Source organism: Epinephelus fuscoguttatus, linkage group LG9, assembly GCF_011397635.1.
Source record: "Epinephelus fuscoguttatus linkage group LG9, E.fuscoguttatus.final_Chr_v1".
In the NCBI taxonomy this organism is placed as follows: domain Eukaryota; kingdom Metazoa; phylum Chordata; class Actinopteri; order Perciformes; family Serranidae; genus Epinephelus; species Epinephelus fuscoguttatus.
In genome coordinates this window covers 19,639,639-19,761,534 of record NC_064760.1, presented here as the reverse complement: position 1 = coordinate 19,761,534, position 121,896 = coordinate 19,639,639, and the positions used below count along the sequence as shown (strand labels likewise).

Sequence of the window (121,896 nt, the reverse complement as noted above, 5' to 3'; positions counted from 1 at the left end):
AACTATGATTTTTTAAAATGATTTTGGAGGACATACTATACTATGACATTTTTTCATGATTTTGGATGACATACTATACTATGACTTTTTTAAATGATTTTTGAGGGCATCCTAGACTATGACTTTTTTATGATTTTGGATGACATACTTTACTATGACCTTTTTTTTTAAATGATTTTGGAGGACATAATGATTTTGGACGACATATTATACTTTGACTTTTTTAAAATGATTTTGGACATACTATGCTATGACTTTTTTTATGATTCGACAACATACTATACTATGACAGTTTTATGATTTTTGACTACATACTATACTATTATTTTTTATGATTTTGGACGACATAATATACTATGACTTTTTTATGGTTTTGATTACATGCTGTTGTTGTTTGGAAAATTCAATTTAGGATCTCGTATATTAAATATAAAATTTTAATGTATCTAAAAATATTTTACTATACTATTATAGACTTGTGATATGGAACAGATCTCCAAAACCTGAACAAGCATAAATTCTAAATAGTATGAAAACAGCTCAAGTATTTGTTTTTAGAAAACACAAGTAAAAAAAAAAGTGGAAAAAGAGCAAAACAAGTCAGTAGTTTAGTGCTTTTTATTAGAGATAAGGAGACGATACAAAACATCCACCATTCAATATTCAGTCTAAACTCTGACCGCTGGTCTTTCATATACACATCGCTCCCCATCAGACCTTCATTACACCAAAGTTTTTAATTCGAGGAGATCCTGGTTTTAACAAGTACAAGGAATGTTGTCTGTTACATCAAATGCCATGGTTTTCTGACCCAGAACTGGAAATAAAAAGGAATCACTCAAGTTTTGGAATTTGCATGTTCAAAAAGAAAAAAAACCAAAAAACATATGGAATAACAAAACGAAAAAAGAAAAATATATATATATTTAACCATGTTCCCCCCCCAGAGAAGGTTTTGATACATCTTGTGAATTAGTTCATACTACAACTAGTCTCAACTACAAACACTTACAAAACTTAACTAAAAGTTTGGCAAAAAAAATGTAGTTGGAACGTCAGGATTCAGTGGTTGGAAAACTAAGAGGTTGTCGTCTATCCCTTTCTCTGCAAACGTTCAAATGGAACCCGGAATTAAAGAACAAAACCCTGTCTTTAAACATGAACAATATGTGTTTTTAAGTTTTATCATCATCGTCATCCTTCCTCAAGTTGTATCTTTATGTTTTTCCTTTGTGTGTGTTTTGTTCATAATCTTTATGTTGCGTGAACTGGAATGACAGTCTGCATTTGTGGAATTTATTTATTTTTTTGTTTTTTAAACTGTCACTTGACCCCAAAACCCACCCACAATATCCCACCCCGAGAGTCCCGCAAATGGTGCTGGTTTCTGCTTTTGCCCTTCTCCAAACCACACTGGAATGAACAGCTAAACCCAACAGATGTGTCTGAAAGGCCTCGATCGAAGCCAGAGAGGAGGGGAGGGGGGGCGATATTTATATAGGGGATCCTTCCAGGCTGATTACTGACGAGCCGCCAAGCTTCTCTGCCAAGGTGTGTCGGTCTTTGAGGTCTTCCAAACCGTTCACCTGCCACTCGTGCTTAATACCTGAAATAAAATTGTAAAAATGTGTTAAACATACGACAAAGACTAAAATGTTATGAAACAGAGTGAGTGATGATAAAACCTATGTCATGCCATTTACCTTCAAATTTTCTCTTGATAGCATCTTTTGAGCTCGCATAGATCATCTTGCTCTTCAAGGGGGCACTGTCTGGAGCCCTGTGAGTGGGAAAGAAATACAATTATAGCCAAACATCATCTTAATAATGCTCATAAACCCTTTAGTGTGTAATAAAAGTGGCTCTCACCAGAAGATAAAGACCAGATCCTCCTTCTTTGTCTCTTTGGTCTCATAGGTGGCGTCGTACAGGGCGTAGCGGCAGTCGTCTGGGGGCAGCATCTTCACAAAGTGCTGGTATGGATCCTGGATGGTGGCTCCCAAGTCACCCAGCAGGATCTCTTTGCCATCATCCAGAACAATGTTCTTGAGGTCCTTGCTCATGCAGAACAGGATGGCCTTCTTCCTCTTCCTCTTCTCATCCTCGTTCGCCTGAGCCTTACGCACCTTCATGTCGTTGAAGACGGCGATAACTTCATCTGTGACTTTCACACCGGAGGCCTGAAGAGAGAACGATCTGTTAACTCAGAGTTTAATGTGTTCACAGTTTAACATGGCAGCTGCTTTTACTACTTCTCAGAACTGATGATGCCACAGAAGTGATTATTTTACACACTACACAAAGCTATCAGTTTATCAATGCAGGTTTCACATAATACAAAGTAAATATGATTTAATCACATCACTTTTTACACAAGTTCAAGAAGAAAATCTATTACTAGTGTTAAATGGTGCTTTAATCACTTTGTATTGATTTAGGGGAATATCACAATGTAAATATAAAATGTTTTAAATATAAATGGACACTAGCGCTTTCAAGTTCCACATGGACGATCAATTAGTATCTCAGGTCACTTCTGAAATGAAAAAATTACAAACTTATAGGGTTAGGAATCACCGCAGGCCACACACTACCATATTATTGTGATTATAAATGTTTGCAACATGATGAGTATTGCGACTCTATTACAATATATTGTGATTTATTACATTTTTTCAACTGCACATTATGTCCTCAAAAGGAAAAAACTTTGTCAACATCTGTTTTATCTAATAAGATAAGGTTTTCAGTGTGTTCATTCCACGTAAAACATTTTTATTGCAGCAAAATATATCTAATGGACTTAAAAAAGCAACTGATTTTATAGCTCTAATATGGCACCAAGAGTTAAATTTGTATTTGAAATATTAATGATTTAAAAAAAAAAAATTCAAAGTCTATACAAATCAATACATGGCACATGTGTATTAACACAAATCTTTTTTTTTTTTTTAATCCCCTGACCTCTACAATCGTACTGGTCCAAGCTTTGAAAATGTGAATATAGCTGGTTTTCTCAGTCCTGTGATATTAAACTAAATATATTCAGGATTTGAACTGCTGCAGACAAACCAAGCAGTTTAAACCTCTCGTCTTGGGCTTTTGAAAAAACATTGAGCAAACAATCTAGAAAATTATTGACAGACTAACTGTTAATGAGAGCAACTGTTCGTTTCAGTCCACAGTGATAGTTTTGCCAGAACGAGGCAACAGTTGCCATCGTGTTTATCAGGCCAGAAGTGATGACTTCAGTACAGTAAATACAGGGATAAGGCTGAAGAAAGGCCTGCGAGGGCGGCATGTGACTATCACACACAGCAGGAATGCTCCTTACAAGGCCGACTGATAAGGAGGATTGAACTGCAAAGGTGTGGCCGTGACAAGCAGTTAGCCACGGTGGTGGAAGAGTTAAGACGTGTAATTCAATCAGAAAATTATCGAGCTGTCAGCACAGTTGGTCCAAAAAAGATCAACAGTGATGATTCAGCCTTTTGACTTCATCTATTATGTATAAGGTCAGACTGTAAGAATACTGAAGAACAGGAAATAAAATATGTGACCAACAAGGCAAATCCAAAGTGCACCGAGGCCATGAATACGAAATACGTTCATCTAACAGGTGTGTCCAAGTTTCTGTGACTGTGACCAGTGGGTATAAAACATTACATAAGTCCCTTCAGAGGGAGCAGCCATGTACGTCTACCATAAAGATGACCATGTGGGTGAGGGTGTGGCCAGGAATTAAGCGTTTAAGCACAGGGTTCAGTCTCAAACAATGGGGCTTCTGTAGAAATATAAAATACAAGTCACATCGCAGAGTCACAGCTGCTCCATAACTCCCTCTATCAGGTCTTCTGACTCTGTTTAAGGACCTCGATCACAGGAAAACACAGTCTCGAGAGAAGAAAACTGCTATCTACCAGCAATGTGTCAGTGGAAAAAAAAGACACAACAATGAAAAGGAAATAATGGGGCAGGAAAGACGGAAAAGGAACCCAACTGCAGAGCAGCAGAGACGACACTGTGTGTTTGCTCAGGGCGTAAAAAAGACCTGTACACGATAACAGTGAATTTAGGGTAATTATTAACCAGAGCACCTTATTCACTTCCTTAATCTCATCAGTCAATAAAATAACGAATGTGCTTTGCTACAACTCCAAGGAACATGGAAAAAAAAAAATCCAAATCTGTCTCCAAAATAATCTGCTGAGGTTTACAAATACTCTTTGCATATATGACAGCACATGACACACGGTGTTCTTCCTCCATGGCAATGCTGAGAAATCATGATGATTTGCATGCCTCATTTTTCTGTGAACAAGCATGATCTGCAAAAGCAATAACATGCTTTAAGCTCCACTTCTTCCTTCCTACAGCCTTCCTCTAGCATAATTTCCCCTGATTTTGTTTATATTCTGTTTATTTTTCTGTTGTGGCAGCAAGCTAATATCACCATGGTGATCGCTAAGCTCCAGCCTTATCTAATCTTAACCAGGGGTACTTTTCTTTAGTGAAGTCAAGGTTCAAGTGACTCAATACAAATGTAGTCACAATCCAAATCTTGAATTCCTTTACACACAGTGCCAGGTAAGATTACAGGCCTCGTATGAGCCCATTAGTAAACACAGGCCTGATGGGTTTATACTGAAACTCTTATAATGAAACGCTGCAGTGTGTGCATTTGGTTGAAACCAGGTTGTTAACGGTGCAGACTCAGCAGTGAGAGGCAATAGACAAGATGTGTTGATGTTAAATAAATATACAAAATTTATTATATTACAGATATATTATAATTATTGTAATTTTATTTTGCGTAGCACAAAGAATAATGACCGATGACTATGAATGAATAGAGGCATCCGTCAGTTATTCCCTCTTGGTATTGTATAGTAGTGTAATGGCGTGACGGGCGTGCAGTGTGTATAAACGGCTCTACAAATTAGATGCGCAACTAAAAGAAGATGCGCAGTACTGACCATGAAGATGCACAGACAGCGGCCCGTTAGCTTCAGCTAGTGGATCCAACACGGCCAAACTGCCGTTACATAATGCTCACAATTCCGTCAAAATATTTACTACAACATAATAAATACATGGCGAAATTATCACACGGATAATTGCCGTAAATTGAATCTAATCGCGGACCCGTTACAATACAGCACCAAATAAAATGGTCTTTGCACCAAATTCAGGGTGGGGCCATGAATGCAGCACACGCACGTGTGTGCACTAGCTTGCTATATAAGGCAAAGCTCTGCTCAAACGGACCGTTCGTTTGTCAATTCACACATTTACTGTCCCAGCGCGACTCGGCCATAAACCTACAAAATCATCCGTGTAGTATCACTGGGTGAAGAGTGACCTGATTTGGAGCACGTACACAACCAGGGTCTGAACATGCTGTTCGCGCTGGAGCCGTGTACAGACAAAGAACAAGAAAATCACAGCTAGCGCCAGCCATAATGGGTGTCATTTTCTGCCTCTTGCTAACGTAGCTAGCTGAGCTAACAATACCGTTAGCTAGGTTAGCCCCGGGGCGCTGCTGCTGCACCTGCCAGCGCTGCGCTCTCATTATGTGGAAGCCTCGACGAGCAGAGGACAAATAACGGAAACATGATGCAGTGAAAAACACCGTGAACAGCGTCATGACAACGGTGGACGTGTTCACCAGACGAGGCCCTCCCGGCTTTTTGTCGGCGAAACACTGACTGAAGAACGAAATGGCGCCAGTTGTTTGGCACCATCAGTCGGTTTTTTTCTAGTATATCATCAAGATGTAGTAGAAACCATCGCCTGGCTAAATTATCTAACTGAGATGAGAATAAAATGGACCATAGCCACGCTGTGTGGGAGCTTTGTTAGCTGACCAGCCTCTCCACCAGCACGGCTGTCCGCTGCCTAGCCCCGGCGCTAGCACCAGCTCCTGCGGCACAGAACCGGCTCGCTACGTTTGATGCTAAAACCTACACCATCATCTATAAAACAAACAAATAAACATCATAGCTAACTGTATCTAAACAATATCTGCCCGTGGAAGCAGCCAGGGAACAAAAACCGTTATAAAGACGATGTTAAACCTACCATGGTTGTGGCTCTGAGTTGGTCAGCGTCTGTGTAGAAATTGAATGGACTGTGATGATGAATTGTCGGTCTCGCTCACACACTGGATACACAGCGTGAACGCGCCTATAAAGCGCGCCCCTGACTCGAGCAAAGTGCACGAGAGGGAGCGCGTGTCTCTCCACCTTGATTGTCCGGCGGTTTTATCTGTCGCTTCGTGTTTACTATTAACTTGTGTATTTTTATTACCTGTGATAACACACAGAGGGTCTTAGACCTAATATTAATATTAACTGTAGTCAGTTTAATATTTTACACACAAATTAAACAGGTAATAAAACAAAACAAGTATTTTTACAGGTATATTTTAGCATATTATTGACTATTTTTTATTGAATGTGACACTAAATGGCAACCGTTTGAGGTGAAACAATACTTTACCTCGTACCTTTAGTATTTTTTATATTAATATCTAACCCTCCCTATGCTATTCTATTAATATTTTCATTTTCTTGAGCAATGGCGGCCTGCAATCGTGCACAAATCAAACAGGCGGCGAAGAGCATTATGGGAATATGTGTTTTTTTGTAATATTTGAATAAACCTGCAAATTCCTGGTAGTAGGCCTATATGATGTAAAACAATATAAAATTATCTAACAGCGCTCCAATTAGTGCCTCATGTACAATTAAAATACGATTATGATAAAAATGGTCAGCTCACATCGCTCAAGCTTTTATTGCAGCTGTTATTTTATTGTTGTTTTGGATTGTAACCTATTAAAAAAGAAGATGAATATACACCCCGTGATTGTGTAGCCATTATCATGGCTGACAGTGTAATTGTAGTATGAGTGTCAGAGACGTGACAGACGTGTCGTTAATTATTGCACCAGTGGCGTGAGCAGAGATTAATAAGTGAAGCCATTGTGCTGCTGCCGTTTCAACCGACATTCAGCAGGCAGCCAGGCGCAAAGCGGTTTTCAGGATGGGAGGAAATTCTCCGCCATCCATCCCCTCCGTCTCCCCTCCCCTCTCCTCTCCCCTCCGTGCGGGTTTTGTTGGACTCACTTCCAAATATGGAAGCGAACGGTGAGCGGCGGCGGCGGCCAGTGCACGCGCCTCGCTCACAGCGCGAGGAGGGTCGGCCCGCGACGCTGATCACCATATAAGGAAACAAGGGACACGAAATTCGCTGTAGCAGATTTTTGTACACGGCATCGCGTCGGAGGGGAGAGAGAAAGAGACACACAGAGAGGGTCAGTGTGAGGATGAGGAGGCAGCAAGAGGCGGAAGATGAGCGGCGAGAATGACACACCAGGCAGGGAGCCGGAGACTCGGAGACTCTCTCACACACACACACACACACACACACACACACACACACACACACACACACACATTACTGCCGAGAATGACATGATATAAACGCTGTAATATGACAGTTGAGGTCGATTCATGCTGAGGCGCTGCCGCTGTTTTGTTGTGGGCCCTGCGGTTTACATCTTAGCGGCGCTGTGGTTGTAAACACAAAGCCTGTAGAATATGACCCACATTCATTATGTGGCCAAACATGCAATAGAAACTACACAAATTTTATCAAAAACACGTGAACTCATGTGCAGCCAATACTCTAAAATATTTTCCATGTGACAGAATGTAAGTTGTTATCTTATTTTACACTGTAGGTAGGCCTATGCCTTACTGTTTTTTGTTTATCTTTTATTTATTTGTAGCATTTTTATTGTATTTTTTCCATCCATCCATTTTCATCAGCAGCAGGCCAAGCAATGCACACCAGACGTCCCTCTCCCCTGCAAGCTTTCCAGCTCCTCCTGTAGGACCCCAAGGCATTCCCAATCCAGATGAGATACGTAATCCCTCCAGCGTGTTCTGGGTCTGCCCCGGGGCCTCCTAGCAGTGGGACGTGCCCGTTACATCCCCAACGATTTTGATCAGATGCCCAGATCACCTCAACTGACCCCTTTAGACACGAAGAAGCAGAGGCTCTACTCCGAGCTCCCTCCTTGTATGTGAATACTTAGTCATTAATCAGATTCCGATTCCTGTTTAAGCTTCACGTTAACATACAATAGTTTCACACATCCTACTGTACACATTATATATTGTCACAGCTCATACTATACATATTAAATTGGATTTATTATCATTGTTCAGAGTGCAAGTACCCTCACTTGTCCCAACCCTCACCTATGGTCATGAGCTCTGGGTAGTGACTGAAAGAATGAGATTGTAAATACAAGAGGCCAAAATGAGTTTCCTCTGTGGGGTGGCTGGGCTCGGCCTTAAGCCTGATTTATGGTCCTGCGTTAAATCAACGAAGTACCTACGTCATTGCCATGACGCCGTCGTGAACCCTTCGAACTTCTCCATCACTCCATTTCATCGCGGTGCGATTCATCGCCAGAGCAGTAGGAGGCTGCGTTCCTTTCCTGAATGGTTATTGTCGTCTCTAGTTGATTCTTTGTTTAGCTTTCGGCTTTTCCGGTCACAGTGAACAATGGCGACCGAGAGAGAGAGAATCTTGCTGGAGTTGGAGTTGTTGGATGTTGAAGAAAGTATGTTAATACTGCAACATCTACATCGCAACAGAAGATGTTTAAAGATGGCAGGGATAGCAGAATCTGGAAATACGGAACCGGAAATGCGTTGCTACCAAGCAAACCAATCACAGCCCTCCAGTCTGCGCTGGGTCTGCGTCGCCTCGACGTATAGTTACATTTTTTGGGAGGTGCACGTCAGGCTACGCCGGGGGCTACAGCGAGCCTCCTGCGTAGCCACGTACCCTACGACGTAGGTACGTCATTGATTTAACGCAGGACCATAAATCAGGCTTTAGAGATAGGGTGAGGAGCTCGGACATCTGGAGGGAGCTCGGAGTAGAGCCGCTGCTCTTTTGCATCGGAAGGGGTCAGTTGAGGTGGTTCTGGCATCTGAACAGAGGGGTATTCCAGAAAGCGGGTTTAGTGAGAACTCAGAGTAAGTTAACCCTGAAATGAGGGAAACTCTGAGTTATCCTTCCAGAAAGAGAGGTAACTGAAACTCTGAGTCAGTCACCATGGTAACAGACTCTGTGAACCTAACCTGCTCGCTGACAGGTTTTCTTCAATAAACCCTGAGTTTTTCTCTGTCTCCTCCCTCTTGCATGCTGTTTCATTTCCTCATTCATTCAGTCCATGTCAAAGCTTGTATCGAAGCACATTAATTAGCGGAGATTTACCGTCTGTCACAGTCTAAATCCTGCTGGATATTAGTTTGTTACTCAGGACTGTCTTAAGTTACTGAATTTATGCACATCATTCATTTCTTTGGACATCGGTTTTTGTCTTTATATTCAAATATTACACAGCGAGAATTCACCCTCAGCTCAGAATCAAACCTCTGTCCTTATTATATATAGGCCTATTATTTTGTATAACACTGTGCACAAGGATCAGACTGTCAGTCTGTTAGAGCAGCTCCCAAATGTTTGTTGCACATAATGTGTAGGTCTAATTATTGAAATTTTAAAAATCGGTATGAAGCTTTAGACATGTAGTATCAATGACTATGATCTCTATCACTGATGTCACTGGTCGCACCGATGGAACATAATTCCTATAGCCTAATATTGGGGATTATTGGGGACTCTGTTGAGTCAAGATACAAATAGATGTGCAACATTTTAAAATCTACTGTATTTTAACCTCAACGTCTTTTCAAGTGCAAATCACCAAACATATTATTACTGGGTCAGACTGTGAGTTTACAGTCATGTCTTTATGTCTTTGATCTATAGCCTAGCCTATATGTTTTAAATGTTCCTATTTTTCAGTTGCTGCCTCCTGTGTTTTTCCTCATCAGATTAAATCTGAACAAATATATTATTATATATTATTAATATAATGTAATGTATCTACAGCCTGATACACAGTCAGATTCCACCACTTTATCTTCATTAAAGAAATGTAAGTCTGATAAATGATGAATAAACGGACAACACTGAATAAAACTTTTTTATTAACTTTATGGTTAACTTATTTACACTTTCCTCGCTCTGACTCAGGCTCTTCTTTTAAAGATAAACGTGCACCGTCTGCTACACATGCATTAATATCTCTACATCCACTGGATTAAAATGGAGGTGCTGTCTTTTATTTACCTGTTGCCATGGTGAATCGTGGATTTGGAGCTCCATTGATGATGGCTTTTTATTGTCGGCTTAACTCAGAGTGAACATACTCAGAGTTGACTGAACTAACTCAAATCAGCTGTTCTGGAACTGGTAACTCAGAGTTTCCCATCTCAGGGTAAATCAACTCAGAGTTCAGGTTTAGACTCAGGGTTTGTTGAACCTCCCGGGGCAGACCCAGAACATGCTGGAGGGATTACATATCTCATCTGACCTGGGAGCACCTTGGGGCCCCCCAGGAGGCGCTGGAAACCATTGCTGGGGAGAGAGACGTCTGGGGTGCTTTGCTCAGTTTGCTGGCCCCGTGACCCAGCCACAAGTAAGCGGATGAAAGTGGATGGAGCACTGAGACAAGAAAATGTGTGTATAAACGGCTCATTCACAGGTAGCGAAAACACAGTGATTCTTCAGGTGATCATACACAAATTAGAGTTATAAATATTATATTCAATTTCTGCCAATAGATGCCCCTAAATCCTACAGACTGGACTTTTCATTAGTATGTTTAATAGTTAAGTCCCATCGTACCATACACATCTATATTTGGTTGTTGTTGCTCATGTTGTACAGTCATTCATATTTATATCTGTATGCACTTTGCTATCTGGTTAGATGCTAAACTGCATTTTGTTGTACTCGTACCTACGCTGTGCAAAGACACTAATCTAATCTAATCTAATCTGATGTAATCTAATCAGAGTTGAACATACAAACATCATGTGGCTGCACAACTGCATACAATGAAAATGTCAGAATGAAATAAAAGCCTGACGAGCAGTAACTTTGTAAAATATGAGTGAAATCAGAGCTAACATTTCTGTGGTTTGGACTTGTGGTTGTTTGTTGTGATGAACCTGCTGGTGGAGCCACTGTTTTAAATAAGAAGCAGCAGGAATGGACCGCATTAACAGTTTCAAGCTTTGTTTATTCTTTAGAAAACAGCATTTCTCAAGTCAAGGCCACCATACCCCTGCGAGAGATGATTACATTAGCTGTAACTACAATATTGCATGCATTTATTCACTTTTGGAATGAGCTGTGTGCAACACGCACCAAGGAGGAGGGGGAGTGCAATAGAAAGTGCTTGTAGAAAAATCTTGAATCTTCCTCCTCTCGTGGAAAGGGACTGCTAGGAATGTGCAAAAATGATGGTCAAAAATCATGAGAAAGTCTCTCATCCTCCACATTTCCACATCTCTTGTATTCTTATGACTTCTACCTGCAGTATCATGGAGTCACTGTGAGATTAAAGCATGTTTATCAGCTTTTTGTGTCCACTGTATTCGAGCTCAGGAAATACATGGTTAGTTGTTGAAGTACACAATACAAAATCATTACACACTCAGACTTTTGCTCTTATGGCATATAAAAGGCTTATTTTACAATACTAAATGCTTGTCATTCCACTTCTCCAATCTGAAAGAATCTGCCTCTCATATTCAGAGATGTAGGGCATAGTTGCAAATAATCAGTCCTTTAATCCGGTGCCTGATTCATTCTGAGTTGGCCTGAGAAGCCTTGCCTGGCTCCACAAAGGAAAAATAAAACCTAATAAATCCCCTGTGTAGTCGACGTTTTTTAATTCTCTGTATGACTGATTTTTGGAAAAATAGGGCTGATTGGTTAAATGGCTGCAGGTAAGAGACAAGCCCAAATGTAATATCTTCTCCTTTTCTGTAATATGGTTTTATTATATGTTATGCAACCCTTACGTGCACTTCATTCAAAGCAAAGCTCTGACCCGAGCACGCAATGGTTTCAAGCTGGACTCATACAGTGATTATTTTACCAAAAAGAAACACTTTGTCATGTTGAGAAAGACGTTTGACAAAGTTTTCTTGTAAAGTTTCCTAATGATCACTTTTAAAACATTTATGGAGAGTAACTCTGAAGGTTGAAATATCACTCTTAGCTGCAGCAAGATAACCAATGCATCACAATGATGTATCACAGTGTTTTCTCACAGTGGAGCTGATATCATAGGCTACACATGGTCGCTAAAAGCATGAGGAATTAATTTCTGTGCAAACATGATTACATGTTAAAGGGACAGTTCACCCCTAAATCAAAAACACAAAATTTTCCTCTTACCTGTAGTGCTATTTTCACTCTAGCTTATTTCAGTGTGAGCTGAAGTGTTGGGGATATCGGCTGTAGAGATGTCTGCCTTCTCTCTAATATAATAGAACTAGATGGCGCTCAGCTTGTGGTGCTCAAAGCGCCAAAAAAATAAATTTGGAAAAACTCAACAGCAATGTCTCTTTTCAGAAATCATGATCTGGTTACTCAAGATAATCCACAGACCTTGTTGTGAGCAGTTTCATGTAGGAACTATTTTCTTTCTACCAAACTACACCCACCAATCATATTACGGTGCAGAAGGAAGAGTGCATCTATTAATTTATGAGAGGCTTGTGCTCATGACAGCTCAAGATCTAAACATTGATGGTGTCCTCCCCAGCTGAGCTGTAACGTTAGCTAGCCCAGTGATGCTAGGTGAGCTAGTAGCAGATGCACACTTCCTTCTCCATGGTGATGTGGTTGGTGGGTGTAGTTTGGTGGAAAGGAAATAGTTCCTACATGAAACTGCTCACAACAAGGTCTGTGGATTATCTTGAGTAACCAGGTCATGATTTCTGAAATGTGAAATTACTGTTGAGTTTTTCAAAGTAATTTTTGGCGCTTTGAGCACCACAAGCCGAGTGCCATCTAGTTGCATTATATAGGAGAGAAGGCAGACATCTCTACAGCTGATATCTCCAACACTGCGACTCACACTAAAACAATCTAGACTGATAAAGAGCACTACAGGTAAGAGTAAAATATGTGTTCATGATTTCAGGTGTATGTCCCTTATTAGATTTTTTGACAACCACAAATGATAATATAATCTGTCCCTGTGTACTGCAGACTTAAAACAGCCAATAGGTTTCATTTCTTTAAGTTTTTACTGCTTATTGCTTGTGCTTTCTGTATGCGTAAACATCCTGCTTGTTATTTGTCCCATGTAAGTTTAACACTCGCAGGCCGAAGTATAATTCAAACATTTAAAGCTAACTCTTTGGCTGACTGGTCCCTATTTCTATTATGTAGAGCGTTCAACACCTTTGAGTATTCCAATAATGTCATCTTATCTTTGGAGCTGGAAAATGTTGCAGAATATAGGTTCCTATATATTATTACACTAGAAGAGTCTCGTATATATAGTATCAAAATCTACAAAGTGTAACACATTTCCATCAAGGAATAAATGGCAAAGCACTTGAAACAAATGAGATTTGACTGAGCTCCCATTACATGCTGCTTCCAAAACTCTACTGTGCTATAAAGAAAGTGCGTATCCTCTTGTCTTTTCAAAGCAGTGACAGTTTCACCCTTCTAAAAATGCTGGTTTATATAAAATATAAAGCAAATCTACAAACAGAATGGAATGTTTTTAAGGCCACAAAGTAAAAAAATATCACCACAAAGAAATATGTATAAAGTAGAAGCTTTAAAGCCAGCACTTTTTAAAGGTAATAAGATATACTGCAGAAGCTTTGTCTGGAAATCACCCTGACTCCCCCTGTTCGAACAATATACAACCAACTAAGTGTTTTATAAGTTTAAAGGTAAACATCGACTCGTCTATTAAGACCAATTGTAAACTTTTAAATGATGGCAGTGCCAATTTAAGACAGGAAGTGTCAATACGAGGGATTTGGATGCTTTAACCCCCTGCCTCAGTCACCTCTGAAAAAGCCTGGACTTTAACAGGCCGAGTAATGTGCATAATAAAGATGCTGGTGAATTGGCATCATGTTTGTACTGCCAATGTGGTTTAGCTGCATGTTTGTTCCAATGGGTGGCATGATAAGGCTTTAGTTCTGAATGTGTGCTTGTGTTGTGCGCTGGTAGCATTGCATCGAGATTACAAAGGCTCAGAGGTCCTCTAACTGGATTTCTTCTGGTCACCGGCACCTGTGCCTCTCGACTTGTTCAACACCACCGTGGCCTGAAAACAGAGGAGAAAAAAAAGGGGAATATAATTAATTCGACGGCATGCTGTGTGAAGTGTTTCTTGCAACACTTGCCAACTTCTGTTTTTTGAGTTTTCTTTCTCTGCTGCTGTGGTTAATTCAGTGAAACCTCTCAGCTTCATCGTCATATGTTTAGCCCTGTCAGGAAGTGCACCAGTTCAAACCACTTCTGGTTTCATTTGAGTAAGAGGCATGATGTTCAACTCTGAACTGCATCTGAGGGTTTTTAGACTCTCACCATTTTGAGTTTGGACGCTGGATCCAGCTTATACTTTTAAAATGGTGTCTGTTATCTAATTAAAGGTCTACATATGAATTTTTAAATATACCATGCAATATTTTCCTCAACAATAATGTATAGACTCGTACAGAGATACTTCCTCTCAGTCATTACTTATAACCCACTAGAAGTGAGTGGCAGTGAAACTCTGCCCTCTGCCTGTGTTCTTATTTCCTGTGTTCAAGATGTTCATAGACGTGCACCCCTTCAGTGATCAGGCGAGGGCAGGGCTTTATAAGACGGTAGAGACCAGGTGCCAGACCATAAGCAGCAGTCATCCAAGAGACATAGCACTGAGAGTAAATCTAGGACTGGCTTTTACTTTTGGTGGTGAGTGTGGTTATGAACAGTCACCCACAGTCTTACGTAGTATACCTTTAATGGCTAAATGAAAGGGGTTGCAATAGTTCATGTCACAGTGAAACATATTTCCGCATGCAACAGAACATCTGGGGTGGAGTTCAGCTCTTGAAGGATTTAATCAAATATTAACATGTAGGGCTGTTTATGTATTCACACAAAACTGTCACTGTATGTGAGATCAAGGTCTGCTGAACGCAGCGGCATGCAGGATACACAGTATCTAGACTGATGCACCTAATGTGCAACCAAAGTTCATACGTGTAAGTCCCACCTGCAAAGTTATAGCTGTACATTGTTAGTAGCATTTACTGAGGTTGGCACAACGAGTGGATTGGCTTGTGACTGTGTGGCAAATGAAACGCTGGAGCTAGAAAAACCCGCTTGCAGCTTCCTGGTCAGCTACAACAGCACCGGAGATAGAGTAGTGTATAAGACAAGGACAATGTGTTGGCGTTCCTCCACTGTTGTAAGGAATGTGAGTGGAAACACATCCAACATGCAAACGCACATTTGACAGCATCACCCAGATGTGCCGATCACCAAGATGAGGAAAAAAACATTTTGGAGCCCAACTTCTTATCCCCGTTGCTTTCAAGCAGCCTTTAGATACAAAACCAGAACAGGATGAAACAATTACTGAAGCAACTGGCATTAACACCGGTATATAGCCAAGGTAAAACTAACCGAAACACTCCTCCTAATGCACAAGTTGTATTTATTACTCTAGGTATCTTTAATTTCATAGCATAACAGATGCCTTTCAGTTTTAAGTCCTTATTTCAACCTGTTGTCTTCTGGGAAAGTGTTCTTTGAGTGTTTGTTCAGTGTAATACACAAGCGTTTAAAATGTTCCTTATTTTTTTAATGTAAATAGTTTATCAAAATTGTCAGTGGGCAAAATGCTCTCAGTCCCCAGCGAGAGGATTTTGTCTGTCTTTGACACTACTCTATTCAAATTAAATGAAAACCAACATGTCTGTATGAATCTATTTTTTCACCACTGTACTGACCTCGAACTGAACCATGACTCTTAAACCAAGGTATGAACCTAACTGTGACATTTGGTTTGGGCAAAAACATGACTCGATGTGGAGCGTGAGAGGATTTTGACCTCGACACTCACTCACCCGCCTTGTTTAATCAGGAGGACAACGGTTAAATGAATAATCAGACATCAGCCACATTCTGTGTTTAACAGGTTTACCAGCTATAATATCTAAACATACACCTCCTAATTCGATACTGCCCTGCTGGCAAAGTGTGGTTTTATAAGACAGGCGGGGTTAGTTGGTTGCCACAGATCACATTTCACTGGTGAAACTTCACTAGGCTCAAGCTGAGTCATCAAAAGTTATATTTACATTTTTCCAGGAAGAGAAAAGAGAAGGACTTTGTTATAAAATTGTGCCCCTATGAACCCACAGACAGCCTTATTAGCATGTTTTAGGTTTTTTTGCCTTCACTTTTTAAATACACATTTACTGTATATGATTCAGTCTCACTGCTCATATTAACCCTGTTTAAAAAAGCAAACAAGTGACAACGAACCCACTGTACGCAGCACCAAAAGCAGACCAAGTTAACTAATAGAAACATGAACATTGTCAATCCTCTAGCAGGCTTACTCCTGCTGATATGTGCCTAGTACACTCTTACAAAAGTGCTCGTTAGATGGTCTAACAGTGTCTGAAACCCTTTTGTTGTTTTTGTCCCAAGGTACAGACCTCTCTCAACGAGCTCTAAAATAGGACTTCTCTTTACATACTATTTTTTATGTTGTTTTTGTGACCCGTTTGTTGGCAGGTGAGGCAAAATATAGATTATAGATCACTACTATATTTCTTTAAGTCTCAGTTTGCTGAATGCCACGTCTGTCCTTTATCAATTGCTCCCTCTAGTGACTTTTATGGGTACATACATTTAAAAAACAAAGACTATAACACGGTCAGACATCAGCCCTGTTATTCTTACCTGTTCCAGGACGACGCCTGCGGCCTGGTCGATGGCTCCCCCTACATTCCGGTACCGACCGGAGTAGCGGATGAAGGCCCACGTCAGCATGGACATCATGACCACACCCAGAGTACAGTCACACACCAGGGCGAAGGTAGACAGGCCAACAAAGAGCAGTATACCTGACAGCACGTAGAGGAGGCACACCAGGACAAACAGCACTGCAGGTGTCCGGAAGGCGCTGAAGAGGTTTTTTGACTTTTTAAAGCAAAGAGACAAAACAGATGATTAAGACACTTCCCAAATCACATCACTGCCATTAACAGAAATGCATGCAATTATAATATACTTTATTGAGAATAATTTCAAGGTGGACGACAACTTAAATGTTTCACAAACGCCACACAACAGAAGAATAAATGAGGTACTTCTGTGTAAGATTCAGATGATTACTTCGATGTTAAACAGGCGTAAAGCTTACGTCATGTTTGTGAAACAGTCTACCTCATTGTGCTTGCTGAGTGACTTCCACATTTCCTCCAGCTCACTCTCCAGCTGTGCTTGGTAACGGTCACAAAACTCTTGTCCGCCCATCTTCTTGGTAGAGGAGAAGTTGTGGAGAGACTCTTTAAAGAAGAATTGATGCTTTTCCTCCAGAGAGTCAGGAGCCACGTAGGGCAGGTCTCCCCCACACACCTTAGAGAGGAAAGACAGAACGTTTGTAGTCAGGATCACATTATGGTGTTACCATGTCCCATAACACCAACAATGATAGACAAACAGAGCAAAGAGGAGTTAGTTAATGCATCCTGTGACCAACCTTCTCCATGTTCTTGTTATACAGATCTTTGGCTGCTGCCACGGCTGCCAGGTTGTTTGCCTCTGCTGTAGCCTGGTGAGACAAACAAAGCTCTTAGTTAACAGGAATAATTCACGGCTTGTTAAAATATATGTAAAAATGTATCTCCATACCATGAGCATAGTCTTTGGCTGTGGTAAGTCTTCTCCCTGGTAAATCTTGATGTAAGCCTGGTGAGACAAAAATTATAACATTAGATATAGAGCTGCCCCAGACTAAAAATTTTCCTAGTCGACCAATAGTCGTCAATCAGGGCCATTAGTCGACTAGTCGCCCGCATGTTTACGATATTAATTTAATAATTAAATGATATATTTTGGGCGGGGCAACACAATGGTTTGAGTTGAAGGTGTGAGAAAGAATAGTATCAGTAACACTGTTAACACTGTGCTACATTACAGAGAAATACAAAACCGTACTAATGAACCTTCATTAATATAGGCCTATATTTTATCTACAAGTGCACGTCACACACTGAGCGAGCCGCCTGTTAATGACGCTGTCGGCAAAGCAGTAATGATTGTGCTAAGTGGCTAATGGGCATGTAGCTACTTCCATGTTTCAGATGATACGTCGTGTTTGTAGTCGACCAATGAAGATGAGTTTACATATCACCTTGGGTTCGTCCTTCACCTTCTCAAAATGATCCCACACTTTGGATTTCCTGCCCGACATGTTATTAACTAGCCTGTGTAATAACCGCAGGTACCAGTCCTGGAGATTAGAGGCCGTACACATGCCGTCTTTAACCGCCTGGAAAATGTGAGTTCGGGAGCTGGGTGCAATGCTTGTGCCTTTTTTGTGCCAGCTTTCGAGGGTGCGGCGACAGGTTGTGTCTGAAGTTGCTAAACAACCTTAACAAGCATCATATAGCCTATTTATCTGAAATCCTGAGTGCAGAGCTGATCTTCTTCCAGGTGCTGTTTATATCGTCTGTGGGACAGATGTAAAGCTCTGGGTAGCCCTGCACTAACATGATCATCCGTTTCCGTATTTATCACAGACTGCGTATTTACAGAAGAAGGGAAAGATATCTGTCGGCTGTGATTGGTTTGTAATGTGACTCCTGTCTGACTGCTGAGAGTGGCCTCTTCCTGTGTCTGTCCTTTCAAATTAAATTCCAACATGGTCCCGTCATATAGGTTTTGATTTATTTTGACAAGACACAGCTCCTTTATTTTTATTTTTTTTTCTGCGACTAAGCGCCCAATGAAATCTTGCCAACTAATGACCTTTCTGGTCGACTAACATTTGGTCGGGAGCCCTAATTAGACATGAATAACTGTTTTGGATTAAGCAGAAAAACTCAGATAGAGGAGACGTTACCTTGAAGAATTCGAGCAGGCCCATGCAAGTGACTTTGTTTCCATTGATTTCTTTCTCAGCCAGTCGATCGGGATGCAGCAGTTTGGGGATCAGGCTCTTCAGCTGCTCTTTGAACTCCGGGGTAACAGCTGACAAAATAAATACACCAAAAATGAGATTCTGCTAAATATCAACCTTAGACACAGCAGAATAACATGGAAAAACGAGGGCTCTTACCACTAAGCTGTCCCTCAAAAACAGGGCTGGTGGCGACCTTCAACCCAGGGTGAGGTAACAAGAAGCAGGAAATGTCGGTGAAGCATGAATGGATGTGTTCCCTCACTGTCTGCAGCTCCTCATGTTGGGTCTCGCTGACCTTTAAGCATCAATAATAAGGTGAAATCCCAAACTCTGTATTTAAAATCAGCCAAGTGTATTTATTAAACAAGACAGAAACGGTACCTGTAGCCGTTTATCCAGGAATTCCTCGCCTCCTTTAAAGCCGTACTTGTATTCATAGGGAAAGCTCCAGTCCCTGATGAGGAACATCAGAGACTGTGGCGAGAAAATGAAAGGTGAATCACAACAGACAGAGCAGCAACATCTGTAAAAAAAAATGCATCATATCCTGTGGTTTAACTCACCTGAAAGGGCTTCAGAAAGATCTCATCCATGGCAAGACGACCATACTCTGTGAACAGCTGTGAGGAGGAGGCGGCCATTAAGCAAAGTTAACACTGGGATGCAAAAATCTGGAGAGCAATGTTCAAAGGTAAGTTAGGTATTTTTCAACCCAGACCCTATTTTCCTATATTTTTGTGTTTGAGTGACTAATGGAAGAGTCGACCTTTCTGTTAAAGAGTAAGATGACAGCCCCAAAATCACTACTGCCAAACCCACCAGACTCCATTTAAATAAACAGTAATTTTATCATCATAGAACACACTTCATCCAAAGTCAACAGAAACAACATTAAACTCACAAAAGCCTTCTGAGGTCGTCTTTCCACCGTTCCTCCAATCACCAACTCTGGTGTGGTTGAAATAAACCCGTAATTTACCCAGTTAGATGTGAATATATGCTGCCTCTATACACACTTAAATGACTGTTTATTTAGATGGAGTCTGGTGGGTTTGGCAACTGTGATTTCAGGGCTGTTTCTGGTGAAATAAAAAGGATCTTCCTCTTTAACCAAAAGGTCTTTCTCTGTAGGGTTCTTTCCAAAATGTTGTCAGACACCTACATCAACAATATGAGCCTATTATTAGCAAAACAAAGAAGCACTTTTCGTGGACGCACACTGATGGTGCGACATGCCCCTGGTGGTTACAATGCAGCCTTTTTTGCCACGGCCGGCTGCAGCGGTCTCGCTCAATACTGGACCAATTTCAAAAACTGTTATTCCCATTAGTCGCTTTGGAACATGTGGGAACATTTGGGAAAACAGGGTCCACATACCAAATTTACCTTTTAATAAGTAAAGACACTGAAACACCCTTCTGTTAGAAGCAGGAGAGCTTATTCTAAATATGTTATTAATTCAGTTTTGTCAAAGGTAGAAATTTTCAGAGCTGTTGTTGGATTAAATCACCATCAGGCTGACTCTAACTATTCTAATACTGATGTATACAGACCTGTAGCTGCTGCAGATCGTCCTCTTGTATGTTCTGTGACAGATTGTAGATCTAGAAAAGAAAAACTATGTCAGCGTACAATACAAGAATCAATATCATTTAAAGAAAATCAGTGATAATCAGAGGAGATCAGTCACCTGTACTGAGCTGGTCATGGTGCTGAGGGCAAAGATGGTGGCGCAGTCCTTCACCGTGGACTCGTTGTCAAAGGCTCCCTGAGTGTCCATCAACACTACTGCCACCTACAGGAGACAAAGCGTAACACATGACATGAACATGTACAAGAATACTTAGATTTCTTCTAAACATGTATGCTCTGAAAAGCTGTTAAACAGAATAAATCCTTCACTTAACTTACAAATAAAAACAAAAGCAATATAAAATTCTATTTTACATGAAATTATCTGCATTAATGTAAGATGTTGAGTAAATTACAGGACAAATCATTACTCTAAAAATCATTATTCATTCTCTCTAATGTGCATCTGTAGTATGAGCTCTTTGCAGGCCTATAACAAATTATTTCATTGTTATTCTAGTAATACGTATATCATTCTAATTATTTTTTTCACATTTATTCATTCATTCATTTTTTTGGTGAATGAAACGCACGTTTCAATTTCCTTTCTTTCCTTTCCACTGTGCAATACTGTGCAAAAATTGGTGCAATAATTCAACTGCTGTAATACTCTGTGCAATTATTTAACTGTGCATTAGTGTTCAGTATACTAATTTATTCTTACCAACATCTCTTGAATGTATATATTTATTCAACATATAATGCACATAACTGTACATGTTTCTTGTTTTTATTCTATTGATGTAGTGACCACTATAACATAATATACATATTTTATATTTCTGAATGTAACACTAGTTTATACAGTATAATGTAGCGCAGTGCGCATATTTGTATAGTTTTACACCATTACAGACTAAGCACAGTGACCATACTTTTATTCTCAATATCTTAAGTACTAGTGTTGAACATTGTACCATAATGCACATTTTTATTTCTTGTATCACTTTATATTCATATACTCTTATTCCTACTTCTTATAATTATCTATTCTTTACATCGAGGGGACTGTAACAAATCACAATTTCTCCTCAGGGATCAATTCAGTATTTCTGATTCTGATTGCGAGAACTGAAGGTGACGTATTCAGATTGCTTGTTTTATTCAAACAACAATATAGAAACAAAAAGTACTGATATGAAACAGAGGAAAAAATCCAAATAATTTAATTCAGGAATTTGGAATCAAAAAATGTCTGCCTGATTAATGTTTTAAATACTAATTCAATAATCAGAATAGTTGTTGACTAATTTTCTGTACATCAACGATCCAATTAATATTTTTCCGTGCTACAAACATGCAGGTCTCACTAACAAATGAGAGGATGGAATTACAAAGATAAAAGGAGAAAAGGCCAATTGAGTGGAAAATATGGAATTAATTTTAAGAAGCAAACACCAAATAATGACTCAAGTAAAATAAAAACCTTTCCTAAAAATTATTTGACATTATCATCTAAGTTCTAAATACTGTGTTCCTTAGTTTCACTGTAGTTTTTCAGTAACATGTAATCATCTGGTAACACACAAACATACATATGAAACATAGATAAACAAATAAATGGTGCACCCACCTCTGTTCCATCGCTCTTTGTGACGGGGAAAACCTCACTCCACAGCTGGATGCCTGTCGTCTCTGGTTCTGAACCTCCTCTCCAAGAAAATCCAGTGAGCGGCTCATCATCGTTACCCAGCCAGTTTTCATCGCCCTGCAGAAATACAAATCACACTTTTCAGATCAGTCCAAGGGCAGGCTGGGGCTTCTCTGTGAAACTCTGTGCATTAAAACCTTCTGGCTCAATCAAAAATTTTAAACATGCCTTGTCATGTAGCTCCAATATTCCTGAGGAATATAGCAGCAGCTGCAGACACTCTATCCTCAAGTGTTAACAGACACTCCAGCTGTTCTACCTAATTTACAACACAGAAAATGGAGTGTAGTCCTCACTCATGTCATAATTATCTCCCCAGTTAGCTTTTCTTTTGACTGCACTGGTTAAACGACACAAACGTTAAATGGTACCCAACGTTTGGCCTGATGGTGGCACTGCAGCAAAGCTAATGAAGTTGGCAAAATCAGTGGGATTTATCAACAACTGCAATGTCAAGCATCAGATATGTTTCCAAGATGAGCACAAAAAAATACAATAAAATGAGGACATTCACATAGACTCTACGCCTTAATTAAGGTTATGACTAAATTCTCAAATATTCATGTGATGTGAACGAGTTAGTTCACATGTTACAGCAGGGATGGGCCGTATTGTGTCAGTCAAAGACAGACTATAAGTAATTTTTCAAGTTATCACACCTCCAACGCAACAGGAGGAACAAGTCTGTATCATCAGCACTCATACGTTGAAGGGAAGCTTTGTTATTTCTTAAACTGAATCCTATGTTCTCATGTTTCTGTGTTTAAGTGACAAATAGAGACAATTTTTCAAGTTGGTCAAATATTGAGTGTGTGCTGCAATGTCATCAGAGGGGCATGTGATTTTTTTGCCACTTACTGGCTCAGATTATTATTTTCAATGTCTGACAACATCACAGAAAAGACCCACCAGAAAAATTAAACATTTTCCTCACTTTTTGCTGATTTGTTTCTTACTGTGACCAAGTGTCGCTCAAGGACTAATCTCATTCTAAAATCTTGGGTGACTTTTGACGCCAGAAACGTTTGTGAGAGTTGGAGATAAGAGTGCTAGATGAGTGTTTTGTGTAGGCGTACAGAAAACGTGCATAAATCTAATCTGATCTGATGCTTCACACTAAAATAAGGGTGCTGTTGTCCAGTTTGTGCCAGAGTGCAGAGTGACTATTTCCAAACACACTCGCAGTGTCATCTAAAAAATGTTCAATGTCATGGCTGAATATTGAGCTGATTTCAACAATGTGTGCAAGTCTGGGAGATTTCAGAGCAAGACTTCTCTTTGAGCGTGACCTGTTAACATGCTCTAACAATCAGACTGGATCAGCAAAAGGTAAAGGAAAAACATTTAATTTCTCTGTAGGGTCTTTTACATAATGTTGACGGACACTTATAACAAGAACTTAAGTCTGTGAGTGCCAAAACAAACACTTTAAGTGGACATACACTGACGAAGCACATTTGCCCACATGGATTACGCTGCAGCCTGTTTCACCACTGCGGCTGTCTGGACCAGCTTCAAAAATAGTTGCTTCCATTAGTCACGCGGACACAACAACATGGGAAAAAGTGCTCCAGCTTCAAAAATACAAGTTTACTTTTAACAACACTTAAGCATCAGGTTGACCTCTACGTACAGTAAGAAAACTCAAGGAGTAAAATATGATGTCTGGAGGAGTGACACGCTGAAAGATCATGTCACAGTGTGACTCACCCTTCTGTACATGTAGCGGAGCATGAAATCAAGCAGGAAGCTCTTGCCCTTCCTGAAGGCTCCGGCCACCGACAGCACCACCACATGTTTGTCTCGGACCTTGGGATCCAGCAGAACCCGAGTCAGAGCCTCGGTGTCCAAAGTGAAGGAGTGTTCCTCCTTACACACTGTGACAATCTGAACTGGGCCTGGTTCGCTCCCCATCCTTAAGAGGCACTGGTCCCTGGGAACAGACAAAAACAGCAGCTTGATATTAGTACTGGAACAATTTAAGGGCCGCAACTAAATTATTATTGTTCATTTATAGGTCCATTATTTGATAAATTGTGTGGTGTATAACCCTACTGGTCAAGGGTGACAGCTCACAGTTGCCACCCCAAACAAACATTTTAAAGTAACATAAAGCATAGAAAAGAAGCAAATCTGACAAAGTGAGAGTACTGTGAATCTTGGATATTTTTCTTGACAAATAAATCTAACAATTGAATGGTTGTTTGTCTCTATGTGTCAGCCCTTCGATAGTCTGGTGACCTGTCCAGGGTGTACCCTGCCTCTCGCCCAATGTCAGCTGGGATAGGCTCCAGCCCCCCCGCGACCCTCAAGAGGATGAAGCGGTTAGAAGATGAATGAATGAATGAATGAATGAGTTGCCAATTAATTTTCTGCCCATTTACTGATTCATTCTGCACTAGTGTTTTCAATATACTGGAAATTTCAACTTCAATCAAGCTTTTATTAAAACATAAAAATAACAAAGCTAGTTTTCTTCTCTTGGTTTGTGGCAGAAAACAGTAGAATGACTGTAGTAAACATTAACACCAAGAGAGAGTGAGAAAGCACAGCTGGCGCAGGTGTTGGGATACTGCAGAAAATCAGTACTGAAACTGTTTTAGATATTCAGAATTTGACAACACTGTTTAGCACTAAGTTATTTCTTTAAAAATCACTTTTAGTCTGCAACATAGAGTTGTTAAATTTAACTTTAGAGCATCATTTAATAGTTTTAGTTGTTAATATTTAACAAACACAATCATCAACATTTGCTGGTTCCAGTTTCATAAATGTGTAGAGGAACTTGATTTCCTGTATTTTAAGTTATTATAAAAACTATTATAATAAGTTCCTCTTTTTTATTTTTTTTATTTATTGTTGTGTGTGAGTGTGTTGGCTAATTCTAAAGCATTGTTAAAGCTCTAATTAACTTGTAATGGACATTTCATAATAGAGTTATTGTCTGCCCATGATCAAAACAGAAATCATTCAAAGTAAATTGGTTAAAATGAAATAATCAGTAGATAATCAATCATCACAGCAGACATTAGTTGTAGGCCCACAGGGCAAATTGTTTAAGGGTCACTCTGCTGAGGCATGCAACTGACTGTCTTTCCAGCGTCACTAAGACGTGAGATTTGGATGGTAATCCCACCCAAAGCTGTTTACTTGTGTCTGCCATTTCGCCTGTGCCTACTGAAAAAAAAAATCAGCCATGAACTGATCCTTCATCAGACACAATATTTAGCTCTGTGTGCAGCAGACTGTGGGTGCTCTCTTATGGGTGTCATGCTGCTTTGCCTCCAGCTTGTGGATTCACCATGCTCTCCAACACACTGATCATTTCATCTGCCTCAAAGGACTCAATTGTTGTCGCTCTCCCATGATGACTAAGACAGGGAGGTGCTTTCATAACAGTTTATCTGTGATTATAATGCCTAAAGCTCGTTCTCTCCTTTCACTAAAAACAAAAAAAAAAATCTACACCTCAAATGAGGTGTGGCAGTCAGCAGCAGCATGCCAGGCATTTCTCTGCCCTGGATGTGTTGCAATGTAGAGAAATTCTGCAGATAGGAGACCAAACTGTATTTTGCAACCTGTCTGCGCTTTGTCATAAACCTCAAACTAAACTGTGCAGTACTTTCTCTGTAGTTTACCCTGCTTAATCTTAGCAACTGCCACTTAGCGTTGACAGCGATGTTGGCTACGCTGGCAGAGGACTTGTACCAGTGTGGCTAAACTACACAAATCTGTAACGTTAATCTGGATGTAACCGAAAGGCTCAGCAGCTAGCTAACGAGCAAAAACACACAACTATTGACGGGCTATTTTACTATTTAACGGCTGTAGCTAACGTCTGACTGTACTCAACAACAACAATACAAAAAAGCAAACCGTTTTTAGCCATTGAAGGAAACGAGTATTTCAAAACGACCGTTGCAGCAACATTTTACGACGTGAAGCCTAAATTAGCAAATCTGAGAGTTTTAGCTTCTGTTTTAAGGTGTCATGTTACCTTTGGTGTCTTCAAACGGCTTCAACAAAGTCTCACAAGAGGCGAGAAACGACTGAAGCGTGACTTTTTTCTACACTGGCATGAAAACAACTATGAGAACTTTTTTCCACCACGAAACCACTTCCGCCTTCAACGAGCGCAAAGTCTCATGGGAAATGTAGCTTCGATGTGGTTTCCTGCATTTACTTTACTGTGTCTTCGAACTACGCTACCCAACGTGCCACGTAGGCGTTAGATTGTGTCAACCCTGCCTCGTAGCTACGGGAAATGTAGTTTTTTAAATGTAAAGTCACGAATACGGAACTACCTGACAGGTAAAGTAAAACAGAACTTGTCAAGAATTGTTTTGCATAAATACAAATCAGAGCTGACATATTTCCGTGGATAAAAATACACTGTAGCTAAGCAACATGCTTTTGTCTGAGAATATACCATGTAAATATTTATCTGACTGTCACGCCCTCTAATGGTTTTATTCGTATTAACAACACTTCATAGATGATTTAAATACCCAAACCTAACCTATAACATTTTTATGGGCTGGATAAAAATATGCAATAGACTTAAAAATGATTTGAACAAATTATTTGTAAGATGTGGAAAGAAACATTGCAATAAAATATTTAAAATAAAATATGGTAACAAACTGCCAGACAATTTTACTTCACAAGAACGGCATGACAAGATTTTATTTGTTAGATTATAAAATCTAAAGCTTTGGACAATACATACAATTTACAAACATTAATTCAGTGTACCCTGAAATGTAAAGTGGTTTAAATGGCAGTGAAATAATTTTGCATTTTAACTCCTGATTGAAAACAACTCAGCATAGATTACAGGATCATATCTACGTTTTCAAATTCACAGAAATCTAATAAGAGACATTGAGGAACATAACATCATGTACAGAACGTCACCTCCAGCAAACATGATCTGAAGAGTGACAATGGGTGTAGAATTAATTAGGAATCAAAGTGGAAGTACTTATATTATTGTAATCAAGTGATGCTTTCCCACTTTTCTTACAACTAAATTATAAATTAATTTTTATTTTTTGAACTATTATACTCAGCTAATTCTAGAAAGGCAGCATTATCAAAAAATGCTACAGAAACAGTGTTAAGGGACCAAGATATTCATTTTAAGATTGTTTTGTTGGTCACCACATGGAGTCAAATTGGCCAGTAAGACATGTTCTCATTACATTGGTAATAATGTGTGAGTCAAGAACTATGTTTTTACTTTGAAGGCTATATAAATCTTACTTTAACATGGGAAACTTGGGAATCTTGAGTTGAAATCACTCCTTCCACCCCTGAGAATGAACTAAATGTGTTAAAAAAAAAAAAATCACAGTGAAAAACCCATAGCGTATTAATACTTGATACCCCACTGTTTTAAAATCTCAGAGTATAATTTTGTCCATGATTTTTTTTTTTTTACATTACACTCTCAAATCTTTGTCCAGCATATCATTGTATGGTATGTTATGGTGGTAAAATTCATTTCTGCATTGTAAGTGCCTGAATACATATGAAGTAATATGATCCATTGTCTCGTTAGTCCATCAGAAAGTTGATCTATACTTTTACCTAACTACAAAATCATTCACAAGCCTTAGGGCAGTGTCAGCGTTTCAGGAAGGAGCAGCCGATCATCTTATCATCCCTCCCATTTATTAACATTTAAAGGAACAGTGTGTAAGACATAGAGGGGTTTAGTGGCATCTATCAGTGAGAACTGCTCCCAGTTAGGATTCCTTCAAAGTTCATTGTACAGGAATTTTTTTTTTTTACCGGGAGCTGAATTATTGGCAGAGGTCTCTTTCTCTCCAAAACATACAGACCATGTGATTTAAACCTGTAAAAACACTGAATAAAGCAGTTTCATGTTAAAAATCAATGTTTCTCTGACGCTGTTTGGTATGTCAGAGATGGGCCTGCTAATGTTGCTCACTCTTTTTTCTTTAACAACTTGAGATCCAGACACTCAGGAGGTTTTTACCAGAAGCTGAATTATCCACAGAGGTCTCTCCCTCTCCAAAACAAATGGACGCGGTGATTTAAACCAGTAAGAACACTGAATGAAGCAGTTTCACGTTAAAAAATCAGTGTTTTTCTGATGCCCTCATTGCAGAGGGGCTAAGTATGGTCGCTGACGCAAAAACATGAATGGCCCTATCTAGAGGCAGTGTTTGGTTTGTACCATCTGGGCTACTGTAGAAACATGGTGGTGCCAAATGGCGATCTATGTGGACAAGGATTCATTTCAGGTGATGATACACTAAAGAAAACATACTTGTCATATTCCATTTCTACCAGTATATCCCCCTTAATCCTACACACTGCACCTTTAAAACTACAAAACATAATCCTCATTTTTTCTTGTTGGAATATTTGCTTTCAATATACTGAAGCACTGCATCAGGTGTGATTGTTAGATGAGATGTAACACTAATATCCACCACCTGCCAGGTCCAGCAGTGACCCAGCAGCCTCTTGGGCCTCGGCATCCAGCTGAAGGATCTCCACAGTCTCCAGGTCCAGCTCGGTGTCACCCGGCAGCACCAGGTACTGGTACTGGTGAGACTGGTAATAGTGTAACTCGATGTACCCGCTGTCTGACAGGGGGTCCTTCTCCATCTCCTTGCTGACCTCCTCCTGCTGGTAGTCAACCGACTCCATGGTGACAAGCTCCTCGTGATCCGGGGTCAAGGGGCACGGAGGGCTTTCAGAGAAAGTTGGGTTGTCGGTGTTCAGGATTTGGGGTGAGGGCGTGGAAAGGAGGAGGGTGTGAGAGAGAGGATCTGAATGAGAGAAAAACATCGAGCAGAATATGAATCAAAAAGCACAACATCAGTATTAATAACTTGTTTTCATTCAGGCTGGTTGAACGACCACTTGTCGGATTCTTTAGTGAGCATGAAGACCCATATAACGCCATAGGCTCAGAAATAAACCGAGGGGATATAAAGGAGACTAAGCTAGGCTACTGCTGGGTTGCCAAGGTAATAGAAGGTTGTTGCCATGCCAACAGAACACAAACAGGGGAACAATGTTGCATGCTGAGAAAGCTGCAGAGAGGGAGAAAAGCTGTGGGCGATAAAAGTGTCACAGAGAGCTGTTACACCACTGATGACATATTGTCGACTAAAATAAATTCATAAAGGGTCAAGTCAGTGCGTTCTTGTGCTAATTAAGTGACACAAGCCCACTGTGAGTCTCCTCGTCACTAACCTGAGATTTCCATAGAGTCGCACACTGCAGGCACCCCAAACTCAGCTCCTTCCAACCTGCACACAACATGGCAAGACAGACAACGACAACTACATGAATTAAGTTTGTGTGCTTGTTTAAAGATTTAGTATGCAGGATTCTCAAAAAAAAAACAATGACAACTCATACAGAAGTAATTCCTCGAAAAAAAAAAAAATCATCACTTATGACCCACTCAAAGTGTGTGGTGGTGTATTTATCTGCAGAGACTCTGCCCTCTGCCTGTGTTTTCTGTTTTCTTCTTATGTTTTGTGCACAGACTTTTACAGGTGTGTACCCTGACAGCGCTCAGGTGAGGGCAGGGCTTTACAAAAAGGAAGCAACCAGGTGCCAGACTGTAAGCAGAAGGCATCCGAGAGACACAGCGCCAAAAAATGCAGATCTAATGAGGCAAAACATCAAATGAGAGTGAATCTGGGGCTGTATTTTACTTTCAATTTAGCTGGCGAGTGTGTTTACAATCCTGCATGGTATACCTTTAAAATACACCTAAGTAAGAGAGAGTCATTAAAATGTGAAACGCCTCACCACTACACACATATTATACTTTACTGCTCTGGTTCGACAGCAATCTCACAAATCATTAAAATGATCAAATGATTACTTTTTCTTACAATGAATGAATGAATCAATCAATCAATCTATTTATTAAAAACATTTAAAAAAAATGCCCCTTGCAGTTTGCAAGAGGTCCAAGGAAACGTCTTCAGATGGCGTGTTTGGTTGGATCAATAGCCAATTATACAGAGATATTCAATTTGAAACTGTGAAAAGCAGTACATTTTTCACATTTGAGAACCTGGTGTGTGAACCATGTGTGGCATTTTTTTCTTGCATAAGTGACTTGGAAAAGGTTAACACATATTTAAAAGTCATAATGAAAAGCATAGATGTGGGTGGGGGGCGGGGCAGGGGACATGACCCGCTAAATATTTAGAACATGTGTGTTTGCAGAGGACTTTAATTTTGAACAAATAAGTGACATTTACACCATAAGCTGATGCAGAGGAGGCACAAATTGGTGCATATAAATTCCCCAGTATGAAATGTTGAAACCTAACCTACGCCCATAATAAAAATAATTTGTTGCAGTCCTGTTGCACAAACTCAAACTGCGTGATTATACTCACAGTGCGGGCTTGTTTAACAGATGGATGTTGTTGCTGTGATAGCTGTGGGTCTTCCTCAGCACTTCAAGGAGTGCAGGCCGATACTCTGGACACACACACCACAGCGATCCCTTCCCCACTGACTGAAACAAACACACGAAACCACTTGAAACATTCAGACTGCAATGGGCCATACAAAGATTTCAGCAACGCTGAAACACTTGACCAAAAAACAACCTCAACACATGTGGAGCACATTATAATAATTTCCCTGTAGGGCAGTGTAGTTGCTGACTTGACTAAAACTCAGCACATCTGGATTCAGTGTGTTGCTCAAGGACATTTGTGTAATATGGATGTTTGAACCTCTGTCTTATAATTTAAGTACACTCCATTTAGCCGCTACATGACCCAGTTGCTGATTCATGTCCCCACCTGGCTCTTGTCCCTCTGAATGCGACGGAAGCTCTTGCTCAGGGACAGGTTGTGTCTGACAGAGTTCCTCCAGCCTCCAGCAGCTGTCCTGTAGTAAGGGAAATTGTTCACAATCCAGTCGTAGATGTCCTTCACTGGAAGCCTCCTGTCAGGCGAGTCTTCTATAGCCATGAAAATCAGACTACTGAAGGAGTATGGTGGCTTGGACGAGGCAGTAGAAGGAGGTTGGGCTGGTGTGGAGGACTCTAGCTGAGGCAGTGCTGTCATTTTGGGAAGGGGCTGCAGAGGTAGCAGGTTGCCCCTCTGATGCAGCCAGTTGAGGCAGGTCAGGTCATCCTGGTCAGATACGTTTCCTGGGCTGAGGCACTGTATGTTTTGTCCTTCGAGGCACTGAGATGCTGTGCAGTGCGACAGAGGCGAGGATGAGTGAACAGACTCTGCTGTTGCTGGAGAAAGTGAGGAAGGGGACGGGGGGAATGAAATAGGTGAGAGTGGGAGTGAAACACGGCCATTTGAGCAGGTCTGCTGCGGCGAGGAGGAGAAAGGCAGGGACCCTCCATAAGTGGTGGGACACGGTGACGAGGGTGGCAGTGTATGAGAGCTATTCTCCATCTCACTCCCAGGAGGAAACTTCCAGGGTCATTCAGCTGTAGCACTGCTGGAAGACATGACAGACAAAATTCAAGGTTAATGCTGAAAGGAATGATTCAGGTAAATCAGGAATAAAAGTTTCCTCCTGTAACTGCTGCACATATTCATTTACTCTGTGTATATCTCGCATGTTAATAACTAGTCCTCACTGTTTATTCTATATCTATTAGGGCCTGAGCACCGCAGGTGGAGGCCCTATTGAAACTGCAATAAACTAAGGAAATGAATCACATTTTTGAGGAACTAAAGATGCTCAAAAACTCACAAAACATCACACAAACATAAGAACTGGTGAAAATTTTTGATATTTCATGGGTCTTCATCTTGGGTGTGACAAAATGGCTCAATAGTGCTTCCCTACTAAATTCAACGGAGTAGCCACCATGGTGCACTTTACCTAGATCTACCAAATTTGAAAGGCACATGTAGCATTTCAAGACTTAAGAAAGTCTCCTGGTGCCACACCATAGACTACAAATAACGGACGTAGCTACTGTGACGTCGCACATTGGTTTGTGGACTCCCATTTTGAACCTTCAAGTTTAGCATTTCAGCCGTCGCCATCTTGGTTTTTGGAGCCAGAGGTGATCTGACTGAAAAGCTAAGGACACTATAGCACAAAGCTTGTCACTCAAGCGACTCTCCCTTAATTATGTGTAAATGTATGCTTACATTAAATGTAAACGGGTGAGTTATATACAGTTATAGTTTTAATAAATGTTAAAATTAGCTGTACAGACCAAAAGTGGCCATTCAAGGAACTGCACTGTTTGTCATGTCCATGTTGGCTTCATTTTTCAGCTGGAGGTGGCCAATTGTGGACTTCCTGTTGGGATTTGGGTATGGCACAACCATACCCAAATCCCAACAGGAAGTCCACAATTTTGAATTCATTATTTACTTTTGGGGCATTTTTTGCCATTTACAGGCGCTGTACTTTAACAAACTCCACCTACAGATTAAACTCAACTGACTTCAAATTTTGGCAGCGTTATCTCAAGACCTTAGCGATGCTACGCTGAGAAGCTTTTGAGTTTTTGTCAAACAGCTTGGCTGTGGGGAGGTGTTGAATTTCCATGTTTCGCCAAGACACAGAAAGCAGTCTGTCACTTAATTTTACATAGTCCACATACCTGAAATGATCTTCATGCCTATACTGAGTCATAGTCATAGTGTCACAGCTGACAACAAGCCGTCAGCCGTATGTTAAAAACATCATCTGAGTTACATGAGATTTACATGGTGTGGTCGACACATGATCAACAGCAACATGAGGTATGATTAGTGTGTTTTTTTTTTGTGCCTCATAGTGGACTTAGGAAGTGGTAAAAAAGTTATATTACGTCATTTTCAAAGAAAAAACATCTAACTTGAGTGCACTGTCTGATATCTGCAGAAAGCATGGCTGCATCAACTGGTATCCCTGCAGGAAGGCCCAGGGGCCTGTTCATCGCTGCTTGAAGCTTTAATTCTGTATCTTATTGTTTGTTCTACTACTTTGCACCTTACTGCTTTTTGCGCCTCTGTTTAGATGCTAAACTGTATTTTGCTGTCACAGTACTTGTTCTGTGATATACCCAGTAACAATAAAGATTTATTCATACAGCCCAAAAACACAAATAACAAAGAGCTTTACGATTTGTTCATCATAAAACATGTCTTTTTTTGCAGAGCAAACAGAATTAAGGATAGTAAAACTGCACTATATTTGAATTTAGGCTTTGTTGTTTCCCTTTTCAAGGTATAGAAAACAAATTTTAAATACTACCTTTAAAAACTAAAATAATCGAAACATGCAGGGTAGCTACTCCAGGGTCGACCCAGCTCCAAAGTCTTAGACTAAAGGTGCTGATGGAAAATGCTGGAGAAAAAGAGAAATATTCCAGTTAAATGTTAGCCATCCTTTCCCCTCTGATGAGCATCCTGTTCATGTACAAAGTCCACTGTGTGTACACTCTCACAGAACCATCTCCCGTTTTAACAGCCTCTAAACACTAAACGTGCCCAGTGGACAGGTGCAGAAACACACTGTTGCCCGTATACACACTGAAGGTGCGCTTTAACAAACTAATAATACAGTTACTGTGTGTAAAATCAGATTTATAACGCTCTGTTAGTTTGCCTGTGATGCCACATGGCTCTACAATGCAGTTCAGAAGGCAAATGGCGGATCAATATAAAGTTTCATTTAGTCAGGAAAGCCGCCTTTTCCTCTCACAGGTGAGATTAGCTGTTGCTCCAAAATACACAATATTAACTAGTTACTCACCAAATCACCAAAACGATAATCAGGCAGAGTTCACAGCTTCTTAAATGTCCAAAAAACGCGTCGTTTCAGAGTTGAAGGTGAAATTATGGTGTTGAAAACTAGACTCGGAGTCGGACACCTCTGCCTCCGTGTTCTGTTGCTGTCCGAGGTCTCCATGGAAACCAAAAGGACGCTTTGCAGGGTGCGCGTGCCCAGGCGCGCTCCCGCACAGATTATACAGCCTGACACCAATAAACAGAGGAGACAGAGGACTCACATCCAACAAGACAGTGAAATATAAACAGCAATACCCCCAAGATAAACACCTCATAAAGTAAACAGGAAGAAGTTTTCATGTATTTTTTACTTAACTAAAAGCAGTAGGCCTAACCAAGTACATCACTCAACTACTGTAGTCTCCTTAACCTCCTGAGACCCCAGCTGTTATTTAGCATGTATTTTTAACGGCTCCTAGCTATTTATGATGAGGAGGACCTGGTTAGTTTAAAAAATTAAGTATGAAAAGCAAGCAAAAAAAAAAAAAAAGAAAAAAAGAAAACAGGTGTCGTCATACAGGGGGCACTGGGTTTATTTTTAATAATCACAAGTGTGCAATAAACTGTAAAACTGAAAATTTTTGTCCAGAAACAAATACAACATTTTTTAAATGTTTTGTAAGTCTATGGGTTAGGGGTCTCTGTGTGGGTCAGCAGTACCTCAGCCCATAGGAACTGTAGGTTCAAGTGCCTGTCTGGACTGGACTGGTAGCTGGAGAGGTGCCGGTTCACCTCCTGGGCACTGCTGGGGTGCCCTTGAGCAAGGCACTGAAGCTCCAACTGCTCAGGGCACCTGTCCAAAGCAGCCCCCTCACTCTGACATCTCTCCATTTAGTGCATGTATAGGTCCTGTTTGTGCATGTGTGTGTGTATTTCGGGCCTGTGTGTATTATGACAACAGAGTAAAAAAATTGAATTTCCCCACAGGATTAATAGAGTACTTCTTCTTTACTTCTAGTACTTAAAGAATATTTTGATGCCAATACTTAGAACTTAAAGGTCCAGTGTGTCGGATCTAGGGACATCTATTGGCACAGATTGTATATAATATTCATAACTATGTTTCCATTAGTTTATAATCACTTTAAAATAAGAATCGTGTGCTTTCGTTGCCTTAGAATATGCAATTTACTGTATATCTACATACAGCGTGGATCCTCTGTTCTGGAGTCTGGCTAGTTGTTCTACAGTAGCCCAAAATGGACAAACCAAACACTGGCTCTAGAGTTTCCATGTTGGCCACCATAGTCCTCCTACACACTTGGCATCCAGTAGAGGTTTCAGTTCTGCAACCTCACCCCTAGATGCCACTAAATCCTACACACTGGACCTTTAAATGTTGTTTTGAATGCAACTTTAACTTGTAACAGATGAGGTATTGCTACTTCCTGTCTTTTAGTACTATGGAGGACTTCTTCCAAAACTGTGTGAAAGGACAGACAGTGTGAAAGTAAAAGTTCTGTCTTTACAAATCTAAAATGTAAAGGAGTTTCAGCAAAATATACTTGAACTATTAAAAGAAGTCATAATGCAGCACAATAACTGTTTTTTCACATATTATACATCATACCGTTGGTTTATTACTGCTGCATTAACATCTACACAGCATTTTGATATTTTAGCATGTCTACATAAGACAATACATTTTTTATATACTGTTGTGAGGGTTAATCATAAAGCTGTATATTGTATGAGCTCATCATTTGTGTGTTAACTATAAAATAACCTGTGCTATTAAATTGAAATCAAAAACTAAAATACTTTTCCCTGAAAGTACTGAGAATGAAGTAGAAAGTTACATAAAATGGAAATACTCAAGGAAACAATAAGTGACTCAAAATCATACTGAAGTATAAAACTTAATGTAATTTTTGTTTAAGTCCACCTGTGCAAAATATTTCATCACTAGTTATGCACGTTTTCTTAAATGGCATGTAACACGTTATGCTGCAATTATACTTAATGCAGTGGTTCCCAACTGGTCCAGATTTCTCCTTAGACATTAGTTCAGGGTCCACACAGTTTAATATATTCAGAGTCATGTTATGGAGTAAACATACATCCGTAGATAAGCACAGTAATTCTCAGTTTTTAATTTCAGTTACTTCCCACCTCTCTGTCTCAGTCAGACTGCTGATTTCTGGCACCAACTTTAGAAATAAATCAGATACAACTAATGTTCCCCGCAAAACTATAGCTTTTTTTAAGCAAGAGTCTCAGAAACGGTTAAAATTGAATACACAAAGCTAAATATATTTATTTTTTTTCTACAAAAAATTCAAACATTGTCATGCTGTCAATTTTAGATAAATAAAATCCAGGACTCACAAGAAAAAAAGGGGATAATGCAGCAACAATACCATACCAGAAAAATGGTACTTCCATCATGTGTGTAATATGCGTTTGATGTGTGTGGTGTGTGTACTGTGGAGCGCAAATACTGTAAATCATGTGAAGGGACACTGTATATAAGAAAACTTTAACTGAGTTATAATAAAACAAACCTCACAATGAAAGCCCTTTTTCTTCAAAGTTAAGTGGCCAAAAATAAACATTTGTCAGAGTTACTGTACACCCATGTTGGAAAACAACTTCCAGTGAGACACTTTCTGCGTCACACTCTGTGGTGAAATCAACAAAACCATTTCATTACAAACATGTCCGTCTGACAAGCTCGACACACGCTGCAGCTCAACACCGTCTACATATGTTTTGAGTTTACTGACAAAAGAGCGTAAAAAGGCAGGTGTACAAACACTCAACAACCACGTTTTAGGTCCAACACACTTGGACTTCAGGTTATTTAATGCCTCCTGGTCACCTGACCAGGTGAGAGGTTAACCAGTATATAATGATTGGCTGGAACACTGCAGTAGCCACAGTGATATAAAGGCGGAATTGAGGTTTGGCACTTGATCCAGTTCCCATGGTGTCCGAGGAGAGAGAGGGAAGGATCTTCATTTTCAGAGATCGAACCTGTCAAGACAAAAACATCTTTAAACCTCCAATTCAGGCCAACATGATGTCTGCTTTTCAGTAAAATATTGGAGCATTGTTAAAAGTATACTTACAAGATATTCATAAAAAAAACAATGTATTGAATCATACAAGTAAAATCCCTCTCAATCATCACTTATGACCCAAAAGAAGTGTGTGACGGTGTATTTCCTGCAGAGACTCTATCCACTGCCTGTATTTTCTTATTTCCTTCTGATATTGCTGTGTTCAGGACGTTTGTCGGACTTTATAAAAAGGTAGAGACCAGTGGAAGTTGTGTTAGACTTTCTCGTCCATCATTTCGAGGGACAGGTAGTAAAATTCGGACATAATCTATTATTACCTCAATTATAGCTGCTGCTGGGTGATAAATGTTATCACTATCAAGGTTACCCCCTTGACCTTCATCCTCCGCCGCATCAATCTCTCTTCTTTTTATTTTTGGGCTCTGAAGCTTCAGTAACATTAGTAATTAACAGCAAATGTTTCGAACGCTTCAGCCGTGAAATTTTTACTATATACAGGATTCCCACATATTTTCATGGGACAAAATTTCAGAACCTTTCCATGACTTTTCAAGGATCCATAATACATGTAAACTTCAGAAAAGCATGCATTTCACTGTGTCTGCTGCACTTGCCTGCCTGGTTACCATACTTCCCTCAACACACACATGCAGGAGAGCCCTGCTTCCCGTAAAAAATGCCGCCATACTATGTCACATATACATGTCTAAAAGCAGAAGGCTTAACTGGTATAAGTCATGGAAAATGAGAACCATGTCTAGACTTAATTTGTCTTACTTGACAATGGGAATATTGTACATTGCAATGTTGATACTGAAACGATATATCGCACAGCCCTAGGTTGATGCATATTAGAGCCACATTATGTCAACGGCTAACTTCGACATAGTAAATTTGCTGTTATGTTACATTACGTGGAGGGTTATCCCCAGAGGATTAGTATAACAAGTAATTTAATTACAAAATTCCATAGGTTTTCCAAAACGTTGAATGATTTTTATGACTTTTACAGGCCTGGGAAATGAGATTGTGAAATTCCATGACTTTTCCAGGTTTTCCATGACTGTGGGAACACTGTATATGAAATGGGTAAACTCTCAATTCATTGTTAAGCTGTGTGCAGCACAGTGATGTACCATAATGATGCACAAAGCGGATATAATTTGTTGCTGCACTGGACATCATGGTGTATTTATCACACTCAACAGCTGCACTGTAAAACCTAAACCTGAGGATTATTTACATGGTTCATACAGATATTGATTTAAGTTTGATGTGTATTAGCTGTCTTTGTGTATTCTATATAATTGTTTCTTTATTATTCTCTTCTTAATGACCCTGGGAAAGATCAATTGAAATGAAGAAAAAAAAGCATCTAAATGTGTAAATATCTGACCCACTTATAGAATATAATGAATTATAATTACACAGGCGATCAGCACCTTTTCTGAACCAATGATATGTTACACTGAAGAAACACAATGCTGCTGTGAGTAGGAATGTCACAGTTTTAGCTTCGAATTATGCATGTGGTTCTAATAAATAGAAAAGCACATTACATTGTTGCCAGATGGTTGTGCAATATTCTAATGTGTAAATGTTTCTGATCCGTAGACAGGATTCTCTTATAAAATGTCCACTTTATAGTAATGCAGTAATGTTATTTACTGATTAAGAATGAGCAGGAACTGGTCACAATTATCTGATTTTCTGTTCAAGAGGAAAGTTTGTTAATTTCTGGTTTATAAATATAGTGGATGATGTCAATAAGGACTCAAAATACTTACAATGAAAAACATAAGGGCACAGGAGGACCAGGCGAGGGCCACATAATAACCATCACTGCCAAACAGTAAGCCACACAACACTGTGAAGATCATCCTGAGGAGAAGCATAAAATGAAATTAATAATCTACAATATAAATTTATAATGCAGTTAATGTAAACCAACTTACATTTAAATATGGAATGCCTTTATTTGCAAAGGTACTTTTTTAACCACTATGCAATTTACCTACATCTATGAGCAGGTAATCGATTTATAACACAAGTTAAAGCTTTGGGTCTAAAATTGACCCTCACACTGATTATCTTTGTCAGTTAAATCATAAATCCATATTTCCCTCTTACCTGTGGTGCTATTTATCGGTCTAGATTGTTTTGGTGTGAGCTGCAGAGTGTTGGAGATATCAGCTGTAGAGATGTCTGCCTTCTCTCCAATATAATGGTACTAGATGTCACTCAGCTTGTGGTGCTAAAAATACATTTGAAAAACTCAACAGCAATGTCTCTTTCCAGAAATCATGATCTGGTTACTCAAGATAATCCACAGACCTTCAGCCACCAACCGTATCACTATACAGAAGAAAGCATTCATCTACCGTTAGCTCACCTAGCATTACTGAGCTAGCTAACATTCAGCTCAGCCGAGGAGGATGCATTAATGTTGACATCTCGAGCTGTCACAAGCACGAGCCTCTTGTCCATGAGTAGATGCTCCCTTCCTTCTGTGAGGTGACACAGCCAGTAGAAAAAAATAGTTCCTACATGAAACAGCTCACAACAATGTCTGTGGATTATCTTGAGTAACCAAATTCTGGAACAAGACACTGCTGCACTGAGTTTATCTGGCTCGATTATATTCAAGAGAAGGCAGACACCTCTTGGGGCGATACCTCCAACACTCAACAACTCACAGCAAAACAATCTAGACCGATAAATAGCACTACAGGTAAAACTGACTTTTTAAATGCGTCTCAAGTACAACATGACACTTACCCAACATATTTGTATCCACTGTAGGCGATGAGATCAAAGGTTGAGAGGTCGCTATGTACTGTCAGCAGGTACAAGCTCAACAGCATCACCAAGACCTCAATGATGATCCATACGAGGGCGGTGCTGGCACACAGTCCAAGAACCTCTGGACTGAACCTTCATACAAAGACAATACACACTCCTTATCTACCTTTTTTTGATACGGTGCATATTTACTGAGTCATTAAGTAAATAAGATAAAGATGAAATAACTCACCGTTTCTGAATGCCGAGGGCCATTCCAGCGAGTAAAATGTAGGTTATGAAAGCCATTGCTAAAAGACAAAGATTACAGTCAATACATCTCACAGGCTTTACAAAATGACCTGTTAGTGATCATTTGGTGTGTAAAGGAAACTCACTTGGTATGTAAAGATCTGGTGCATTCACATCCTGTCTTGGAGTCAGTGGAGTGTCCCGATGGTAACGAACTTCCCAGTCCTACCAACACAAATAATAGAGTACAGTCTTTAGTCAGTAATGCTTTCATCTGAAGGGTTTACAATATGGAACAACTTAACTGAAATTGAACAACAAAAAAGTTTAGACAACGACTTTATGAAAATTAATTTACACTAGATTAGATTAAAGCTCAATGACAAATTAGGGCTAACAGCCGTAGTAGATGATCATTTTAAGTAATGTGTCTGTAGAATTTTTCAGATCATATTTGGCATCTGAGAAAATCCAACTATTAACATGCATGTTACATTCTGACTATGTATGCTATTGCGTTCAAGTTCATTTCTGTCCATAGAAGAGGTTAACTAACCCGTGCTACCATTACTTGTATTATGTTTTTCATTAACATATTGCATAAATAATATTATATTATTGTTCCTCCCATATTTTTAGTTTCTTTAATAAAAAAAAAAAAAAAAAAACCAAAAATTGGTCAAAAAAAGTTAGATACTTAAATTTTTAGGGCATCTGTGCAGCCTTGTTTATTCGTGGTGTCCATGGAAACGACGATGAACGCAGCCATAAAGGTTTCCTTATGCAGAAAAGACTGTCTGTTTACTTACTTTCATTACTGTATAACTCAGAGATAGAGACAAGCTTAATACTTCATATTTCTGATGCTATGTTTATATGCAATTCAAAAATACTGCCACATTTTCTTTCAAACTAATTTGGTCACAAATGTCCAGATTTGGTTCAGTTGCCCTGTATCACGCTTGGTGTGGAGCTGTTCTGCAGGCTGTGTATAGGTGTAGAGGCAGCTCTGCGTGGGAGTGTGTGTGTTCAGTCGCACGGCCTACTTCTTGCCTTGCATTCTACGAAATCAAGTTCACTCTGGCCTGCACTCTCCCACGCATTGGTTAACATTTTGGCTGCCTGCTCCAAACGCCATGGGAAACACTGTGTGCTTGTGAGGTCAATTTATATTTTAGAAATTCGGAATTTTAAATATTAGAAAACAAACAAGGGGCAATAGTTTGAACATACAAATATTTTTCCATACTCTTATCTTGTCTTCCACATTTATCCACATCTGGAGATGACTAAAATCAAATTCCATACTTTCCTATATTACGTAGGAACCCTGTAAGAACTGTGGGAAAATGCACCAAGACTCTTTAGTGTGGCTTTTTGCACGCCTGGTCCTGTGAGTAAAGTTTGCACTCTGTGTGGATGGTGTATTATCAGGGCACAGAATGTTTTAGTGGTGACTTTATTTACAATCAAAATAAGTTAAAGTGCGTGAGAAATGTCGGAGCTCAGTGTGCATTTATATCCGCACTGGCAATCAAAGCATTATGATGCTTATAAGTAAAGCTGGAGTAGTGATTAGGAGGCTGATTATCTTGCTTGTATGGTTTCAATGTGATAAGTGGGTGAAAATGTGATACCAGGGAAAATTATCAAGCACTTATGCACGCTATTAAATGTTTTGTCCCGTACGTTGATGTAGGACAAAGTCTGACAGAGTGAATGGCTCTGATTACCTGATGTGTGTACGGGAACATGAGGATCATAAGTTTCTTCAATACATATCTGGTGTCGACGGCAAAGAAGTATTTCAGCTTGTTCACGGACATGAATCTACTGATCTGAAAGGCAAAGGAAGTGCAAACATGGATTTAAAAGACGAGCAGCGACAGTCTGCCAAGCTAAATAAATACAGTTGAGTCATAGTCATTTGTATAGAAGGCTGTGGCTGCCCTCAGGATTGTGCATCACTTTGACACCCAGACTATGTACTTTGAATCACCTGTATACCAAAGTTGCAAATCCAGTAGAGCAACATTAGTTTTATTTACGTGCCATCCACGTGTCATACATTTATGTATATGTTCTACCTTTAATCCTGGGTGAGGAAAATCATCGACTGTTCATAGAAAGCAAACCAGAAAATGGTCTTCTTGGCTGAAAACCTATCCACTAACAATGACACTGTCTAGAGATTAATGTTTGCGTTGTAAAAAGGTTCTGGGTGTGACTAATATCAGGCAAAGAGCCATAGAAAAGCACAAAGTAGTACACTGCTGTGGAGGAGTAACCATATCTATGAAAGAACACATCTGTGTGGTTCTCTGTATTGGAAAAACTTCAAATGATGAACTTGTTGAATCACTTTTTGGGTCAAAAACAAAATAAAATGGTTTGAAAATACTTGCATCCGCAGCTGTAAATCTAATTGCTGTATTTGAGATGACTCTGTGCTCCTATTCTCTGATCACATTAAGAGTTGGGCTGTGTCTTGGTCTACTTGGTCATGCAGCTAGGGAGAAACTTCAAAATCTTGTAAAGATTGTTCAGTGTGTGCTTGGGGGGCATTCAAACCTGTATTTACCACAGTCAACTTGTGATTTAATCACCCAAGAATTTTTGCCATATGTGAAAAGTGATGCCAACTGCCCAATCCAGGCCCTGACCTTATTTATAGGTTACCAGGCTAACACCCCATTCCCTCCATTCAAACACATACAGTACCATGTATCATGTCTAAAGAAAACCAATCATTGTCCTGCTTTTTCTCACCTCTTTGTTAACCATATCCTTTCCTTGGTTAGCTAATGAGGAGCCGTACATCATTGCAGCGTTGGCCATTGGGTCAGCAAACAGGTTGTTCGACCCAGCACCTGCGTGCATGTCATGTGAGGGTCCTGCCATATTGTACCCAGGAGTGTAGTATCCTTGATTGTTCATTGCTGGAGCTGCAGAGCTGGTGTCGTCAAACAGGACAGAATCTGCAGTGGGGGGAGCTGCACGAGCTCTCGGTTTAGCTTTGGAAAGAGGGACACAAGAGAGTAAATTACGTACATCTGAATATATATTTTAAAAAAAGGACTTGAGTTGGGTTAGTATTGTATTATCCCCAATATCAAATAAACATACAGTGATATCCATCTAATTGTTTATGTTAGTCCTATTACTTAAAACATTCCAACCGTATCAGATCTTTCATCTAAGGAGGAGAGGAACAATATTCTGTGATGATCAAGATAACAAGAGGAGCTTTTTAATCTTATTTCCTTTCAATACAGTTACTTCAAAATTGACCATACTCTGTTGTTAAAATGACTACAGGTAAGGTTTACACTTAGCTGCCTGTTGATATGGTACTGTAAACAAACACTAATGTCTGGTAATCAAGGGAAAGGCAGCTCTGTAATTAATTCTACCTTCATGAATGGTTATTTTTTTAAGTCTTGGTTTAAAATGTTTTAGAGAGGTGTTGATTTAACTTCAGGTATATTGTAGTGGCTGTAGTTAGTGGTGCTGTTGAATTGTATTGTATTATACTGCATTGGTGTTACTTTTTTGTCAATCCTCATGCAAGTAAGATTTAATGAAGTACTTGTAACTTAAACTCCATTCATTTCTGTTAGCTGCACCTAATAAATTGGATCGTTTACTGCATTTTATCAGTCGTGTGACAGCTCTACTTGAACTCTGTCTTCCACAGCTAAGAAATCAGGAAGTAGAAACTATGGACGGATATTTTGCAAAAAATTACAAAAATTTCAACTGATGATGACACGGTGATTCATATAATTTCCACTTACTTGCTCGGTATCCTTGGTGTGGCAAGTCCATTGTGACGTTCGCTGACGTTAGCTTAAAATAAAAACAATGACACGTTAGCAATATTCGAGCTTATTCAATACTAAGTTAACATTAAACGAGTTCATCCTGAGTTTGCTAGCTAAACAGAGCACTGTGAGGCTACACCACAGCTAACACTGATAGCATTAAAATACCTGAGATAAGTCAAAGGCCAGCTTGCTATACCTTTATGCTAACAGCTGCTAGCTAACCTACGTATAAACTTATTTAACGGTTACCACTAATGCTAACAGTTAATGCTAGCTAAGTTACCTAGCCGGGCGAGCTAAGTTAATAACATCACATTTTCAAGTAACACTCGGTGAATACGCACAGGCGATAACATATATCCAACAGTAGCATTTTAAATACCCAAACAGCTTCCCTGTAAGATAATATTACCATTATAAAGTAAATATCGAGCACAGGAACACTTACCAACACAGCTAACGTTGTTAGCTAGCTACGTGGCTACCAGACTGTTCAGGGGTGATCCCACCCATCCACTGCGGTTGGCTGACTCCAGTGTGCCTGCGTGGCAGAAAACGGTGTAACCGACAAAGTGCACTGCTGTACCAATACACACAGCTAAGAGGTAACGTTACTGCTGGTACTGTTTTTACATGTGTGAGCCGTACTTTCCATGCTATGTCCTATCCATGCTGAACTGTTTTAAGGGATATTAGAGTAGGCTGCAGGTCAACTTTGGGAGCCATGAACTTAAAGCACCTCTGACCAGGAAATGACACTAACAGTGAACAGTGCCACAGATAAGACACCATTTCCCTCACTTTATCCCAATAACACCACCTACAACATTGTTAAACTAATTACAGGTTAATGCATCAAGTCAAAATAGACTTATAGAAGGAAACAGTTGAAAAGTAATCAAGTACATTTACTTAAACACTCTACTTAGGTCCAGTTTGAGGTACTTGCATTTTCATTTTGAGCAACTTCATACTGAAACTCCACTACATTTTAGGAGAACATACTTTGCTCTGATTCACTCTGTGCAATCTATCCCATGTGGTTATAGTTACTAGGCCTACATATTTTGCAGATATGATGACTTCATAAAACTTTACATAAACCTACCACATAGTAGTTTATACAGTGCAGTTAAAATTAGATCCATCTGGACCAGCTGCAATGCTTCAGCTTCACTTTTGTAACTTAAAAACATTTGACTGCTAATATTTAACAGTTGTACTTATGTATTTATGTATGATAATTTGACTTTTCAATTCAATTTTATTTATAAAGCCCAATATTACAAATCACAATTTGCCTCAGAGGGCTTTACAGCATACGACATCCCTCTGTACTTTGGACCCTCACAGCAGATAAGGGAAAACTCCTTTAACGGGGGAAAAAATGGTAGAAACCTCAGAAATCATAATGATTTATACCTTTACCACCTCTACTATAATGGACTGTGCTTCAGGATAAGTACTTTTACTTCTGTTATCTGCACATTTTACGGCTAATGCATACTTTTAAAAAAAAGAATGCCAAGCTGATGAGAAAATAAGGATTTTATTATTTTATTTTATATGTTGCACACTATTTTCTGTATTGTAATTTGATATTAGTCCAATTTTATTTAATTAAAGTCATCATTAACTGATATTATTACTTGTAGACTTGACTTACATACAGTATGTGAGCACCACCTCAACAAACCATGACTCAGACAATCAGAATTTGTAGTGCAGTTTTGTACCATGTTCAAAACTGCTCTGTATAATCTAACTAAGATAATCTTACGCATGAATTGACAAGGCGTGAACTGTAACACCCACTTAACCATGTAAATTTAATTGTGTGTGCCATGAGGATGCTGTTGTGCTCTGTGAAGCACGTGTGTGTGTGTGTGGGTGTGTGTGTGGGTGGGTGTGTGGGTGGGTGGGTGTGGAGAAGCATTTTAGGGTGAGTAAATGGTAATGGAATCTAAACTGCCTCCTTCCTCTTTTGAAAATTGTTAACTTTGGTAGAGACAATGAGAGGTAAAACAGAAAACAACAACTTACTCACATCCTCTCGTGTGGATGTACATAAACTTAAAAACATTCTTTTTTCATTCACCAAAATGGGTGTGTCTCAGGAGCAGACATTTCGTAATCAAATAAAACATAAAACTAACAGCTGGTGGATAAGCGACAATGCAATGGGGGGGGGTAACTGACATGTCAGGACATGTCACAATTAGGAGAGAGCAAGTGTGGCATCACTGCATTCCTGAAGCCTTAGTCATCTGAGCTCACCTTTACCCAATATTCTTTTCATATGATACCACCAACCATCCTGCATATGTGTGCTCATTATCACAGCATTTAATATTGTTGAAAACTGAAATGTGAGACTTGGCAGTGAAATGGGCCAATGAGCCAACAGGTGTCTTTGTTAAATGTCACGCTCTTGGCAGTTTGTGTTCATTGTCTCTGTTCTCATTCATAAGTTATGAGTACACCACAGTCCACAATGTCTTAATTTCTGTATCAGTAAGGATCATTAATTTGCACTATTTTCTCTCTTTCCCTCCCAGATTAGATTTTATTGTAATAGAAACTGTATTTGCAATTAACTGTAGTGACTCTTTTTTAACAAAATTGCCAATGTGCTCCCAGGAGAAGAATTAGCAGTAATGTGAGACACTGGTGCAACAGTCAGCAGCTAGCAGAAATCAGCCTTTGCCGGGAACTCTGTCCTTTGGGACTGCAAGGTCAGCAGCTGTTGTGACAGACTAAGCGCGCTGAATCTACAGCATGCAGTTTTTTGAATCTTTAATAGGTGCTATATTGTGCTTGCGAGTAGAAACGGTCGTTGGAACGGATGGTGATATAATTGAGCAGCTTTGTGGCGATGCACTGACTCATCTCCACAGGCATGCGTGCACATTGATGTGGTTTGTGAAGTGAGAGTGACTGCCAAAAACCTCAAGGCAATCAGGCACATGCACCCATCTTTACGCACACTTTGTAATCTATTTCATAACTAACTCTGTACATGCAACCTTGAGATTCATTCAGATTTAAGATGAGTTTAGAGTCATGGCGGCAGTAGTAGTAGACTTTTTGTCCTCCTGCTGTTTTTCTCATCATAAGAGTATTAACTATTATCAGACCTGACCGCTATATGATGAATGAAATGACCATGTAAAAGTACTTTTCAGGAGTAGGTGTACACTTTAAAGCCCACAAGTTCACTTCAATGTAAGTTATTGATAGTATACTTTTAATTCATTAATTTATTACTGAACTGAAGATATTTTTAAGGGACTGCTGATGACTGAGCCTTTCAGCTACCCTGGGTGCATTTACATTTGTTTTAATGTCTAATAATATATATTATCCTTCTCAAGTAAAAAATAAAATTAACTTTATAAGTTCTGAAATGGACCTGAAAATGAAAACTAGAAATTTTAAGTTAACTTAACTTGAAATTAACTTTACATCTAGCTAATTATCATAGATCAATTGATTTCATTCATCCCCTGTATAATGGCTTATAGCGTGAATTTAAATCCATTAAATTCACTTTAACATAAGGTTTTACTAAAAACCATACCCATACAAATGTTTTAAACTCTCCATAAGCTCTGGAAATGGAAAAGCAGTGTGTCTGTTTGCACCAGTAAAGAGAGAACGAATCTTCCATTTCTTTGTAATTTCATAAAGTTAAATTCTTAACAGTGATAAACTTTTTAAACAAGTCCAGTGTGACCATCACATCAAATAGTGTCCTCATAAATACAGCAAATATTTAAATAATTATAAGGTACAATTCAAATAACCCTTCTATTTTTTTTTATTTTATTAATTTAGCCTATTTAATTTTTCCCAAGTAGGATTTACTTTACATACTTCTCCTTAGCGTAAATAAAATGTCATCTCAGTGAACGTACTTCCACGGGAGTGGAAAACTGTAGTAGTAACTCAACCACTCTGTCTGTAGTGGTTTCTGTCTGAGGAATCCCGGGTGCTACTCTCAGGAGGAAACTCTCACCATATATGGTCAATGACGTCACGGCACGTGGTTAGATTCGTGAGAGGTTCCAGACAACACTATTTCCCGTAACTTCGGAGGGGCGTGGTGATCCTATAGTGGCGCTTTAAGAGTTTACAACCTCAGAATCATTCCCAGACGTTGGCTCCTAGATGTATGACTAAGGACGAGGGGATGTGCTAAAACTCGTTTTCGGAAGTTTTAAGGCGATTTGAAAAAAAGCGAGGCGACATTTCCTTCCTTGTTCCCCCTTGAAGGCTTACCCGTTTGGACTCTACCGACTTACCGCAATAAGGTGGGCTTACCCAGAGTTTGAATTGACACACGAGAATCAAAGTCGTTTCGTAAAACCCGAAGTCTTTATAGCTCCAGCTGGCTCCAATTTTCATTTTAGTTAAATAGAAAGGATGTATCGAAACTTTGGGAGTCAAGGAAGTCAAGGAAGAGGCAACCCGGACTACCCAGGCAGCGTCTCTGGGACAAACTCCCTGGGAAACACCAACACTCCCACCACACAGCAGGAGCAGGTAGGTGAACTTTAACTAAACTAGGCTAGAGATCACCACAGACTGCTATGGGTCTAATATGTCAAATAGACTTTAAACTAAACTGTGAAGAAGAAAGTTTTAAAAAGTTGTGAATTTGAAATGACAATATAGTAAACCTGTTCTGTTGTTGTCACATTATATGTAATTTATGTGTAGTTAAACAACTTATTATGCTGTATGTGTGTGTAATAAGGCAACTCAATATATATTATCTGTCATGATAATCTTAATCATTATTTCTATTTTACTTTTTTAGACTTTAATCTCATTTAGGCTTCAGAAAGAATGTGTTTTAATATTAATCACACGTTGGATTCTGTTACAATACTTTCACCCACTTTATCTAAATTATTCTTTTCAATCTTTTTTTCTCCAGAAGTTTACAATGGCTGGCAGCAGTCAGTTTGTACCAAGCCTCAATGCCATCACGACCAACCAGGACCTCCAGTGGCTGGTCCAGCCCTCCCTCATGCACCCACCAGGCCCTTCACGATCTCCAGTGCCTCCCTACCCAACCCTCTCAGGGGCACGTCCGTTGGTTCCACCACCCTCCCATTCCCATCTCCTCAGACCAGGGGTCATAAGGGCAGCTGCAAACACCACAGGGTCAACAAGGCGCAGGAACGATGAACATGTAAGAAAGTAGTCTTTAAATAACAGAGTCAGAAACTTTATTAACATATGTTTTTCCTGATATTTAGACACTGATAGTTGTGGATTTCTTGTGTTTCTGTTGTTTGAAAAGTGAGCTGTCAACCCGAGGGAACATAAAAGGAGCTCTCTTGGGAGTCATATATTCCCTAGAGGTGATGCAGATAGCAAGGTGTGGACAGTAGCTCGATCATTTCTGTGTAACCAATGCGTAATATCCTGTAACACTCTGTGTGTCATATCCTTTAGACTTACACATCAGATAGATCCCTTTAGCTTAAGGATAAGATCATGTAGAGGTGTTATTTAACCTATTATTCAAATAAGTTTAAAAAAAGTAAAATTTGGCAAACACACACTGTTTATGTCCTCCAATGCTGTTTACTTTGAGTCGATGTTGACTCAGTGAAATTATCACCTGTGACACACTGTTCACAAAGATCTGCTCTTTGTTAGCAGAGCAATGTCAGAACAAGAAATCAAACAGAGATGTTTAATAGATGCAGCTCAACACAACTTCAACCCTAAGAACCACTATCATGTTCGTCACCACCGTACCACCACTGTCGTTTTTTTGGTTTCATCAGGCACATGTTGGCACACATCCCCGTCACAGTTTTGTTCTTGGAGTTGTTATTTCGTGGTACAGGAAGTCGACTGTCATGTGACTCACAGGGGCAAGTCATGTTGTGTGACTCACACCTGAGTCATCGCTGGGGTCTGAGAGTGACTCATCACCCCAAAAAGGGCGGGAAATATTGGATCAACGGCAATTATTCAGTAGGGCGCTGGATTAAGTCAGAGTTAGGGTGTTACAAAGGCACAAAAGCTCAGACGTTTCAAAATCATTCAGCCGCCATGACTGTGATGACTCAGTGCACACACATGGTGGTAGTGTTTCTCCTGTGTCATGTAGTACTCCCAACATGTCTCCCTGTATATTTGATATGTGGAGTTTTTTGCCCAAAGCGTTTTCACAGTCCAACTGTAGACACTCAGAGTTTGACTCACTGTGTCAGGGTAACCTATCTTATGTCTTTTAATCTTGTTTCTTCTCTTTCTCATCACAGTTATCCCAGGAAGAGCTGGAGAGACGAAGAATAAGAAGGGAGCGGAATAAACTGGCTGCAGCAAAATGCCGCAATCGCCGCAGGGAGCTGACAGACACACTACAAAATGTAAGTGAAGACTGTAAAAATGTCAGAACATAAAATCTGTAGTGGGTAACGTTTATAAGAAAGTAACTTTTGTCATATTTGCTGACACTGTCACTGTATTCACACAGCACTAAATGAGACAGATAATCAGTGGAAAAAAAGGTTGTACTCCACTGCCAAGTCTATTGCTATGTAGTGCTTCTAATGGTGTTACCTTACATAGATTTGTGGACGAAAACCAATCAGAATGGTGTCTCTAACGCAGCTGTCAGTCACTGCTTGTAAACTGTCAAACTAAGCAGTGCTGATCAAGTATGAATAAAGGTTCTGTTACTTTATTGTCTATATCTCAACTCAAATGTTTACAGCAACATAATTTAGTGTACGGTTTAGCTGTAAAATGAGAAAGTTGGCTCGGCTGGTGGGCAGTGCTCTGCTCGCTGTGTCCAATAGGTCACTCATTTTACAGGTAAACTGTACACTAAAATATGATTCTGAAATCAGTTGAAGCGAGAAATAGGCAATGAAGTAACAGAAACAGTTTACAAGCAGTGATTGACATGATTGACAGCTGCGTTAGAGACTCCTCGGCTCCGATTGGTTGATTTTGGTGCACTGTGATAGATTGTAGCAAATGCCATGAGAAGTAGAAGGAAGAGGAGAAGGGACTTGATTTTCTTTTCTTGGATTATATGTTTCATGTTGTCCTCTCCGAATTGAAACTGTGCCTACTTAGGGCAACAAAAAAGCTTTTCTTGGGTGCATCGGTACAACGGACAACCAAGAAAGGATGGCAGAAGAGATACCCGCACACCATTACAACTGGTCTGGACAGCCACAAAAAAGGTTCACAGGCATTTCAGTCCGTGACTATCATGACACAGCAGCAAATGTTTCAGTCCTTGACTTAGCTTAATCACTTGCCGCTGTTTTTTTTGACGGATGTTCTTAAAAATTTGACATATTCGTGCATTGATCTCAGCCTGTGAACCTTTTTGTGGCTGTCTAGCCCAGTTGTATTGGTGTGCGGGTATTTCCTCCGCAGACATTTCCGAATGAATCAACAGTTTCAGCAAATATGACGCAAACATATTTTCATTAAAGTTACCAACTGTAATCATAAGTGCTATATTGTAGGAATCCAAGAAGCTTCTTCAGTTCTAAAGGACTGGTGTGGAGTCACATCAATCCTGAGAATCTTCACTGACATGTTACCAATTGTAGCTCTAATGCTTAAAATATGAAGGTATTGGTCAATGAGTCATAAGAGAATTGACGTAAATGTCTTTCTTCCTCTGCTTGTTATAGGAGACTGATGTGCTTGAGGAGGAAAAGTCCCGTCTACAGAAGGAAATCGCTGATCTACAAAAGGAGAAAGACAAGCTGGAGCTGGTCCTGGAGGCTCACCGTCCCATTTGTAAAATAGAGGACTCCGATTCCGATTCTGACCCAAATTCATCAATGTCATCTTTGGGAGGCATCAAACTGGAGCCACAGGACTTCAGCAATCCCGGACCCTCGACTAAACTGCCAGCAAAGATGGAGAAGCCCAAACCGAAGATAACCCTCCCCACCAAACGTGTGACATCTGCTGCCTCTGCTGCCACCACTGAATCAGAGTCTCTCCACACCCCAGTTCTCACATCTACTCCTTCTCTCACACCCTTCACAGCCGGTATGGTTTTCACCTATCCCCCTGCCGTTTTAGACGCCAGCACCTCCATCACATCCACTGCCACATCACATCAGGCAAACATCCACCAGTCTCAAGCCCCACAGCCCTGCGGGATTGCTCACCGCCGCAGCAGCAGCAGCGGAGACCAGTCGGATCACTCACTGCACTCCCCGACCATCCTCACCCTGTGATTGACAGCGCTGTCTCCCTGGCAAAACACTAATGTTTGTTCCATCATGTGTGACAAGAAGAATCTCTGGGAAACATGAGGGAAATGAAAACGATTGAGATAACCATTTCAGAATGAGCTGCATGCATCAGCTTTGTTTCTTCTCTTTAGAAAGTCGATTCTTTACTTAGATAATATGAAAACTAGTGGCACTATCAGGATATGAATGTTACACTCTTTCTAGTATTGATATAAAGTCTTTATATTTTATAATTATCAGGTAGAATAAGAATGTTTGAGGTTTATTATAAAAGTGTTGCATGCAGAGTTACATAATTACATAAGCTTCTTTGGAAACAACTGTGATAACTCCATCTGATAACATATTAACAGCTATAATTCAGAATAATGTTGAATTTAATGACTTTATACATTGTTACGTCATGTTCGGTAACACTTTATAAACTTCCTCACCAAGGGAAATAGAGTACTTATAAAGAAATGGTCCTTATTTTTGTATGAATCTTTTAAAGAATTCTAATATCGTCTATACAAATGATTGACCACTAAGGCTGGGCCGTAGGAGTTAATACAGATGATATGATCACATATTTATTTTTAAGAGTGTAATATATTTTTGGTATTGTTGTTATTGTCTCTGATGAATGCAATGATTTGGTGGGCAGTGCCTTACTTTTATCTTTTGTCAAAGATGTATGACTTCACAGACAATAAAGAGAGAAAGTTCATAACTATGTGTGATGTGTAATGTTTTTGTTGTTATAATTAAAAACAACAACAACAGGAGGATGTGATTAGACTGAAATGCATCTTTTAAACAACACACTCAGATTCAGTTGAGAATGAATCATCTAAAGGTCCAGTGTGTGGAATTTAGTGGCATCTAGTGGTGAGGTTGTAGAACTGCAATGTCTCCTGTGTAATAAGCTTGTAGAAAAACTATGGTGGCCATCAAGAAAACGCAAATGGCCCTATCTACAGCCATCTCGCGTCAGTAACCACATTCTGCACTACATACCCAACATGTGTATTATTGTTCAGTATACTTATGTGTACATAAACATCTGTATGTATCCCTTTGGACGCACTGATCTGTAATTACCACATCATTTCCTGAAAACTTCTTTGCTGGTTGGGTACGCAGAGGCTAACCATGGTAACCCACGCTAATTCAAGCTCTACCACTAATTTACAAAATAATTCTAAAACTATATTACACCCAGCAAAGTGAAATCTTCTTGCATACTTACGCTTAAATTGAACATTATTGATGTTACAGAGTTGTCTTGGTTTACGTCTATTATGGATGTTGTCTGCTGCACTGCATTGTGGGATATTTTTGCGGATGTCATGTTGAGTGTTTGAATCATATACATGGATTTTAATAATCGTCACAGACTGTATGATAAAGATGGACGACATGGCAGCTCCCCAAAAATGAAAGCAAGACATCTGGATCACCTCCTGATGGTTGACTTCAGTATACAGTAGGTTATAACCCCTCCTCCATGTTAGTGGATGGGACACAGAGCCAGACTTAAAGGTCAAAGTACATGTCAAATAAATATTTCCCAAAGATGGTTCCTGTCATTTTGGGTAGTTCTTGTCACACTTGTGTGTGTTCAAGTGTCTATTTTTCTGATAAATATGATTTTAAATAGTTATTTGATGTTATAAAAAAGGGAATTTGACGACATGATTGACAGCTTTGTATGCCAGTTGGTGTGCACATGTTCAGTGACACTGCTCATGATTGGTCGGACATGTGTATGGGTGGGAAGTCAAAATTGCAAGATCTACTGTACTCTAAAAATAATCCACTGGCTCAACTTAAAACAAATTTGATAACAATTTGCATGCATCTTTTTTAATAGTTCCAAGTCTGGCATTATTGAGTCAGTCCTATAACATGACAATCTCCTCTCCTCTCCTCTTAGTTTAGTACAAACAACATGATTTGCTTTCACCTCAGGAAAACTAAATGAAGTTGAATCAACTTAATATTTATTCAAAAGTTGGTGTCATATTTAGTGGTCAAATTATTTTATTTAAGATATTATAACTTATTTATCTGAATTCCTTCCACCTTCTTAAAATAAGTTAACTGGCTGAAACACATTGACGAAAGAAGCATTATTTTTAATGCCGAAAGCGCTGGCTCTGGCTCCAAATGATGTAACCAGCACAAGATGGCAGCGGCTGTATCCAGGATGATTTGGCTTCACGTTTGTACAGCGGAACGAAGCGGAGATGTGTCGTCCATCTTTATATAGTCTGTGGTTTGTATGTTGTAATATTTTACTGCAAACAGTGCACAATTTACGTAGTAATTGTTTCAAAACATTTCAGATATACTGAAAAAATCTCACATACTGTTTTAGAAAACTAAATAGCGTGTTAGTATGGAATTTCACACACAGTAACTGAGTTTGATTTGTCCCTTGTGAGCTGCTGTAGAAACAACTTAACTGACTCCATGTCCATTTCAGGTAATTACACACAAATGAAAACATAGTAATGAATACTGTATACCATTTCTGCCAAAAGATGCCTCTAAACTCTACACACTGGACCTTTAAAGTGTGCAAAAAAGGTTCTTACATTTTGTCAAGTGAACACTGAGACACCAGAATAACCCAAACTGGAATTTGAACACTGTAGAACTGAGATCAATCACTCTACTGAAGACTAATCTGCATCTATTTTGTGTTTAATCAAGCAAAAATGAGAAGTAAATATTGTCTGGTTGCAGCTTCTCCAATGTGAGGATTTACTATTCTGATTTATATAATTGTAAACTGAATATCTCTTTGTTTTGTGTGTTGACCCAGAAAAAAGCAATTTGAAAACATAACCTTTGATCCTGATGAATTATAATGGGCATCTTTTTTTTACATTTTATAAGCGAATCGACTAATCAAGAGAATCGTCTGTGATTAAAATTATCACAACCGTTTTACTGACACTCATTAAAAGGCTTTGATGGCTGCATTTATCTCGACCAACTCTTGTGACCGCTCTGTGCCTCTCAACTGTGAACACTGTGTGCTCTGTTACAGCGTTTCCCAAAAATGAAATGAATCTCTCGCTAATACATACATGGCTCAGAGGCCATTGGACTGCTCTGTTAAAATGGGGTTAGAGAGAGAAATAGAGATGGAACGAGAGTCAGATTGAGAGCGAGAGAGCATGAGGGGGAGAGAGAAAAATCAGTGTGTATGTGGCTGTCAAAGGACGTCCGTGCATCACTAAGTGGCTAAAAGCATTACTGCCCTCTTCAGCTCTCCAGACTGTGCAAATAGGGATCCAAAAATAAAACTGATGAACATCCATAAAGTCAGCCCGTGTGACTGACGAGAGCATCAATCAAGCACAGTCGGTTCAGACACGAAGGTCAAAACAGCAAGTGTAGAAATCAATCTTTCATTCTGTGTCACCATGTAAATGTGTAAATGTTGGTTTTCTGCAAAGTCAAGCACACAAAGAAAGGTCAGAACAGCACAAGGTGTCATACCCACTGTATTTAAAGCTCTTCAATGCACTACGAGCATAGCCCACCAATAAACAGCTAACGACAAAATAAATCTGCTCTAATCCATGTGCATCATCTATGATTTAAACTGAAATCGGTTAGTAATGCTAGTTAATACAGATAAACCAAGATAAAGAAGGGTCAAAGTTAAGATCATCCCGAGTGTTACAGGGTAAATACAAAGCATGAGTTACAGGAGACTAAGCTGACTGCCGCCAACTCAAACAAACCGTGATATGCTAATTGAACATCAACAACAATGCAATAAAAAATGTCATACGTGTGAGTTTAAACAGCTTCAAATAGAAATCATTAAAATGTGTAGACCTTCCAGTTTGATACAAAGAATTTCCAGTTGTTGTTGTTTTTTCTTTTAAAAAAAGTGACAGTTCAGTTCAGCTGAGTGAGGTCCAAGGACATCTATCATGTCTGATCCAAAACCTTAACACGTGTGCTGGCTCTGCCCAGGCTCGAGCACATGTACATTATGCACAGCAGCCCCACCCACCCACCCACAGTAAACCTGAAGGGCCTTCACATCAGACCGGTTAACAGGCCTGTACAAATTGTGACAATCATCATGCACATATGGCACTCCAATCCTGTCCTGAGGAAGAGAGTGCATAAAATATTACACATTATTGGGCGTCTAGCAAAAGCAAATATCAAATAGTTTCATTTTTTTCTTCTTTTATCACAACTATTTCAGTGCTATTGGAATTCAGTGGACTAAATATGGCTCAAAACTGGATTGAAATGAATCTTCAGATCGGTGATTTAAAGACCCATGGTAACGCTGTCCAGTGCAATAGAAAACAAGGCTTCTACCAGTGTAGGCTAGTCCAGTGCATGAGATAAATTTATATATGTGACCCACTTTTTTGGTCCCATTTCTTATTTTTTTTTTCAACAACAGACCACTGAAAAATGAGAATTCCCCCAAACAGGGGAGTCATTAGAAAAAACACTGTAAAATTTAGATACATTATCATCTGGCAAACATCTATTAAATGTCTTTAAAGTCCTGAAAATGTCAATAGTGGTAGATTCTTTGTCAAGTCAAAACCTGGTGGCACACAAATCTTTGCAGCATTCAGAAGGCCCTAATGCTTTTGCACCAAAATGATTTGCATTGTTTGACAAAGCTTCCGTGTCTCCATCCTGTCACTCACATCACCCCTAGTCTACAGATCCCGTATTCGAGTGGAGAGCTTCTGACATCAGTCATCAGGTGAGCACACCAGGTGGAGCTGGTCCGGGCTTCCCACGCTGCCTGTGCTTGAGCTCCCGTCCCCCAGATCCCGTGCCACCATGCAGGGCAGGTTGAGCTCGGTGGACCCTCCGGGGCTGGAGTCACTCCTGCTGACACACTCCTCCTCCAGGACCAGGCACAGCTCCTTCAGGTCCAAGTTCTCCTTCACCAGCCCGTCCTGCATGCGCTCCAGGTCGGCGAGCTTTTTCAAGTAACCGCCCAGGTCCTCCCGCATCACTTTGGCCGCGTGATGCCCGAACAGCTGCCATTCCCTGGCCAGCTTCTTCACTTTGAGCCGGTCGTCGTCCAGGAAGCAGCACAGGTCCCGCAGCTCCACGTTCTCCTCCTGCAGGCGCTGATTGATGACTTTCAGTTCCCTGATTTCGAGGAGGTGTCCCTGCAGCTGTTTGTTCACCTCTTTTATCAGCCGTCCTCGCTGGATGAGAGCTGAGATTTTCTCCGACTCCTCTTTACGCAGCCGGCTCACCAGCTCCTCTTTGGAGCACGCCAGCAGATCCTCGTCAGACATCTTTGACAGCTCCCTATTTATCACCTCACCTTCGCTCCCCATTTTGCTATTAAAAACCTACACCTAGAGGGTACCTGAGAATCTATTAAAAGAGATGTAGCTGGATGCTTCAGTGCTCAACACGGAGTCATCACATCCTCTTCCTCTGCACAGTGTTTTCCAGATGTCATATGCAATCACTACAGCACCGGGGGCCAAATCATGACATAAACATGTGATTTCTTTATTTAGATGGCTTTCTTCAAGTCCTAATTTGTGCTCAACCCAGTGTCTGTTCTCCGTGGAAGATGCCTTAATGAGGTCGTGTATGAAAACGCACCGCAAACCCTCATTAATGTCAATATGTCATCTTCCCAACAACAGGCTGTGTTCTCCAAAGGCCTCCAGGAGCACAACTGTCCTTATTTTACCTCCTCTCGCTGTATTTTGTAGACAACAGCCTCCCCGTGGGCTCCTCTGTGCTGTACGGACAAAGGCCCCGTTGATCCACGGAGGCTTAATCCAGCAGCCTCGGATGCACACCCTGCAGATGTTGTGTTTTTACGTCGCTGGCATCGTCTCACCAGGCTGTGCTCCGCTCGCCTCGGCTGAATGAACTCCGTTCCCCAGTGGCTGGAGGATGAGTCCGTAACGGTGCAGCAGCTTCTTCACAATCGATTCATTCTTTAGATACAAAAACAAACAAACAAAATAAATAAATCAAAATCCAATCTCGGTGTTTATCCGCTCAAAGTAAGTGCATCATCTCTGCTCATCCTCTGGAGCTGGACTCTTACCACAACAATGTCCGCCTCCGCCACTTTCACGGCTGTGAATCCGCTAAGCAGCGAGCTGCGCGTCAAGCTGGAGCACCACCGGAAGTCAGTGTCAGGAGATTTCAAAATAAAAGCACCGATTTGTGAAACTTTAAAGGGAAAGCCACCTAAATTAAAAATTACGACATGTTACTTTAGTGGCCTGGGAAAGTTAATCAGTATTTGTGAACATGAGCTACTCTCAAGAAAATAAATCTCAAACGCGTGACGTCATAGAATATTAAGCCTGGAGCTGCTCCATAGACAATGAATGGGAGCCTGATTTTGTGAACCCACATAATGTTTGTTTTATATTAATACCCACCTGACCTTTATTTCTATTGTACATTTTTATTCCTGTATATTTCTGCTGTATATTTTAAATTTTAGTACTACCTATTTTGAAGTACTATCTATCTATCTATCTATCTATCTATCTATCTATCTGTCTGTCTTCAAACTTAACATGCTATGGCATCACAAATTTGAGTTATACCACTCTAGGTATTTGATAAGAGTTGTTAATTTTGACGAGTAGTTTTGGATGGTCTTACACCTAAGGGATAGGCCTATATAAGATTATTTTTCCCAAGGTGTGAAATAACATTGTGACATGTAACTGAGGTAAATAACTAACAACACACAAAGCAGAATAAATAAAGAAAGCACAAATTAAAGGAAAAACAAAACAAAAACACATACACAAACCCTCATCAACGTAGCAAATATTATATCAGAAATAAAAAATAGTGATTAAATACAAACATGTATACACTATCCAAACCCCTGCACCCCCATAAAATAAATTAAAATAAAATAAATTAAAATTAAAATTAAAACTGAGAGCAGAAGTTCTTGAACAATCACAATTAATTTCATAAATAACTCATCAACAAATCATTAAAATGATAAGGTTAACAATTTGCTTGGAAAACATGCTGTTGATAAATGAGTAAATACAAAATAAAAATGACAGATAATTTGAAAAAAAGACCTCAATAAACAACAAACAAATAAAAGTGCTCCCCCAATTTGGCTGTTGACTCTTACCAGTATCTATTAATCAAATCTATAGGCTGCCAGAGTGTCTACTGTTACCATGCTTTTTATTTAGCCCCATTTGCTATGTAGCTCTTCCATTTGGCCCACAATGTGCGTCTCATAAGATTTCCTCTGACACCCTTTACATGTGAACGGTTCCATTTCTTTTACTTATTCCTAAACTGTAGGAATAACACACAGATTTTTAAAAATTAGAGTAGTTCCCCTTTAATGAAAGAAATGAGAGCCCCTTGTATTTAACTACAACTGTGTACAAGTGTTCTTACTTCTAATTCATTTTTAATTTAAGCATTAACTTTCACTTTAATTGATGGCGTCTTAATCCAATGCTATGATGTTCCTTCACAACAGTGCTTTTATTTTGAGGGTTTTTTCCGGAAGTTTCACTTTTTATGACGACTGCTGCCTTGGCTCGTTGGTTAGATAGTAATCAGACATATTTGTGGTTTCCTTTGAGGTTTACAGTGGCTCTTACATACCATAGCCCTACTTATGGAATGATATTCAGTGGCAGCACAGACTCGAGCAGCTCAGTGATCCATCTGAGCTGACACTGACCATCTCAGCCTACATTATGAAAAACATTCAAGATGTGTGCGTGAGGATCTGCTCCATGTGTTTTCACAGTGAGGAGCTTGTGCGCCCCCATTTGGATTCAAAAACGTACTTGTACCTTTATCATGCTATGAAACCAAAACAACACGGATGAGCACAATTCACAGAGGAAATGAGTAGGAAAGGCCTGCGTGAGTCCACTTCCTCTGGGGGTTTCTGTTCATTTGAATGATGTCATCCTTAAAAACTAAAGACATATGACCAGATCTTTGCTGTCCTCAAACCTTAGCCAAACACCAGACAGTCTACATCAATAGGCCCTACACGCATTTGGGGTCCAGTACAAAGAAAGTACAATGCAGTTGTGTCATGACTGACTCCTGGTTGGACTCGTTTCTTTTCAAAGAACTCTGGCGGAAAGTGTGACTGCAGGCTTTTTTCCACGGGTTTATGCTGAGGCATTCAGCCACATCCTTCCGCCCTCTGTCCCACCTCTATTGTTTCACTGAGGCCATAACAATGTAGGGTGTTAACCGTGCAAGGGGGAGCTTCTGGTGGAATCAGGGTGTCATGTGGGGTTAGAAACAAGAGTGTTGATGTGCAGCGAGGGATCCGACAAAAAGACATGTTGACTGAGTCGTTTTCCCTTATGTTGTGATTTTGAAGGACACATGCAGAAACACAGAAAGGGAGGGCGAGGAGAGGGATTTGCAGGGATTTATTTAGATTAATCGCCGGAGGAAAAGAGAGCAGATTGTGTACACGCAGCAAGCAGAGCACGAGGGCCCGGTGCTCACACAGAGGCCCATCTCTCATCCGACACATTTTAAAATAAGAGCTCAAATGGAAGGGCAGAGATCAGGCTGAAAATGCGATGTGGTAATTTGAGTCTTTACATAAGCGTCCATTGTAGTTTTTATCTGGCCATTGATGGCTTTATTTTAAAGGAATGGTAGCCTGTATTTGTGTTGAGTGACAGGACTTATAGACCACTGTAAAGTCATATACAGTAGATCCCATCTTTGGAGTCCGTTGGGTGTATTATCTTCTCTCTGCATTGTCATCATGCAGGCCGGAAACTGTAACGACCTCTTCAGGATCAGCCTGTATTATGCGCCCTCGGTGTGACTCTGGTTTAGCCAATAGGATTAAACACGGGCCAACTTTACGGCTCACATATACAGCATGTCAACATGGGGCATCAACGCTCAGCTGTAGGTTTGGGTTTAGAGGTGGGGAGATACAATAAAGACAGGGGTAATAAAACAACCCAAGGTCTTCCGATAGTGTAGGCCCAAATATTTCTATCAATCTGGCAAATATGATGCACTAGGCTATTTCTAATTATAACCAGCAACCCATTACTGCTTTTATCTTAAATTGATGTGTTCAGTTTATTAAATTTGTCCTCAATGCAATTTTGTCTGTCTGCACTCGTACATTCACTGGTCAGGAAAAAAATCTAGTTGTAACCCAACGGATAAAACAATATAAAAATAAAATAAATGGCCTATAATAATAATAATAATGATGATGATGATTATTATTATTATTATTTGGTTTCAGAATAAAAGCCTAATTTCTATAAATAGGCTAGTGAACCTGACAAAAAACTAAAATTTTGTGGTAAACACATAATCCTAAAAAACTTCATTTCGCAAAGTTACCTTTCCAGCTATCCCTGAATAATATCCCACTCAATTTTACCAACTTTTTAATTTTTTTTAAAAACCACATCTTTACTTTGACTTCGAGGGCGAGAGTATTGCTTACTGTAATCAGTTTATGTGTAGGTTCTAGCTATTATATTTTTTAATTTGTTTGTTTGTTTTCCCTTCTGCACTACTAGTACATTTGTTTTAAAGCTACTGTCTATTTGTGTAAAAAAAAAAAAAAAATCAATAAATAAAGTGCATCAAAAAAAGTTCATTACATATTATGAGTAATAGACAATGTGGTAATTATGATTTAAAAATTGAACATGCAGGTTTTGGCTGACTACACACAGTGGCTTTTATTGGTACTGCATGTGATGTATGTGAGAACACTTCCTTTTGATCTGCACTCAAACAATATAATAAGTCAATATAAAACCTATGATAGCCTGTTGTCAGATGTTCAGGGACATTATACCAGCAAACATTAAATAACTGAAGTTCAGCATAGCCAGAGGTACTCGTAACCTATTATTTAAAATAATAATAATGAAGAAATAAATTCGTTTTCATTAAAATGAGTGTTGTTTTGTTTTGAGAAGATAACTAAAGAAACATTTGATATTCCAGTGCATGTACAGAGTTTTTCCTCTGACGTAACAAAACCGGAAGTTCGTTAGCGTGACTGCTGTTGTTGACACTTAGCACCTTAGCACCTATAGCAATACAGTCAGGCTACACTTTAGCAGATGTTCGTGTTTTAAACAACGTCCGTTAATTACTCGATAATGCCGCCATGTTAATTTGGTGTTAGTCTACCGTTTTGTTGTCTGGTTGTCAGTTTAATCGCAGCTAACGGTGCTAACTTTGTGACGTAGCTAGCATAAGATGCTAGCCTGCAATGGAGGAAGGTAGCCAGTTATGACGCCATGGAAAGAAGATCTAAGTTTAACAATTAGAATTTAGCGGTATACTTTGTATTTCAGTATTTATCGTAGCTTCGTGCTTTAAATCAGATGGAGTAACACCCAGAAAACAAGGTATGATGTGTGTTTGGCGCTGTTAACGGCGCTGAGCTAATCTGACATCTGATCGTTGATGGCTACTTTAGCTAATCAAATGCTAAACATCTCTTATCCATATGCTTGTACTTGTTTGCCTCCACGCAGATGGCAGTGGAGCTGGATGTGTTCGTGGGTAACACCACTATCATGGATGAGGAGGTGTACCAGCTCTGGTTGGATGGTTACACAGGTACGAGACCCACCACAGACTGGGTTGTTAGAGGTACCATGCAAAGATGCACACGATGTGTTTGTTTATTTATTGTTTTTCCACAGGAGTTTGGTTACAGTCTAAATTAAAATGCAGTGGTTCCCAATCGAGGGGCCAGGGGATGAAGGAGGTTGAATAAAAAGATTGGAAGCAAAGAAGAGAAATTGCTGCCACACAAATGTTGTTGTATTTTTCTCACCTTTCTTTACTGTTTGCTCTATTAATTGTAAAATTAAGGATAGTGATTTTCACCTCCTCAGACTCCTGAAAGCTGTTCAAATGAAACAATTATAGTAATAGATCTCACCAGTGTCAAGGGATTGTGGATAGACACTGTCTTGTGGAAATGTATGTGAATAACATCAGCTGTCAGGAAGCAAAGATGGATGCAAGCTGTTGCCTAGCAATTTAATTTTAGTGAAACAGCCTATATAGAGGAACGGAGCATATCAGACAGTGTGATTACAGATGTATTCAGGCGGACAGTATGAGAAAAATAATGTGTGTTTTTTTAACATTAAAGTATGTAAATCTTGTGTGCTTTCAAAATACAAGTATGACCTGAATACAAGCAGAATATGGGAAATTTCATACAGGTTATTACACTGCAGCCACGACTGGCTCACCAAGCTTGTCTTGATTTATCCAACAGTGAATGATGCAGTGAGGGTACGAATGGAAGGAGGAGTGCTGGAGGAGTATGAGGCGAGTGCAGATGTTCTGCTGAGTGACACCATGGACCAGTACAGGACCTTCCAGATGTGTGAACGTCTGCTGCACAGCCCATCCAAACTAGCCAACCAACTACTGTTCCAGATCCCACCTCATCGACAAGCCATGCTCATAGAGAGGTGCAGTGATGATGCTCTCATTAATTCTCCTTCAGTTACCTGATGTTGTCGCTGTCTGATCTGATGGTTCTGACATAGTAAATGTAGAATCTGTTCTTACACGTTTCCTCTTTTACCTCTGTGTTTCCTTCTTTAGATACTATGCCTTTGATGACGCATTTGTCCGTGAGGTCCTGGGGAAGAAGCTCTCCAAAGGAACCAAGAAAGACTTGGATGATATCAGTGCCAAGACAGGTGTGACGCTAAAGAGCTGCAGACGACAGGTAGGAGCCCTCTGAGCAGCACAGTGACTGTTCATGTGTATTATCGGTTTTAAAATGATCAGTGCTCCCTGATTTGTTACTGGTCCTAATCTGGCTTTTAGTTTTGTACTGGCTATGTGATGATAAATAAACTAACTTTAATTTAACATTGATTTGGGTTTCAGTAATAAGATTTTATTTATTTTTTGTGTGTGTGTGTGTAGGATTTAGTGGGATATATTGGCAGCTATGGAATAAAAAGTAATACGTATGTTTTCTTTAGTATAATCACCTGAAAATAAGAATTGTTGTGCTTTTGCTATGAAGAATGAGACGTTTATATCTACATAGGGAGCAGGTTCTTGCTCATGGAGATTGCTATGTTTCTACAGTGGCCCAGAACAGATGAACCAGATACTGGCTCGAGATAGGGCCATTCCTGTTTTTGTGTTTTCGTGTTTTCGCATTGACCACTGTAGTTAGAAACCCCTCTGTGACAAGCAGCATCAGAAAACACTGCTTTATTCAGTGTTTTTACAGGTTTAAATCACCTGGGTCATTTATTTTGGAGAGGAAAAGACCTCTGCAGATAATTCGGCTTCTAGTAAAAACCTTGTGAACGTCTGGATCTTAAGTTATCAGAGAAAAAGGATGAGCACATATTAGCAGGTGCTAAGCTAGCGGCCCATCTCCAACATGCCAGACAGTGTTGGAGAAATGCTGATTTGTCATGCGAAACAGCTTTACTCTTGTCACTGTGTTTTTATCGATGTTAACCACCGGTTTGTTTATTTTGATAATTCAGCTCCCGGTAAAAACTTTCTGAACAAAAACACTGAAGGAATTCTAAGTTTCAGCTGGTTAACATCTGCAATCCTCACCGCTAGACGCCACTAAATCTCCCTAAATCTTTCACGCTGCTCCTTTAACGATTTAGAGAAACACCTTTTATTGTCTGATATTTTTTGTGCAGGTTTTATATAAGTCATGTTGTAATTTTAGTGCATTGCCTGTGTCATGTGTTCAATTTCAGTTTGACAACTTCAAACGTGTTTTCAAAGTTGTGGAAGAGCTGAAGGGACCCCTGGTGGAGAACATACGTCAGCACTTTCTTCTTTCTGACAAGCTTGCAAGGTAATCAGTTTGAGGAGCGGAGTACAAGCCTCCCTGCCTCAGGTCTGTTTTCTAAACCACTGGTATTGCTTCTAATCTGTTTCGTTGTAGTTTTTATGATGACTCATTACATGGGTTTGCATTTTTGGCTAACTCTAACATAACCACACCTGAAAAGGCGGCATTCAGGATATTTAAACAAGTGAAAACATGAATTTCTTTCTGATTGTCTTGTCTTGTTGTTTTAGCTCCTATAATGCCTCCTCTGCTTATTTCAGGGATTATGCCGCCATTGTTTTCTTTGCCAACAATCGCTTTGAGACGGGGAAAAGAAAGCTGCAATATCTCACATTTCAGGACTTTGCTTTCTGTGCTGGGCAGCTTATCAGCAACTGGACCGTCGGGGCTGTTGGTGAGCAGTTTGTCTTGTTTCCTTTGGCCGTTGGCTGCCATTTTTATCTGAGATTTAAGGGACATGTATAACATTTAAATAAGTTATATAACAGATATATTAGTCATGTGAAACTATGTTAATGTGTCTTAGTTTGAGACTTAGAGTGATTAAACACTGGTGTTAAATCCAAGAGCAATAAAAAAAGAGATTATAGCTTAGACTAAACATAAAATGGGCTAAAAAGAAATTCTTCACATAAGAACCAGACATGGTGATGTATGCCCTACTACTTACTAGTTTGCTGATCAGGTAGTGTAATCACAGTGAAAATGCTCTTGAGATGGATTTGTCTTCAGTGAACTGTTTTGCCAACGTCACGCACTGTGCAGCATTTACACTTTCAGACAAGAAATACAGTTTTCCATTCATCTTTTTTTTCTCGGTGGACGCACAAAGGCTCTCGCTGTCCAATACGCAGTGCTAACTAACCTTTAACTCAACTACAGTTACAGCTTGTGACTGTACGACTGTGAGTGGTGGGGATAATGCAACAAGACTAATAAAAAAGAAAAATGTCTCTGCTCCTGTTTGGAAGTATTTTGGGTTTAGTCCAGATGATAAAGGTGAGCCAGCCAACATGGATTACACTGTGTGCAGTCACACATCATCTCCGTTCAGCCCATGGATGTCTCACTATCTGCTATGGCACCAAGTGTCATCGGGTCCTCCTTTCATTATTCTATGAGCCTTAAGTATTTAAATCCAGAGAGACTTGGTTGCATATTAGAAACACACACAGCTTTGTAGGCTAAACTGTGTCATGCATGCACACATACATATATATATATATTTTTTTTACAAATACATATATCATGTATCTTGGTGAAACGTAAAGGAGGTATGAAGGTATGGAAAAAATAGATACCACGAAAGTCATTGGTTATTATGAATAAGGAACATTTAGAGCAGTGCCTCCTTCAGTGAAGCCCACTGACCACCAGAGGTCCAGATTCTCATTAGAATGACCATTAATTTAAAATGTAGTCACCAATTAGTAAAGTATGTTTAATTATGTTAGGCAGTTATTACCTGCAGGGAAAAGAATCAGCAGTGATAATAATTATGAGGAAAATCTCTGAAGTGATTTGATGGTGTCTGACTGGAGTTTTCTTTGTAGATACCATGGTGGAGGACATGGACGTGGATCTCGATAAAGAGTTTTTACAAGAGCTGAAAGAACTGAAGGTTTTAATCACTGACAAAGATCTGCTGGATCAACACAAAAGGTAACAGGAACACAGAAAAACCTGCACATTTTTGCTGATTAAATACATTTTCTTACTGGTTTTTAATTACAGTTTTATCCACGCTCTTATTAGCAATTTATCTTTTTCCATTCTCTCCTTTCTGTTCAGTCTGGTCTGTACAGCTCTCAGAGGGAAGACTAAAGCTTTTAATGAGATGGAGGCTAATTTCAAGGTGAGAAATGTTACACACACCTAATATCCAGTCAGTGACGTCTACAATAAAAAGGAATAGTAGTTTTCTTTAACCGTAACTCTTCTTTTTCTTGTAGAATCTTTCCAGAGGCCTCGTCAACATCGCTGCAAAGTTAACCAACACAAAAGATGTCAGAGATTTCTTCATTGATCTTGTGGAGAAGGTGCGTATTCCTACAAAATGTCTATCTTTTCAAGTGTTTCGAGCCAAAGACGGATCACTCAACCCGTTTTTCAGAGGCCAGTTTTAAAGTCTGCCTTTGAGACGGTGTGATGTAACGTCTCCTCCCCTCCTTTTTCTCCCCCAGTTTATTGAGCCGTGTCGCTCAGACCGATGGACAGCTGCGGACATGAGGCTCTACCTCACTCACTACAGCAACTCTGCACACATACTCGACACATTCAAGTGAGTTAATGTGCTTTTTATTCTGTACAGCTTATCAGGTAGAGCGCGGCTCCAACCATGCCGGGGTTATCATTCCCCAGGGGGCCGACCCAGGCTAAAAATACACTCAGGATGTCGCTGAGCTCTTTGAGAAAACTAACTAAAAACCGAATATTACTTCTCCTTTGCTGAGGCTGCTCATGCTTTTAAGTTGTATGTTACAATCCTCTCTAATATTGACGTCTCTGTTCTGCCAGTGGGTGTCACCCTATCTCGCCCATGATTTTCTAAACTGTAGTTACCTTGTTTCTCATGCAAACACTCTGGAATGTAGTTAAGGGTTTACACAGCCCTGCACCATGACATGCTTAACAAAGAGATATTCATAAAGAGAAACATAGACCCCCCGCCCTCCCCATTACCCTGAGTGGACAAAGATTGCCTCATTTACTCTCTTCACCCAGATTTCACAATTACAGTTTCTCATGAGACTTGCTCTACCTCTCTGCTGCGTTTACTCACAGTTTGCTCTCTTTCTGTTTCTCTGTTTTCTGCCCCTCAGACACCAGGTTGTGTGGGACAGATACATGGGCGTCATCAAAAGCTGTATCTTCAAAATGTATCACGACTGAAGCGTTTTCTCTGCGGCTCACCTCTCATTCCTCCCCGCTCTTCCCTTGGTTTGTTCCCCCCACTGAAGCTGTTATCTGTAGCCCTTCATTTTGTGCTCTCTGTGTTTCCAGCAGTGTCTGTAAAATTGATTTGTAAATAAAATTAACGTATTTACATCAAAATGTCATCCTGTTTTATGTTGTTGTCTTATCTGCTGTGTTATATGGAAGAGATGTTCTCGTTAACCCGTTCCAAGGACAAGATTTACTGATCTTGTGAGTGTTGGATAAAGATTAGAGAAAAAGAGAGATACTAATCATAGCACAGAAATGAACAAGGCAGATTTGTAAGGCACTGCTTCAGCAGCCTGCAGCATGGACGACAAACTGTGTGAACGTTTTAAGTTTTAAATACGACCAGCAGATTACACGCGTCATGAATTGAGTCCTTTTCCAGTGTGTTGGATGCAGCGTTATTATAGTTTTGTATTTTTCATTAGTGTTTAATTTTTGTTTTCAGTTCAGTTTAGTTTCAGTTAGAGTGGGTTTGCTTGTTTCAGTTTAGTTTTTAATGTTTGATATGTTTAGTTTGTATTCGTTTCAGTTTTGGTTTTAGGAACATTATTATACAGTCAGGGGATCTGAACAGGTATCACAATACAAACACAACACTGACAGTCATGTCAACATGCCAGTCTCAGTAAACATCCAGTGCCTCCTCATGTTTGTTGTGCTGACAAATTTGACCCACTTGAAAAGACCAAAACTAAAGATGTTTCCTGTGTACTTGTATTTTAGTTTAGTTTTAGTTAACTATAATAACCATTGTTGGATGTCTGTGGGTGGTCAGGGGAATAATGGACCAACCAGGGGGGCACAGTTGGTCCAGCCAGGGGGTTGTCTGTGTGACTTTTAACAACATCCCCTGTAATGACAGCTGCTACCACTGCCACCACCCAGAAAGCCAGGACAGATAAACAATGTGAAGCTAAGCGAGGGTTTTTAAACCAAAGATTTTCTTTGGGGGGAATGAAAACTGAGAAAAATACAATAATTGTACTCCTAATGTTATAAATAGCCTGATTGTGCGCTTTAAAAAGGTAAGTGTGTCTATTAAAGAAAATTTGGTCGTAAACTTTAACACATGCAATCTTTTTGTAATTGGTGTTACATTACATACATCAAGTATCGTGGAATAATGCTCTCAATTACAGCTATGCGACTGCTGCTCATTTAATTCTGAAGACGCTCTCATTTTGTGGGGAAACACGAGGGTGACCTTCAAGTTTGACTTCGAGCTGAGTCAGACTAAAACTAATAAAATCTGACATGGGTTAGGCAACATCTAGACCAGTTTGCAACATAACAGACGGCTAAGTTTGCAAGAAGAAACGCTGCCGGAAATGATTCCAAGAGCAGTAATGGATTAGTCACGTACAAACAGAGCAGCGAAGTTGGTCAAGAATAATGATAGCATTTTATTTTCTCTTATTTCATCCCAGAAAGCAGCACCGGTTTTATTCTGAGGAACAAGCTGACAAATTTTCCGAATACGTCTCCGCTCTCTCTCTTCCACTCTCTAATTTTTGTCCACATTCCATTAACTTCTCTCTCCCCAGCTATAAATATCCTGCATGTCAGATTGGACGAGAGCAAGGGCTTTAGTCGCTTTATGGAAAAAAAAAAAAAAAGATGGGGGAGGTAAGTATAGATAGATGGGGGGTAAATGGGAAAAGGGAGGGAGGGAAAGGGTGGGAGAGCTTGGGGCTTTTGCGGGGGTTTAGTTTAAATGAAACCAGGTGTGTTGTGGGACCCGTAAGAGGGGGCATTGGGTAACAAGATTGGGGGGGCAAGTGTGTGAATCTGTGAGTTGTTGTTCCGCCTGCGATTTGGACGGATTTGGAATTTTGGTATTTGGGCCGCAGACCAGGAATTTGCATCCTGGGGGGTCAGGGAGAGGGGGTTTGGAGAGTGGCAGTGCAGGGGGCCAGATGGGGGAGGAGGTCGGGGTGGGGGTGGGGGGGTGGGGGGGTAAGAATGGGCTGTCCCTCTCCTCCCTCTCTTCTCTCCGTCTCTTGCCTGCGCTCTTTCTCTCCCTCCCTTTGCATGTGTTCAGCTGCTCCAGCTGTCGGTCTCCCCACTCACTCTCTCAGGGTCATACAGGCAGGAGTTTAAGGGACCACTTCTGTACGCCAACTCAGCCGGGACGACCGCAGCTAGCAGAAGGACACACCGGTCAGAGGGAGAAGACACATCCGAAAAGATTCAGCTGTGAGTTCCCCTTTGTTTCTTTCACATCTGTTAGCGGAGATCTGTGTCAAAAAGACAATGACTCACCACGTTTGCTGAGTTTTAAGACGAACTATCGGAGGTGAGATGTACCTCTTACCCACTTTTCTGGTACAGGCCATACACGTCACAGCTGCACCACTGCTGTGCTCTCCGCTCTGCTACACTTTGCTCTTCACAGGAGCCAAGATACTGTGGCTCACAGTCTGTGTAGTTTGCTTCTTGGCTCCGTGCTTCAGAGACTGTAATAGGGGGATAGACAGGAAGAGAGGTAATGAGTCACAGGGCATGTATTATTGTACAGTATGTTGCAAAAGTTCTTCCACCTCATCCCTCTTGTACAACTCTTAAAGTCAGTGTCACAATCTCAGTTTAGTCACGCAGAGGGGGGGTGAATTCTTCCTCTCTTTTCCTCTATTAAACAAGATGAAACAGGTGGCAGCTACAAGAACATACATACATAAACGTCTCTGGATAACATCACAGACAGTTTAGGATGCTGCTTTACGACTTTGACAGTGTATTTTACCACTGTTTATACAGTTTACTCCTAATAGCTAACATGTGACAGCTCCACCATCACTGTAATGACTCAGGTGGGATTATAAAAGCAACAGGAAGGAAGATGAGGTCCCCTGAGAGCAGCGCATCATCTCATGCCACATTGTATGCATACACTAATACATCACAGCCCTTTAACACCCTTTACACAGGGAGACAGAGCAGTATCAGCAGTGAGAGCACAGAACGGTTAAAGTGTGTGAATTTCTCCCACAGGCCATTATCCATCACTGGCTAAGGAGTTTCCCAGAACAGGACATTGTGTGTGTGTGTGTGTGTGTGTGTGTGTGTGTGTGTGTAAAAGTGACCCCCTAGTTGTGGATTTGCAGGTTCACTGCCACAACGGTAACAAAGCGCAGCTGGAAAGCGCAGGGCCACCATGTTCTCAGGCTGCTCTACGCACAGCCAAGCAGAACAACACAAAGTTAGCTATGTATACACTACAACCCACGATGGTCGTCCTGCAGTTTACACTCTGTGTGTGTGTGTGTGTGTGTGTGTGTGTGTGTGTGTGTGTGTGTGTGTGTGTGTGTGTGTGGTCCAACTGTGTGTTTTCTCTGGTCCCCATGTGGTCACTTTTGTGAGCCGCCTGACATTTTGCTTGTTAAATTGTGCTGACAGTGAGAATTTAGAAATGGGTCAGCCTGCTGTTACTGAGGCAAAGACAGGCCCCAAATGGTGATTATATTATTGTTGATACTACACACAACAGGTGTTCGGGCAGGGATATTTTGAGGTGTCAGCGAGGGCCAGAGGTGGAACCCAGTCAGTGTTTTGCAAGTCGCAAGTCTCAAGAACTTTGACTTTTGAGTCCTTAACAAGTCATAATGACTCCTCACCAAAAGGCCATTTTAACTTTACAGAAATCATGAATGCTTCTTGTCATTTGAATTCATTTGTTAAAACTAGCGTGACTGAACTTAATCATACGACAGCAGTGCTGACACTGCACTTTCATACAGCACTATTAACTAATACCACAATTAGCTCATAGCACCCACATTATCTCGCTGACTATGTTAAAACTTCTTCCCCTGTTCTTTGTGCAACCTCAGATGACGAATGAGGTTTGAAGTTGTTGCGTCTTCAGTCCGCATGTTTTGCATACTGCAATTTGGTTTCTCTTGACAACCACATAATTTTTGTATGTGTTGACTGGACGCTGTCAGATTATTTCAAAGGGAATCTGGGGAATTAAGTGTCGACTTGTTGGTAATTAATAAGATTAACATTAGTTGATTCAGGAAATTAAGGGAAACAAATTGATTCATGGCACAGAATACCCAATTTTTGGGCTTGGGTATCAAGTATTTTTAGGTCAAAAGGCTTAAGTCCAAGATAAGTCACAAGTCACTGGTGTTTAAGTCCAAGTTGAGTTGCAAGTTTCCCACTTTTATCGAGTCTAAAGTCAGTGAATTTGTGACTAAAGTCTCATTCAAGTCCAAGTCAAAACAAATGTCAAAACAGTAAAAAAAAAAAAAAAAAAAGAAGCCCATCACAAGCTCCCAGAGCTCAACACGTCTTCAGATGTCTTGTTTTGTCTGACCAACAGTTTAAAACCCACAGATATTTCAAATCATCATAACTGTGAAGGTGGCACCAATAAAACATTTAGTAACTTTGATTGAAAAATGACAGAAATGATGAATCTACGTACTTGTTGATTATTTTGATGTGATGTGGTGTGGTGTTACAGTCAACCTGTGTTTCTTTACGTCAGTCAAAACCCAGACGATGAATTCCTGCACTCGGGTCACATTCCCTGGCATCCTCCTACACAATGAGGGGAGATGAGAGGTTAGGGGAGCAGTGGCTGGAGGTTTGGCACCAGCTTTCCTCTTATGTGAACCATGGGGGGTTTCCCAGAACCTGATACTCTGGGAACCACTGCCGTGGCAGGGCATCCCAGCTGGGAACTGGCGCCCACATCCTTGCCACGGGCATTCCAGAGGTCCACCGCCACTTGATCTCCAGCGGCATCAGGGCAACACCCATGCGTCCCTGCTGCCCGCACTCAGTAGCCAGTGAGTGACTGGACCCTGAGCTGATGGCCAGTTTGTTTTTGGGTGGTTTTGGGCCACATTCTTGCTGGTTGTAAGTGTCCGCCGGGCCAAGTCAGAGAGGTCACGTACTGTGGCTGTCTGATTGCACGGCGGTATGTGTTACCGTCCATGCTTACAGGGTGAGAGCATGTTTTGCTGCATTTCACCACGCAAAGGTCACAAATGGCCGATGATGTCATCCATCAAGTATTTGAGGGTGCCCACGTCACCTTGTGGCCTTCTGTTTCTCTCAAAACGAGACACAACAATAAGCAGTGCCTGCAAATGTGGCCTCGGGAGTTTACATCAGTGCGTTTGTGCACGTAGACAGTCAGTGATTATAACCTTCCCGTCACGTATTTTAACTGGAGCTCACTGACTTTGCAAACAGCACTTGCTCAGAATTTTTTTCATTCCTTCAATTGGTCTGGGTTTTTTTTTTTCGACTCTTTTGGTCTGCGGGAGCTGGAAAAGGTGATTTGTTTATGTTTTAGAGTCAGCTTAAACACTTATAGCCTCTCTCCAGGAACATTAACTGAAGGGTGGTTGTGTGTGTGCTGGGAGGAAAGCCCAGTCCATCAGAATACTCAGCAAACATAATACACTATAAATCTAAGTCAAACACACACAACACTGCACAGAATGTTGTAGTAAAATATTAAGGTCATTTACGTAAGTGAAAGAAGCAACACCACAGTGTAAAAACACTCCACTGCAAGTAAAAGCCCTGCATTCACAATTCTGGTTGTGTACAAAATACATAAGCATTACCAGCAAAATTAACTTTAAGGATCTAAAATGAAAGTACTCACTATGCCTAATGGCCCCTTTCAATATAGGGCCCTTACACGCACAACGTCATATTTCGTAATAATACAGTTATTATCTAGCAAAACAAGATCAAAAGTAGCTACTACATAAAACTTCAGGAGCTCTTCTGTTAGTTTTGTTTCTGGACACCTTTGTCATTCTTACTGGTGACCTCATGTAAATCCTAGCAGAGCTTGTCATCATTGAACCAGAGCAGGTCTAATCAGCCACGTGAATGAAATCACCTGTGTGGGTGTGCAGCACCTTTAATCGATAATAATAAACATTTTTTCCTTATTAGCTGATCACATTTTGTATATATCTTATAAATTAATGCAACTACTAACTTCAGTTCTCAGATAAATGTAGTGGAGTAAATATACAAGAACAATATTTCCCTGCTTCCCCAAGCTAACTAGCTTTTAGCATGCTACTTAGCATGGTCCTAACATGCAAGTCAACACAGTGGGCTACTTACTTTAACAGGTTGTTTGTTTCATTTGGTGGCTCAATATAAATTTTGTTACCAAGTTTCTTTATGCCATTGCTCCAAGAGCTCATAGTCCCGAAGACTCAGTCATCCACAAATAGGCCCATTGGACCAAAAGACCATTTGAGTGACAGTGTGGTCTAACAAAAACAAATGTGCATTGCTCCAACGGGCTGTTTGAGAATTATGGTCATTGGACCGTCTCACTATGGTGAAGGCACGGCCTGCCATACTCTGCCTGTGACTGGCTTACCCTGATTATTTTACCCTAACCCAACCAATTACACACATCGTGTTTGTTTTCAGGACACTGGGTGCCAATTATTCTTCCTCCTATAGTGAAGGCAGGACCCACCCTGCACTGCCAAATAGCCGTTGCCTTTGTTGAATGGGTTGGTTTAGGCTTGAGGAGTGAGGTTGGTTAGGGTAAGAATATCAGGATATGCCAATCAGAGGCAGAGTAGGGTGGGTCATGCCTTTGTGTACTGGGCACTCGGACAATTGGGCTTTCAGTCCAGTGGTAAAAATTTTCTGACAATGTGGCACTTCATAATTATGATTCGTCAGAAGAACGAGCAGTCCTTCCTTTTTTATTTTAAGACATGTCAAGAGACATTCATCCATCCATTTTCAACCGCTTATTCATGGCTGGATAAGCGGGGGCAGCAGGAAGTCCAGAAGCACTCCAGAAGTCCCTCTCCCCAGCAACACTTTCCAGCTCCTCCTGGGGGATCCTGAGGTGTTCCCAGGCCAGATGAGATATATAATCTCTCCAGCATGTTCTGGGTCTGCCCCGGAGCCTCCTACCAGTTGGATGTGCCCAGAACACCTCTAACAGGAGGCACCCAGGAGGCCTTTGGACACGAAAGAGCAGCGGCTCTAGTCCAAGCTCCCTCCAGATGTTTGAGCTCCTCACCCTATCTCTAAGGATGAGCCTAGCCACCCTCCTGAAGAAACTCATTTCGGCAGCTTGTATCAGTGATCTCTTTCTTTTGGTCACTACCCAGAGCTCATGACCATAGGTGAGGGTTGGGAAGTAGATGGACCAGTGAATGGAGAGCTTTGGTTTCTAGCTCAGCTCCCTCTCCACCACGACTGCCAATCCATCTCACGCTCCATTCTACCCTCCTTCATGAAAAAGACCCCGAGATACTGGTAATTTCAAAAAAGTTTCCCCAACCAGTGGGGTAACTAATCTGTGGCAACTGGTAGTGAAACCAGTTTTATAGTGACGGTGGCTGGACAACTGAGTGGGTCATGACATTCACATCAAGTTGCCCTCTTTTAAACCAGTTGGGTTGGCCACTGCAGTCAAGAGCAGATATAATGTATAAGGCTAGGGGGGAGTATCAGAGAGGAGGGCACATTGGCTTTATGACGGCACAGCCTGATACCTCCTGCAGGGCCTAGTGATGAGACAAACGTCATTACCATGAATACTGGGCTTTCATAAGAGGCCTCCCCCAGCTTCTGGCACACTTTACCCAGAGCTGCAACAGCTAATCAATAAGACGTCAACTGTACCTCCACTTAGAGCTTCTAGCTCAGTAACACATGGAGCAGCCAGTGGGAATTGTAAAGTTCCTCTGTGTAAATCCTCATTTGGACAAACAGCTTTTTCTGTCTGTGAAATTAACGTGGAATTCTTTACCTACAGAACTCAAATTGGATCCTGATTTCGAGCACTTTAACTCAAACTGAGACAGAATTTGAAGAGGAATAAGTTATGCAGTCATGGATAATTTGGTGCTTCCTATTCTGTCGTGCTAATTATGTATTGCAGTTTGTGTCTTGTATTGTTCTGCCTGTATTTCTATTGTTGTTTGTACTTTGTGTTCTTGTTGCTGAGTCTTTCCTATCTTAAGACCCAGCTAGGGATGGGCATTGCTAATTAGCTTAGGCTCTAAATGCTGTGGTGTACTGTGGCAACTTATTTCATAACCCCATAATCGATTTGAGTAATTTTTAAAGAAGAAAGCTTTGATTTCAGCTTCTTAAATGTGAATATTTCTGGTTTCTTTACTCTTTAATGTCAGGAAACTGAAGGTTGTGAACAAAACAAGACTTTTGGGGACGTCATTTTGGCCTTTGGAAAATGCTTATCAACATTTCCTGACTTTTTATACCCCCAAAAATGAATTGATTAATTGAGAAAATAATCAACAGATTACTCAACGATCAAAGTAATTGTCAGTCGCAGCCCTAATTTTACTGAGCGTTGATAAGTCTCTGATGTAGAGTAGATTTAGGGCCTTAAACCCTCTTCATCCACAGGGATTCCTTGTCTCAGTGACAAATTAACTTGTGTCTCACAGACGGGAGCAGCTGAGCAGGACATGCTGTTGTAAAATATGTGTCTAATAGCCAGGATTTATTTGCTCCCAGCGACATTACTCTGATACACAGTGAACCTCAGGGGGCAGCGTGTGGCGAGACTATCATTCCACTGAGTTGTAGACTGCCAGTCTGCAGACACAGCCTGTGAGCAGTAAATATGAAAGTATTTCTGTTCATGTTGACTTTGTTATTTTCAGCCGAAGGATGGAGTACGTCACAATGTTTATGTTTTTTACCTGGCAGACTGATTCATTCCATTTATTCCTGCTGCGATCAAGGGGGAACTGTTTAGTTAACAAACAGTGAACCAAGTCCAAGACGCTAACTGTTTGTGTTCTGACTGACTACTTAAAAACTGGCTCCAGTACTTCTTTGCTTCCAGTTGATTTATCCACTTCAGCTGTGGGAGCACTCATAGCACCAGTGTGTTTTCAGACTGAAACCATTTTGTGATTTCTCAGTTTCTAATGTTGTTTTTTTTTTATGTCTCTCCCTCCGATATACAGATACCACGTCTTGGCTGCCCGTGTCATCTGTACAGCAGCGCTACCTGTCTGTTAGCAGTGTGTGTGTGTGTGTGTGTGTGTGTGTGTTTGTGTTCTTTTTTTTACGTGTGTTCCCGTCCCATCTCCCGCAAATTAGTGCATTAGTATGCAGGGTGCTTGTGTGTCAATCTTGTGCGTGTGCATATGTGTGTCTGTGCTCCTCCGCAGTGCTATTTCACAGCCGCCCACAGAAAGTGACACCTACACGGTAAGGATGGACGGATCTCTCTGCCTCCTTCTCTCCTCCTCTCACACTCCTTTCTTTTTATACGCACCTTCTTTTTTTTCTCCATATGATATATCACAGATTCTTCATGTGGAAACGTTGGCCTCAAATCCCCTCTCTCCTCTCTTAGCTCTATTTATGTCCTCATCTTCTACTTGTTTAATATTCCACAGCAGTTTTCCCTCTTCAGCATTTTATAGTAGTCGTAGCTGGGGGTAATTTTAGCTCTAATTCCATGTTTCTTTTAGGCGTCACTTTTTCTTTCCATGCAGCGCACAGCAATACTTTTTTCCCCAGAATGATAATGACCCTTTTTCCAAACAGTGGCCTTAAATTCTTTGTTTCTGAAGTGACATTTGGCTTAGAGGAAAGTAGTTTAAAATGTCACAAATCCTTTAACAGCGGCAGACTTCTTTTCTCTTTGGCCTAGCTTCATGAACACAGAGGAAACAAGTTTCTCGGTTTCTTTTTTTAAAGTCCCACTACTGGGGATATATTATGTATTATGAATATATTATGCAACTACTTGGCTCGGAGGGCCTGTTCACATCTTTCTTTCCATCATTTTCTCACACTCTCTTTCTCTCTCTGCTGCTCTTTGTAGGAATGCACAGATGGGTATCACTGGGACCATCAGACTGAGCACTGCAAAGGTAAAGTGCTCTTTTACCTGCGTTTATTCCATCTCAACACCTAATTCTCAGCTGTGATCATGCTGTTGCTCTTCATGTTGTGTCCTTATTTGTTCCTAACAAGTAAAGTTTTGTCTCATCAGACATAAACGAGTGTGAGACCATTCCAGATGCCTGCAAAGGGGAAATGAAGTGCTTCAACCACTACGGAGGGTACCTGTGCCTTCCCCGCTCTGCATCAGTCATCCCGGCCCCAGAGCCCGCCATCACGCCCACCGAGACCAACCCCTGCCCTCTGGGCTACGAGGCGCAGGGAGACAGCTGTGAGGGTGAGTGTCTGGTTTGTAGGTCTGGGGGGGTTGGAGGTGGACAGGTGGCCACAGGATGAGGGATCATCAAGCAAGTTTGTGTGTGTGATTGTGTAAGTTTATTGTCGGCAGCCACAGATTGCAAGGGACAGGTGGCCGTAGCAGGTGTTGGGACTGGAGGCTGCATGTTGGTGCAAACTGCGTGGGTGTGAGTGAGTATGAGTCCACGGGGGGCAGACAGACAGTGTAGGAATTTGGAAGATTTCACACCAGGACAGCTGCTGTGTTTTTAAGAATCTGACTAGCAGCGAGAAACCTACTTGCACTGGAGGACAGTGAGGTGTTCATCTGGGACAGCAAACATGATTCATCATGATGTGATATTCTCAGCTGTCGGGTGCAAATGAGGAGAACAGAGTCGCCATCGTCTGCACTGCAACAGTCACACTGTGTCATTCAGTCACGGTGAATGACGCCGTGATTCATCACAATAACCACATTTCTTTTACATGTGTGTCCCTGTTTCACTTCACCCACAAACACAGATATCAACGAGTGTGAGCGAGACGAACATGACTGCCAGCCCAGCCAGGAGTGCATCAACACACTGGGTGCCTTCACCTGTCAGTGCCCTGATGGTTATCGCAAGGTTGGCACAGAGTGCATTGGTGAGATAATTTGAATTTATCCTGTAACTAAGCAGGCTTAAATAAGGCAACTCAGATTTTTTTGCCACATGGCCTGAGGGGGAAGTTAGTTACAGCTGCAAGAGTGACCTTAATAATGTGCAGGAATGTGAATATCCCTCCTCTGACTCTGTTTCTCCATCTCAGACATCGATGAGTGCAGGTACAGGTACTGCCAACATCGCTGTGTCAATGTCCCCGGCTCCTTCTCCTGTCAGTGTGAACCTGGTTTCCAGCTGGCAGGAAACAACAGATCCTGCATCGGTGAGTGACGCCCTCTGCAACGAATTATAAGACTCAACTTTCACAGCCACTGTCTCTGAAATCAGGCACAAAGTCTGCAAAGTGTAGCTTCCACTCAATTCAGTCTTACAGAGATTGTACTCAGGCTTTTGTCAAAACATACAGAACGTAAAGCCTTTGAAAATGTAGTTAAGAATATTACAGATTTCACACATCAAAGTGTGCTTACAGGTCTTGGGGAAAACTATTGCTCAGTGCTTATGTCAATAGTCATATAAAGTCTTGACTACAAGTTTGAAAAGAAAAAAGAGAAAACATGGGGGTGCTGAGTTGGAAAGAAGTGAGCTTGCCAAACCTCTTTAGATCCTCATCTCAGCTTTAGGCCAAAGGTTAGAGGCTACATTAGAGGCCACTAGCATAACTAAACCAAATCTCTAATCCAACTGTCCATGACCAAGTTGCATTGTTGGTAACACAGGCACCAGAGGAATGCATAGAATAAAAAAAGATGATGTCTTTGGTTCTGCTGCATCGATTTGGATCTCTTTTTCAAACTGTCCCTCATGAGTCTGACAATATTACAGTAGTGTGATGCTAAATCAGTAAGGCACACCTGAAAGTATTTCTCTGTAACATTACATGACTACATAGGTTGACAATTTACGTCAAGATATCAGAGGAAAAAAAAATAGTAAGGGTGTTGCTCTTCAAAATATATTATCACATATTCATGGACAACATTTTAAAACTTTCTGTGACTTATTAAGGATCCTTTTTTTTTTTTTTTTTTTTTTTTTATATATGTTTACTTCTCTGGCGTTTTTCAAACATAACATATTTACAGGGTTTAAAGCCTGTGACTCTGCACCAGTCCGTTAGAACTGAAGAAGCCTCTTGGATGAGAGGCGAAACGTCCTCAAGAAACTCAAGCAAGTCAAGTTGCCTAAGATATAGCACTTAAGATCAGATTCAAACTCTATTCAAACAGAATTTCAGTAGCTGGTAAACATGAAGGGAGAGACGAAAACACATCACACATCGAGGCATGTTAAAGCTACCTTGCATCAACAACTACAGAAAATAAATTTGCTGTTATTTTACATTACTTGGAAGGTTATTCACAGAAGATTACTAACACAACGAAAAACCATGACTTTTACAAATTCCATGACTTTTTCGGGCCTAGAAAATGTGATTGTGAGACTCCATTACCCTTCCAGCGAGTCTGTAGCACTCGCCATTGTGAGTATTACTTTTCATTGGTTATCTGGCGCACTGCTTGACAACAGCATGACATTACTCATGGGACTGACTGGCTAATTGACTCCCCCAATAGCGCTCATTTGTAATTTTTTATTGTAACTGAGAAACCTCTGCTTTATGACTCAATGCCAGACCAATCAGTCAACTCGCACTTGGAGGAGTTAGTTGGATTCAAAGGTCTGGACTCTGGCACATTGGACACAAACACACAGAGCCCTTCTCGCTCTGACCCAGTGAGGAAAACAGCACGGACAAAAAACTCTTGTGAAGAAACCAAAACTGTTTCAACTCTGGCAGAAAATTGTGTATTAATTTTGGACCCCATCACTCACAGTAACGAGCTAATTGAGAAAATATGTTTGCAGGGCCTTTGAATTTGGTGATTTCTGCCTTCAGTTAAAGTTTTTGATTAAATGTTTTTGGGATGCGTGTGCTCTTTGACTCTGTCAGCATTTAAATGAAACTATTAAATCTGCCTCCCTGCAGATGTGAATGAATGTGAGATGGGTGCCCCCTGCTCTCAGAGGTGTTACAACACATACGGCACTTTCCTTTGTCGCTGTGACCAGGGCTATGAGCTGGGGCCTGATGGCTTCGCTTGTAACGGTAAGAAGGATTAATACGAGTGCAAATTTCACAGTGTCAGTGAAGCCAGCCTGCTCTGTTTTTTGTTCCCGTTCCACCTTTAACTGTGAACAATGAATAAAACCTGAACTTTTCACTCGGCAGACATCGATGAGTGCAGCTACTCCAGTTACCTGTGCCAGTACCAGTGTGTCAACGAACCTGGGAAGTTCTCCTGTGTGTGCCCAGAAGGATACCAGCTGCAGGGCACCAGACTATGCCAGGGTAAGCACAAACCCGCCTCCATTTCCTCCCAGCACCAACACCTTCCTCTCTGTGCTTTCAGAGTTACAAAAGCTGCACTGATTCAAAGGTTACTCATTCTTCGACCGCAGCTCCGTTCAAATCAGACATCATCAACTGTTTTTCTCTCCCGCAGATATAAATGAATGTGAGACAGGTGAACATCAGTGCACCGACACGCAGACCTGCGTCAACATCCACGGACGATACCAGTGTGTGGACACAAACCGCTGCCAAGACCCTTACGTGCAGGTGTCTGAGAAGTGAGTGACACCTCATGAAAGCCCGTGTGTGTGTTCATAAGCAAACATGCACACTTAACACACCTTTTCCCAATTACTAAAATATGTGCTGGCCATCAACTCTGAATATAATCAGCCCCTGTATTGAGTATGGCTCAAGCTGCAAGATTACCCCAATTACTTTTTCCACGTATGAGTCCAACTTTGCAACCTTTTCTTCTGAACATGGTCCAGTGTAATAAGAAAACTATTACACTGTTACAAGTGTTGGATTGGTAACAGGTGTGGGTCACTATTAACAAATCCCAGATGATTTGGTCATATAAAACGTGTTTTAGAAAAACATGAGGGAAAAAATGGCTACTGTTCAATATTTTTTAACATTTTATAGGAGAACTTTGCTCTCAGTTATATTACTCCCTCTGCTGGCTGATATATGAACTACTGTTAATGTTGTCTGCACCAAACCTTACTACAGTTTGTAGTTACTGTACTCACCTTACTCTGTGTGTGTGTGTGTGTGTGTGTGTGTCCAGCCGCTGTGTGTGTCCTGTCAACAAGCCTGTTTGTCGAGATCTGCCTTTCTCCATCGTCCACCGCTACATGAGCATCACCTCTGAGCGCTCCGTCCCCTCCGACATCTTCCAGATTCAGGCCACCAGCGTCTCTCCAGGGGCTTACAACACCTTCCGCATCCGCTCCGGAGATGAAAATGGAGACTTCTACATCAGGGTGAGAACTGTTAAAGAGCACAGAGAGGAGTATGATTAATAATTGTTCAAGTTAAAGGGACAGTTCACCACAAAATCTAAAATGCATAGTTTTCCTCTTATCTGTAGTGCTATTTATCAGTCTGGATTGTTCTGGTGGGAACTGCCAAATATTAGAGATATCAGCTGTAGAGATGTCTGCCTTCTCTCAAAAATAATGGAACTAGATAGCACTTGTCTTGTAGAACTCAAAGCACCAAACAATAAATTTGTACAAATCAACAGCAATGTCTCTTTCCAGAAATCATGACCCAGTTACTCAGGATAATCCACAGACCTTGTTGTGTTTCAGCAGTTTCATGTAGGACCTATTTTCTGTCTACCAAACTACACCCGCCTACCAAATCACCGTGCAGAAGCAAGGGTGCATCTACTGCTAGCTCACCTACTGTAGCACCACTGAGCTAGCTAATGTTACAGCTCAACTGGGGAGAACACTATCAATGTTTACATCTCGTGCTGTCACGTAGAGTAGATGCATGCTTCCTTTTGTGCAGTGATTCAGTGTGCTACTATGAAAACTGCTGACAAACCTGGATCAAAGTGATGATTCGTGGCTTGTGAGTTTTAACTGCACAGACTGTAAGGAGCGGCTCTATTATATTTGTGTTCGGACCTGTTTGTAATTGACAAACAGAGTGAAAAATTTAATTTCCCCTCAGGGATTAATCAAAGTATATATATAAAAAAATATTTAGTGTCTGATGGATATGTTGGAAAAACACTGACACTTTTTATTAAACATTGCATATTTGTCAGGTAGTGCTGTACCCTTGACGTTATGGCAGTTCCTTCCTGACCAAACCTACTTGAAATGTCACCCATTACACTGCATTCTTAAGCAGCACATCCTAACAAAGGAACTCCTAATACAACATCCAAATATACTGAGTTTCTGTTACCACTGAATAAATCTGTGTTGGTCCAAACATGAAAAACGCCGATTAGTGTCAAAGAAGAACTTTAAGATGCTGTAGATCGTGTGGTTTTTGGTGTGTTAAACTTTGTACTGTAGAACAGGTCAACACTGCCTTTCAGTGCAGATCTATTTAAAGGTACACTATGTAGGACTGACGGTTACTGTTTGCCAACACTCTTGCCAGAAAAAGTAAAAGTAAAAGCCAACCCTCAGATTCACTCTTGTTTGACATTTCGCCTTGCTATATTTGCTTTTTTTTTTTTTTTTGGCGCTGTGTCTCTTGGATGCCTGCTGCTTAAGCTCTGGCACCTGGTCACTACCTTTTTATAAAGCCCCGACCTCAGCTTAAGGTTTTTGATTCAATCCAAGCCTGCAGGAGAAAAGTGTAAAACCACAAAGAGATGGAGACCTGTTCTAACTCTTCTATTCTATTCTAACATTTTCTAACTTGACATCATTATGAATGGGGTCCCTCTGTATTTCTTGTTGCAATGTTGCAGTAGATGACAAGGAAACTATCAAGAAGGAACAGTCATGACAACAGTGACGGTATTCGAGGAGCCAGACTTTGGTGTCAATTCTATTGAAGTTAATAGGGAGGGCACTGCAAATCACACTTTAACCAATCATATCTTTGTTGTTTCAACTTTTACTAAAAATGCTTCCACCAGAATAAAAAAAAACACACAATGTAATGTAGATTGATGTTTTTATCTAAATATGTGCATGGTGTGGTCTCCAAACAGATCATGGCTCTGTCTGTCAGCTGCATCTCAGCCTCTGCTGGACAGAGCCATAATCTGTTTGGAGACCGAACGAATGAACAAAGAAAATGAAGAAAACGAACATGTCAATCAATTGAATATTTTTGGCAGCTCTTCCATACACCAAATGTAATAAAGAACCAAAGCTACCTCATGTAAGCTTAGCTCTAAAAATCAGGTTGATGCTACACTGAGTGACAAACGATAGCTATTGGTTATCTTCTAAGACACTGAGGTGATTATAGCAATGAAGCAAAAAAACACCATATACATAAATATTAATAATAATATGTACATAACTAACTGAAAAGTCAAATAGTGTTAACCAACTTAAGGATGGAAAAGCACTGTAATCACTTCAGTGTCTTACAAAGTAACCACTCAGTTAGCCTGACTTTTGGAGCTCAGCTAATGTCAGGTTGCCATGGGCCCTTTTTTAAATTTGGTGCTTTGAAGAGCTGCCAAAAATATTAAATTGTCTGACATATACTGTCTTGCGAAAGCGAGAGGTTATGATAAAGCTCTGTAGAGCTGACCGGCCTCCTCCTCATGAAGTTGATGGTGTGTTTCTTTACTTGAGCAGCCAGCTAGGCTAAGTGACTGGCTAACCTTGCTATTTTAAGAGTGAGTTCGTTATCAAAATGATCAATAACACCAAACACAAACAGTAAATATGATCAGCAATTTGTACAAAGCTAACTGTGAAAAATCAAGTAGTGTTCACTAACTTAAGGTGGCACTTAAGGTTGGAGGGGAAAGCAATGTTAGCCACTGTAGAGCTGACAGGAAGTAAAAAACTTTGAAAATCAGATCGTGCAAGTAAAGAATTCCTTTATGTAAAAGTATGTAGTAATATGCTCACTAACATTTGTCTTGTCTTCTCCAGCAAATCAATAATATCAGTGCCATGCTGGTGCTGGCCCGCGCTGTGTCGGGGCCCAGAGAGTACACGTTGGACCTGGAGATGGTGTCAGTTAACCCTCTGCTCAGCTACCAGGGCAACTACCAGACCAGCTCCGCCCTCAGACTCTCCATCTACGTCGGGCCGTACTCCTTTTAAAGATGAAGAAGAGTGGAGGGACACAGAGAAAGATGGAGAGGGAGAGAGAGCTGGGGAGATAAAAACGGAAAATGACGCTGTAAAACAAAAGTGGTCGATGCAGTTCAACCAGTCACTGTGATGTTACACTCTTTATACACTTTTTGTACGTCCAAAGAAAGCCACACATTTCTGTCAGCCATATACATTCAGTTCAGTATACAAATGTAGCAGTAATGTCTAACAGATAAATAACAGCCCTGAAATAATTCCGATTTGTTCCCTTGTGTTTAATGTGTTATGTTTACTGTTATTTTTTACTCGACACCTATCTGACAGCATCATTCTGTGGTCAATGTGTATGAAAAGGGATTTTATTTTCTTCACATCTGCTCAGGGTGATAACAAATCTGTGTGACATATTTCCCGTCTGTCTTCAGGTGGAGATATTCACGCCCAGATTAATCTGTTTTCACCAGTTTACATCCTTATCTGTGGCTCCGCTCTGTTTGTCACTTTATTCGTGTCAGCCCCGTTTCCTGTTGACAGACGTGATTCAGTAACCACTCAGATCAGACCTCAGCAGTCCACGCTCCTCCGTCACCCTCCACTGTTCATTCCTATGTACAAGCGTTCCATCACTGCCTTTTGTAGGTTTGTCACATTGCTGATTGTGTTGTACTTTGTTTTTTTTGTCTAAGATTTAAACCCAAATAAAACAATATACCTTTTCCTGTGTCACAGTTACTACAACACATTCTTACTTATCTTTTTATTCTCATTCTCCAAAGTGAGGATTTGCTCCTTTTTTCAGTTTTTATCATTATAAACTGAGTATCTTTGGGTTTTAGATTGTTGATTACCTATAGAAAGCTTCTTGGGCTCTAGGAAAATTAAAATAGTGCCTTTTTTAACTTTCTAACATGCTGCAGACAAAACTATTAATTAGCTATTAAAAAAAAAGCTACTGCCACATAAATCGGTAATAGATATTGGTTACAGCCCTGAAATTAATATTCTTCTAATATTCTTCATTGACAATGTGCTAAGAGTTGGCTGATCGTTCCTGTGGAGGCCGAGTATTATCTTTAAATGATGTTGTTCCACACAAAAGCTCAGTGAAGTGACTGTGTGCTGCTCTTTGAGGGAGTTGGGGCAGTTTACCTGATGCACATTCATCAAACGAGCCAGTTAGTCTTCATCCTTTGAGTATTTTCTTTTGTGCCTGAAAAATACTGTTTGAAAACACTTCCAAAAGAGGGGAAATCTCACCCTTGTGTCACTTGTTGAAGTTTGTTTTTGAGGAGCTCCTTGTTGCCTGTCTAGTATGGTGTGTTCCTCCCTTTGGCCTCAGGGAGGCAGTAATGAGCCTGTAATGGTTTGGTGCACCACAGTGAAGCAAGGTAGACTCCACACAAGAAAACTTATTTGGGCAAATAACTCCAAGGTGAGGATTATGCTTTATTTGTACAGTATTTTTCTGTTTTACAAGAGAAAATACTTTACAGAGCGTGTCTCTATGAGAAATAGAGACTGCCAGCAGATTAGATAGTCCAAACAGGGACTGTATGATGTCACTCTGACCTCTCTGACAGGCAACACCATTATCTGGTCCTGTCCAAGCTCCAACCCCCAGGGGCTGAAAAATAGAGCCAGCGCACAAGTGCCAAAAACTGCAGTTCCTCAATAGGCCACTTGTGGCTGGCTCCAAAAACTCAGTCCCCGTTCACCCCCATGTTGAAATGCTCAGCTTTACAGCAGAAATAAACATGTTTCCAGCCTGGTACAAAAATGGGTTTGGTCCCTGAAGCTAATTTTCCTGTAAATGACAACTAGGGGACTCACCTGTTCACATTTTAGTCAGGCTTAAGGTTTTGCAGAGTTAAGGGTGTGGCCGCTTTGAGTGACATGCTGTCTATGGGGAATCTCCATATATAGCCCATTTTACACTGCCTGTTCAAGGTAGGAATACTACACCGTTATTCTACCTTGCAATTCTCTACAGAAGGTATGACTGCGGAAAAGGGGGACAGAGTTGTCCTACCTTTAAACCGTCAGTGGATGGAACAGTGCCAAATCAACGTCTCTGTTGAAGAGACAGCCTGCAGGATGACATATCATGTGCGCAACCCACCATCAGGAGATGTAAAAAGAAGCTAGAAGCATTTGGCAGCTAACACAAAGAAGAAGAGCAGCAAAAGGAAATGTCAGCAAATGGGAGCCAATAAGGTCGGGGAGCGCCTTATTCCCTGAGCAGGATGAGATTAACCGTCATATGACAGGGACAATAAATGCTTGTTATTGCCATATTATGCCATTTGTTTTTGTTTAAAACACATCAACCAACATGTATGTCACATGTCACACTAGAGGCCAACCTTGTTGTGTTATACATCACACCCATTACAGCTCTTTTGCTTCCATAAAGCCTGGCATGCTAACTGAGATCACACACTGGGGTGGCATTATGCTGGTGTTGTTTGGTTGCATATAAAAAAGCAATGCCCGTGTAATGACGGGTCGTCATTGTGGCCCTATCGCAGGATCTCTGTGTAAAAAGGGCTTATGACTCAGATCAAACCCTCACTCCTACACAGCTCCACCCTCTTGACTCAATATGGTCACTTCTGGCTCCAAAAACCCAAGACAGTGACGGCCAAACTGCCAAACTCAAGGCCTCAAAACGGGAGCCCACAAACCAAAGAATGACATCATGGTGGCGACATCCATTATTTTTATACAGTCTATGGTCCTGACCTAAAAGTACATTTGGGCTGCCTTTAAATTGTACTTTTGGGGCGCCCAGTAGCTCAGTGGGTAGAGTGGCAGCCCAATGTAGAAAGGCAATGTCCTTACCACAGCAGCTGCCGGCTCGATTCCAGCCTGCAGACCCCCCTTCACACCTCAAACTGTCCTGTCATTAAAGGCAGAAAGCCCAAAAAACAATCTTGAAATTGTACTTTCACCCAATTAAGGAGCAGATACTTAGCAGTGTGACACAGTCTTATGTTACGGCCCACCTGACCAACCTGTCAGCTTCACCTGACACGGCCTGCTCAGTAATCCAACCACCATCACTGTTTGTCTGGTTCCCTAAATCTGTGTTACAAAATAAAATGGTGTCAGTGTGAAGTCGTGTGTGAGGGTGCAGCAGGCAAGTCTACAGGGTAACTGTTGTTTGTATGAGTTCAGCCCACGACGCAGAGAAGGCTCGACTGTGTGTTCCAGCGTATCAGAACCACCCCCCTCTTCACCTGCACCCACACACTCAGCACAGCCCTCCGTAGCAAATGTATGCACTTCTTTCTTTAACATCATCAGCTCACAACAACCAGCTAACAGCTAACATCATCGTGATTTCTGTCCTTTTAAACGTTTCTGTCCCGTCCTAATATGCAGCCACGTTAGTAAAATATAAAGAAAGATCACTGCCTCATTTAGATTCCTCTCTTCTTCTCTAATGATCTAAAAATGTTTCATTTCTGCAGCAGGACGAGGTAGATCACAACGTCCTAACGTCCTTAAATTGGAGAGGAAAGGCAAAATGGCTGCAGTTTAAATGAAACAGGACCGAGGCTCTGCAGCCCTCTGTTCTATTTTTACTGTCACAGCACTTCACTTGTGTGTTAACTGATTCTCCTGACCCACAAAAAAATCCTAAGGAAAAAGAGAGAGAGGGAGAAAAAGAGAGAGGGGAAAGCCCTTATTTCACAGTCCACTGCTGTTTGCTCCGCCCAGTCCTACACACAAACACACACAAACACACCACACACACCTCCCATCTGTCCTCACTGGGGGGTGATGACTCACACACACAGGCCTGTTTTATGTAATCGGAGCAGACAGAGTTCGGCCACCAGGGGGCAGCAGGCCACACAGATCTCCTGTCAAAGCAGCAGTCCAGGAATAGCAACAACCTGAGGAGAGAGTGTTGGTTTTATAACCTAATTGACTAGTGAGCCTACATTTTCTCCAGTTTTCCATGAACTCATACACCTGTGGGAGGAAAAAGTGAAGGCAACTTTGTCTACTTTTCACAAATTATGTACCGCACAGCGACTACAGCAGCGTACAAATACTTTCCAAGCTCTGAAATATGTTGTAGCGCAGACTTTTTCTTGCATAACCTGGCATCTTGTGATGATGCAGAACAAAGATGACAGAGCCTGGCGATGGTGTTAAAGAGTGCAGTAGGGTAGGAGGTGTGCGTGTGTGTGTTCACATTAGGGGAGAGAAGTGGTACAAGTCCCCTGGCACTTCCTGTTGGCATTCAGATAGAAAAGAAAACCTGACTAAAACAGGATGACACCGTTATGGATGTAATACTGAACAAGCCTACTGGGCACAGACCCAGGGGCTCGATGGGTCAGGGGGCCACGATGAGGTGTAAACCAAACACAAAGAGACGCAAAACAACCACAAAGAGATGCAAACCTACCTCAACGAGATGCAAAATGACCACAAAGAGACACAAAATGACCAGAGGGAGAATGAAACAATCATATAGAGGCCTAAAATCCACAACCAAGAGACACTTAATGACCACAAAGAGATGCCAAATTACCATAGAAAGAAGCAAAATGACCACAAAACACCTAACATTACCACAGACACTCAAAACAACCGCAAAGAAACACAAAATGACTCCAAAGAAACAGAGACCACAAAGAGATGCAAAATGACCACAGACACAAAACAACCATAGAGACGCAAAATGACCTCAGAGAAATCCAAAATGACCACAGAGACACAAAATGACTTCAAAGACGCCAAAATTGATGACAATGAGATTGAATGACCACAAAGACACACAAAATGGCCCCAAAAGCCCCAAATGACAACAAAGAGATGCTAAGTGACCACAAAGAGACTAAAAATGAACACAAGAGATACAAAATGACCTCAAGGAGACCTCAAAATGACCACAAAGACACCAAAATTGATGACAAAGAGGCTGAAAATGACCACAAAAAGTTGCTTAATGACCACAGAGAGACTAAAAATGAACGCTAAAGATGCCAAATGACCTCAAGGAGACCCGAAAATGACCACAAAGAGATGCAAAATGACCTCAGAGACCAAAAATGACTTCAAAGACACACCAAATGGCCCCAAAGAGCCCGCAAAACAACCATGAAGAGACGCAAAATGACCTCAAAGACACCACCACTGACAGCAATGAGTCTGAAAATGACCACAAAGACAGACACGCAAAATGGCCCCAAAAAGCCCAAAGATGAACACAAGAGATGCAAAATGACCTCAAGGAAACCCAAAAATAATCACAAAGACACCAAAACTGTCGAGAAAAGGGCCTGAAAATGACCACAAAGAGACGCTTAATGACCACAGAGACTCAAAATAAACACTAAAGATGCAAAATGACCTCAAAGAGACCAAAAAATTACCACAAAGACACACAAAATGGCCCCAAAGAGCCCAAAAATGACCACTAAGAGATGTAAAATGACCACACAGTGACTTAAATAACTGTAAAGAGATGCTAAATTACTATAAAACAGACAAAAACAACTAAAATAGATGCAAACTGACTAAAGATACACACAAAATGACTTAAAATTGATGCAAAACTACCGAATAGAGATGAAAGACAACCAGAAAGAGACATACAACATTTTTTTGTGGTTTGTGTTGTGTTTCAGTCTGTCTGTGTCTTGCTAGTATCTAAGGGGTGGGGGGGCCTTTTACATGTCTATGCCCAGGCACCCGCTGTCTCATAATCCATCCATGGACACCATATTAAACACAGTGGACACAGAGGAGATAGAGTGTGTGTGTGTGTGTGTGTGTGTGTGTGTGTGTAAGTAAGAGTAGTAATAGATTCAAATAAAGCGTTTAAAATGCATGCATTTGTGCAGTAGGTCCGTGTCTGTGTTTATGTGATTATTTGTGTCTCTGTGTTTGTGTGTCTTCGTGTGCGTGTGTGGGTGTTACCATAGGAGAGCATGTGTTTGAGAGTGGCATTGCCCACACAGACGAGTAGGAGGAGTGTTTGGGGTGGCAGAGGGGAGTGCTGGAGCGCCTGGGCCTCATTTTTTACTTGGCACCTATGCTGGAGTATGAGCTCATTTCTGGGCAAGCCGTGCCCTGTAGGCCGCAGTGGGGGACGGCGTGGAACCGGAAGCAGCGAAACGAAGGCCGATGCGGGGCCAGAGTGCACCAAACACTCCAGTTTGATGACAGAAACATGGCGGACAGCAAAGACACCTTTCCTTGTTATATAAATCTGTTTTGTCCCTCAGTTTGAGACATGGTGCCATGACAGAGAAGCAATCTGTTCCCCAGGTTTTCTGCTTTGATCTTCTCCTCTTGCATTACAAAAAGCTCTCGATGCCTCCCCCCTCCACTACACTACAATGCAGGTATTATATTTATGAATGAAAGCGCGAGGTGGAGTGTCATTTCCCTCCACCCACAGCCCCGGAGCACTGAGATTAGTTCATTAACGAAAGAGCGGGCAGTGGAATCTGTAGGACATCAAAAACAGGCTGCACAATACAAAGAGGGCCGGGTGATTAGGGAGTGTAAATTAGTGAGGGCATGAGGCAGGAAATGGCTCGCTCTTCTGGATATTTGCATACAGTATATTAAACAGATATATGAAGAGAGGGTTATCAGAGGGGGAGGACAATTACACAACACTACAGAAACAATCACACCAGGGACTCATCTGAAAAACAAGATACTACTGGCTCTCACAGATGCATTATTTCATACAAATGTTTTGCAAAAATGTTTTTAACTGCTTTTCCATAGAAACATTAAAGTTACAATGTGTAATTCACGTGGTTGTTTATTAGCAAATATCAACTATAGCTTTCATAAATATATATTTACTAAAATGTAATGTAATTCACATACAAATGGAAGCTTTCTCCTAGGCTTAGAATGATTTCTCTATATATACACAGGCAGGGTATGCTGGAGGCTGCCGTCTTGCGTCGCCATATTTGAATACAGTGGCTGAAAGGGATATACGTGCTTCGCGTTAACCTAGAACTTGCCCGCACTGGAGAAGGTGAAGATCAATCTGGGGCGCTTCTGCGTGAACCTGCATTGTACTTTTATGATTCTGTCGCACTTTAAATGGAGGAGCACACACATGTTTTGTCCCATAAGAGGGAAACCACGCTACCAAATAAAAGAAAAAGATCAGATAAGCGAGGACGGGACAAAGCGCAAGTGAATATCGGCGTTGCTTATTTTATTTGAACTCCTGTGGAAGAACACTCTGGAAACGCATATATTATAATCGTACCAACCTATATTTGCCGCACTGTGCCGTGACTATCACATAAAACATGTTGTATGTGATAGTCACGGCACAGTGCGGCAAATATAGGTTGGTACGATTATAATATCACATAAAACATGTTATTTTAGCATTACTGTGCTAATGTTTGCTCGTGTTACCAAAACAATTAGAGATAAAACACTCCTAACACATATCTCACAGATAACCTATATGTGACTGGTAAGCTATAACATATTGTAGCGTCCGCCAGGACGTGTGGAAAGGATGATGCAGTTATTCGGCAGACCACTGTTTATTACTGAACAGTACAGGTTACTGTTGGCCGTAACCACGCCAAAACAACCAACAAACAAGAACTTAGCTGTAACTCCAACTGTGTATTCCTGCTCTCTAATCCAGCTCACTCATACACACACCAGCAAGCTCACTCACACAGCTCTCATTCCCGTCACACTCGCACCCCGCCCCCCTACCTGCAGCCTACTCATTCAATCCCAAACATGCCATTAACTCACAGAACACTGACATTATAACAGAACATTTACTGCAGGGTCGCTACAACATCGTAACCGTGTTTAGATTCCTACATAAATATTCACCTCGTCGCTAGATAGGCCTACTCCTGAAAAACTCGAAAAACTCGTGGATGGATCTCTGCTGTCTGTGCAAGGCTTTTTATCCTACGAGGCCACCGTCACTTCCCCGACGAGAGGGGCGAGTGAGTGAGCGTGAGTGAGCCCTGCAATCTAGAATGTGACCGCTGATGTCACTGTTACTCACCATTTTTACACTCTGAGGCTTTAAGAAAAACTGTTGCACAGAAATACAGAAAAGTGCACTAATATTAAACACTATTGTTAAAAGTCTACAGTATCAGATCAATCTACAGTATAGCCTGTATATTATAATGGCAAGAACTTACGTTTTTTAACAACACTAAGAGGCTGTACTCAGGCATGGTGGCGCTCTGAGCTAAATGCTAACAAGAACGTGCTCACCAGCTCAGTTGAGAAAATGCTGGAATTGTACATTTCTGAAAACCAGGGATACCTTACATTGTACATTTCATAAAGCCACGTAGTTCTGATTACATTACTATGAGCTGACTTTGTCATCAGGATATGAAGGGTGGGGATGGTGGATAGTGTGACACTATGCAAGATGCCTGGCAAGCTGCAGACCACTGTTCAAGACCAACAAACAACAAAATTGATTGTTTTTTTAGCGAGACATCGGCGGCATTTCCAGCGGCGATTATGGCACCAAAACTGGGTGTCTCTTACCGAGATATTATTAGCATTCTAGCTGCAAATGTGACACCAGAACCTGTTTTTTTTATTAGCGAGATATCGTTGGCATTTGTGGCACCAAAACCGGGTGTTTTTTAGCAAGACATTGCAGCATTTCCAGCCAAGATTGTTTCTGGTGGTGATTGTGCCACCAAAAGCAGATGTTTCTTAGCGAGACATCTATGGCAAATACGGTGACGACTGTGCCACCAAAAGCAAGTGTTTCTTGGTGAGACATTGGCAGCATTACTGGCTGCAATAGTGGTACCATAATAGGGTGTGTTTTTTTTTAGCAAAATATTGGCAATCTTTTGCTGTGGCAATTGTGGCACTGAAACTATGTGTTTCTTATCGAGACATCTGTGGCATTTCCAGTGGCAACTGTGGCACCAAAACTGGGTGTTTTTTTAGTGAGACACTGCAGCATTTCAAGCCAAGACTGTGCCACCAAAAGCAGGTGTTTCTTGGTGAGACATTGGCGGCATGACCGGCACCGACTGTGCCACTAAAACCAGATGTTTTTTTTAAGCAAGACATCAGCAGCATTTCCAGCAATGATTGTGCCACCAAAAGCAGGTGTTCCTTCGCGAGACATCTGTGGCATTTCGAGTGGCGATTGTGCAGCCAAAACCAAGTGATTTTTAGCAGAACATCAGCAGCATTTCCAGGATTGATTGTGGCACTAAAACTGGGTATTTCAAACATTAACCACAACGCTGATAAAACACAAATAAACATTACGTTTCAAAATATTCGTCACATAATAGTGCACAAATGTTACATAAACATAAGTACGGACATCGCCTGCATTTCAAGCGGCAACTGTTCTACATAAAATGTTTTTTTTTTCCGTGACACATCCAGCTGTGACTGTGTGGCACCAAAACCAGGTGTTTCACACGTTAACTATAGTGTTGTTACAACTCAAAGAAACATAAAGTTTTAATATATCCATTTCATAATAACATACAAATGTTACATATCCATGGTTTGCAGAAAAGGTACAATGCCAGCAATTATTCCTGCCTAGTTTAGCGTGTTAGCATGCTAGCATTTGCGAATAAGAACTAAAAACAAAGCATAGCTGAGGATGAAGGGAACGGTAGTTTTGCAGGTATTTCGTCACAAAATAAAGTATGTAATAAATATAAGACTTTGACCTGATAATGGCGCTAAAGGAAAAGTCAGGGAATCCCCAGAGTCTGTAAGATTCATCCTCTTAGGAACAAGAATGAACAAGACATTTAAATCTACTTGGACAGAAATGTTTGAATCTCTACAAACATAATGACTCTTGATTTTCAAATATTTAGAAAAAAATCCAGTGGATTTTCTTCCTATTATTTCTAATATGAACATTTGTCAGACCAGAAGTGACCCCCACATATTACACAGAAGCTTACATGTGATACGCTCTATAAATTCTCACCCCTGTAATACAACGGGAGTCATTTCTTGTTAGCTCTGGAAATAATTAGCTTATCAGTACGGTCCAATTACAGGTTCAATAGCTGTGCATGTTCATTACCTCGGGTCAGTGTAATCTCCTACGAACACAGTGGGATTTTAGTGCAGTGAGCAGGATATTGGGTCACATGTCAGTGATTAACAACAATGTAATTAAAGATATGACTGTGCAGGTGTCTGAGAGGATGACAGCATGCACCCTGCAACCAAAAACACAGAGGCTCCAAAAATGCATCTTTATCTATGTTTGTCATTCAAACAAAACTTAAGCTGAGATGCAGAGAGCCTTGGATGGATTTATATAAGGCTTTAAGCTAGACCTTACCCATGCCTACTCTACCTTCAATTTCTTTACTCATTGCGTAAATGTGGTTACCAAGAAACGACAACGTGTTGCTATGGGTGAGTGGGTGTAAAGCGGCAAAAGGGACCAATGCTGAAAAGACATTCAGCCCTGAGAAAAATAAGAGAAATGAAAAACTGAAAGGTATGTGAATGGCAGGGAGCAGAAGCTGGGGAGGAATTTTGTGAATCACAAAAACACAAACTGATTGTGAAACAGATATTTGGGATGTGACTTTTAGGTGCAGAGAAGAAGGCAGTGGTGCAGGAAGTATTCAGATCCTGTTTAATTTTAAAGTAAAAGTACCAAAAATACACAAAAATACTTACAAGTATACTTAACATTATTTTATCAGCATGATACTTCATGACTGTTCCTTATGATGACTGCTTGTTAACCATCTGGAGTCTGTCAGTGAAAAATAAACATGCTTTATTTACAATAACATAACTCTAGTCATATATCATGTAGAGAGTTTTATAATTTGATTTCCCACATCCTCCTGCTCTATTTGTGTGTATAAATAGTGATACAGTACTTTTCACAACCCAGAAGAGTTCTATAATTATCTTTCAGGGATCATCACTAAAGATTTGTACATCTTTATTGTGTTTGGGTTCCTGTCAGCTTTATACTGTATTGAATTGACAAAATGAGACGTCACAAATGTAGCTGCGTTTGCACTGATTGATGTGGGTTAAGGACAGTTAACAAGTTGCTATATAAGGACAAAAATGAAAGCACTGAAAGACTAAACTAACCTGGGCTCCATTAAACATGATTTTGAATTGATGACATGTTTCAGAAAATGACGCATTACTTCTGTTAGTGGTTAAATATAGATATTTCCATGCTTTATATCAGTCTTTCTTTATCTAACCCCTCCTAAATTTCAATGGCCTATTAGGATTTATTTTACTGGAGTTTCATACCTTTTGTTAAAGGTTTGCTGAAAAGAATAAGGAGTTGTGTAGAGCCAAACATAACTAATGCCATCATGTACGATAACATACTGTATATTTATTTGTCAATCAAAAATACATATTTCTCCTCTAATCTGTAGTGCTATATATCAATCTAGATTATTTTGGTTTAAGTTGCCAAATGTTGGCGATATTGGCTGTTAGCTTTAAGAATCATGAACCCGTTTCAGCTGAGAACCATTTCCAAATTGTCTGATCCATCAGAGTCGTATGCCTCTGAGCTTATTCATTTCTTTCATTGATGCTGGCATGTTTTTCTAACAGTTGCTCATTGGAAAACAATGATGTCATGCGTCTACACTGCTTGAAACTTGCAACAACAAGGAGTCATGGCAGAAAGGAGGCAATGGTCCAAAGCATGGTTTCATCAACTCATAGATGAGAGGCTTGTGCTAGTGACAGCTAAAGATGTAAATATTATTGGCATCCTCCCTGGCTGAGCTATAATGTTAGCTAGCTCAGTGGTGCCAGGTGAGCTAGCAGTAGATGCACACTTCTGTCTGCATGCTGATATGATTGGCGGGTGTAGTTTGGTAGAAAAAAATCAGTTCCTAAATGAAACTGCTCACGACAAGGTCTCAGGATAATCTTGAGTAACTCAGTCATGATTTCTAGAAAGAGTCATTGCTGTTGAATTTTTCAACTGTATATTTTTGACGCTTTAAACACCATAAACTGAGTGCTATTGAGTTCCATTATTTTTGAGAGAAAGCAGACATCTCTCTGGCTGATATCTCCAAAACTCACATCAAAACCATCTAGCAGCCCAGTTGCTACAAGAAAATGTTTGTATGACACGTTGCTGCAAAACACAAATTCATTACATTTGCACATTTTAACGTTTTTAAAGTGATATATAAAATAATATATACGCTGACTTTTGTCACTGGGAGATGGAGAGGATGGTGGACGGCATGTCACCCAGGCGAAACGCCTGTCAAGCTGCAGACCATTGTTTGAAACCAACAACAGCAGTTGTTATTTGGCAACCCTTTGCAGCATTTCCCAGCAGCATCTGTGCCACCAAATGTGGGTGTTTTAAGCCAAAACATGACCTTTTATTAATCATAACAGAATGGTCTTTGTGCCTAAACCTAACCACACCTTCACCACAGCGTTGTTAAGACACAAAGATTCAACGTATCTGCTATAAAATAATGTAAATATAATGTATCTGTGGTTTGTATAAACATATATCACTAACATTTTTTCTTGCAATTGGGTTAAGTCTGATAGACAATATATTTTTCATTTTTAAACAAAGTGTTCCTTTAAGTAAAAGTATGACCAGCATGTACCAGTGCGTAACAAAAGTAAAAATATTTGTCAAGCAGTTGAACAACCCCCGTCAGAGTTAAATTCTCATTTATTATAATAAAGCATCATCATAATTGATTTATAAACATGTAAGGAAGCATTTTAATATAACATCTGGTTGAGGCTAAGCTGTTGGTCAGTTTAAAGTGTCTCCATGCATTATATTTTATAACCCAATCATGTGTTATATCTTCAAACTCTTAATCTGCAAAGTAAATACATTTATCCGAATTTCCGAATCCAAATTTATCCGAATGCAGTGGAGTAAACAGTACTGTATTTCTGACTGAGAGGCAGTGTACAATTATCAAAGAGCAGAAGTACTAGTACCTGGAAATGGTACCTCATAGAGTACACAAGTAAATTTCCTGGGACGCCTCACATACGTCCAGTAACTCGTTACAGTCTCTACTAAAATAGATCAAGTCTCTCTTTACGGTAAAAACAAAACAAACCTCTAATACCCACAAAAATCCGGCCTCTCAGCGGGCAATTAGGAGACCACAATATTATTATATTTTCAACCCTGCTTTTTATAGGTATTTCTAATTTAGTGTTGTATTACCAAATTGATATAATAACAATATTCAATAAAAGGAAAAAAGGCTTCCGACAACCTGTTACCTCTTTTCCAGCTTGGTGCCCTCATAAAAGTCTTGTTTGTGTTTTCATGTATTTTTGGAGCCCTATAGATAGAGAGCAGGCCTCAATGGGGAGAAATGAAGTAACTGACCCCCATCCATTCACGAATCAGCCCAGAGTGAATGAATCAGTAAACCGCTCGTGACAGAAGGCAACACAGAAGGGGGAAGTAAAGTGTAATGATAGTTATGTGAGGGGGGTCATCTGATAGGTGTCAAAACGGCAGGTCAATGGGGATGTATTTTGAGCAAGGACAGTGAGGGAAAAGTGGACAAATGGACCGAGTCTAAGAAAATAACGAGGTACAAATATGGTTTATTGGGTGATATGAAGCCCATTCAGCACATCTGTTCCTCCCTCGCTCTCATCAGCCCACTCTCCACTGTCGTTATGCAACACCTCGCTCTATCTGCTCATCTCGAACATATGCCTGGATGATATACGTTCAAATTAACACCACATGTAAAATGTACCCAGATGTCACGTCCGTGGTCTTTTGTCTTTGATCTGTGCTTGACCTTTTGTCTGAAATCGAAGCCGAGAGTTAATCGAGGGGAGTGAGACACACACGGAGGGGAACGGGGAGAGAAAAAGGTAGAGAGGGAGTCTCAATGAAAGATCTGCTGCTAGGAGGTCTCTCATGATGTAACACATCTACATCACGTCACCATGGCAACCCCGCATCAGCACCAAGTTACTGTGGGGAGAAAGAGTCAGTGTCTGTGCTGGTATGTTACAGTAAAGTCTCTTCATGCGTCCACAACAAAAAGAAAAGACATATGGTCGCAAAAAACTTGATATTAGGAAAACAGATTTTATATAAAAATGTGTAATTATGAATATTAAATGAATAAATGCTAAAATAAAATTAGTTTCATTGTATTCAAACGTTATAGTGATGCATGTTACAAACTTCATCTTAAATGTGTACTGATACTGATTTTATCCTTGAGCACAGACACAGGTTTAATCTCACACAGGACAATAAAGCCTCTCGTGGCGGACTCCATCCTTAATAGATATATCTCGGCTATTTACAGAGTTATTGTCCCCATGTTCTCCTGTGAGTCTAAGTATAATCCGAGGGACCTTGGGGAGACAGAGAACTCTGAACGCAACTAAAGAGTTCTAGTGAAAAACTTCTGCCCCCTGTTCTATGCCCTGCCTGCTAAAAATAAACTGGATATTGAAAAGCGAAGAGAAAAGGTACAAGGCTACTGGCTCACAAAGCCATGCCGAGAGAGGGAGGCAGGAGTGATGGATAAAGGCGGGAGGTGAGGAGCGGGAGTGTGGGTGGAGCTGTGTGTGTGGGTGTTTGTATGGTTCGTATTCACAGGTTGTGTCTGTCGACGGTTCTGACAGGCTTCGAATAAGACAGAGTGACATGTAGTCGGAGGGAGCAGATACCATGCGTGTTGAGATACCGCAAAGATACTGCAGACATTCTGATTATACACATGAAACTGTATTTATTAAGTGTTATTTCACAGTTGCTGGCATCATTGAGACACAATTTGAAGCCAGAACTAATGAATCTTACATTTTCTACAACACATATTCGGTTCCTTGATCATGACAGGGCTGGAGATTGTCCCAGCATGCACTGCATTTAAAGATAGGATTCAGCTAGAGCAGTGGTTCCCTACATGAAGGGTTGGGACCTCTAAGTGGCGACGATATAAATGTGAGAAGTTACGAAATGACTGAAATGAAACCAGAAAAAAAACTTTTGATATACGAAGTTGTCCTTATGTTTTCATTGTTTCCTCAAGTCTTTGCCTTTTTCTTATAAATTAATGAATCAGAGCTCCAAAAAACCCCAAGTTGTTAGTACACATGACTTGTTTTATGGCGTGACATGTCAGAAAGGTAGCGCACCACTGACCCAGACTTACAAATCCATCTCACCTAGATGTCTCCAGAGTGTAGAAGGAGCACCCAGAGGCCCACCTGCTCTTTAAACATACATTTTTAAAAATGTTCTCAGTCCCAAACAGATCCTGTAATGATCATTTTGGTCTCCCTCAGGACATAAAAGCTGTGGCATCATGGAGGCATAAGGTTCTACAACATGTACCATGTAACCACAACTGGATTTTTAATGCATGATATCCACCTTTTGTCTAGTTCCCCTCATCTCCCACACCACTACACTGTATTCATTTTCCTTGTATTACTATTGTTATTTGATCAGATTTTTCCTGGATACTTGTAGGTCTGATGGAATGATGTAGAAATACATAAAAGCAACAGATACTTAAAGGGACAGTTCACCCTAAAATCATAAATACACATTCTTCCTCTTACCTGTAGTGCTATTTATCAGTCTAGATTATTTTGGTGTGAGTTGCAGAGTGTTGGAGATATCAGCCGTAGAGATGTCTGCCTTCTCTCCAATACTTATCTCTCAAGATAATCCACAGACAATGTTGTGAGCAGTTTCATCTAGTAACTATTTTCTTTCTACCAAACTACACCCACCAACCGTATTACTATGCAGAAGAAGTCCATGAGTAGATGCACTCTTCCTTCTGCACCCATGGGTGGCAGGTGTAGTTTGTTAGAAAGAAAACAGTTCCTACACGAAACTGCTCACAACAAGGTCTGTGGATTATCTTGAGTAACCAGCTCATGATTTCTGGAAAGAGACATTACTGTTGAGTTTTTCAAATGTATTTTTTTGGCACTTTGAGCACCACAAGCTGAGCACCATCTGGTTCCATTATATCGGAGAGTAGGCGGACATATGAAAAACAAATACATGTATTTTTGATTTTGGGGTGAACTGAATTTGAATTTATCAGCACACAAGATGTGATATAAACAAGTATATAAAAATACACATGGCCGGGACCTCTGCTGCATGTCGTAACACCATTGTTTTCTCCCCATGTTTGCTGTCTCTATCTGCTTTTCACCATCATCGACAAAATGCCAAACAATAATCAATCAATAAATCCAAAAAGTGGCTACAGTAGCTTTTTGATTCACTGTCAATGCAGCAGACTGTATGATAATATGAATTAATCCCTTCTCGATGTTTAGTTTCTACATTGTTTTTTTACAAAAGCAAAGCCTAATTTTGATAATGCGTGCAACTGACTACTGAAATCTGCTTTTTATAATGTATCTATTTGTTAGGTTATTCAATAGGAACATTATTTAATATGGAGAAACAATGCAGCAGATGTAATGCTCAGGTAATGGGACGTCTATCTGAAACTAATTTACAGCCAAAAACCCTCGTTAGCTTTTTAAATTCACTTTAAACATCAGATTCGGGGTAAAAACAACAGAGCGGACTGTTTATTTGTGTGTGTATTGTACATAACTCTGCAATGCATGCGCATATACGCAAGAGTATGTGTATATGTACACAGTATCGAGTGGTACATGTACTATGTTTGAAAATCTCATTCTAGTTTTTAGTATGCGACGATTCTGATATCACACTAATGTCCATCTCTCAGCTCCCCAGTCAGTTCCCCTCTACCTCTCTGTGTCCCTAAATTTCTTTTTCTTCCTCAACTCTCCTCTTTACTCTACATCCTCTCTCTCCCTCTCTCTTTTGCGCTCCCGCTTCGATGCAGGAGTGGGAGGTGTTGCTAGGCGACAGATTAGCTCCTTCCTTTCAAGAAGCAGAGCGCAGACCTTGACTCTCTGGGTGTAAAAATAAACAGAAAAAAGAAAAGACAGTCTTAGAGGAAAAAGGACAAGTATCTTTCACCTCTGGCATGAGATCCTCACCTTTTTGTGTTTACCCTGAACCCTCCCTTCCCTCCTCTCCCCCCCATCTCCTGCACTCTTCACCCTGAAGTGGTCCAGAAATAATTCAGGTATTTATAGCCCCATTTATATTTGAGATAAACACAATCTATCGCTCATCGTCAGAAAAAGTGTTGACATTTTGTCTGTAATGAACTTTCATAAGTCATGCTATGATGGAGCTGCTGCAGAGACTGATGATCTGTCCTCTCTGTTCCCTGCGATGTGATGACTAAGGTTGTGGAGGAACATGCTGCTCGTCCCTCATCCGCAGTTTCAATCTATGCCAACGGCCGAAGCTGTGAAAGTCACACCTGTTGGCGACTGTACGAGAGCGTGTGTGTACAGAAAGAGCTAGAACCCTCCTGCGCTTTGTGCATCTGCTCTGTGTGTGTGTGTGTGTGTGTGTGTGTGTGTGTGTGTGTGTGTGTGTGTGTGTGTGTGTGGAGGATAGTGACAGAGAGTAACTGTTGGTGAATGAGTGTGTAATCATGTTAACAACACAGCAAATGGGTGTGAGGAGCACTGCAAGAGATTAGATGAGGGAGTGAATTTAAAAGGTTATGCAAGGTAATATGTGAGTGAGTGAGTGAGTGAGTGAGTGAGTGAGTGAGTGAGTGAAAGAGGAAGCAAGTTAAATGCAGTGAGTGTGAAAGCAGATTAACACATCAGAGAGTTAAAAAAGAGTGAATGCGCAGTCAGCAGAGAAAGTGAGTGGATCTGAGGGTGACCAAGGTAACATGTGTGTGTGTGTGTGTGTGTGTGTGTGTGTGTGTGTGTGTGTGTGTGTGTGTGTGAATCTGGATGAATGAGTGAGAAAGTGAGGGTGAATATGGACAACAGAGGAAGTGAGTAACTGTGTGAGTAAAAGGGAGAGGGTATGGGTGTGTGAGTGAACCACTGAACAATAAAGTTAGTGGGTAAAATGTGCTTGAAAGAGTATTTAAATAATGGACAGTGAGAGGAAGAGCACCTTAATATGTGGATGAAAGAATGAATCTGAATGGGTGAATGAGCAACTAGATGTATTGAGTGAATGCAAGAAAGTAAGAACTGATGTGTGTGTGTGTGTGTGTGTGTGTGTGTGAATGTGTGTATGTAATGTGTGCAAGTAAATATGTAAGCGAGCAAGTTAGTGTGTGAGTAAGTCAGTGAATGAGTGAAGCTATGGGTAATTGAGTGAGCAAATAAATTAGTGTCTGAGAAGAGTGACAGTGTGAATGATGAGGGCAAGTGAAAGGGTGAATGTGTGGATAAGACAGAAAATGTGTGAGAAATCTTAATTCCAACATCCCAAATCACAATTTGCCCCAGAGGGCTTTAGAGCTATCTTATAAGTACATGATTTAGGTCAGGGGTCTCAAACTCAATTACCTGAGGGCCGCTGAGCATCCAGTCTTGTCCCAAGGGGACCACTTCAAGTATTCCACAAAAAATGATTGAAAAAAAAAAGAATTTCGATTGGCGATCATCTCACTGACAACGTAACTTGCTTCAAGTGCTGCATTGGACTCCTTTCTTGCTCTCTGGAAGAAGTTTTGTTGCGTTGACAGTCCTTTCTTTAGCTGTGCAGCTCATTGTGTCCATTCATCTCCCTGGTACTTAGCATACTGCTCTGCATGTTTAGTTGAATAATGCCGCTTTAGATTGTACTCCTTAAACACGGCAATTTTCTCATTGCAGATGAGACAGGTGGCATTCCCCTTAAACTCGACGAAGAAATAATCAGTCTCCCACTTCTCCTGAAACACTCTGTACTCAGCGTCAACCTTTCTTTTGGCCATAGTGTTAGCAGCGTGCCAAATGTTTGGTTTTTTTCTACTTGGTTTCAGTTGTGGTGATGCGTTCAAGGGTCCTAGGATGATGCGCTGAAGGGTCAAACACAGAATCGGGCGTTTTTTCTCAGCCATGACAAGGCTGTATTCAAGGTCCGCTGCGTTCACGGCCGCAGTGGGCCGGATTTCACTATGAATTGATATCAAATAGCGGGCCGTATAGAATGGTCTGGAGGGCCGTGTCTGGCCCCCGAGCCGTGAGTTTGAGACCACTGATTTAGGTGAACAGGTGAATCTGAGTGAGTGAGTGAGTGAGTGAGTAAGCTGGTGGTGGAAGCTCCCAGAACCCTCAGTCTGACATTGCCTCGATTGAAGGCGATTTACAAGGGGGAGAGAATTTGATTTTTCCCTAACCAATCAGTAGAGATCAACGACTCACCCAGAATCTGACGTCATTAGTATCCATGCCTCGGGGGTGCCGAAAACAAGCGAGCGTTGCCTGTTTAAAATGTCTCCATCGTTGTGCACGCCCAGCTGCATCGCCATTAAATCCAGTTTAGCAGCTTCCTTAATTTGGTCCTCCATTAACGCGAGTAGTGGCGAAATACCTCGATAGCATTGTTAATGTGGTCTGTCGGATCTGTAGTGGTCGCCATTGTTGCAATCCTCACCAGTTACCCACCGGCGTACAGCTTGACATCAGCGTGGCGCTGATTGGCTAATCGCTAGACCCGCCCCCACCCCCAGCATTCATTGGTCCGTCCATCGTTTGGACGAGATAAATCGCTAATTCACTGCAGTATGCCAGACCAGAGATGCAAGCCTACTCAGTTGAGTGGGCGGGGTCTACGGTCTGGAACCAGGCTAGGAAAATTCTGCAGCTATGGTAAATAGACTTGCATTCATTCACATTCACACACTGGCGGTCGAGGCTACCATACAAGATGCCTCCTGCTCACCTACACACATGCACACACATTCAATTTGAAGTTCAGTGTCTTGCCTAAGGATGATTTCACATATAGACTGGAGGAGCCGGGAATCAATCCACTCATCTTCTGATTAGTGGACGACCCGCTCTATCTCCTGAGCGACAGCTACCACATTTTTTCATCTAGTGCTAATTAGCAAATTAGCATGCAAACCACAGGTGTCATTTACACTGGGGACGCTAAGTTATGTCCCCTCCAGTTTTTGAAATGGGGCATTTTAGTCCCCTCCATCTATTTTCATCCACTTATCCAGGGCCAGGTCATCGGGGCTGCAGGCTACACAAGGTACTCCACATGCCCCTCTCCCCAGCAACACTTTCCAGTTCCTCCTGGGGGATCCTGAGGCCTTTCCAAGCCAGATATAATCCCTCCAGCGTGTTGTGGGTCTGCCTGAAACACCTCTAACAGGAGGCACCCAGGAGGCATCCTGATCAGATGGCCGAACCACCTTAACTGACCCCTTTTGATGTGAAGGAGCAGCAGCTCTACTCCGAGCTCCCTCCAGATGTCTGAGCTCCTTACCCTATCTCTAAGGCTGAGCCAGCCACCCTACAGAGGAAACTTTCAGCCGCTTGTATCCACGATCTCATTCTTTCAATCACTACCCAAAGCTCATGAACATAGTTGAGGGTTCGGACGTAGATGGACTACTGAATAGAAAGTTTGGCCTTCTGGCTCAGCTCTCTCTTTACCCCAACGCTGCATCACACCGCCTGTCCATCTCATGCTCCATTTTACTCTCACTCATAAACAAGACCTCAAGATACCTGAAATCTTTCACTTGGGGCAGCAGCTCTCTCCCAACCCCAAGGGGGTAATACGCTGTTTTCCAACAGAAAAACAGGGCCTCAGACTTGAAAACAGAGATGAGCAGAGATGCAACTCTGAGGTCCCTAAACCAGACTCCTTCCTCCCTGCAGCTGCATCTTGAGATGCTGTCAATGAATATCACGAACAGAATTGGTGACAAGGGACAAACCTGGCGAATGCCAACACCCACTGAAAACACGTTTAACTTTGTGCCAGGTATGCAGACACTGCTCTCACTTTGGTTACACAGGGACCAGATGGCTCGTATCGACAACTCCAGTTCCCCATATTCCCACAGTACACCCACAGGACTCCTTGTGGAACATAGTCGTAAGCTTTCTCCAAGTCCACAAAGCACACGTAGACTGGATGGACAAACTCCCACAACCCTTCCAGCAGCCCCACACGGGTAAAGAGCTGGTCCACTGTTCCACGACCAAGATGTAAGCCATATTGCTCCTCCTGAATCTGAAGTTGGACAATCAGTCGCAGCCTCCTTTCCAGCACCCTGTGATAAACTTCTCCAGGGAGACTGAGCAGTGTGATACCCTGATAATTGGAGATTACCCTCCTATCCGAACCACCACCCCCCTGGTCTGCCACACCACAGGACACTGAAAAAGCTTGTTGCAAGTTTTGTCCGCATCATCCCCATCACACACGAACCAATAAATGCTAACTAACCAATGAGAATGCTTTGAGAAAAGTTAATTTGCCCAATAAAAAAAACATACAATGTAAATATAGAAGAAACAAATGTGCACTGTCCAAAAACAGACCTACTGATTCTAAAATGACATGTACGTATGCACTGACCTTTAACAAATTGTTTAAACGGTTTCTTCTTGTTCAAGTTTTCCCAACATGTATGAGCAATGAAAGTCCAGGATTTTTAAATTAATTAAAATGCATTAGTGTGTCATTGTTGTGAATGGGTTACTTTCCCAAAGAAAAGAGGAGTAAGTGTATGAGAGTCTTACTGCATTATATTTCTTTATATTTTTAGACCTTGAATTGTCACCAGGCGCCTGTATTTTATGTTTCCCATTGCATAAAAAGACATCATCATAAATTGATGCAGAAGAATTCACCAGAATGCAGGAATTGAAGTGTTTGATGCTCAAAATCTTCTGGGCGAGGACCACCACACCTCCGCTTCATACGTGTGAAAAATCCACCGTTGTGCCTTAACAGAGCCTCACAGAGCTGTTAGCACGGCTGCAGACTCTCAGTCTTGTTTTTATCATTACTGGCTAATGCAACACATTAATTACATTCTGTCTGTCTGAAATTTCTTAATAAATTACATTTGAAAATAACCAAACCTGGCCCAAACCAGACAGCCCATTCACAATGCACCAGACATGCCCTGTGAATGAGTGACTGAGTAAAACAGTTGCTGAGTGAAAAAAATGAATGACTCAGTGAGTAGGAAAATGAATGAGTGAGTGCTTGGCTTAATGTGCCACGATGAGTGATTGTGCTGAAGAGGGTTATAAGACTAAATGAGCCTCCACATGAATACTGAGACAAACAGGAGTTTCTGGCACAAAGACGGCCCACTAATTGGATTCATTTGAGTCCATTTGCTGTCAGGGAGACGAGGCACTCATCCCTCCGACCCCTCGTTCTTCAACCCATCCGCCTCTCCACAGCCATGTTCCTCTCTGCCACCCACCTATGATACCAACACAGCCCTGTCTCATAATGGCAGGGATTATCATGACAACCGCAACAATGGCAGCGCTTGAGACAAGAGAGTGTGTGGGACACCGGGACAGCTTAAGTACCTACGAGACTGCTGGGTGGAAAAAAACAAACAACTTTGAGTGTTTCTGTTCTGGGAGCTCCTGCATAAAGATTTGTGCTATTTTTGCCCAGAGAAAGTCTGCCAGCGCTGTTTTTCTAAAGGCAATCTCTGAAAACACAACATCTTGAAGAAAGTGATGTGTGCTTAGTCACAAATCCAGAGAAAATGAGTTTCACATGTGCTGCAGCAGACTCAGAGTTGGGCTTTATTCAAACAACAGGGAATCAGTTTACCTTACTCTACGCTGAAAACCATTGATCTGCTTGAAAATGCTCAGGTTACTTATTAGGTTAGAGGGCACAGGGCTGCTTGTTTCATGAGGTATGGAAAAACATCATTTATAGCCTAATGTATTTTCAAATCAGGCCACTTTATGTAATTTTCTTCAGGAGATGAGTGCCTGCAGTTAAACCACAACAAAACTGAAGATATGGTCTTTGCCCCCAAACCCCAATAAATCCCCCTAAATCTTACACACAATTCCTTTAATCTCCAAAGTCACTAGGATGCATCCTCTGGAAACAATGACTGTCTGTACAACATTTTGTGGCAGCTGATTGAGTAGTTGTTGAGATATTTCAGTATGGACCAAAGTTGTGTAAGAACTGACTATCAGCCCGACACTGATATCCCAAGAGTTCTTATTTACCTTTCCAATAGCTTGAAAAAATCATGCACTATTTAATCTCACTTCTTGAATACTGTAATGCACTATATTCTCATTAAAGCTTGTTTATAAAGCTGCACTTACTCAAAGGTCCAGTGTGTAGGATGTAGGGGCATCTATTGGCAGAAATAAATGTAATATTCATAACTATGTTTTCATTAGTTTATAATGACCTGAAAATAAGAATTATTATGTTTTTGTTACCTTTAAATGAGCCATTTATACATATGGAGCTGATGCTCTTCCATAGAGTCTGCCATGTTGTTCTACAGAAGTCTAAAACTGACAACACTGGCTCTAGAAAGGGCCATTCGTGTTTTCGTATCAGCCACCTTAGTTCTCTTACACACTTGGCACACAGGAGATGTTTCAGTTCTGCAACTTCACCACTAGATGCCACTAAATCCTACACACCAGACCTTTAAAATCCCCCACCACTCAAAAATGTGTTTTTCTTATGTATATGTCCTCTAAAATGTCTGACCTGGACTATACAAACTTAAATCTGTGCAAAGTTTGTCACTAGAGGGGTGTTTTCACATTCCTCTACTGATGGAGGCAATGTCTGAACACTTGCCTGAAATTTGAGATTCAAACATACACTGGGTGAGCTAGATTAGGTATGTTAAGAAAGCCAACTGCCATCCAACACAACCGAAGGTCAAACTTCAAAACAACACCAACAAAAAAACAAACTAAAATCTTTAGTGGAGAGCGGACTTGTCAGTAAAGAGAGCAGAATTTGTATTGGCATTGTGAAAGTTTCGGCAGCAAACATGGTAGAGTGTGTAGTTTGTGGATGTAAACTAGAACCAGGAGCTTCCTTACCAAACCCCACTGCAGCAGATATTACTTTATGTTTCACAACCATTAACGTTGTCAGCCACCTCCAGCAACAAGCTAACAAACAACCTAAACAGATAAAAGATGCTGAGGACACTTACAACTCTGTTACCAGGGTTTGACTGAGGCTGAATCTCGCCAATTTTCCCTCTAACACCACTGCTACTCATCTTTCACCGGTCAACCTAGTATAGGGCAAGTAGCAAACATGAGAGAACAGGAACCAAAACCTACTGTAAGCAGCACTGATGTGCAGGGCGGAGGACAGATCCAGAATTCTTCAATGAGGGAGAAAAAGTAGATCTGCTTCTGGACCCTTTTCAGAATCAATGTTTTTATAATTATGTGGGAACACCGTGCTAAAGAAAATATTAGAAGTATTTCACATACTTAAAAACGTGTCAGGAGGGGGACTTTACTTGCCTGTAACTAACGTCTCTACACTGGTCATGACCTATCAAATATTTTCATTTCAATGACTCATCAGCTTGAATAAAGAGAGAATAAATAGCCCCAGCGGTGACACTTCACCATCCTAAGAATCTCCTGTTAAAATCTGCAGGGCAAAATGAACCAGAATTCAATAACAAAGCAAAAGGAAACACACAGGATGATGAATATCAGACAGATAAATTACCAGGCTGGAATGGTTTCCTCCCCAGCACCATGCATCCCTTTGTCCAAGATCCAAATTAATTATGTCAAGGTAAGTGTTAATCCACTGAGCTTTGGTAATCATGTGCGGAGCTTTCCTACATAAAGTGAACAATTTTGGCAGCTTTAATGCCCATAAGGAAAATATGTCTTTTCCAAGATGATAATTTAAGAGCTGAGACATAATTTGAGAGCCACACAGTGGGGGTGCAAGAACAACAACACCCAGCACATACACTATGATTTAAAGTCTGAAAGTTTCACACATTCATAAATCAGAAAAAAAGGCTTTTAGTAGATGGAAGGTAAAAATGAATATGTGGGTTAATAAATGAAACAAATCATATACAATTACTGGCATGGTCCTTTAAGTATAAAGAGAGTTTAAATAATTCACTGTCAAATTAAATTGTGGTCGACGGTGACAGCCTACAAGGTCAAACACGAGATGAAAGTAATTCTGTAGTCAGTGGGCCTTGTGAAAATAATCTCTTTTTTTTGTAGTAATAGATTGTTGTCTGTCATTAATTAAGCTAATGATGGCCGATATGAGACAAGGCCACAGACTTGCTTAAAGGCTACTTAATGATGCAGAAGACTTAAATGTGTTGTCTTCTCAATTTAATGTTTCTGTTTTAAATATTCATATATATCAAACAAGAATGCTGGAGTGTTTTACGATTGCTAATGACACTAAGATGCAGAGGACCATATTTGGTACAGCTTGTGGAGAACAATTTGTTAACTGAAAAACCAAAACTTGATGATTTTTGGGTATAAGCACTTTGGGTAAATTAACAGCCAAACTACAGGTGAGGGGTGGAAGGTTTTCTTGAACAAGAGAGCTCAGGGGGAACATATGACGTGTATGAGGGTCCTGAGAGTTTGGTGCTTTACTGAATGGGAGGCGGTGTGAGTCAACATAATAAACAACCCTTTTACAATAACTATCAACTTCAACCCGACGTCATTACCTGCACAAACAAAACATTCTCACTCCCAGCTTGTCAACTACAGCAGCTACACTTCAAGCTATGACGCTCTTGGTACCCCTCTAGCGTCAGTTTTAGATGTGCCAAACTCTGTGTCAATATCTGCTTGTACATGCTACCGTGTCTTTCAAAATAAATTTCTGTCTTCACAGGAAATGTAGGTTTCAACAGGAAAATTACTTTAGGTTTTGGCAACAAAACAATTTAGTTTCAGCTTCAGAGAAACAATTAAGGTTTGGGTTACAATAACTACGATTTTACAGTAAATTAATGAGTATATCACTTGACAACTATGAAACGTGACATAGCCCAGTAGCACACCAAAGGGCAAGCCAAAATCTCAAGGCACACCTGTATTTATATCTGTGCGCAATAACTTCTATAACGTGTGTTACCACAACAATAAGACAATAAAAATAAGAAAAAATAAGACAGGTAGCTTTCATGATATTGTCCACTGACTGTTTTTTCCTGTTTTCTTCCCGTGGTAGGTCGTCTTCACTGGTGCTTTGTTCTAATTTGCTCTGTACATTGTCCCATTCACTGTTTTCTCCTTTTAAATGTTCCTCATCCCTCATACTGGCTGCAAATCAGGACTTTTGATGTGTCACACACTTGTAATTCCCATGTGCCAAAGGCGACAAATAGGTTCCCCCTGAAGGTTTTTTAAATTTAAATCAAGTGTATCACATTTTTAGCCTCTTAATTACGAAATGGGTTTGCACAATACACTGACAGTTACTTAAAAATTCATTCAGAACTTTTTGTATGGGCAGTAGCTCAGTCCATGGGGACTTGGCTTGGGAACCGGAGGGTTGCCGGTTCAAGTCCCCACCCGGACCAAAATATGGAGTGTGGACTGGTAACTAGAGAGGTGCCAGTTCACCTCCTGAGCACTGCCGAGGTGCTCTTGAGCAAGGCACTGAACCCCCCACCTGCTCGGGGCACCTGTCCATGGGTAGCCCCTCACTCTGACATCTATCCATATAATGCATGTAAAAGGTCCTGTTTGTGCATGTGTGTTTATTTCAGGCCTGTGTGTATATGTATATGACAACAGAGTGAAACCACTGAATTTCTCTCTTCAGGGTTTAATAAAGTATATAAAATTAAATAAAAATTAAAATTGAACATTGCAATAATAATGTGTGTTTATCACAAAATCTCAGGGTACAACTAGATTGGCATTACGGCACACTATTTGAGAACCACTGACATAGTCAGCAAGTGACATAGTTGTAATATGACAACTATATCAGGTGATGTACACCAGTAACTACGATGCGGTTATAAAAACTTAAGTTGACTTGTGGTTTCACATGGGACACAAACAGCAGTGTCCTAGGTGAAAGTCTGGTGTGTGTTTGACTCATCCACCACCACTTCCCTTCCTCACATCCTACTTAGACTTTCTCACCCTTTCTACTATATTACTGACATGGACGGGAAAACACTGGAGTTAGCTAAAAGCCCAAGGAGTCTCATTCAGATGCTGTTTGGTGCCTTGTGTGTCGGTAACAAAAGCCAAAGGCCACTGACAAGACTGCTGTATTTGACACCCTGAGAATGTGAACCAATAAAACACAAAATCAGATTGTTGCAAATGTAACATATATGGCCAATAAAAAAAACATCTTAATGAAGAAAACTGATTGAAAACAAAAAGGATCTAAGGAAATTATCACAAGACAATGAGAGTAACCAACTCTTTCCATTAGTGTTTTATCTCCCCATTATTGTCTCAATAAGTTGACTGTTTGTTTAATAAAATGTCAGTAAGTAGTGTAGAATGTCCATCACCATTTCCCCCAGCCCTAAACCTAAAGAAATTCATCATGCTATCACCGCCAGCCTGTCTACCACAACAACAAACAGAGAAGCTCGGACTACAACACACACAGAGGGAGTGTGACTCCATTCTCTATTCAGGACGCCATTACTCCACTACATCCTCACATAGTTTTCTGTAATATTCATGTTCTGAATGTTGTATACAGCTCTTTTAAGGTGATTTATGAGGAATTATTTTCTATGACCTCTGTAAATAATCATGTTGTTTTCTTGATTCAACTCGAATTAGCCAAGTTAACCTGTTCTCTGAGTGTCCATCAGCATTTCTGTGGTTTTACTAATTCAAAAACAAATTTCTTTTAGTCTGTAATTGCTAAATCTAAAATTGTTCAGAGGACACATTGAACCATGTGACTCTAAAGTCATGATTCTCACATTTACAATATCACTGCACTTTTCCAGTTTTGTGTTAAGGACATCCTCACTTTAGGGCGCTCACCTGTGTCACCTTAACACTGTTGTATCACGTCCAGTAGGAGGGATAACATCTGGATGATCTTTAAAACCAAACACATGCAGCCGGCTCACTTCTCAGCGACTTAGTGAAAGGTTATTAGATGCACCTGAAACAAAGAGCACGACTCAATTTCAGTCCTTTCTTGGTTTAATTTAAAAAAAGATTTGCACAACCCCTGTCCAATTATGTCTTCTCTGAGTGAACTGCTCTAATAAATGAGTGTGACGCTGCATGCAGAACAGCCAAAAGGAAAACTGATGTCACTGTCATGACACATTATAGTCCCCACTTTAGCTACAGACTGGTCTGTGATGTATTTCTATCTGCTCTGCAGGCGCTGCTCGACCATGTGATGTGCAGCAGAGATGACATACACATATCTCTCATTTCTATGGCTTCAAGAGCTCAAGGGAAGCTTTAACTGCACGCACTGAAAGTGAGAACTAGAGGTAATTTTTAGTGGAAATAAGTCAAATAATCAGTACCATGGGTGCGGATCCGCCAATCTTCTCTGATCTGCTGGTCACAATCTGCTACCTTTGGTTCATTGCTGAACAGGAAGGAAGCAGTGATGGAAATAAAGCTATAGAAGAAGAAACAGAGATGGCTGAGTCATCAAATAACAAATATGAGACAAAAACAGACCTCAAAAGAGAAGAAACACACACACACACACACACACACACACAGGGATTGAAATGAGTAAAACTGAAGCAAGAAGCAGGATGATTCATCAATGAGCTATCTTCTGCATATTGAAAACCGTCAGTGGGCCAAAGTAATCAATATTGTTTTAATAAATGGGGCCTCCTCCTGTTGACTCTCCATTCATCTAGTTTATGTAGATAACAGATCAAGCTCTGTATTCCTTTAGAAATACATTTTCGTCCAAACTCAGATCAAACTGTTAAACCAAGCAGCACTGATCACATAATGTTATAAACCAAGATCCTGTTATTCATTTATTTATTCATTTTCTGTAACCGCTTATCCTGTTAGGGGTTGCGGGGGTGCTTGTGCCTATCCCAGCTGATACTGAGTGAGAGACGGGGTATACTATCACAGGGCTGACAGTTAGAGACAGACAACCATTCACACTCACATTCACACCTACGGACAATTTAGAGTCACCAATTAACCTGCATGTCTTTGGACTGTGTGAGAAAGCTGGAGTACCTGGAGAAAACCCACACTGACAGAGGAAGAACATGCAAACTCCACACAGAAGGGCTCCCCCACCCGGGGTTCAAACCAGGAACCCTCTTGCTGTGAGGCAATGATGCTAACCACTGCATCACTGTGCCTCTTTAAACATTTCCAGAGACATAAGGAGAAAACAGACCTGGCTGACGTTGGTGATCTGACAATAGGCTAACTCATCTGGATGTAGGTATAGCTTAGCTTGCTAGTTAGCTAGCTTTTTGCTAACATTAGCTCACTTATGATGTAATATGACAGTTTCCCAGCCACCACCCTGCCGCCCAGTTCTGTTATTGTATAGCTTATTTCTCACCTCTTGATTTCAGAAATATAATTCAGTGCAGTTTGGCGGTAATATAAACATTTCTGAACAAGAAATGGGCGTCATACTGTTTCCTGTATTGTCAAAACGGAGGCTGAAAAAACTCCAATCAAACGTCAGAACTACACAGTGCTGATCAAATATGGACCAAGATTATGTTACTGCGTTTCCTATTTCTCACCTAAAATGTTTTCAGAAACGTATTTTCTTACCATTTAACTGTTATCTATGATTGCTTGTTAGCAGCTAGCCACCGCCATATTGTTTCATGTGGAAAAGCCAACTGCCGAGCTCGTTCTACGTCACCCACCAGCGGCGCGGAGCAGGGCAGTCTGGTAGTTGTAGGTTTTCAAACGTGAATGCCACAGCCCTTTAAAAAAAAGGCAGTTGCATCTTCCTACTACATAGACAGCCTAGTTTATGAAAAGACCATCTTTCCAACAGTAAAATACTTCCTTACGGATACACTGCATTGAATTAATTAAGTTCAATTGTTGACTTCAGTGCATCTCCAGTGCATCCTCCCAGATCGACCTCTTCCAACTTCACCCCTCACTTACATTCACTCACCAGTGCTCAACAGCTAACACCTCCTGAATTACAATTAAACATTTAAATATTGTAGTGTTGTGGTCCTTGCTAGTGAAGCCTACATTAATTCCCTGGAGACTTGCCCTAATCTTAACCACAACAACTGCATGTCTAACCCTGACAATGACCACGAACCCAGTCTCAGCCCTAAAATATTAGGATTTACCATGTGGGGCTTTGCATTATGTCCCTAAATGGGAGGTGGGTTTGTGGCCACAACATGAGCAATACCTATTCTCACACATACACACGCATCAAGGGAGATTTTAGATTGCCTTGTGAGTGCACAACAGCCGGAACATGCTCTCCAGTTTATTTTCAAAAGGGAAATAATTTGCCACCATCCCCAAAAATCATCTCCTCATACAAAGTAATTATAAGAACAGCGTCACAAATGTGGTCATAATTTGAGGAAACATGAGAGTGTTCTTGTTTGGGGGGGGGGGGGGGGGGGCAGCGGCACAGATCCCGGGGTGTGTGTGTGTGTGTGTGTGTGTGTGTGTGTGTGTGTGTGTGTGTGTGCGTGTGAGCGCGCGCTTGGCTCCACATGTGAAGCACATACTACAGATCTATTTTGGGGGGCTAAAAGTGAAATCTCCTCATCTATAAATAGGAGGATCGGAGCGGGGATGCGGGGGCGCGCCTCGCAGTCCTTGTGCCGGTCACCGGTGGGACCTATTTTTAGAAACAACGCGGCTTACCTCACGTGCGACTGGCGACAGGTTTTTTTTTTGCAGGTTGCGCAATACCCGGCTGCTGTTTGCGCGCGCATCGAATTATTCATGAATGTCATTCATTAAATTGGCTTCACTTTTCATAAGGCTTTTTAAAGATCGACCTTGTGAGTTGAAAATAGAGAGGGAACAAAGCCCCGACTCACACATCAACGTCATTTGAGAGGAGATGGTTACTGGTGTCTGATGGTGTATAAGGTGGCTTTTAAGGGTCTTACTGGTCAAGCTGGGCAGCTGTTTGTTCCATTTCTGTCAGTATATGTAGGTGATCATGGTTTGATTGTTACCTAAGAAAATAAGAGCCCCCAGAGTAAATCCAGTGTTGCTCTATTCTCTATTTCTCTCATGATATGAAAAACTTTATTGTCCATCATAAGGCAAAGCAGATTTATATCTGGCGTGGATCACACAGCACTAAGTGTATGTCCTATAGCCATTTTATTATATTAATATTGAGTAAAAAATATTCATAGCATGCCACAGCCTCTTAACAACAAGAGAATATGAAATTGCAGTAAAGGCATGGATCATGCGCAGGATTCATGTCTAACAGGCTAAAAAATGGAGGCAAATTCTGTGTATATTTATGCATCCATTTCTGTTTTCGGCTGATTTCCATTCATAAAAGGCGACAGAGAGATGGAGCGATGTGAAACAGCCGCAGCATCCATGTCCGCCTCCTGCAACAGCAGCTCGGTGACCGAGCATGTTGTCTTCATCTCTGCACCATCACTCTCACATATTTCAAATGTTGTCAGTAAATGTGCTCGAAATGAAACGCCTGAATCGCACCTAACGAGCACCCGCCGTGTGTACTGACAGGTCCGGGGCAAACGGGCAGTGACGGCCGGGTAGCCTACCTCAGGTGCCAGACATATAAACACAGAGACCTCGTTCGTATGCAACCCAGTCTTCCCATCCCCCCTGCGCCCCCTCCTCCTCCTCCAATACACCGGAGTCCGGTGACTCCGTTTACGTTTTACGCTTGCTCCGCCCCTTACTCGGTTTTGTCCAAATCGGGCTTTTTGCGTCGCCGGAGCTCCCGATTTCAGCCCGACGTCATCACCGAGTAGAGGGAAGAGCTGACGTCGAGGAAGAGTCACCGAAAGGAGAGGGCACGGGAGAGGGAGGGGGGAGAGTTTCACCATTGCTAACACTGATATGAGACATATCCATCCCCCTCGGCCCCCACCTTCTCCTCCACCCCCCTCCCTCCCTTTTACGTCGGTGTCAGTGCGTTGGGAGCCCCCCTACTCCGGCGGAGTCCCAGGCTATATAAGTGACCGGCGAGCAGAGTCCCTCAACCAGATTTACGGTTCCCGGACTTCAGAGCGAGAGACGGCTCCCACAGCCGCCGATTCACCTGCACTCCGAGCGGGGGGACAGACATCCAGCAGCCGGCCAGCATCCGAGCTGGACGCTGTGGCGGAGCTAACACGGACGCAGAGAGGACAGGAGAAGGTTTTTAAACCTTTCTCTGGAAACCAACAGAGATGAGAGTCCAATAACACACCTCAGAGCTTTTCTTTTTCCACTTTTACAACCTGTCTCTTAACACATCTCGGAGACAGGGGCAGCCCGACTACAGCCGAGCCACGGCGTTTGAACAACACTCCGCTCTCAACTCTCCAACTCACATCTGGAGGAATTTCGATAGTTCACAGCTACAGTAGCTACAACAACCGGCCACAATGTACCGCTCAACCAAAGGAGCATCCAAGGCTCGACGGGACCAGATCAACGCCGAGATCCGGAACCTGAAGGACTTGTTGCCCATCTCCGATGCAGATAAAGCGCGGCTCTCATACCTGCACATCATGTCACTTGCCTGCATGTACACCAGGAAATCCGTCTTCTTCACTCAAGGTAAGCATGAAACCACTCTGAATAACTAAACGACCTGTTGATGAATCGCTTGTGCTGCATACTGACTGCAATCTCTCACAGTGGTGGAATCAACAAGTGTTTTAGTGGCACTGCAGGCGTTTAACTTGAGATACATCTCATTTTTGGACAAACTGTGGCCATGTGGGTCATTAATCGATCGCCAATAATCATTACAGAAGCCAATAAAGGCATTTTAAAGGCAATTTGTCGCTGTCCGTGGTGCTGAGATGCTTCAGCACCATGAATACAGCCGCACCGCTGTCCATGGTGCTGAAACACTGCGGCCACTGCTTCTCTTACTGCGGTGATCCCATACGTTGTGTTCAGGTTTAATAACACATTGCTGTTCTGTCTCTTTCCACACATGTTTGTCTTTATAGAGGCGGGAGCTGCTGCTAGTCTCGAGGAGAGCGCCAGGTTACTGTCTTTCCACGAACTGTCGGAGTTGATGCAGGCACTGCCGGGGTTTCTGATGCTGCTGACTGGGGAAGGGAAGCTCCTGTACCTGTCAGACAGCGTCTCCGAGCACCTTGGACACTCCATGGTGAGTAGAGAAATATTCAAGCTCCACTTTGGGCTTCATAAATGTGTTATTTTTTATTAATATCATTATTATTATTATTGCAATTTTCCAGGTGGATCTCGTGGCACAGGGGGACAGTGTGTATGATATCATCGACGCCTCAGACCACTTAATCATGCGGAGCAACCTGTCAACCTCCACGTCACTTGAGATGGGTAAGGCAAACATTCAAATTACACCTTTTTTTTTCCATCCCTCCACCTGATGCGGACTGATTGATTCCTAACAAATCTTCTCTCATCCTTCACAGACCGTCTCTTCCGCTGTCGTTTCAACACCTCTAAGTCCGTGCGGAGGCAGAGTGCTGGGAACAAGCTGGTTCTGATCCGAGCTCGCTGCCTCTCTCCCCCCTCCACATCTCCTGCCGCCGGGTCCTACTGGACATCCAACCCAGTCTGGGTGTGTTTCTGCTCCCCTCTGGAGCCCCACCCGACCCGCTCCGGCCCCGGGGCAGAGAGGGAGTCCACCTCCACCCCTGCCCTCGCCGAGACCAACTTGTTCCTGGCGTGCTTCCACTCCCAGCATGGCCGGGACATGAGGCTGGAGGCGGCCCACGACAAGTGAGTTTACACAAACAAAACCTCACCCTCACCTGTTGCTTTAATGTTTACTTGTATATCGATCTGTTTATGAGATAACTAAAGTGGTATAAAAAAAAAAAATGATCCTCCTAACACATCACCGCCCACTCTCTCCCACAGTGTGCGCGCCTATCTCGGCTTTGATGTGACAGCTTTACGCTCTCGCTCCTGGTACAGCCTCCTCCACCCACAGGATCTGTCACATGCCTCCGCTCAGCACCGCAGCCTATGTAAGTGTACTCTTCACACATACCGACCAGTTACAACCGTCCATGCCCACACAGTTACACACACATCGTGCCCACTGGCACATCCACGCAGTAGAAAAAGAAAAAAAAACACTATGATGATTAATAGGATTACAAACCGATGCCAACTTGTGCTGTGACTGTTGTTTAACAGTGAGAGAGGGAGGAGAAGGCAGAGCTGAAATGGTGGTGCGTGTACAAGCTCAGGACCAGTCGTGGGTTTGGCTCTACATGGTGCTTCAGCTGCAGCCCGGAGAAATCCCCATCAGCAGCAACAACTACATCATCAGGTATGTACTGCCCTTTTTTAAACTACACACCCCTCCTCAATTTCATGACTGATAAATACAGGCAGAAACAGAATCTTTACTTCCTGTTTCTCCTCTGGTTCCTCTTCCCTCTCTCAGTGATTCTGAGGCCTGGTCAGTGCGTCAGCAGCTCAGCTCAGAGCAGACCCAGCTGACCCTGGTTCTGAGTGGTGGCACCTCTCAGCAGGAGGGTATGAGCCTCCAGTCTCCAGAAACCCTGTCCAGTCCAGACCAGGTCTTCACCCCAGGCAGCAGCGGCCTGTCAGCCCAGTCCTTTGACTTCAGCACCGCTGGCTGCAGCGTGGGCTCCTCCGATGAACCAGGGAGCTCTGCTGCTGAGGCCATGCAGCTGGAGGGTGACCCTCGCTCCAGTATCTCCTCTCTGGAGGAGGAAAGCTTCTTTCAGCAGCCTCCCAGAGAAAGCCCCTCAGCTGCCTCCTCCCCGACTCCAGTCACTGTTGAAACAGTAGCAGACTTAGACTTTTTAACCCAGAACATTCTCCTGCCACCTTCCTTCCAGCTTGACCCTCCGCTGCCGGCTCTTCCCCTGCCTCTCCCCCCAGTTCCTGCTGCACAAGCTCAGCAGACCAAAGAGTTTGTGTGCACACCACCCTACACTCCCCACGTTGCTGGGTCTAGCTTCCCATTTGGCGAACCCCTCTTCAGCTTCGACCCCACTGGCACAACTACTCCCCCGCCCTCTGCTACAACTGCCACCGCCACCACCTCACTGGCCCCTTCAACTTCCTCCTCAGCCCCACCAACCACCGCCTCAAGCCCTGCTCCCCCCACCACCCTGTCCACCAAGATCCCCCTTACGCTGCCTACTCCCTCCACTGACTTTCTCTTCTCTATTGAGCCCTGCAGTGGAGCCCTTTATGAGAAACTGCCCCCCACACCCGACAGCCCCGGAGACGGTGACTGCACAGTGATGACTCTGCCCGAGGTTCGGGGTCCACTTTATGTAGATGTACCACTGGGGCCCCTCCAGTGTCCCCCTGAGGGCCTCCTCACCCCCGAGGCATCACCCGGTAAACAGCCGTGCCTCTCCTTCTTCTCCCTGGAGAGAGAGAGGGAGAAGGAGAGGGCAGAAATCTCCCTCTTAGCTCAGCACATCAGCTCACTGGCAGAGGGATTCTACCTGGATCCACTCTTGTCCAAACTTTCTCCTCCCTCCATGTCACCCTCCTCCTCCCCTCCCTCCCCCTTCCTGTCTCCCGACATAGAACCTGCTGATGTTGATTCAATCCACATGCTTAGGGAGTTTTATCCCATCAAAGCATGGAGAGGTCTGGACATTCCCATGTTCCTCGACGACGATGACTCTCTGTTTGAAGAGAGCATCCTAGAAACCCTCCTCCAAGACAACTTTGTTCCTCCTCAGTCCCCCGGCCTCTCCAACCCCTCCCCCTCCACCTCCCCAATGCCCAACCCCTCCAGCCCGATTTCTCCTCAAACCCCAGTGTGCTGGCGCCAACCCTCCCAGTTTGAGGGAGTGGGCCACTTCTGTAGCGTCCAATCGGCGCAATGTAACTCCATGGCTGGGTGCGGGGCGACTGTGGCTGCTGAGGCCGGGGCGAAGGTGGAAGGGGAGGGGCTAGCGGAGGAAGCAATGGAGATCGAGGTGGTGTCATCTCCTGTGTCCTCTTGCTCCTCCATCCCAGCTTCCCCTCCCCTCATCCTCACTGCCTCCCCCAGCCCCGCCACCTCCACGCCCATCGTCTCGCCCACGCCTGTGTCTTGCAATCAGTCCCTCCTGGAGGAACTGGCCGTCCTGGAACCCATGTTTGGGGCAGGTGCCTCGATCGCCCCTGGCTTAGGGCAACAACCTGAGTTGTATCAACTCCAATGTCATCCATCGCCACAGTGCTTCCACAAAGGTAAGAATCTGTCTTTTCTCTCCTTTTTTTTTTTTTTTTTTTTTTTTTAAATCTTGTTAAATGAGATGAAAAACCATTTTTGAAAATACACAACTAACGTCCTCTTTCTCTCTTTTCCCTTTTTTGTCTTTCAGATGGGAGTGGAAGTGTTCCTCCGTTCTAAAATAAGTCTGTGACTTACTTCATTAAGTATGGCATATTGTCATATTTTGTGGAGCCCCTTTTACTGAAAAGTAAAAAATTATTAAGTGTATAAATATACATAATGTATATACAACTTAAGGACTTTAACTCCTACATGTCTCCTAAGAACAAAGATTGGCTTTATATTTTTGTTCAGTCATTAATCTGTACAAAACTGGTGCAACATTTACATGATGGTTCAACCACATGGACCCATAACTGACTGGGTTTTGGGTCCATGTGGTGTCTTTCAGCTTCTCTGTAACACAAGCTTCAGATATGATCAGACAGAGAAACATCTCTGATCTTGTAAGCGCTGTTTAACTACCAGATGCGCATTTGTATTCACTCGTAGTGAAAAATCTGTTGTGAAC

General features: G+C 41.3%; 9 protein-coding genes across 12 annotated transcripts in view; 4 read left to right on the top strand and 5 right to left on the bottom strand.

The window, feature by feature from the left end:
• Positions 1-603: 603 nt before the first annotated feature.
• Positions 604-6,240, bottom strand: cfl1 (cofilin 1). Its single transcript, XM_049586060.1, has 4 exons — positions 6,082-6,240; positions 1,870-2,180; positions 1,704-1,780; positions 604-1,606 (listed from the first exon to the last, which is right to left on the bottom strand). The coding sequence occupies exons 1-4, from the start codon at positions 6,082-6,084 to the stop codon at positions 1,494-1,496; spliced, it is 504 nt and encodes a 167-aa protein (XP_049442017.1). The 5' UTR covers positions 6,085-6,240; the 3' UTR covers positions 604-1,493.
• Positions 6,241-12,585: 6,345 nt separating this feature from the next.
• Positions 12,586-26,545, bottom strand: atl3 (atlastin 3). Its single transcript, XM_049585604.1, has 14 exons — positions 26,392-26,545; positions 24,105-24,327; positions 22,317-22,451; positions 20,802-20,906; positions 20,665-20,715; positions 19,675-19,731; positions 19,493-19,585; positions 19,268-19,406; positions 19,052-19,179; positions 17,839-17,895; positions 17,687-17,758; positions 17,371-17,562; positions 16,885-17,124; positions 12,586-14,245 (listed from the first exon to the last, which is right to left on the bottom strand). The coding sequence occupies exons 2-14, from the start codon at positions 24,306-24,308 to the stop codon at positions 14,183-14,185; spliced, it is 1,536 nt and encodes a 511-aa protein (XP_049441561.1). The 5' UTR covers positions 24,309-24,327; positions 26,392-26,545; the 3' UTR covers positions 12,586-14,182.
• A 1,173-nt stretch (positions 26,546-27,718) lies between these two features.
• Positions 27,719-34,282, bottom strand: si:ch211-145o7.3 (forkhead box protein N2). Of its 4 annotated transcripts, none has more exons than XM_049585607.1 (6): positions 34,134-34,282; positions 33,633-33,725; positions 31,214-31,871; positions 30,800-30,921; positions 29,631-29,686; positions 27,719-29,200 (listed from the first exon to the last, which is right to left on the bottom strand). In XM_049585607.1, the coding sequence occupies exons 3-6, from the start codon at positions 31,823-31,825 to the stop codon at positions 28,848-28,850; spliced, it is 1,143 nt and encodes a 380-aa protein (XP_049441564.1). In that variant the 5' UTR covers positions 31,826-31,871; positions 33,633-33,725; positions 34,134-34,282; the 3' UTR covers positions 27,719-28,847. The 4 variants fall into 4 exon arrangements, with proteins under 4 accessions (XP_049441564.1, XP_049441565.1, XP_049441562.1 ...); XM_049585608.1 differs by having other exon boundaries at positions 31,214-31,868; XM_049585605.1 differs by lacking the exon at positions 33,633-33,725.
• Positions 34,283-36,400: 2,118 nt separating this feature from the next.
• yif1a (Yip1 interacting factor homolog A (S. cerevisiae)) lies at positions 36,401-44,625 on the bottom strand. Its single transcript, XM_049586230.1, has 9 exons — positions 44,500-44,625; positions 44,022-44,073; positions 42,994-43,238; positions 41,958-42,062; positions 40,371-40,449; positions 40,226-40,283; positions 39,970-40,125; positions 38,979-39,072; positions 36,401-37,144 (listed from the first exon to the last, which is right to left on the bottom strand). Exons 2-9 carry the CDS (start codon positions 44,050-44,052, stop codon positions 36,986-36,988), a joined length of 927 nt encoding a protein of 308 aa, XP_049442187.1. The 5' UTR covers positions 44,053-44,073; positions 44,500-44,625; the 3' UTR covers positions 36,401-36,985.
• Positions 44,626-48,183: 3,558 nt separating this feature from the next.
• fosl1a (FOS like 1, AP-1 transcription factor subunit a) lies at positions 48,184-53,021 on the top strand. The gene is made up of 4 exons (XM_049586498.1): positions 48,184-48,596; positions 48,994-49,251; positions 50,339-50,446; positions 51,734-53,021. The coding sequence occupies exons 1-4, from the start codon at positions 48,477-48,479 to the stop codon at positions 52,289-52,291; spliced, it is 1,044 nt and encodes a 347-aa protein (XP_049442455.1). The 5' UTR covers positions 48,184-48,476; the 3' UTR covers positions 52,292-53,021.
• A 3,319-nt stretch (positions 53,022-56,340) lies between these two features.
• Positions 56,341-58,456, bottom strand: ccdc85b (coiled-coil domain containing 85B). The gene is made up of 2 exons (XM_049586616.1): positions 58,380-58,456; positions 56,341-58,266 (listed from the first exon to the last, which is right to left on the bottom strand). Exon 2 carries the CDS (start codon positions 57,643-57,645, stop codon positions 57,043-57,045), a length of 603 nt encoding a protein of 200 aa, XP_049442573.1. The 5' UTR covers positions 57,646-58,266; positions 58,380-58,456; the 3' UTR covers positions 56,341-57,042.
• A 3,885-nt stretch (positions 58,457-62,341) lies between these two features.
• Positions 62,342-68,201, top strand: fibpa (fibroblast growth factor (acidic) intracellular binding protein a). Its single transcript, XM_049586549.1, has 11 exons — positions 62,342-62,709; positions 62,839-62,923; positions 63,597-63,795; positions 63,932-64,058; positions 65,071-65,171; positions 65,429-65,562; positions 66,722-66,830; positions 66,960-67,023; positions 67,121-67,207; positions 67,352-67,449; positions 67,991-68,201. The coding sequence occupies exons 2-11, from the start codon at positions 62,839-62,841 to the stop codon at positions 68,058-68,060; spliced, it is 1,074 nt and encodes a 357-aa protein (XP_049442506.1). The 5' UTR covers positions 62,342-62,709; the 3' UTR covers positions 68,061-68,201.
• A 1,921-nt stretch (positions 68,202-70,122) lies between these two features.
• Positions 70,123-85,803, top strand: efemp2a (EGF containing fibulin extracellular matrix protein 2a). The gene is made up of 11 exons (XM_049586076.1): positions 70,123-70,310; positions 77,075-77,321; positions 77,944-77,992; positions 78,115-78,300; positions 78,825-78,947; positions 79,113-79,229; positions 80,958-81,077; positions 81,201-81,320; positions 81,475-81,601; positions 82,117-82,312; positions 84,920-85,803. Exons 2-11 carry the CDS (start codon positions 77,220-77,222, stop codon positions 85,091-85,093), a joined length of 1,314 nt encoding a protein of 437 aa, XP_049442033.1. The 5' UTR covers positions 70,123-70,310; positions 77,075-77,219; the 3' UTR covers positions 85,094-85,803.
• Positions 85,804-117,171: 31,368 nt separating this feature from the next.
• The window catches only part of npas4a (neuronal PAS domain protein 4a), a 6,021-nt gene continuing 1,296 nt past the window's right edge, over positions 117,172-121,896 (top strand). The window contains exons 1-8 of the mRNA XM_049586727.1: positions 117,172-117,718; positions 118,120-118,283; positions 118,375-118,477; positions 118,573-118,882; positions 119,024-119,133; positions 119,306-119,441; positions 119,559-121,339; positions 121,474-121,896. The exon at positions 121,474-121,896 is cut by the window's right edge and continues 1,296 nt beyond it. Coding sequence (XP_049442684.1) covers positions 117,544-117,718; positions 118,120-118,283; positions 118,375-118,477; positions 118,573-118,882; positions 119,024-119,133; positions 119,306-119,441; positions 119,559-121,339; positions 121,474-121,502 — 2,808 coding nt within the window. The 5' untranslated portion in view covers positions 117,172-117,543 and the 3' untranslated portion in view covers positions 121,503-121,896. The remainder of the gene's footprint in view (positions 117,719-118,119; positions 118,284-118,374; positions 118,478-118,572; positions 118,883-119,023; positions 119,134-119,305; positions 119,442-119,558; positions 121,340-121,473) is intronic.

Bases quoted from the DNA above. Each gene is read 5' to 3' on its own strand.
- cfl1 (XM_049586060.1), bottom strand. The intron at 1,781-1,869 runs GTGAGAGCCACT...TCCCACTCACAG, and splicing joins GATCTGGTCTTTATCTTCTG to GGCTCCAGACAGTGCCCCCT. The intron at 1,607-1,703 runs GTAAATGGCATG...ATTTTATTTCAG, and splicing joins TATCAAGAGAAAATTTGAAG to GTATTAAGCACGAGTGGCAG.
- atl3 (XM_049585604.1), bottom strand. From the start codon at position 24,308: ATGGGGAGCGAACCAGGCCCAGTTCAGATTGTCACAGTGTGTAAGGAG. The intron at 22,452-24,104 runs GTGAGTCACACT...GTATTTCTGCAG, and splicing joins TCCGCTACATGTACAGAAGG to GGCGATGAAAACTGGCTGGG. The intron at 19,586-19,674 runs GTGAGTTAAACC...TTCTCGCCACAG, and splicing joins TCTTTCTGAAGCCCTTTCAG to TCTCTGATGTTCCTCATCAG.
- si:ch211-145o7.3 (XM_049585607.1), bottom strand. From the start codon at position 31,825: ATGGAGAATAGCTCTCATACACTGCCACCCTCGTCACCGTGTCCCACC. The intron at 30,922-31,213 runs GTGGGGACATGA...TGTTTGTTTCAG, and splicing joins TTCAGAGGGACAAGAGCCAG to TCAGTGGGGAAGGGATCGCT. The intron at 29,201-29,630 runs GTTAGTGACGAG...TCTCTCATTCAG, and splicing joins CGACTCTATGGAAATCTCAG to ATCCTCTCTCTCACACCCTC.
- yif1a (XM_049586230.1), bottom strand. From the start codon at position 44,052: ATGGACTTGCCACACCAAGGATACCGAGCAA. The intron at 43,239-44,021 runs GTAAGTGGAAAT...CTCTTTCCAAAG, and splicing joins ACACCAAGGATACCGAGCAA to CTAAACCGAGAGCTCGTGCA. The intron at 42,063-42,993 runs GTGAGAAAAAGC...TTTGCCTTTCAG, and splicing joins AGGATATGGTTAACAAAGAG to ATCAGTAGATTCATGTCCGT.
- fosl1a (XM_049586498.1), top strand. From the start codon at position 48,477: ATGTATCGAAACTTTGGGAGTCAAGGAAGTCAAGGAAGAGGCAACCCG. The intron at 48,597-48,993 runs GTAGGTGAACTT...TTTTTTCTCCAG, and splicing joins CCACCACACAGCAGGAGCAG to AAGTTTACAATGGCTGGCAG. The intron at 50,447-51,733 runs GTAAGTGAAGAC...TGCTTGTTATAG, and splicing joins TGACAGACACACTACAAAAT to GAGACTGATGTGCTTGAGGA.
- ccdc85b (XM_049586616.1), bottom strand. From the start codon at position 57,645: ATGGGGAGCGAAGGTGAGGTGATAAATAGGGAGCTGTCAAAGATGTCT.
- fibpa (XM_049586549.1), top strand. From the start codon at position 62,839: ATGGCAGTGGAGCTGGATGTGTTCGTGGGTAACACCACTATCATGGAT. The intron at 62,924-63,596 runs GTACGAGACCCA...TTTATCCAACAG, and splicing joins CTGGTTGGATGGTTACACAG to TGAATGATGCAGTGAGGGTA. The intron at 63,796-63,931 runs GTGCAGTGATGA...TTCCTTCTTTAG, and splicing joins CAAGCCATGCTCATAGAGAG to ATACTATGCCTTTGATGACG.
- efemp2a (XM_049586076.1), top strand. From the start codon at position 77,220: ATGCAGGGTGCTTGTGTGTCAATCTTGTGCGTGTGCATATGTGTGTCT. The intron at 78,948-79,112 runs GTGAGATAATTT...TCTCCATCTCAG, and splicing joins GGTTGGCACAGAGTGCATTG to ACATCGATGAGTGCAGGTAC. The intron at 81,321-81,474 runs GTAAGCACAAAC...TCTCTCCCGCAG, and splicing joins GGGCACCAGACTATGCCAGG to ATATAAATGAATGTGAGACA.